Source organism: Mercenaria mercenaria, chromosome 1, assembly GCF_021730395.1.
Source record: "Mercenaria mercenaria strain notata chromosome 1, MADL_Memer_1, whole genome shotgun sequence".
Classification (NCBI taxonomy): domain Eukaryota; kingdom Metazoa; phylum Mollusca; class Bivalvia; order Venerida; family Veneridae; genus Mercenaria; species Mercenaria mercenaria.
The window spans coordinates 13838009-13956264 of NC_069361.1; the positions used below are offsets into that span (position 1 = coordinate 13838009).

A 118256-nucleotide genomic window follows, 5' to 3' on the forward strand; every position below is an offset into this window, starting at 1 on the left:
TGTATCACTGCTTGTGTGGTATGTTCAATAACATGTGTATTTTTAGATTTATATTGCTGATCATGTACGTGCCATTGCCTTTTAATTCATAAATACGTGTATTCAGCAACGTATAAACATGTTTTACAATACATATTAGTAAAATAATGCATTTTTGTGGCTTTAAACAACACTTTATACTCCATGAGCAAAGAAGTTTTTATATATATATATAAATAGTGCATTAAAACATTCGCTTTACTAACTGGATTAATCCTGACTGGAAGTATAACCGACTGAAAGTTTCCTTGACATTAATATGTATTAAAAATGACATAAATATAGGATAACTTATTGCCTAAGAGTTATATGCAAAATTTAAACACTTTCAACGAGATCAAAAACTCACAAAGTTTGCTGTTAATATTTGAATGCTTCCTTATTGGTGAATAAAATGAAAAGATCCAAACTTAAAGTCAACAATTTAGGGAATTTTTATACATCAACATCCAGTATAATTATGCACTTTATAAAGTTTTATAGTGCATATAATATGAAATGCTTGTAATGTATTAACAGGTAACCAACAGGTACTGCTGCCCCAGGGTTGTAGGCTGCAAATATAGCACTGTTGATATTTGCTTTTAGAGCCTCATATATTTAATTGTTCGTATATTTCAGTTATAAATTGGAATAAGATTGTACTGCGGAGTAAACAGTGATGAAATAATGTTAAAATCGGTTTATTTTGTGGGTTTCGCTAAAATTTAACATATGAGTAGGACTGCGGAATAAACGTAAAATTGGGATATTTACATATTTTGTCTTGTGCAGTTTTAGTAAAAATGCAAAGATATTTACTAAAAATGCAAAGATATTTAGTAAAAATGCAAAGACTTTAGGAAACATGTTAGTACAGTTGATTAAAACGTTGCATAAATTTCGCACATAAGTAGATAAGACGGACTAAATGCCCTTTTTAGAAAATTAATTTTTATGAATCTGCGGATCGGAACACGCATTTCATAAACCCATTAACGCGTCACAAAAGCGGTGAACTATGATCTACTATGAATACTTATTTAATATAAGTTTTGAGATTGCATCCTCTTTATGTGTATGATGACCTGCGTTTGACCCAACATGCCTTTTGAACTTTATTTATCCACATGCCTGCTCTAAGAATAAGTTAACCTCTAAGTGCACTTAAGTTGGATCGTTTGATTTTGTTTTTACAATTGTGCTAGCAGTCTGACCAATATTGATGGAATATTATGCTTGCTGACAGACGCTCACGTGCAGTAGTTGTAATGAGAAATATGCAAATTTATTATAAATGAACAGCTATGGAACTGAACTGAAGTGTTAATAATGAATCATTTCTAAATCTGCCGCCTGCATAAAGAATATGTTATAACGTCGGAATTTCCTATGTATAGATGTAAGTTCTTCTTTTGCTTATACTATACTTGTTGACTTACATCCTCGTAAAACCTTCACTTGTCGTATTTATTCGTTTTTTTGTTGTTTTTTTGTTATTTTTTTTGTTTTTTGCTTTAAATTTGATGTTTGGTATGTTTTTGGATGGTAATTTGTGTAAACAACATATTATTTGTACTATTCCTTAATTGTCAGGAAGATACCACTGTTATATTTTTTCATGTTCAAATATAGAGCTTGAATTAATATGTCCATATTATTCAATCAATTCTTACATGCAAATGCATGAAAAACCTTAAAGGGAATCAGGCATTTTTACATTCTGAACACGAAACATAAAATTAGACTTACTGACCTGGCACGAACCCTAACCGTGCCCTTTGTAACGAGATACCTTCATTTTATTTTGCAAAAGCAGCATAGTTAATCGCTGCGGGTACGTTTCTCAACAGCGCATGTTCGGAGTATAGTGGCTTTTTTCGCACATTCCTTTTTACTCTTCAACCGTAAGAAATGGAGCATATGTTCGGCCGATACTTGACTGATGGTATTTGTATTTTTTACTGTAAGCAAATATCTCATGTGAAACTATTCTGTAAACAATATGAAGTGATCGTGTCCTATATGTTAGCAAAACTGCTTAATGGGTAATCAATACGTTAAGAGCTCGTATCCTTACGCAACTTTTGAGCATGCGCATAAATACATCCAATCAGAAATATCCTCCGTGTGAATAGGTATTGAAAGCATACTGCAAGACCTTGCCCACTTACGAAATTGTGACTTAACGATTGGTTAATGGATCTTAGTGCGTTACGTGATGTGTTGTTTAATTTAACAAGTATCTATTCAAGTAGTTTCGTGTAAGGTGACATTTCAGTTGGACATTATATTCATTAGATGGATATTGTTTTAAGTGATTAAGTTATTTTATATCGGAATGGAATGAGTAATGTTCGTGTATTCAGCATCACCCTATAAGGTACTGTACCCAATACGCTCTTGTTTAACATTAAACCATGCAATCATGTTTGTTTATTCTCTGATAACAAGTTACGTATGGTTACGTGTTCAATTATACCCTGTAACTCATACTTGTATGAACTACATTTAGAGATAACAAGCGCATTGTTCAATTCTTTAACCTTGAGTTTAGCATACAATGTAATCAATTAAGTTCCATATCAGTCATAAAAGGCATGTATATTGATGTTATATTGAAAAGCATATTAATTTTATTTGTATACTATTAATACCGTCCCTGGAGTAGGTAAAACATACTGCTCATGGTAAACATGTTACAAGAAGTCAACAAGTGCCAGCTTGAATGAATGGAGTAATCATGAGTATACATTGATGTTTTTTTCTCTCTCCCACGCATCAGCGATAGTGGCTATTTATGTATGATTTATTTCATCTTTTATGAGAATATGTGTTCTGCTATAACTTGATATTTTTCTTGCTATACGTATTCATATTTATAGGATTGCTTTAGAAAACTATAGCATTAACCGAGGGTTTGATAAACGAAGTGGAACACAATAAATCGGTCAATAGTAAGTTATAGTACACCGATATCGAACGTATCTTTCTCGCTCATGACTCAGAAACCGCTTAATGATAATGAAAATAAATAATAATAACATTAACATAACTTCAAAAATATATTCCTGAGCTGATGGTACAATTTTAGACAAAACAGCTAACAAGAGAAGGGATCCAACATCGCTTAAATAATATTTAATTTTAATTTGTTGTTACTCGCTTGGTTACATTGTATAATCTTAATTGCATGTACTCATCTCTTTAGCAAAGCCACACCGTCATAATATATTTTACCTCCTTTGTACAGAAATCGTATGATATAACAAACTAGAATATTTGTAATATAATACGCCTTTCAAAACTTGAAAAGGAATTCTTTCACCTTTCATTACGTAGATGTAATAGTAGATATGTGTGTTCTCTGTACAACACTGAAATCAATATCAGAAAAAATATGAACATGTATAAACGTTTAATCTTTTGTAAAAGCCGCAAGGTCAAGTGTTGTTTATATCTCATATTTTCACGATTTATGATTCAGTTATACGGCCTCTCTAATCATGGACTTCTCTTGTATTTGGCGTCCTCATAAAACGGTAAAATTTGTAAAACTTGGTCAATAGCCACTCCTTTGTTTCCTTTGATTTGCAAATCTGTTTAATGACTTTTTTCACTGGGTGGAAATGAATTTCAAAAGTGTAAAACAAAGGTTACATACAACATATTTTAAAATGTTTGATTCTATAATCTTTATAGTTGGTGCATATTGACTTGGATACTAATTTTGCAGCAAAAACTATTCCTTTCATTATTGCTGGCTCTGTTCTATACATACTTTAGCAAAGAGGGAATGCTTATCAGAGCTGTTGATGAACTGAAACTCCTCTAATTTGATCGATATCGATTAATCTCAGTTGGTATTAAATGCTATTGCAACACTGTACACACATATGGAATGACTTGCCAGTCAGTATCAGAACTATTGCCCGAGGTCCGAAGGGCAAAGGGCCAACTGTTTTTACTATTTACTGGAAAGTCATTCAATACATATCTTATTATATGACATCAAATTTAAATTTTCAGTTTTGTTTTTAAATATTTGATTTTTTAGCCCAGTTATATAGCAAACTATGGAAGGCGATTTATACAAAGAGGCCGAGTCATTTAATAATTTGTTTTATATTTCAGGGTAAGACAGAAGCCAAGCTGGCGAGAGTTACATGCCATGAGTACTATGGCCTACAGAGAGATTAATAATGATATCAAACAGGAGTCATCTACACATTTTCACGACCTATTACACGCCCAGCTATCGGCTGAGGACAGCAGAAACATTGACAAAACAGACTCGGCGGAGGAGTCAGGGGAGTCTCCTCTTGACTTCTCTATAAAACGGAAATCCACAAGTTACGATGAAGTATCTGGGTCAGACTCCCTGTCCTCACCAGCCTCCTCTCTAAATGACACTGGGGGGCATCAAGAAGACAGGAAGAGTAGTGATACAGATGGTTTGAACAATAAATCCGGATCCTCTATGGAATCCCCTCCAGAAAGATCTCCTGTTTTTCATCATAAACAGTTTAAAGTTGATCATTTTCGACAGAATTTATCTCCCGTCCACGAAAGAATTGGTCAGCCTAGAGCTGTAGAACAAGGCCTACCTCATATGCTCAATGAGTTGCAAATGGGCTTTTCCAATGCAAATGTGCTTGCCAACTCATTCCCAGCTATGGCAGCTCTAATGGATCAAAGACGACTTTCAGGGAGCTCAAAAGGGACTCGACCCTTTAAAGCATATCCTAAAGATTCCTTATCTGTTCAGGTCGAATCTGGTGCTCCAATGATTCCGCAATATTTGACTTCATTTGCTAATTTTGAAAACAGTGCTATTACGCAAGGACTTAACTTATCTTCGGAGGAAGTATTTAGTATTTATAAACAGCAGTTATTAGCGCTCAGGGAAAGAGAGAAATATTTAGAAAACCTCAAGTTATCTCAGGAACAGTTTGTAAGTAGAACTAGTACATCAACAACCTCACCTTCACCTGGCTCATCAATTCCTACATCAGTCACATCCGTGCATTTATCAGGTCGAAATAACGGCCTGCATAGTAACATTCTTGGCAGTTTGCCAAGCGGACCACCTAGTTCACGTTCAACACCAACAGATTTTGCAAGTGATTCCTCGAATAATAACAGCATTACGCAATTATCCAATGCTCCATCACTTACCGCTGGAGGACGAAGACGACCGAGGTCATTACCAGATGAACAAAAGGACGAGGCGTACTGGGAACGAAGACGAAAAAATAACGAGGCTGCTAAAAGGTCACGTGATGCAAGAAGAGCAAAGGAGGACCAGATTGCCATAAGAGCTGCACTTTTAGAACAAGAAAATCTTAAACTCCGGGTTGAAGTGGCCGCTCTGAAAACCGAGACTGCTAAGTTAAGATGTATGTTGTATAATAGTTAAATAATACTATAGATCTGAAGAGTGTACAAATAACAACAAGCAAAATGAAAATAAATCCACAGACAAAACATAAGCTGCTGTTGGAGTGATCTGTTACGGAAAAAATGATTCATTCGAGAAAACCAGCAGCTCTGTGCGAAGATAATCAAAGTGCATGGGAGATTAATGAGTAAATCATGGATTTAGTACTTACTCTGACGCCATATAACCTTGAAGATGAATAGGTAAACATGTAATGGATCTTTCTGATGTTTCCTACTTTAACGTTGATCCAAAATCATCTTGATGTTTACCTTTTATGCAATATTGTTTAGGGCTATTATTTGTGCGGAAGTACATAACATATTTTTCAAAAGTGTTCTAACATATCTATAAAAGTGCTTTGTTTTCTCTTTTGTAAATAGTTTACAGACTTTTTTTACAGTTTTTGAGCTCAGGGATGAATTTACGGACATTAAGAAGCATACAAAATTAGTTGAGTTTAGATTAACGTCCTAAATTCTATATATTATGACTATTATATGGCGATGCTCAAACAAAAGGTGATATCACATCATTGTATATAGTATCATTTTTAAATTCATTAACTTACTTTACATATTCATGTTCATGTACTCTGAAATTTAGACAAAGTGGTGTTATTTCCGACAAAATACTTGTACATAAGTTTTTACCGTTAACAATAGTAGGTCTACTCAAACTCATTACTTTCGTAATTTTCTTGTATTTTGTCGAAAATACTCGTTTTTTTCCAAAACAAGTTGTAGTTCTACTTTTGGATACTGAGTTTAAATTGTGTCAAGGGTATTAGACACATGTAGCTGTTGCACCACAAGATTTTGTAATGTGCATCATCGGACAAGCCAAACGTGTTAAATCACCTATTGATCAGTACCAAAAGGTTTGTCAATGTCATGCGTGAACCAATTTGCGGTGGGGTAAGGTCTTGAATGGCCCATTCTGTGATGGAGTGAGGTCTTGTTTGAGCCGCTCTGTGAATGAGTAGGCTCTTTCATGAACCATTCTGTGATGGAGTAGGGTCTAAAATTGTATGAGCCGCCCATTGGAGTAAGGTCTTGCATGAGCCACTCAGTGAAGGAGTAGACTACTGCATGAACCATTCTGTGATGGAGTAGGGTCTAAAATTGTATGAGCCGCCCATTGGAGTAAGGTCTTGCATGAGCCACTCAGTGAAGGAGTAGACTACTGCATGAACCATTCTGTGATGGAGTAGGGTCTAAAATTGTATGAGCCGCCCATTGGAGTAAGGTCTTGCATGAGCCACTCAGTGAAGGAGTAGACTACTGCATGAACCATTCTGTGATGGAGTAGGGTCTAAAATTGTATGAGCCGCCCATTGGAGTAAGGTCTTGCATGAGCCACTCAGTGAAGGAGTAGACTACTGCATGAACCATTCTGTGATGGAGTAGGGTCTAAAATTGTATGAGCCGCCCATTGGAGTAAGGTCTTGCATGAGCCACTCAGTGAAGGAGTAGACTATTGCATGAACCATTCTGTGATGGAGTAGGGTCTAAAATTGTATGAGCCGCCCATTGGAGTAAGGTCTTGCATGAGCCACTCAGTGAAGGAGTAGACTATTGCATGAACCATTCTGTGATGGAGTAAGGTCTTGTACATTATTGATGCAACTGCATCTGCAATGAAAATAGAATAAGAACATAGCTTTTGCATCACAATGGGTCCAAAAACAGGCACCAGGCTAAAATATACTTTATTGATTTATTTAAGAAAGGGAGTTGCGTAGTGTTCGTTATTTGTCTCAGTCAACGTTTAAACACGAATTCTCCAAACTCAAAGAAAGTACATGAACATTATTTACCTAGCTATGATGTCAAGTAATCTAGTGTCCGTTTTACATTTCCGTAATTGAAGTATTTACATCTCGTAATATAAGTGTTCACATCCAATATGACCATACAGCAACAAGGACTTTCATAAACAAAGGAAAAGCGCCCTCTCTCTCTTTTCATCATAAAATTAAAAAGTGACATATTCTGTATGGTAGATGCACCTTTTTCGATTATTTTATGTGTAGTTTCATACAGGTCATTCTACTTCTGGTGGTCTGAAATAACAAATAGTAGATCTAATATATTTTTCAGTACATTTATAGGATTACATGATAAAGATTCAAATATTATTGTGTGAAGTGAGCCAGTATACAAAAATTAAATTCAGATATGTTTATTCCATTCATGCCTAGTTTTATTCAGTTAAAAAATCTATGATCAAATTTTTATGGTCATTCCAAACCACAGATGTTAGATCTAGAGTATTTCCTGTCTTGTGTTAAAGAAGATTTAAATTTATATTATGCATATGAATATGTCAAATGTAAACAGTATTTACGGGTGAAGCTTTCATGCTTGGGATAATCAAAATGTATATGTGCCTATATCTGTGAAAATTTAAAAGAAATTTTGAAGAAAAATGTACATGTAAATGCTTGCACAGCATTCCAGAATACATGTTTATATCTTTATTGTTTTTGTGTGTTAAACATTTTAGTTCAGGTCGTTTAGTTTACATGCATTTAACAATCATTTGACATAGATGTGTATTATTTATTGAAATTTCATTGATTTACGTTATATTTCCACAAAATGTTGAAAGTTAATCGTCATGTTATATGTGATAGAGTATGTCTTTTTAAACTTATTGATATTACACCAGCCTTTGCTATTTTGCAATTGATATTTCGAACAAAAGCTTCTACCGATGTTAAAAATGTTCATTCGACGAAAAACGAATTTGTGATTTTTCATTACAACATTGGTTTTTTCATTCTCTTACATTTCATATTGTCAATTTAAAACTGGTCAAACACATGCTAGTCAATAAGCGGGTATAGTATTTCTATAAATTGTATTCTTTATACAAACATTTGAGTCACTCAGTATTGAATGAAATACCATTCAACCAAAAATACATCGTAGTAAATGTACAGAGCTACCCTATGAAACCTCTTTGCATTCAGTTAAATCATCTAATAGTTTCAAAATTATGTATCTTGACGAGACGTACTTTTCTGGCATCTCTGTATCAAAATTGTTAATTGTTGGTTTTGATTGATGTTGATGATGGAAATACCTTAGTTTGTAACACTATCAATGAGAAAAAAGTCATTATTGAAATATATATATCGTGGTTTCGATTAAGGTTTCGATGGAGGCCTTGAGAAACAAAAATCAAACAACACCAAATCATAGAAAGAAAGAGTTGTTTGACATGAAAATTGAACAGCATATAAAACATGTATATTACTTTACGAAACAAGTGTCAGTATACTGATATAAACATTGAATTCCGGAAAAGGGCTGCCTAAAGGGGCTCCACTTCCAGACAGTTAAACACCTTTAAAAACTCACCATTTTCAAAGAACAGTTACACATGTTCGTTTTGATGCATTTGCAATAGCGTGCGAGTGGTGAAATTTCGCATAACAAGGTGGAACACAGTTTTCAGCAATTGTTTATCTTTATTTCTTTACAAATGGCATTTATTTTCAAAGGGAGACAACTGTTCCCGATTATTTTAAGTACAAATGGCATTCATTTTCAAAGGGAAACAACTTTTTCCGATTATTTTAAGTAATCTTTGAGAAAAAGTTGTCTCCCTTTGAAAATGAATGCCATTTGTAAAGAAAAAAAAATAAACAATTGCTGAAAACTATGTTCCACCTTGTTACGTGAAATTTCACCACTCGCACGCTATTGCAAATGCATCAAAACAAACATGTGTAACAGTTCTTTGAAAATGGTGAGTTTTTAAAGGCGTTTAACTGTCCGGAAGCGGAGCCCCTTTAGGCAGCCCTTTTCCGGAATTCAATGTTTATATCAGTATACTGACACTTGTTTCGTAAAGTAATATACATGTTTTACATGCTGTTCAATTTTCATGTCAAACAACTCTTTCTTTCTATGATTTGGTGTTGTTTGATTTTTGTTTCTCAAGGCCTCCATCGAAACCTTAAATAAATAAAGGCGGGTTCCACTGATCTTGTCTTAAGTGTATGTTATTTATATCTATTGTTTTGTGTAAAATATTACTGCACTTTTGCTTGACAATTTATCTTATTCGGGTCATCTCGGGGATTTACCTTTAATTCCATTGTTCTTTGCACTATTCTTTTATTATATTGAACATTTATCTTTGTTAAGATATTTTGTTGTATTTGTGTTAAAGATATTCTTTTGCAAGAACGGTTCGTTCACTGTTTTCCTGGGGGTATATTAACGAATCCAAAATTACAGTATTTTGTTGGGGTATGTTACATTAACTGCATTGAATTTACATACTTACACCGACATGTCATCTATTTTCATAAATCGCAATGTATTTGACACAGTTCATCTTTATTGAGTAAAATGAATACACGAATATACTAAATTCCTTAATGTGCATTCTCTTGGAATCTATTTCATAATTATATATTTATATTAGAGCAGCATTGACAATTTCAGTTTAGTATGATGTTCTACAGTACTGTTTGGATATATATTTATTCTTGATAATTATGTCACTTTTATTATATGATATTGTAATGCTCTTTGCATTGATACACGGATATTATGTTATATCCTGTGAGAAACGCATCTACCTCAATATTATAAATGATCTTGTTCCTTCAAATGGTAAACTCTTTCTCATTGTAATCTTATCTGCTCTTAACAGTGTGGTCTATCTCTAAATAACTCTAAATTATATGCTTTGTACGATGTACTGTATACGACCTTATGCATTCTGTTGGCCAACCTAGATTCTGACATGTCCGCATTATCTTTCTGGTCAACTAAACTTAAGCTTTTGTTTTTCTCGGGGACCATGTCCATCAGCTGTTACGATCATTTTATTTGTTCAATCAGAAACGACAGGAATTCCATTTTCCAGCGTGATTTCAGGTTCATTATATGCTTCTAGAGCTGCTAACTTGGACGTGCACTTGATTTATATGCCCGATGCTTTCCTCCATAGTAGTAACATCTTGCTGATAATCTTCAATCTTTGCACTTTTAGATGCTAACAGTACTTTGTCGCCCATGCTTTACAGAGCACTGGATATCGATAAAATTGCGTAGTTAGTCGGCTGAAAAAAAGTGCCCATTAAAAATGAAAGGCTTTTTGATTGTCATCGATTCTTTACCAGAGTAAAGAGAATATTTTTTATTTTGAATGAACGATTTTGTTCGGCCTTGACAGTCACGCATTGGTTTTATCCTACGCACATTTACTTTATATTTACGGTGGGTGACCCTTTTATTATATTTTTTCATAAAAATTTTGTGTAATAATTATCAATGATTACTTGTTACGGGATAATTGTTAAATAAATCCTTAACATTGAATATATTTTGTATGTAAAATAACGACTTGTTTTGGAGAAATAATGTTTTGAAAAGTCCATGTTTAGTCATGTTTAGTCATAAACAAACTGAGATGAGAAAATATATACTAGCGTTTCAGAAATAAAGAGATTAATAATATTGTATAAATGGTCACTTTTTTGCAGTTTAATTTTTCCTTTTATAGAGGGTTTATTATGAAAGTAACATTTTCCTACTGCCTGGCACAAATGCTTTCCAACATAATTATCTTGAATTGCCGACAATTGTAACAGTTTAAATATTTCATCATTGTAGCATCTGAGATCTTCGGTATCGATTATTGTTTAAATGTTATAGGTTTCTTTTGCTGATGAAAAAAGAAAGGGTATCATTTTCTTTGAAACATGAAAGTGATAGGAAATTAGTCTCTTCTTTGTGCTACACTTTTCGCTTGTACGATCTATGAAGTTTAATAGACTATAAATTTAGGTCTGAAAGATGTCAAACAAACGGCAGAACACAAGGAGGTTTATTTCTTTATTGACTGGAAACAGTATCTTTGTTCTTCATAAATTTGTTTGCTTCTAATCTTTAAAAAGTAATGTTTGCACAGTAGATAAAGACATTTCTGACCAAAGTTTAATTGTTGAAAATAGAGTATTAGAAATATGAAATGGGGGTTTACTTCAGGAGTGGTGGAAGCCTTGTATACATCATATTTTATTATACGGTATAATAAAGGGTATAGCGATATTCACACTGACTGCTGTTATAAAAAAAAGCTGATGTATGAGACCACAAAATTGTGACCACTTGCTGTCACTTATTAATGTATCTGGTTTCTCATTGGACCTGTTTGCTGTAGTAGTTTCATAAGTACTCGATCTTAACCACATCCATTAATTTAAATAGATCTGAAATGTTCTGTATGTTTGATTTTATCATTTTAAATACGTCGATGTAGGTCTGTTATTAAGAAAGTGACAAATTATGCAATATTTTTTCAGTCTCCAGAAATCGATAGGTATTTAGATGTAACTTGAGTTTGGTGCCAACAGTAATGAAATAATAGGTTTACTTGAAGCATATTTATAAACAGGTGTCAGGAACTTTTATCAATACCGCTCGGCATCATGCTTCAAAACGCACACAAGTAAACGGCATTAACAACAGTGCAGTCATCAAGATTATTATTTTAAAAAGAATGTCAATTATTATTATTAACCCTTAGCCTGCTGCAGGCGAATTTAACAGCCTTTGCAAACAGCTTGGAACCAAATCAGACGCCGACTAAATCGGCGTCTGATCAGGTTCCAAGCTGTTTGCTACTCTGACAATATTTCTTCCAATTTTGGAGCAAACTGAATGAACTTTACTATTTTAGCAGATGACATTTCCAGCAGACGACAATTTATCTAGCATGCTAAGGGTTAAAATCACCTTTGTAACTAGATACTATGGTTTCAAGAATATTTTACGTTGTTTCATTTTTACAGTCGGTATATTATACGTCTTTATTTTTCTCGACAGTTCTTTACCATTTGAATGTCTCAGAAAGCAAGGTGTTTATAATGTTATGATATTTTTTCTTTAATAAATATGTTAATTGTGACGGTTGTGTTGATACTTATTTTCCAGACTTTTATCTTAGTCTAGGCAATGGACCGTTTTCTTTACTTTAAATGAACGTCTATGATTGTATAGACTATATATTGCCTACAACGTTCTTGGTTATGTGAAATGCTTGAAGTCTGAAGGTACTGACAAGCAGTATGTTAAAGGCCAATTATAAACATTGTAATCTGTGATTGTTCAGTTATACAACAGTCGCGTTACATCAGTTACGTACAAATACCATTATTGCAAACGTCATTGACACCTTCCGGGTACATTAATATCCATATGTATTAAACGGTTGCTCATGAATAAAAAGAATTTGGTGTAAAATGTATTAGAGTCTAAAAAAGCCCAGAAAATTGACAAATTAATAATTTGTCATGAATGATATTCAAATTAGCCCACTTCCCTGCCTACAGTAATTTTCGAAATTTCAGAATAATTGTGTAAAAATCAAAATATTTCAAACCTTCTGCCTGCAAATGTGGCAATTCACGTCTCTGTTGATAACGCAATGCCATAACTGCTATAATATCGTTAAGATTTTTCAGAAGGTCACAGATGTTTTATATATAAAGTAAATTAATAACGCAATTCAAATACATTTACTCTTCAAGCACTGGGAAATTTGTGTGGAGTAGAAAACAAAATGATGATAAAGTTTCAAGTGTTTTTGTACGGAATGTGTATATGAATGTCAAAAATTCATACTGATATCAGGGACCGCCGGAGCTGGAGATAAAACAAGTTTTAAAACCACTTATTGAATCTTCACCAGTTCTTGTATTGTCAAATTGTTCCACTGGGTCCCTTTTAGGGGCCATCAGAGCTAAAGATAGGGAAAAAAAACAACTTAAAACGACTTCTTCTCATGAAAGTTTGGATGGCTGTTCAACAAACGTGGTTTGGAGCATTTTATACGATTCTCTCGCAGATTCGTTCAAATGGTTCCGCTTAGTCCTTTTGAAGTGCCGCAAGGGATAAAAAAAAAAGACTTTTAAACAACTTCTCCTAAAGAATTTTGCAAAAACTTGCTGTGAAGCTTCAATGTATGAGCTCTCTCAGATTCCTTAACTGGTCTTTTGCTTGACCCTTTTTAGGCACCGTCAGAGCTAAAAATAAAATAGTCAAAACAGGGCCTCCAGGGACTACCAGAGCTAAAACGGAAACACTATATACGAGCCATTCTCATGAACCATTGGATCTATCATCTTTTTTATAAATCTCAAATTTCTTCAAATGGTTCCGATTGGTCCTTCCAAGGGGCTGCGATAGCTTAAAAAAGAAAAAAAAAGCTTTTAAGCAACTTCTCATAAACCCCCTGATGGATCTTCCTAAACCTGGTCTGTAGCATCCTTGCATTGGACCTCTTTTAAGTTGGTCCAATATGTTTAACTTTACCCATTTACGGTCTGCAAGAGCTAAAAACAGAAAGAAAAGAATTTTTATGAGTGGTTAAGGAAACTTCAAATCACTTTCCATCACCGATGTGGGTTCGAGCTTCAATGAAGCATAAAATTCTTCATGTGAGGAACCAATCCAGCTGGCTTACGGAAGATCGTTGGTTCTACCCAGGTGCCGCCCGAAATGAAATAATTCCTGGAGGGGCACCTGGGGTCTTCCTCCACCATGAGACGCTGGAATATAAATCGCCATATAAACTATAACCGTGTCAGTGCGACGTTAAACCCAAAAACTAGAAATTCCTGTTTCACACTATCAACAAAGAATAAGACATTAAAATGCAGATATAGAAGTATTCCTAAAGATAAAATATAGAGCAAACCTTAACATTTTGCGGTTGACCTTACTGTGTTTTAAATAATTAATGCAAATACCACCGTCAGAAAAAACACGTAGTGAAGACTGACGCACTGGAAGTTCATACAGTATTACTATATATATATATATATATATATATATAAAGGAATAAGGTCAGTAATTTGGTCAAAAATGTGCTTCCGTGGTGTAGTCGAAAGAAGTCCATAATAAATAGATCCTAATTTTCCCATTTTTTGCGCAAATTCGTGTAGAACGAGTGCTTTAGTCACCATTTTTCACTACTAGAATACATTCTGCATGAAATGAAACGGTTTTCATGTTCGTACACCCCACATGGCAAGTTTTGCAGATCGAAACCGGAAGAAGGTGTTTATTGCGCGGACGAGAGCAAATATGCGCCATTTTTAGGGTAGCAGACCACAACTGACTGGCATTTCACTAGGAACTACATAACCCCCTATTTTCTTTTCATTTTTTCGTTAATTTGTGATAGAACTTTCATGAAAAATAGGTGTAGGAAAAAGTGATGTTCTCTAAAGATACGGAAAGACGACCTGAAGTTGTCGTTTTTTTATATGAAACAAAGAAGGATTTGAATTACTGACCTTTAACCGAGCACCGACATCATGCGCAGTGTGTTTTTCCCGACAAAAATATTCATGAACTTTTCTTTTAAGAATAAAAGTTATAGGACTAATATACCACTATATAAAATTTAAAATACGTTTCATGAGTTATGAAATACTAACAGACGGACAGGAAGAGTGAAAGAGGCATGACTCAAAAAGTACACTAATGCTACAGGAACATTTTTGCTGCGCTTAATTAGAAATAGTTTGAATGTTAAAATTTTGCTCTATTCTGTATTTCAAATATGCTTGATACGTGTATTTCTCATTACTTATACAGCTGCTGAAATATTCGACCCTTCTGAGTGGATGAACAAACACATGCTTTTTACTCAACCCTTGAACCTTAATGACCTCTCCCGGTGCACGGTGCAACATGAGAACAATATTGTTATGAATTGTAATATGAATGACCCTATAACCTGTGAACTTTGACATTCCATAACAGCTACGGGTAGACTTGACCGAACTTTGAACTGGTCGTTAATTTGAAAAACAGTTTTAAAATGCATCTCCTTGTATATCTTTGATAATATCCTCTTTATGCATCCGCCGTTTTCTCACGTTATAAAAAGTTATAAAATTGCAGTTTCTATTTGCATTTAACTTGAGAAGTAAAATGTTTCTTTTTTGTCGGCGACATGCCCTTCATTAAGGTAACAAGATCAAAAGTGTAAATAATGACAAATAAAAAGATCCATTTGAACTTCCTTAGACTAAGAAGGGCTTTGTAAATATTATTTCAAAAGAAAAAAGGCGTTTATAGTTTTGTGAATTTTAGTGTCTCTTGAATCATCAACAACTGAACATGTTATACTTCACTTGAAAAACACATGTGTATTTGTTTATCGTGCGGAATACTTTGGCAAGCTTTAATGTTTTTACTTTAATTTAACAGAATCAAGAAAAAGCAACATTTTCTATAGGTCTTTTTTATGATTCTATTACCAGTAACATTAATCAAAGAAAGGCTTTAGCCGGCATTTCAAAACGCGCTATATAACCCCTATATTCCACATTTCATTGAAATATTGTTTTTCACTTAAAACTATAGAAGTATTCATTTTTGAAAAGAAATAAGATCAACGCCTGCACTGTAGCTAAAGTTGCTGAATAGAAACTGAAATTCGACTTTTAAGGACATAATGTTTTTAATCATAATAATAATAATAATAATAGTAGTAGTAGTAGTAGTAACAACAACTCTGTTTAACAAGAGCTGTCTGATGACAGCGCGCTCGACTATTCGAAGAATTGATTGAAGAATGGGGTCAAAATATTTCCACGGATATTCAAACAAAAGAAATAAATAGATTAGACAAACAATGTTCCTGTATTACTTTGATTTCGATAAGTCTTGCACTAAATGGCAATATATGAGCCAATTTCAAAGTCCAAAAAGGGCCATAATTCAGTCAAAATAGGTATGTACTCTTGCCTACAGATGTAAATCATAATGATAAGCAAGTGTTCAAAGTTTAAAAGCCATATGTCAAATAGTTCTGACAAAACATGGACTTGTATGAAAACAGAACCAATTTCAAAGTCCAAAAAGGGCCATAATTCAGCCAAAATAGATGACAGAGTTAATATGTTCTCTTTCCTACAGATAGAGACTACCTATTATACTAAACAAGAGACAAAAGTTTCAAAGCCATATGTCAAACACTTTACAAAAAATATGAACTACATGTAGTACAAAAAACTTAACCAAGATTTCTAAGTCATAAGGGGCCATAATTCAGCCAAAATCCTTGATGGAGTTATGTACTCTTGCCTATAACTGGACATGGTGATGGTAAACAGGTGTTGAAAGTTTCAAAGCTTTATCTCAAAAGACTTTGTCAAAATATGAACTGGTACGAAATATTAACCCAGATTTCTAAGTCAAAAAGGGTCATAATTCAGCCAAAATCCCTGATGGAGTTATGTGCTCTTGCCTATAACTGGACATGGTGATGGTAAACAAGTGTTGAAAGCTTCAAAGCTTTATCTCAAAAGACTTTGTCTAAATATGAACTGGTACGAAAAACTTAACCAAGATTTCTAAGTCGAAAGGGGCCATAATTCAGCCAAAATCCCTGATGGAGTTATGTACTCTTGCCTATAACTGGCCATGGTGATGGTAAACAAGTGTTGAAAGTTTCAAAGCTTTATCTCAAAAGACTTTGTCAACATATGAACTGGTACGAAAAACTTAACCCAGATTTCTAAGTCGAAAGGGGCCATAATTCAGCCAAAATCCCTGATGGAGTTATGTGCTCTTGCCTATAACTGGCCATGGTGATGGTAAACAAGTGTTGAAAGTTTCAAAGCTTTATCTTAAAAGACTTTGTCAACATATGAACTGGTACGAAAAACTTAACATTGATTTCTAAGTCGAAAGGGGCCATAATTCAGCCAAAATCCTTGATGGAGTTATGTGCTCTTGCCTATAACTGGCCATGGTGATGGTAAACAAGTGTTGAAAGTTTCAAAGCTTTATCTCAAAAGACTTTGTCTAAATATGAACTGGTACGAAAAACTTAACCAAGATTTCTAAGTCGAAAGGGACCATAATTCAGCCAAAATCCCTGATGGAGTTATGTACTCTTGCCTATAACTGGCCATGGTGATGGTAAACAAGTGTTGAAAGTTTCAAAGCTTTATCTTAAAAGACTTTGTCAAAATATGAACTGGTACGAAAAACTTAACATTGACTTCTAAGTCGAAAGGGGCCTAATTCAGCCAAAATCCTTGATGGAGTTATGTGCTCTTGCCTATAACTGGCCATGATGATGGTAAATAAGTGTTGAAAGTTTCCAAGCTTTATCTCAAAAGACTTTGTCAAAATGTGGACTGGTACGAAAAACTTAACCAAGGTGTGACGCCGACGCCGACACCGACGCCGACGCCGTGGTGAGTAGGATAGCTCTACTTATTCTTCGAATAGTCGAGCTAAAAATGATAACTTGTTGCCAGCTATTCTAATATATGAACGTCGGCCCTTTAAATACAACACAAATGCTTTAAAATTTAATCAGTCTATGTACATGCGACACTGATAGTAAAAGTAAAACACGAAATATACAAGGTCATTTCTACAAGGCATGAAAATAAAATAGAAACAGTATGTTTTATTAAAAATGAACGTCTTTTCTAGTGAAATGTACTTACAGTTACAATGTATTATAATCAGCGAAACAAAACAGAAAAAAAAAAACTGAAAAGGGTACGGAAAAGTGTCGGATTATTTTTTATGGGAACTGCAATGATAAAGTGGCTAGTGGAAACTGTCTCTGAGTACTGCAATGGTATGGTTGCTGGTGGAAACTGTCTGAGAACTGCAATGATATGGTTGCTGGTGGAAACTGTCTGAGAAGTGCAATGATATGGTGGCTGGTGGAAACTGTCTGAGAATTGCAATGATATGGTGGCTGGTGGAAACCGTCTGAGAATTGCAATGATATGGTGGCTGGTGGAAACTGTCTGAGAATTGCAATGATATGGTTGCTGGTGGAAACTGTCTGAGAATTGCAATGATATGGTGGCTGGTGTAAAGTGTCTGAGAATTGCAGTGATATGGTTGCTGGTGGAAACTGTCTGAGAATTGCAATTATATGGTGGCTGGTGGAAACCGTCTGAGAATTGCAATGATATGGTTGCTGGTGGAAACTGTATGAGAATTGCAATGATATGGTTGCTTTCCACCGTCTGAGAATTGCAATGATATGGTTGCTTTCCACCGTCTGAGAATTGCAATGATATGGTTGCTGGTGGAAACTGTCTGAGAATTGCAATGATATGGTTGCTTTCCACCGTCTAAGAATTGCAATGATATGGTTGCTGGTGGAAACTGTCTGAGAACTGCAATGATATTGCGGCTGATGGAAACTGTCTGAGAATTGCAATGATATGGTCACTGGAGGAAAGTGTCTGAGAACTGCAATGATATGGTTACTGGTGGAAACTGTCTGAGAATTGCAATGATATGGTTGCTCGTGGAAACTGTCTGTCTGAGAATTGCAAACCGTCTGAGAATTGCAATGATATGGTTGCTGGTGGAAACTGTCTGAGAACTGCTGTGATTATGGTTGCTGGTGGAAACTGTCTGAGAACTGCAATGATACGGTTGCCGGTGAAAAACTGTCTGAGAACTACTATGATATGGTTGCTGGTGGAAACTGTCTGAGAACTGCAATGATATGGTTGCTGGTCGAAACTGTCTGAGAACTGCAATGATATAGTTGCTGGTCGAAACTGTCTTAGAACTGCTATGATATGGTTGCTGGTGGAAACTGTATGAGAACTGCTATGATATAGTTGCTGGTCGAAACTGTCTGAGAATTGCAATGATAGAAACTGTCTGAGAACTGCCATGATATGGTAGCTAGTGGAAACTGTCTGAGAACTGCAATGATATGGTTGCTGGTGGAAACTGTCTGAGAATTGCAATGATATGGTTGCTGGTGGAAACTGTCTGAGAATTGCAATGATATGGTTGCTGGTGGAAACTGTCTGAGAACTGCAATGATATAGTCGCTGGTGAAAAGAGTCTAAGAACTGCAATGATATGGTTGCTAGTGGAAACTGTCTGTCTGAGAATTGCAAGCTGTCTGAGAATTGAGATGATATAGTTGCTGGTGGAAACAGTCTAAGATCTGCTATGATATGGTTGCTGGTGGAAACTGTCTGGGAATTGCAATGATATGGTTGCGGGTGGAAAGAGTCTGAGAACTGCAATGATATGGTTGCTGGTGGAAACTGTCTGAGAATTGCAATGATATAGTCGCTGGTGGAAAGAGTCTAAGAACTGCAATGATATGGTTGCTAGTGGAAACTGTCTGTCTGAGAATTGCAAGCTGTCTGAGAATTGCGATGATATAGTTGCTGGTGGAAACAGTCTGAGAACTGCTATGATATGGTTGCTGCTGGAAACTGTCTGAGAACTGCTATGATATGGTTACAGGTCGAAACTGTCTGAGAATTGCAATGATATGGTTGCTGGTCGAAACTGTCTGACAACTGCAATGATATGGTTGCTGGTGGAAACTGTCTGAGAACTGCAATGATTTGGTCGCTGGTGGAAACTGTCTGAGAACTGCAATGATATCGTCGCTGGTGAAAACTGTCTGAGAACTGCAATGATATCGTCGCTGGTGGAAACTGTCTGAGAACTGCAATAATATGGTCGCTGGTGGAAAGTGTCTGAGAACGGCAATGATATGGTTGCTGGTAGACTTCAATGATATGGTTGCTGGTGGAAACTGTCTGAGAACTGCTATGATATGGTGGCTAGTGGAAACTGTCTGAGAACTGCATAATATGGTTGCTGGTGGAAACTGTTTGAGAACTGCTATGATATGGTGGCTAGCGGAAAGCGTCTGAGAATTGCAATGATATAGTTAATGATATGGTTGCTGATGGAAACTGCCTGAGAACTGCAATGACATGGTTGCTGATGGAAACTGTCTGAGAACTGCCATGATATGGTGGCTAGTGGAAACTGTCTGAGAACTGCAATGATATGGTTGCTGGTGGAAACTGTCTGAGAATTGCAATGATATGGTTGCTGGTCGAAACTGTCTGAAAACTGCAATGATATGGTTGCTGGTGGAAACTGTCTGTCTGAGAATTGCAATGATATGGTTGCTGGTGGAAACTGTCTGAGAACGGCGATGATATGGTTGCTGGTAGACTGCAATGATATGGTTGCTGGTGGAAACTGTCTGAGAACTGCTATGATATGGTGGCTAGTGGAAACTGTCTGAGAACTGCAATAATATGGTTGCTGGTGGAAACTGTTTGAGAACTGCTATGATATGGTGGCTAGTGGAAAGCGTCTGAGAATTGCAATGATATAGTTAATGATATGGTTGCTGATGGAAACTGCCTGAGAACTGCAATGACATGGTTGCTGGTGGAAATTGTCTGAGAAGTGCCATGATATGGTGGCTGGTGGAAACTGTCTGAGAACTGCAATGATATGGTTGCTGGTGGAAACTGTCTGAGAATTGCAATGATATGGTTGCTGGTCGAAACTGTCTGAAAACTGCAATGATATGGTTGCTGGTGGAAACTGTCTGTCTGAGAATTGCAATGATATGGTTGCTGGTGGAAACTGTCTGAGAACTGCAATGATATGGTTGCTGGTCGAAACTGTCTGAGAATGGCAGTGATATGGTTGCAGGTGAAAACTGTCTGAGAACTGCCATGATATTGTGGCTAGTGGAAACTGTCTGAGAACTGCAATGATATGGTTGCTGGTGGAAACTGTCTGAGAGTTGCAATAATATGGTCGCTGGTGGAAAGAGTCTAAGAACTGCAATGATATGGTTGCTAGTGGAAACTGTCTGTCTGAGAGTTGCAAGCTGTCTGAGAATTGCGATGATATAGTTGCTGGTGGAAACAGTCTAAGAACTGCTATGATATGGTTGCTGGTGGAAACTGTCTGAGAATTGCAATGATATGGTTGCTGGTGGAAACTGTCTGAGAATTGCAATAATATGGTTGCTGGTCGAAACTGTCTGAGAATTGCAATGATATGGTTGCTGGTCGAAACTGTCTGAGAATTGCAATGATACGGTTGCTGGTGGAAACTGTCTGATAACTGCTATGATATGGTTGCTGGTCGAAACTGTCTGAGAATTGCAATGATATGGTTGCTGGTCGAAACTGTCTGAGAATTGCAACGATACGGTTGCTGGTGGAAACTGTCTCAGAACTGCAATGATATGGTTGCTGGTGGAAACTGTCTGAGAATTACAATGATATGGTCGCTGGCGGAAAGTGTCTGAGAACTGGCCGTTTGAGAACTGCCATGTTATGGTAACCAAAGGAACCCATCTTGGCTCTGAACTGTGTACGATGGTTACCGTCTTATTTCTGTATATCCCGAATTCCTTGAAATATCCGATCATATTCTATTGTTATCGCTTCTTTTCCAGCGCAATAGAGACAGATTGACCAGAAACTCTTCTCGTTTTATACGTCACAGGTTATATACATTGAGAGAGAACTGCGGTCATATGGTGTCTTTTTGACGATATTGATACACGAAGAACAGTGTCTGTAGACCTATGTCGCATGCTAAATGGAGGCTTATCATATGACGACCTTAAAGACATCGTACAGGTATCTTGCAAATGGCGAACGGTAAGACTGTTATTTCGGTTGTGTGTTCGGGTTTAACGTCTTTTTCAACAATTTTTCAGTCATAAACGACGGTGTCTACTTGTAGCAGTGAGCACAATGCCCAACTTTATAGTGCTACCTCACTGGAATATCACGGCATGATACCGACACCGGGCTGACCAGTCCTAGCACTATCCTCTTAATGCTGAGCGCCAAGCGAGGAAGCCACTAGTACCATTTTTAATATGGTATGACGCGGCCAGGGATGGTAAGACTGCATTTCAAAACTTGTCCAAAGACTGTTTTGCGACACTTCGTCACCTTAGCGCAAAAAGTGAAAAGTCCGTCTTTAAGTCAATGCAGTTATCGACTTCTTGCATTGAGGTGACGACTTAGCTAAATAATATCTTGTCCTTTGCTACAAACTGAACGCTTCTTCAAGCAACATCTTCTTTTTCACTATTTTTCTGTCATGAATAGATTGTTGTGCAACTGGTTTACCAGCAAAAAAAATGTTGCTGAATCTATATTTTTGTCCTGAAAGAAATGTTGAATGGTGATCTACTATGTTTCTTCTCCTGGAAGACATGTTGAACGGTGTCTTTACTGTGTTTCTTCTGCTAAAATACATGCTTAATGGTATGTCTACTGTGTCTCTTCCTCCAAATGACATGCTGAACGATGTCTCTACTGTGTTACTTCTCCCAAAACTCCATGCTGAACGGTGTCTCTACAGTGTTTCTTCTCCTGAAAGACATGTTGAACTGTTTCTCACTGTGTTTCTTTACCCGAAAGACATGCTGAATGCTCTCTCCTGAAATACATGATGAACGCTGTCTCTAACTGTGTTTCTTCTCCTGAAAAATCTTGCTGAATAGTGTCTCTACTATGTTTCTTCTCCTGGAAGACATGCTGAACGGCGTCTCTCCTGTAAACATGCTGGACGGTGTCTCTACTGTATTTCTTCTCCTGAAAGATATGTTGAACGGCGTCTCTCCTAAGACATATGCTGAACGGTGTCTCTACTGTGTTTCTTCTCCTGAAAGACATGCTGAACGTTGCCTCTAGTGTTTCTTCTTTAAAACGACATGCTGAACTGTGTTTAATATCCTGAAAGACATGCTGAACACTGTCTCGGCAGTATTTGTTCTTTTGAAAGACATGCTGAGTGCTGTCTATAGTGTTTCTTCTTCTGTTAGAAATGCTGAACATTGTCTCAACTGTGTTTCATATCCTAAAAGACATGCTGAACGTTGTCTCTACTGTGTTTCTTATGAAAGACATGCCGGACAGTGTCTCTATTGTGTTTCTTCTCCTGAAATACATGCCGAATGGTGTTTCTACCGTGTTTCTTCTCCTGAAAGACATGCTGAACGGCATCTCTCCTGAAACATGCCGAACGGTGTCTCTCCTGAAGGAACATGCTATACAGTGTCTCTACTGTGTTTCTTCTCCAAAAGTCCTTGTTGAACGTTGTCTGTACTGTGTTTTTTCTTTTGAAAGACATGTTGAACGATGTCTGTACTGTGTTTCTTCTCCTGAAAGACATGTTGAACGGTGTCTCTACTGCTTTTTCCCTGAAAAACATGTTAAACGGTGTCTCTATTGTGTTTCGTATTTTGAAAATCATGCTGAATGGCGTCTCTACCGTTCCTTCTCCTGAAAGACATACTGAACGGTATGTATACTTTAAGTTCTTGTAATAACTTGTACTAAATGAAAGTTGAACAGTTTCTGACTTCCTTAACTAGCATACCTCATTACTCGAGCAATATGTTGACAGTTGGCTCAAGCTATCTTTTGTTCCGTTTCATTTTATCAATCCATATTAACAATGACACTTGTCAATTTTTAACATGCTAAAACCTGTTTGAACATTTCAAGTCAGGAAACGGCCCTGTTTTTACAGTACGTGTACCTCATAAACCATGAAATACATGTTATTTTGTGCCTATCCTTAAAACATATATTGGTCAATGACCTAGGTTGAACGCAACTGGGCATGTAAACACCGAGTAGCGTGACTCAATATTGAGTCAATGCGCACGATCATGAAATATTTCACGTATGTTTTCTCAGATTTTTTTCAGGTATTTACTTGTATGAGAAACCAGCAGTTATAATGATTCTTACCATAATGAAAGGTACGATTCACCAGATTCAGGATAAAAATTACGTTAGATGACGTATTGTACAAAATACCGTTTCCAGTAATCAATTGAACGATGGCATTATGGCAATGTGAAATCAGGATTATTATAATAATGTAATCAGCCGAGTGATAAACAGAACAATTGTTTTTTCGCTACTGTTTAAAGGAAACTAAATGGGTTTTTTTCCCACCCACTGTTAACTGTTGTCAACAGAACAATTTCGTTGTTTTATTTTTCAGCAATAGTTTATAGTAGGAAACTGAACGTTTTTTCCAGCAACTGGTTAATGTAGTCAAACAAAAATCATTTAATTCTGAAGTAGGCAAATGAACGTTTTATTCAGGGGCGTCAGGTCTTTTCTAGGTTTTTTTGGCGGGGAAAAGGCCCCTATTCGAATTGGGAACTTTTTTTACTAGGTATATTTTCAAAATTGGGTAAAAGTATCGTCAAATCAAGTAAATTGTGAGTTTTTAACATTTAATTATATTAGTTAAAATTTTATTTTCAAGTTTGATGGTAGGCATTCAAATGAATTACATGTTTTTGGTACCTTATTTAATAGATATTAATGTGTTTATGTGTTTTGAGAGGTTTTTACTTACAAAATATAGAATTTTCTGGCATAATCATGTATTTAATTTTTGCCGAGGTGCAGACGATCATGTTTATAATACTAAAAATAGAAACGAGAACAAGGATTTCTTTCAAATCGAAAATTGATTTCAGCTGTTGATTTTAGTTGGAATTTTTTCTTTTGATTGGGGATCTTCTGCTTCAAATTGGGAAAAATTGACCATATTTGGCAAATTTGGTGAGACAGGTGAAAAAAGCCCTGGGTTTTCAAACGACTTTTATTCTATGCCGATTATCTTGTCGTCGGTCGTCCTGTCAAAATCCTGAATAAATCGTATTCTGTAAAAAGCTTTTAAATTTACTTTCTATTCAAAGAATCCCTGTACTTTATAGCACCTGACTGAGATATAACAGCAGTGATTGGAGAGGTGTACAGCAGATTTAGACCAAGATATAATAAAGATAAAGATAACATCACATGGGTGGTAGAGTTACCCTCACTTGGTGTCCACAGATAAATCCGTTACTAGCAGACTATTGCCCAGTAATAAAAGTCCCATATCAGAGGGTATATTTGTCAACGCAGTCTTTTGTAACAAACTGACGGATACAAGTAAGGACAGCATAAAATGTACATAGACTTCTGTCAATGCCCCAGGTATCATTGTAGTTCTAAAGTTAAAGCAGAATCCACTTATTGCATTTATGATAGATGTATTGTCTGACAGACGGATAAATGGTCAGATAAACAGAAAAAATAAAATGCATGATACCTCATATCTGAACACCAAATTTCATGAAAATATCTCTGTACTTTTTAAATTATCGCAAGATCCATTTTTTTTGACTATTTGTTGTCATAACAACAACATTTGTTGCCAAAGCAACAAAACATGCATATTCTCCTTATCTTGGTATCAAATTTGATAAAACTATATTGTGCATTAAAAAGAATTCCATATGGCATTTTTTTTGTAATTTGTTGGCGTGTGTTTGTGTCTAACGTCTTTTTTTCAATTTTTTTTCAGTCATATAAACGACGGTGTCTACTTGTAGCAGTGAGCACAATGCCCAACTTTATAGTGCTGCCTCATTGGATTATCACGGCGTAGACACGATGCTATTCCATCCAGTCACATTATATTTACACCGGGCTGGCAAGTCCTAGCACTATCCTCTTAATGCTGAGCACCAAGCGAGAAAGCTATTAGTACCTTTTTTACGTCTTTGGTATGACGTGGCCAGGGATCGAACCAACGGCCTCCCGCACTCTAAGCGGGCCTATTCTCTACCACTAGGCTACCGAAGCGGTGTGTAATTTGTTGGTGTAGCAACTACATTTGTTATCATATCAATAACATAAAAGAACATGCATATTCTCTATTAATCTGTATAAAGTTTCATGAAAATATCTTGTACTTGCAGGATCCCACTTTGTGTGATGGAAAAACGTGTGTATGTGAAGGACGACGGCGTAAGTCTCCTCAGATTTCACTTGTAGGGAACTAATAAAATCCTCATTAGACTTGAATCAAATGCAACCAAAGCTAAATGGCAACATTTTCAAAATTTGCATGCTAGTATATCATTTGTGAGCAGATGAAGTATTCAGAGGAAATATTCCTATCTAACATATTGAAACCTTGAGGATGCACCTCCATCCTGCTACAGTTAAATCCACTTTAAATCTACTTCACATCTGATGGGCAAGAGTTTAATATTTAAAAAAATGAAACTGATATTAAGCTGTTGTAGAAATGCTAATTTTGGCATGGGAACATTTACTGTTACTAATTCTTCAAAGTTGTCTACATTTGAGAAACTGAATAAAATACAGTAGTAATCGTTGTCACCATGCTTTAGCAAAAACAAACAACATTGAATTTCTGCCACTCAATAATAAAATAAAATATGTAGATGATAAAATGAATTCATGCCTTGTATAAATCATGTAAAACTACAACAAGTATTGATCACCATTAATATCAAGCTAACAAAAAATTAAAAAGCAATTTAAACGTAATATTTGTTAACATTTGTTAACATCACAGAATGTCGCTGCTATCAAAGCAGATGTTCATTTTCACATCTGTGATTATGTATATTTCAGTTAACTGATGTAACTAGCAGGTCAGGATGATGTTGCTGCCTTACATGTTTCTATACAGAAACACTAACCAACATGTATTTCATCAAGTCGCCTGTATCGTCTATGAAAATATATGATTGTTTTGGGAGGTAAATCTTCGTTTGTTTTTTTACAGTAGCTACAGAGAATACTCCAAAATGTGAATGCATTTCTTACAAAAGCTTATTCTCCACAACTAACAAACAACTTCTGTACAGGAGGAAGATGGTTTCTCTTGGCTGTTCTGTCTTTTATCAAGTCACCACAGTCCCATTCTCTGGTTTGAGCACAATGTTAGAAGCTTGAAAGCATATTTCACAGGGTATCATAACACTCTTTAACAGGTAACTGTTTGTTACGCAGTATTTTTGAGAACAGTAGCTTTATTTTGCAAGATTCACATGTAATTAACCCTTACCCTGCTAAATTTCTATAATGAATTTGCATATTTTTAAATTTGGACAGTACCATTAACTGTTAATAGATACTGGCTGAATAGCGAATAGTGCAGATCATGATCAAACTGCACAGATGTGCAGGCTGATCATAATCTACACTGGTCGCAAGGCAGAATCAGTCATGTCGAGCATGGTTAAGTTATACATACAGGTGGTGGTGGAATCTTTTTGAGTTTCTATGTTTCAAATGTTTGCCTTTGAATGACAGGCTACTAAAAGACAATATACAGAAAAACAAGAAAATAACTTTTTTGGGGGGATATGGGAATACCAAGAGACAATGTCAAGAAACAGAAGAAAGTAAAAGTAAAATATAATTTTTGCTGAGGATGCAGGGGATAGTCTGGGTGGAATGGGTGTGGATGCTAAGAGACACTATTAAGTTAAAGAAGTAATGTTTTTATTTTCAACTTTTAGTGGGTGGAGTGGAGGATGGTGCAAAGAGTAAATATCAAGAAACACAAATGACTGAATGTAAAAAATATATGAAAAAAATTGCATTTGGATGGCAAGAAGATAGATGGACACACAGATGTAAGAACAGCAATTTTATATTTCCCATTCCACTTCACAGCAGGGGATCAAAAAATGTATTCAAGATGACAAAATAATAAAAAGTAAGAAACCCAACTTAGATTTTAGTTGAATCTGCTGAAGCAGCCATCTGTATTAAGCATCGGTTCACTTGCATCAAGCAGACGACTTACTTCCAAAACTGACTTTTTCTTCTAATTTCAACTTGTCTTAAGCAGCCACCTGCCTTAAATGCTTAATCCCTGGGCTGGATGATTGATACAGGTTCGACTGTATGTCTAAGTATAACTAGAAATGTGTCCATGGGACACAGATGCCCCCACTACATGACAAAGGACACAGATCAACTTTGGGAAAACAATATGTTGCTATTAAAACAAGAGCTGTCGGAGGACAGCAACGCTCGACTATTCAACAGCCTTGTCGACTGAATGAATACGAAAGTCGAAAAAGGGGCATAATTTAAAAAAAGCAAAATAGGGTTATGGAACCTGCACAGTGCTTATCAGCTCATGACAGTGGACAAGTGTGTGAAGTTTCAATCCATTCCCATTAGTGGGTACTGAGATACCAGCTTACATATAAGAATTTAACCCAAAACTCCTTAGTTTAAAAAGGGGCATAATTTTGTAAAATGCAAAGTTGAGTTATTGACCCTTTGCACTGCATGTCATATCATGACAGTGAACAAGTGTGTGAAGGTTCAATCCTTTCCCATTAGTGGATACTGAGATACCAGCTTACATACAAAACCTTAACCAAAAAATTCTAAGTCGAAAAAAGGGGCATAATTTTGTAAAAAAGCAAAACAGAGTTATGGAACCTGCTTTGTGTATGTCAGATCATGACAGTGAACAAGTGTGTGAAGTTTCAATCCATTCCAATTAGTGAGTACTGAGATACCAGCTTACATACAAAACCTTAACCAAAAATGTCTAAGTCGAAAAAGGGGCATAATTTTGTAAAAAAGCAAAATAGAGTTATGGAACCTGTGCAAAGTAAGTCAGTTTATCACAGTGAATAAGTGTGTGAAGTTTCAATCCATTCCCACAAGTGGTTGCTGAGATACCAGCTTACATACAAAACCTTAACCAAAAATTTCTAAGTCAAAAAAGGGGCATAATTTTGTAAATAAGCAAAATAGAGTTATGGAACCTGTGCAATGTAAGTCAGTTTATCACAGTGAATAAGTGTGTGAAGTTTCAATCCATTCCCACAAGTGGTTGCTGAGATACCAGCTTACATACAAAAACTTAACCAAATCGGGACGCGGACGCGGACGCGGACGCAGACGCCGACGCGGACACCGACGCATGGGCTAGTCCAATAGCTCTACTATTCTATGAATAGTCGAGCTAAAAAAATGCAAAAAATAACCATATATATAATGTACATATACATATATGCTTTCTTGAGATTTTTAGATACATGTCCATCACCGCATACATTAAAATGACAATTTTTTCCTAGGTCAGGGGCCATAACTCCTACAATACTGAATGAATCCGGACGCAAAACCCCAGGTGCACAACTGCACATGCTGACCAACATTCCTGTAAACTTTGGTGACTCTAGGTCAAATACTTTTGGAGCTACGTGCCACACAACATTAAAATGACCAATCTTTAACTAAGTCAGGGGCCATAACTCCTACACGACTGAATGAATCCGGACGCAAAACCCCAGGTCCACAACTGCACATGCTGACCAACATTCCTGTAAACTTTGGTGACTCTAGGTCAAATACTTTTGGAGCTACGTGCGACACAACATTAAAACAAGAGCTCCGCCAAGCGGGGCAATATACGCCCGAAGGATTACATCATAGGATGGGAGCAAAATTTAAAGAACTTGACTGTTGTAGCCCAAAGGAGTGGAACAACAAATGGAAAACTTAAAATCAAAGGCCTGAATGGCCTTAGTCGGCTAATGATTGATGTACTGACAGTATAGTCTACCAGTTTCAGTTTGTTTTTAGTTTTTTTCTTAAAATTTCATAACACAGCTCGATATTTACCCAAAATATTATATCCGGATACGATTACACTTTTCTGCAGTTTGAACAATATATTTTACAAATTGTGATGATACGAAGACATTTAGCAGCAGTTGGCAGTATCTGACATTGAAGTTTACGGTTAAATTACCTCTTATTTAAATCTTTTCATAAAAAAGTTGTTTCGTTTCGCCAAACATAGACGATCTACTTTCGATTTCAAAAACTACAAGAAAATACAATTTAATGTTTCGCCGATTTGTTTATTTCTCGAAAAATAAGAATTAAAATCATTTTTAATATCAGTAGTAACTAAACAAACCAGTAAGAGCTTCTTCTTCCGATAATTTATCCGTTTACTGACTGCAAATTCAACCCACGCAAAGTTTATAGAAATCATACGATGCGTGTTTACGTTCAATGTGGGAGAATTAAGGCTGATCAGCTATGTTACCTAACGCATCCAGACGATTCAGATTTTGTTTTTAAAAAAGCATTGTGTGCGTTTCTGTAATTTTATATACGTTTTTATACGCTTAGAAATTATTAGACATGCGTATTTGCATTATTTCTATACGTAATTTACGCTAATATGCATCTTACCTGGAGCCCTGCAGTGGAACTATTTTTTGTCTTTCGCTGGATGTTACCCAAGCTTTGTAAGCCTGCGCAATTCTTAAAATGCACATTTATGCTTAATGAGTTACATTCGAGAATTGCACAATTACAAGTCATAAATATGACAGATTACATCGTATATTGTTCATAGCAAAGGGAATTGACACAACTTAACTTCATTCATGCAGTGAACTGTTTGAAATTTGAGAAATCTAATGGAACTACATCCCTTCACATGTTATTCGGTCCATTTAGAGAATCGTTGGATAGCAAGGACTCGTCAAAAGGCTTTCAGCCTTTAGCCGACTCAAAAAACAAATCTAAGTCCACAAAAAAAAATATTCAAAGTCCACAAAAAAAATCCTTATCAGGTACAGGTATGTAAAAAATACACCTAAAAATTAGAGGCACCATCCATGTTGTACCACAGAAAAGTGGTCTCGGTTTTTCCCTATGGCCAAGAATAAAAAAGTTTCAAAATAAGATATTTATAGTAACATAAACGGGAAGTAATTAAAAAAAAAATTATTGTAAGTGAACAAAAGGGATCTGCCAAATAAAAACAAGAGTACTGAAATGCAGAGCAATATACACAAAGCAAAGTCATATATGACCTTTGACCCTTAAGTGTGACCTTGACCTTGAAGCAAGTCATCCGGAACATATGCTCTGCACATCATCTCAGTGTGGTGAACATTTCTGCCAAGTTTCTTTGAAAGCCTTCCAGCAGTTCAAGAGTTACAGAGCGGACACGAAACAAACTGATATGACTTTTGACCCCTAAGCGTGACCTTGACCTTGAAGCGAGTTGTCTGGAACATGCGCTCTGCACGTTGTCTTGGTGTGGTGAACATTTGTGTCAAGTTTCTTTGAAATCCTTCAAGGGGTTCAAGAGTTACAGAGCGGACACGAAACAAACTGATATGACCTTTGACTCCTTAGTGTGACCTTGACCTTGAAACGAGACATCCAAAACATGCGCTCTGCACATTGTCTCGGTGTGGTGAACATTTGTGTCAAGTTTCCTTGAAATCCTTCAAGGGGTTCAAGAGTTACAGAGCGGACACGAAATTGCTAACGGACGGACGGACGACAGATGGACACCAGCGTCATAACATAATACGTCCCTTCGGGCGTATAATGACCAATTTTTTACTAAGTCAGGGGCCATAATTCCTACACGACTGAATGAATCCGGACGCGAAACCCCAGGTGCACAACTACACATGCTGACCAACATTCCTGTAAAGTTTTGTGACTATGTCAAATACTTTTGGAGCTAGGCGCGACACAACATTAAAATGACCAATTTTTACAAAGTCTAGGGCCATAACTCCTACATGTTTGAATGAATCTGGATGCGAAACCCCAGGTGCACAACTACACATGCTGACCAACATTTCTGTAAAGTTTTGTGACTCTACGTCAAATACTTTTGGAGCTAGGCACGACACAACATTCTTGGACGGACGGATGGATGGACAAGGGCAAATCTATATGCCCCCCCAAAAGTGGGGGCATAAAAAGGGAGATAAAATTCTATCAAAATGACAATGCTCCCACTTACTGTCACTGTATAGTGTATATATCACCGTCAAAAAAAAATAAAAATGGACAACTATGTAAACTTTTATATTATCTTGGGTTGGGGATGCGAGTCCTCCTGGGGGGTGGGGGGGGGGGAATGGGGGGAGATGAATGGATACTATAAAATATCATCAAGAAACACACGATAAAAGAAACTGAGAGAGAAAAGGTTAAAACAAGTTTTTTGGAGGGCAGGAGGGAAAACAGAGGGTTTAAATATCAAGTAAAATCCCATGTGCATGACTTCACATGAAGCTAAACAATATTCAACATGGCTCCAGATCAAGTACTTTCTGAGATATGTGCAAGCACAAGCTTTCAAGGGCTTTAACTCTTTACCTTGTGGACAGAATTTCCAAAAAAGCCTAATGTGCTCAGCAATAATATTTTATATCATTGTACAGTCTATTTACATATATTCTTTATGTTTTCATGACTACAAGTAAAATACTTTTTGAGACACAAAACTCAATGAAATAGCTAATAATATGTAAATGTCTACTTCATGTTGTAAAAAAAGATTCATTTCAAATAGACTGATATTATTCAAGTTCTGATGTAGCTTAAATATTTTCAAAGACCAAAAATAATGAAATTTCCAACAATGTGTGCATTTCTTTTTCATGAGGATGATGTATACCAAGTATCATTTCAACAGGATGGAAACTAAGATGTTAGCTAGCTGCGAATTGTAAAGTGTGTACCTACATACAGCACCAACGCTAGTGGCATCACAACAGATCTAGTGACTTTCGTCACAGCCAGCTAATAACAGTGTCTACATCTACCATTTATATATTTCTTAACAGATAAAAACAAAGTTGTAATTTCTATAAATGTATATTTCCTTTTCTTTTGTACAATTTTCACTGTGTTGTGATCAGTTTAACTATTGTGTCTATGATTTTACTGCCCCTAGGACATGTGCACAAGTCCATGTGTGGGTTCTTTATCTTATCTTCTAACAAGTGATCTAGTTCAAGGCGTAACTCCCGTACTAACTCTGCTATCTGAAATTGTAAACAACACCGTCATCAGTTATGTATGTAGACAAATGCAACAACACACTTTTTATGAAATTACATCTTTGGATAGCAAAAAATAACCATCTTTGTTCAGCTCCTGGCGCTGTATTCTGAAAATTTTATTTGATATTTCTGGGAAGAAATACAGGATGTTAGGTAAAGGAACCAGTTTAAGTCTGAACAAGGCAGTCTGAAAGACAGCTAAATCCCCCGCCACTGTTAGGGATGGTGAAAGGGTAAACCTTTGACCCTGAGCTGTGACCTTGACCTTGAACTGACATGGCAGACTCATGAAATATGCACGTTGTCTTGATAAGGTGATTATTTGACCCAAGTTTCATAAAAATCCTTCAAGGGGTTTAGAAGATACAGAGCTCAATCCTTTGACCTTGAGTTGTGACCTTGACCTTGAGTTGACATGGCTGACTCATGAGTTCTAGATGAGGTGATCTTGTGACCCAAGTTTGATGAAAATCCTTGAAGGGTTTTAGGAGATACAGAGTGGACACAAAATGGAAGGCTCAAACCTTAGACCCTAAGGTGTGCCCTTGACCTTAAGCCTGCATGGCTGATTCATGAGTTCTGCACATCGTCTTGATGAGGTGACCACTTGACCCAGGTTTCATATGGATCCTTCAAGGGAATTCGGAGATACAGAGCGGACACAAAATGGAAGACTCAAACCTTTGACCCTGAGTTGTGACTTTGACCTTAACCCAACATGGCTGAATCATACGTTCTGCATATCCTCTTGATGAGGTGATCATTTGACCAAAGTTTCATAAAAATCCTTCAAGGGGTTTAGGAGATACAAAGCAGACACAAAATGGAAGGCTCAAAACTTTTTTCCTAAGTTGTGACCTTGACATTGATCGGGCATGGCTGACTCATGAGTTCTGCACGTCATCTTGATGACGTGATCATCTGACCCAAGTTTTATAAAATTCTTTCAAGGGGTTTAGGAGATACAGAGCGGACACAAAAAGGAAGGCTCAAACGTTTGACCCCGAGTTGTGACCTTGACCTTGAGCCAACATGGCTGACTCATGAGTTCTGCACATCGTCTTGACGAGGTGATCATTTGACCAGAGTTTCATGAAAATCCTTCAAGGAGTTTAGGAGATACAGAGCGGACACAAAATAGAAGGCTCAAACCTTTGACCCTTAGTTGTGACCTTGATGTTGAGTCAGTATGGCTGACTCATAAGTTCTGCACATTGTCTTGATGAGATGATCATTTGACCAAAGTTTTATAAAATTCCTTCATGGGGTTTAGGAGATACAGAGCGGACACAAAATGGAAGGCTCAAACATTTGACCTTGAGTTGTGACCTTGACCTTGAGCTGATATGGCTGAATCATGGGTTCTGCACATTGTCTTGATGAGGTGATCATTTGACCCAAGTTTCATGAAAATCCTTCAAGGGGTTTAGGAGATATGGAGCGGACACAAGTGTTACGGACAGATGGACGGAAGGACTGAAAGAGGAAGGACGGACGGAAACCATTTCTATAACCCCCAACCACTCGTGGCTGGGGATTAATGAAACAAGCATGTAATGTAGTTTCTTCTTCGCATACATCAATTTCATCTTACAAGAAGTAATGTTTTAACAAGACGTTTAACATGCAATATTTCAGAAAACGTTTTTTGTTTTGAACAGCTGTTGTAATAAGTTGTGATGACAACATGTTTATGTAAATTTTGCAAGATGTATTCTCTTTATATATGGTATATAAGTAGCTCCAGAGTAGTAGTTCTCATACAAAACAAATGGGAATTTAATTATTAGCTCTTTTTGCGAAAAACAGTACCGTGGCAAAAAATATGTCAACTTTATTTATCTTACAACATTTTAAAAACTGTATTACAGAAAGGTTATCATTTTGCTAAAAGGTTCATGAAATTCTAATGATTGAATGAATTAATTGAAATAAGCGAGAAAGATTACACTCAGGATTGTATAATATAAGAAATGCAAAGAATACCAACAGAGACTGAGACTTGAATGCACACCAGATGCAACATACCAAGTATCAAAGGGTTAGGTCTTGTGGTTTCAGACAAGTAAATTTAAAAAAAAAATTTCCTATATAAGTCTATGTAAAACGTGGGACCCCTAGGACGGGGCCTCTTTTCACCCCAGGTGCACAATTTAATCAATCTTTATAGAGGACCATTAGATGATGTCACATGCCAAATATCAAGGCTCTATGCCTTATGGTTTTGGACAAAAAGATTTTTTAAGTTTTTCCTTTTGGTTGCCATGGCAACCAGAGTTCTGCATGGAATTAAATTCTTTGAATAATTTTCAAAGGGGACCACCCAAGGATCATTCCTGTGAAGTCTGGTGGAAAATGCTGACGGATGCACGACAGACATTGAGCGGTCACAAAAGCTCACCATGAGCCTTTGGCTCAGGTGAGCTAATAAAAATAAATAGTTTACCTATTTTTATATCAAAATAACAGTTAATCATACTAAAAATATTTTCTGGCCACTTGTTTACCACACAAGAAAAATTACTACTTTTTATGCCCTATAAAAGCCCCATGGAAGCAAAGAATTTACAACACTAGGTAGTACTGGTTATTTCTGCAGATGTTGTAGGAGCTGAACTATATATTGCCTGAGTTTCATTTATGTAAAAAGATTTCTAAAAATATACTGAATGAAAAACATCAAAGTTTGTCTGACTACTGGTTCCTGGCTAGTAAATTTTCTAAATATTTGATAAACAAATGATGAACAACTGACCTGATGCGACTGTGCCATAAATTTGATCCAACCATCATCCACAGAGAGAATAAAGTTTCCTCGAGACAGATCCACACCTATCTCACCTCCCCCAAACAACAACAGTGGGTACACAGAGACCATTGTGCTGTCTCTAATATATATCTGAAATAAAATATGTAAATAGTTGTGCTGTCTGGAATATAATTATATCTGAAACAAATGGGTTATGTTGGCCCTATATCACTCATCTGAGTTTTACAGCTAGCTTGTACAATTCTTGTAGCATGTCACCCAAGGGTTATTTTGAAACGACCACTCACAAGGTTATAGTGTACTAAGACTTGGTAAACAACATCTGTTCCTATGTCATATTGTTTTGTACTGTGATAAGTTAATGAACACAAGAAGTGTTTAACAATTTCACTTGTTTTTATTCAGCTAACATCTGGTGTTATTTGTAACAGAAACAAAACTAAAGTAACATATTATCATATTTTACGTGAGGACTTGAAATCAATATAGATGAAATACAGATATAAACAATAAAAAACTGACTAGTATGATCCAGTTTTTGTGGGGGGATAAGTGTAAGTATTTTTGCTTATTGTAGTTTTAACAATTTTCAGTTGTATCATGATGGTATCTAGTTGTAACAGTAAGTAAATAATACTGACACCAACATGCAGGAAGTTCCTCTTTTCTCTAAAACAACCCATTTATCTATAACTATAGTGCATTACCACTGTAAAACACAGGTAAAACATAGTAAATATGTTCCCTTCTTACAAAGTTTTTGGCATGACCAAATCATGTATCTTACTCGGACCTCTCACATGCAAGATGGGCACTACTACCGTTCTACCACAGAGCCACCACTCTGATGGCACCTGAGAATCAATCTTAAATTATCTGTATCAAAACATAAAACATCATTGGTAACTTGGTCACTACATTTTTTTCTGTTTAAGGTATTTACGGGTATTTGAATCACTCTCTACTCCCTAAAATACTGAACGTCTCAATTACAGCATGTAGTTTACTTACAAATACAAAACTCTGTATTCAACTCCAATTAGATAACGAAAAAATATTCGATCAGTAATGACGTAATGGTGGCGCCTCGATGCTCCATCTGTTAAAAAGTTCACTGTTTCCTATTATGGTTTAGTTTTATTTATCCAAAAATATAACCAGTTCTGGCTGGTATAACACCAGACATAGGTATATGTATATAATATAAGTGTCATTAAAATAGTTCCTTGATCTGCAATGGAACATTCATTTGTTTGTTTTTGGGTTTAACACCGTTTTTCAACAGTATTTCAGTCATGTAACGGCGGGCAGTTAACCTAACCAGTATTCCTGGATTCTGTACCAGTACAAACCTGTTCTCCGCAAGTAACTGCCAACTTCTCCACATGAATCAGAGGTGGAGGACTAATGATTTCAGACACAATGTCATTTATCAAATAGTCACGGAGAACATACGCCCCGCCCGAGGATCAAACTCACGACCCCGAGATCCACAGACCAACGCTCTTACCTACTGAGCTAAGCGGGCGGGCCATGGAACATTCAACTTTCATGAATTTTGCCAGGCTGGATCGCACTCAGCGCAGGCACCTTGTGGAGTCCAGATCGCACTCAGCGCAGGCACCTTGTGGAGTCCAGATCGCACTCAGCGCAGGCACCTTGTGGAGTCCAGGCCTAGCAAAACTACCCAAGCTGATTACAACATTATAAATCAAAGTACTGTTATAACAACCCTATTGTATTACACTTTCTTACCCTTGTAGATTACAACATTATAAATCAAGGTACTGTTATAACAACCCTATTGTATTACACTTTCTTACCCTTGTAGATTACAACATTATAAATCAAGGTACTGTTATAACAACCCTATTGTATTACACTTTCTTACCCTTGTAGATTACAACATTATAAATCAAGGTACTGTTATAACAACCCTATTGTATTACACTCTCTTACCCTTGTAGTTTTGACTTTCTCGTGGTACACCAAATAAGGACTCTCATAGAATCGCACTTGAAAGTTGACTGATGATGGATGAATCTTTACCTAACAAATATAAAACATAAATAAATACTCTTAAATATTATACAAAAAGACCAAATTCTTAACTTTATCATTTATGTATATTTATGCACACTTGCAGGAAATAAATCATTCTATATTCTCACACCTGCTATCAACCATTTTTGATAAAACAGAAACAGAATGGGAAACTAACTTGTCATAAAGAAGTACCCTATGTGATATAAAGTCTGGAGAGGTTTCAACAGTGAACAGGTTCCTGTGATTGATTAACAGTGAAATTTGACACTATGAAACTCAAAATTTTGCTGTGTCAGCTTCTCACAAATATCAACACTGGAAATTTAAAGTAGTTCTGCAGGTCTGAAAAAATACTGCTTTACAATGTTGAATTTTATCAAACTGTATGTTTTCAAAGCATCTCGTACCCAAAAGAAATTCAGTAACTGGAAGTGATAGGTATGTGTGCTTGATTTTTTGTTAGACCAACTTGAAAATATTGGTCCTCCTATAATTTGTCACAATGGGCTTCTATGGGAAAGTCACATTTTTATGACTTTTTCGTATGAAGAAAAAGTTCCTTAATGTAAGTTCATTTACTATTTTCAATCATATGGCCATATAAAATGTACAGGTCCGTTTCTTAATTTTTCACAGTTTGTCGTCCATACAATTCAGCTTATTCTATGTTATTTCTTTGAATTTTTTACATCAAAACCTATCTATTGGCAAAATTAGTGAGGAAGCCATCCAGCTGGCTTACAGAAGGTTGGTGGTTCTACCCCGGTGCCCGCTCGTGATGAAATAATGCACGGAGGGGCACCTGGGGTCTTCCTCCACCATTAAAGCTGGAAAGTCGCCATATGACCTACATGTGTCGGTGCGACATTAAATCAAAAAAAAAAAAATTAAAAAAAAAAATTGTCAAAATTAACTGGAAAAGAAGACTGTAGCACTGACTGTTTAACACTGAATACACACATTGTAATAGGTTCCTGACAACATTTACTGCTAACGATATTATGCTACCAGGCAATTTTAGTTAATCAAACATGCAGATCTTCCTAAACAACATAAAACTCAGACATGATAGTGTCACCTTCCCAGAATATTAACAATGAAGCTAGTCAGATATAGCACTTTCCCATGAATGAAAACAGTGAAAGTGACAGTATGCAACTCAGGCATTGCAGTGTCAGCTTCCCCGTAAATGATTACAGTGAAACGTAGCAATACTAAACTCAAGACAAAGCAGTGTCTGTTTCCAATGAATAGTAACAATTAAACTTGATAATATTAATTTATTCAGAGTAGTGTCAGCTTCGCAACACACTCTTGAAATAGCAGTGTCAGCTTCGCAATAAATTCAAGACAAAGCAGTGTCAGCTTCGCAATAAATTCAAGACAAAGCAGTGTCAGCTTCCCAATAAATTCAAGACAAAGCAGTGTCAGCTTCCCAATAAATTCAAGACAAAGCAGTGTCAGCTTTCAAAAAAAAAAACACACTCCAGATATAGCAGTGTCTACTTCAAAATAAACTCAGACATATAGATAACTTACATAACCATCAGGTTTGGTTTTGAATCTGATGTCCTCAGCTTTTGGTGCTACTGCAACAGTTCCTGCAAAACAGAATGTCATCTTTAATGACCTACAAGCACTAGTTGGATTTTTTCAAAAACTGAATCTTCCAGAAAAGTTATACCCTAAGCATGTTAAACTATTATCTATAAACATACATGTTTTTAAATGCATTCATTAGTAAATATATCCAAAGTACTGCATTCTTGAAAATGAATTCACTACAGTAAGCAAGCCTATACAAGTTACTTCCCCTTTTAAAAGTTTTAAAACTTGACTGACTGCAGAAATCTGCTTTAAATGATTGTGAAAGCCCTCTTGAAGTTTAAAATATGAAAATGCGACTTAAATAAAACTTGGTGAAGGACCATTGCAAGTAACTGTTGAGTTTGAAAGTCTGTACTCAGTAATTATTATGGATCCAAATTGAAATATACTTGTTAGAAATAAGAAACACCATTGTAATTAAATATGCACATCTACTGTGAGTTAATTTGGTAACTGCTTAAATCAGTTGGAATAGCTTAACCTATGTCAAAGTCAATTTGTAGTGAATTTATACATAGATAATTTGGGAGAAAACTGTAGAGAAATAATGAGATAATATGTAACAATTTTTAAGTTATTTTTAATTTTAAAGACATAAATGAGGTCTAATAAAGTGAAATGTTCCTGTATTTTTAACAAACATGTTTCAAAAGGGGTAAATGGCTGAATAAAATCAACATTATCCATGCGTTTTTCAATATGAGCACTTGGTATGCTACATTACTGAGAAACGTGTAAGAAACGTGTAAGAAACATGTAGGTCACAAAACTTACCACCTCCGACTTGAGTGTACTGTTGCTCAGGTGTCAGAACTTGAACTATATTTGGATATAAGGCCCCTACCAGTAGAGCAGATATCAGTTTCAGATTCTTGGAGTTTAAATTGGCCTGAAATAAACAGAAATCATCAATTATCCTATTTTCTCTGTACTCTAATTTCCAGATATTAACAATACATTGGTGGCCTTGATGCAAATATAGAAAAAGTGGAAACTTCACAGGTCGCTCAACACGGCAAAAACGAACTAGAACTGTCACAGGAGTGACTCATACCCCCACCATACGGTCTTGTCACAGAAGAATGGCAACCATAAGGAATCTTAAAAATACTTTGGAGTACTTCATCCTGGGCTTCCACATATAAGTAATACTAGTATAATACTAGTATAGTAATACTAGTAAATATATTAAATCTCTAATATTAGAGATACACTAAAAGTGAATACAAAAAAGCGTCTTACCGACCCATGTTATCACGGAAAAATGTTTTTACTTTTTACATAGGACTTATAATAAAAAAGTTAGAAAAATACCTAAAATATTGAAAATCTAAAAATAGGATTTCTAAAAATAGACTTATTCCTGGAATTTAAGGGGAAGAAACTCAGTACAAAGGTTAAAAAAGGTTACTTCCCTTTGGCTCTAAGCCAATCAGAATGAGATATAGTGAAAATACATCAAAATTAACCTTAAATTCTAGGTAAAAGGGGACACAATTCAAGAAAAATAGTGTCAGAGTTATGCACCTTGTTTCACATGATGTAGGTGATGAGGTGGAACATCTGTTTTAGGTCTGAATCAAATCCATTCAGTAGTAATTGAGATATAGTGAAAATACATCAAAATTAACCTTAAATTCTAAGTAAAAGGGGAATAATTCATGAAAAATTGGTGTCAGAGTTATGCACCTTGTGTCACATGATGTGGGTGATGAGGTGGAACATCTATTTTAAGTTTGAATCAAATCCATTTTGTAATAATTGAGATATAGTGAAAATACATCAAAATCAACCTTAAATTAAAGTAAAAGGGGACATAATTCATAAAAATTTATGTCAGAGTTATGCACCTTGTGTTACATGATGTGGGTGATGAGGTGGAACATCTATTTTTAAGTTTGAATAAAATCCATTTTGTAATCATTGAGATATAGTGAAAATACATCAAAATCAACCTTAAATTTAAAGTAAAAGGGGACATAATTCATAAAAAATTTATGTCAGAGTTAAGCACCTTATGTCACATCATCTGGGTGATGAGGTGGAACAACTATTTTAAGTTTGAATCAAATCCATTTAGTAATAACTGAGATATAGTGAAAATACAACAAAATTAACCTTAAATTCTAAGTAAAAGGGGACATAATTCATGAAAACTTGGAGTCAGAGTTATGCACCTTGTGTCACATGATGTGGGCACATGATGTGGGTGATGAGGTGGAACATCTATTTTAAGTTTGAATCAAATCCATTCAGTAGTAACTGAGATAAAGTGAAAATACATCAAAATCAACCTTAAATTCTAAGGTAAAAGGGGCATAATTCATAAAAAAATGGTGTCAGAGTTATGCACCTTATGTCACATGATGTGGGTGATGAGGTGGAACAACTATTTTAAGTTTGAATCAAATCCATTTAGTAGTAACTGAGATAAAGTGAAAATACATCAAAATCAACCTTAAATTCTAAGGTAAAAGGGGCATAATTCATAAAAAAATGGTGTCAGAGTTATGCACCTTATGTCACATGATGTGGGTGATGAGGTGGAACAACTATTTTAAGTTTGAATCAAATCCATTTAGTAATAACTGAGATATAGTGAAAATACAACAAAATTAACCTTAAATTCTAAGTAAAAGGGGACATAATTCATGAAAACTTGGTGTCAAGAGTTATGCACCTTGTGTCACATGATGTGGGTGATAAGGTGGAACATGTTTTTTAAGTCTGAATCAAATCCATTTGGTAATAACTGAGATAATAGATTTCGGGACGCGACGGGACGGGACGCGACAAAACTGACTCCTATATACCCCCCTCAAACATGTTTGGTGGGGGTATAAAAATGTTGCAGGCTTGGTTTGATTGAGCCTGTTCATGGATGGTAGTGGAAATGGGTGCTACCGTCCACATCATCTAGCCCCGGGTTGAGCAGAACTCAACATTTACACATGCTACAAAGTCAAGCAGGCAGGTCAAGCCTGCAAAGTTTTTATTTATCTTGAGTTTTATCATTACTCTCACATATTTTCAAGTTTAACATACAAGCTGTCATTTAGGATATTACATACACACTTCATATAAAAGTCTATATATCTTAACCTGTTAATATTTTCTAACAATAACTGAAAACTTGACCATGTATAGTGTTCTGACCCTTTTTACATGTACAAGTACTTACTTCTGACTGCATATATAATATTCTTAACTTCTATTACATGTACAACATTCTATTATAAGAGCTGTTTTGAAAAACAGTTTAAATAGTAACCTATGGTTAGTGTGTAAATGTTGTCCTAGTTTAAATGGCAACCTATGGTTGGTGTATAAATGGTAACCTATGGTTGGTGTGTAAATGTTGTCCTGAAACAACAGTTTAAATGGCAACCTATGGTTGGTGTATAAATAGTAACCTATGGTTGGTGTGTAAATGTTGTCCTGAAACAACAGTTTAAATGGCAACCTATGGTTGGTGTATAAATAGTAACCTATGGTTAGTGTGTAAATGTTGTCCTGAAACAACAGTTTAAACGGCAACCTATGGTTGGTGTATAAATAGTAACCTATGGTTAGTGTGTAAATGTTGTCCTGAAACAACAGTTTAAACGGCAACCTATGGTTGGTGTATAAATAGTAACCTATGGTTAGTGTGTAAATGTTGTCCTGAAACAACAGTTTAAACGGCAACCTATGGTTGGTGTATAAATGGTAACCTATGGTTGGTGTATAAATGGTATCTTGAAACAGCAGTATAGATGGTGTCCTATGACTGATTTACAAATGGTGTTCTGATGTGGTTATGGACACTGCATCGAACCACTCTGTACAAGCATTCCTTTTTCAGGACAACCATTCAAAAGAACCACATTGATCTGAAATTATGTCTTGAGGAAGCACAGTGGATCTCCTATCATTAGTGAGACTGGTAGAAGTATTTAAAACCCAAAGGCACAACTCAAACGTCAGGTCCATTGATAGAGGCAACATCATCTTCACCATTTCTTGATGCCCCCTCTTTATCTTTACCTAAAATTCCCCCTTCACAAACCTAGTATCTGAAAATAACTTAACTTACCTCAGGTCCAGTTATAGTAGAGACACCATCTTCACCATTTCTGGCAGCCCTCTCCACATCTTTACTGGATATTCCTTCCTTTACAAATCCAATATCTGACAACAATTCTACAAACTGCTGCTTCATACTAGACAACATCTGAAAACATGTATACAATGTACATAAATCAATCAAACATTCTAGATAAAATATTTGGCCTAAATTAGTGAAAAAACAGCTAGATTCCTGCAGAAATTAAGGAAGCACACACCAAACTTGTACCACTATTCTATGCACTGGTTCAATCCAATAATATTATCATTCACGTCCTCCTTGTAATAAAAACTTTGATTAATCTAATTTAAATTAGTTTATATGTTGTGTAAAACAAATTATGTATAAATTAGGTACGAACTTAAAGCACAAATTTATGTTTATGACCATATCAATTATATAACAAGAACAGTCCCAGTGATAAGCAAATAATTTCTTGGTTGTAGGTAATCATATTTTTTCAGCCATTTTTCTTTTTTAAAATCAAAAGAAGTGACAAATATACTTTTACCTCCAGTGACCTCTTTGAGAGAAAATTATCTTGACAGAAACGATATGCTTCATGTCCACTATTCTTCCTTGCCTCCTTCCATGCCTGAAATATAGTCCTGTGAAATACAGTCGTGCAAAATATAGTCCACTATTAAACAAGAGCTGTCAGAGGACAGCAACGCTCGACTATTCAACAGCCTTGTCGACTGAATGAATAAGGAAGTCGAAAAAGGGACATAATTTAGTAAAAAAGCAAAATAGGGTTATGGAACCTGCATAGTGCTTATCAGCTCATGACAGTGGACAAGTGTGTGAAGTTTCAATCCATTCCCATTAGTGGGTACTGAGATACCAGCTTACATATAGGAATTTAACCAAAAACTCCTAAGTTGAAAAAGGGGCATAATTTTGTAAAATGCGAAGTTGAGTTATTGACCCTTTGCACTGCATGTCATATTATGACAGTGAACATGTGTGTGAAATTTCAATCCTTTCCCATTACTGGATACTGAGATACCAGCTAACATACAAAAACTTAACCAAAAATTTCTATGATGAAAAAGGGGCATAACTTTGTAAAAAAGCAAAATAGAGTTATGGAACCTGTGCAATGTAAGTCAGTTTATCACAGTAAATAAGTGTGTGAAGTTTCAATCCATTCCCACAAGTGGTTACTGAGATACCAGCTTACATACAAAACCTTAACCAAAAGTTTCTAAGTCGAAAATGGGGCATAATTTTGAAAAAAAGCAAAATAAAGTTATGGGACCTGCTTTGTGCATGTCAGATCATGACAGTGAATAAGTGTGTGAAGTTTCAATCCATTCCAATTAGAGAGGACTGAGATACCAGCTTACATACAAAACCTTAACCAAAAAGTTCTAAGTCGAAAAAGGGGCATAATTTTGTAAAAAAGCAAAATAGAGTTATGGAACCTGTGTAATGTAAGTCAATTTATCACAGTAAATAAGTGTGTGAAGTTTCAATCCATTCCCACAAGTGGTTACTGAGACACCAGCTTACATACAAAACCTTAACCAAAAATTTCTAAGTCGAAAAAGGGGCATAATTTTGTAAAAAAGCAAAACAGAGTTATGGAACCTGTGCAATGTAGGTCAGTTTTGTCACAGTGAATAAGTGTGTGAAGTTTCAATCCATTCCAACAAGTGGTTGCTGAGATACCAGCTTACATACAAAAACTTTACCAAATCGGGACGCGGATGCGGACGCATGGGCAAGTCCAATAGCTCTACTATTCTATGAATAGTCGAGCTAAAAACAGACTCACAAAATGTAATATTGTGACACAGAACAGTGAATTCTTCCAAAAATGTGCATTGTACATCAAATCACAGTGAACAAGTGAGTGAAGTTTCAATCCATCCAAAGTAGTAGTTACTTAGTTACCAACTTACATTCAAATGCTAAAGAAATCAATGTTGATACAGATGCCAATGAAAGGGCAAGTTATAGCTTTAGTTATTCTATGAACAGTTACCTGCAGTATCCTTTGCAATCTTATGGGTAGTCCTGAGATCTAGACTGCTCGTCATGAAATATCCCTAACTTTTAGTTAAGAGATCTTAGACTGGTTTTCCCAATATGTCAACAGACTGGTAGTCCCTAGACCTCCCAAAACTGGTAGTCCCTAAATCTCCCTTGACCAATTGTCCCTAGATCTCCATAAACTGGTAGTCACTATGAAATAATATGTATATAGGACTTGGTTCGAGAAAATAAATGGGAGAATAGATGTCTGTAGAAAACATAACAATTGCTTAAATTTTATCTGAAAAAAATATGGTTCAAGCAACCAGTACACTTACATTATAAGCATTGAGCATTGTAAGATGATCCGAGTTCCCAGCTGCAAACTCTAGTTTCTTCTCTGTGGCCTCATGTTTCTTACCAAATGGTGTGACCTAAAATGAATGACAAGAGTATCAGTCTGTAGTAGACTAAGTCAAGGGCCACAATTCTGGCCTAGTTGTGTGAAATCCCAATTAAAACACCAGGTGCACAACTTCCCATTATTAATAACAATTCTGTGAGGTTTTAAGACTCTAGATCAAATATTTCTTGAGATATTCACAACACAATTTTGGACAAATGGACAGAGGGATGGATGGACAAGGGTATATCTAAATGCCTCCCCCCCCCACACACCACACACTTTTGGGGGACAAAAAAATCATGTTCTAATGTTCATAATATCACCAATTTCAAAGACAGATCTTTTTAGCCAAAATCTGGAGTCCAGTTCTATCAAGGGAAATATATAAATTGAAAACAAGCTAGCTTTCCCACATGTGAGTTTATTTGTATGAACAAATCACTACCAGAGTAAACCAAATCTATTTTGGCAAAGTGCCTAGCAGTACTGACAAGTGTAGATATTCTACAACAAACCAACTGAAGTATGCATATCACTTTAGCTCTTGTTTTGGAGAGCAAACATTCAAAAGAAAGCTGATAAAGTCACAGTATAGATACCTGCAAAATGTCACTATTTACATGCAGTTACTAAAAGATTTGAAGCTGAGACTAACCTCATTATATTACTGTCAAAGTGTACTTACAAAAGGAGATTTAAAACTGAGACAAGCTGCTATTGTTAAAGCCGGATCAAGACATCTGAATATAGCTCCCAGTAGCATCAACTTTCCGATTCTGAAAAATAACAAAATTCCATCTGTTGAAAGCTGAACTCAAGAAGCTTTTAGTCTGCAAATACAGGAGCTACAAATGTTAAGTAACTTTTTCACACAGAGAAAGGGATCTGCTCTGCTGATGGTTCATGAGTTTGTAACATAATGTAATGAAAACAAGAGCTGTCTCCATAGGATGACACATGCCCCCAATGGCACTTTGAATGAATAGTTATGGCCGATGTTCGAGTTTAGGACCTTTGACCTACGGAGCTGGGTCTTGCGCACGACACATTGTCTTACTGTGTCACACATTCATGCATAGTTATTTTAAAATCCATGCATGAATGACAAAGATATGGACAGGACATGCCCATCAATGCACTATCATGAAAAATGATCTTTAACGTCTAAGTGTGACCTTGACCTTTGAGCTACAGACCTGGGTCTTGCGTGTGACACATCGTCTTACTGTGGTACACATTCATGCCAAGTTATTTGAAAATCCATCCATCGATGACAAAGATATGGACCGGACACGCCCATCAATGCACTATCCTTTAACATCTAAGTGTGACCTTGACCTTTGAGCTACGGACCTGGGTCTTGCGCATGACATGTCGTCTTACTGTGGTACACATTTATGCCAAGTTATTTGAAAATCCATCCATCGATGACAAAGATATGGACCGGACACGCCCATCAATGCGCTATCCTTTAACGTCTAAGTGTGACCTTGACCTTTGAGCTACAGACCTGGGTCTTGCGCACTGCACATCGTCTTACTGTGGTACACATTCATGCCAAGTTATTTGAAAATCCATCCATCGATGACAAAGATATGGACCGGACACACCCATCAATGCACTATCCTTTAACGTCTAAGTGTGACCTTGACCTTTGAGCTACGGACCTGGGTCTTGCGCACTGCATGTCGTCTTACTGTGGTACACATTCACGCCAAGTTATTTGAAAATCCATCCATCGATGACAAAGATATGGACCGGACACGAAAATTGCGGACAGACCGACAGACGGTTCAAAAACTATATGCCTCCCTTTGGGGGCATAAAAAGGCAATGTTTAGGTATTTAGATATATTCGCTTTTTTACAGCCTAGTTAACTTCTAATTTCTATGACTTCCCCATCCCATCTCCCTCCCAACCTACACTGCCTACACTGTCTCACACGCACCGTTCATGTCAGCTGTTAGCGAGGATAGAAGTACAAGAACTGACAGACAAGTCTATCAGCAAAAGTGAGAGCCTGAATAGTGACAGGGTTATTAAAATGTTAAAAATGGAAAGAGTAAAAACAAGATACTTACCGAACATCTACGGGTAAAGTCCCTAAATGGTAGCCAAGTGGGGTTAGTTCCTGTTGAAATATATAGCAATGTACATACATGTAATTTATATACAAAACAGATACTCTCAACAAACAAGTGGGTCATGATGACCCTGGATCGCTCACCAGATCGCTACATGTTTCAAATGTCAAACTGATGATTTTTAGAAATTTTTTGGAAGATTTTCTGAGTTACAATCAAGTAACCCCTGGGGCGGGGCCAATTTTACCCCGGGGGTCATGATTTGAACAAAGTCTGTAGAAGTCTATAACATATCAAATATCTAAGATCTAGGCCTTCTGGTTTATTTTTAGCAAATTTATGAAGATTTCCCTATGTACAATCAAGTAACCCCTGGGGCTGTGTCAATTTGACCCTGGGGTGGTCAAGATTTGAACAACTTTTGTAGAGGTCCACTAGGCAATGCTACATGTCAAATATCTAAGCTCTAGGCCTTCTGGTTTATTTTTAGAAAATTTTGAAGATTTTTCTATGTACAATCAAGTAACCCAATGGGGCGGGGGTCATGATTTGAACAAATTTTGTAGAAGTCTACTAGGCAATGCTACAAGTCAAATATCTAAGATCTAGGCCTTCTGGTTTATTTTTAGAAATTTTTTGAAGATTTTCGTATGTAAAATCAAGTGACCCCTGGAGTGGGGTCAATTTTGACCCCCTTGGGTCATGATTTGAATAATTTTGTAGAGGTCCACTAGGCAATGCTACATGTGAAATATCTAAGCTGTAGGCCTTCTGGTTTATTTTTAGAAAATTTTTGAAGATTTTTCTATGTACAATCAAGTAACCCCATGGGGCGGGTTCAATTTGAACCCGGGGGTCATGATTTGAACAATTTTTGTAGAAGTCTACTAGGCAATGCTACATTTCAAATATCTAAGATCTAGGCCTTCTGGTTTATTTTTAGAAATTTTTTGAAGATTTTCCTATGTAAAATCAAGTGACCCCTGGGGTGGGGTCAATTTTAACCCTGGGGGTCATGATTTGAACAAATTTTGTAGAGGTCCACTAGGCAATGCTACAGGTCCAATATCTAAGCTCTAGGCCTTCTGGTTTATTTTTAGAAAATTTTTGAAGATTTTCCTATGTACAATCAAGTAACCCAATAGGGCGAAGTCAAATTGACCCCGGGGTCTTGATTTGAACAAATTTTGTAGAGGTCCATTAGGCTATGCAACATGTGACATATCTAAGCTCTAGGCCTTCTGGTTTATTTTTAGAAACATTTTGAAGATTTTCCTATGTAAAATCAAGTGACCCCTGGGGCTGGGTCAATTTTGACCCCTGGGGTCATGATTTAAATAAATTTTGTAGAGGTCCACTAGGCAATGCTACAGGTCAAACATCTAAGCTCTAGGCCTTCTGGTTTATTTTTAGAAAATTTTTGAAGATTTTCCTATGTAAAATCAAGTGACCCCTGGGGTGGGGTCAATTTTAACCCTGGGGGTCATGATTTGAACAAATTTTGTAGAGGTCCGCTAGGCAATGCTACAGGTCCAATATCTAAGCTCTAGGCCTTCTGGTTTATTTTTAGAAAATTTTTGAAGATTTTCCTATGTACAATCAAGTAACCCAATAGGGCGAAGTCAAATTGACCCCGGGGTCTTGATTTGAACAAATTTTGTAGAGGTCCATTAGGCAATGCAACATGTGACATATCTAAGCTCTAGGCCTTCTGGTTTATTTTTGGAAACATTTTGAAGATTTTCCTATGTAAAATCAAGTGACCCTGGGGCGGGGTCAGTTTTGACCCCGGGGTCATGATTTGAACAATTTTAGTAGAGGTCCACTAGGCAATGCTACATGTCAAATATCTAAGCTCTAGGCCTTCTGGTTTTTGAGAAGAAGATTTTTTACAGATTTTCCTATGTAAAATCAAGTGACCCCTGGGGCGGGGTCAATTTTGACCCGGGGGGTCATGATTTGAACAAATTTGGTAGAGGTCCATTAGGCAATGCTTCACACCAAATATCTAAGCTCTAGGCTTCTGGTTTTTGAGAAGAAGATTTTTAAAAAATTTCCTTTCTGTTGCCATGGCAACCAGAGTTCTGCATGGAATTCAATTCTTTGAAAAAATTTTGTAGAGCTTCACCCAAGGAACATTCCTGTGAAGTATGGATGAAATTGGCCTAGCGGTTTATGAGGAGATGTCGTTTAAAGTAAAAGTTTACTGACGACGGACAACAGACGCCGGACGGTGACTGATCCTAATAGCTCACCCTGAGCCTATGGCTCTGGTGAGCTAAAAATATATTGAAGTATAAAATACTGATGAACAAATAAGTTACAAGGATGAAAGAAAAACTCATTTTGAATACAGAAATAAAGCACCAGACACTCAATATTTATACTTCTTTGTCAGAAGATCATTTATATAAATCCATAAATCAAAACTCACTGTTTAGTATTATGTAATATACATAGTAAGGCTAATAAAGCAAACTACACTCCTCTATAACCTGGAAGAGACAGGTTGTGTCTTTTATCACTTCCCTATCAACAATCATGAAAAGAACCTTGCTCTAATCATTGTTTATTCATTTAGTTCAAAGTCAAACATTTGTCTTCAGAATGTTGTGAAGATAGTTTAAACACAATATCTACTTTGCTCCACATCCAACACATGTGCAGTGTTTTGTCAAGGTATAGAGTGAAGGAAAGGCACAGCAGACTTTACATACCCCATGACTGTCCAGTGCTCCCAAAACCTCTAACCTCTTGATGGCTGAGGTGATTGCCTCATACTCTGGGGGCTCGGGTAACTTGTGTAACACAACCTAAAATTTACATAAAATTTCCTATAACTGAGAAAAACCACAATAATGATTGTTTAAAGCAGAAGAAATATTTCTGGAGGCAGTGAGCATTGGATAATCAAAATAATAAACTGTTAGAGCCCTGCTGGGGTTACGACCACCCCTTCTCATATGGCACTAGTACTGTTCTTCCAGGAAATTGGCCTGCAAGTGGTTCAAATAAGCTTGAAGCTTTCAAAACAATCAAGCTAAAATAAATCGGTATAAACTAAAAGCAGATGTTAGATATTTCATTTCTTTTTCTCTGGAAAATGGGTGTCAGTAGACCTATATTCATAAACCATTATTCACCTCCACAGGAACTCTCTTAAAGATGTCCAGCATCCTTATCCTCAAACATATCTGTTCTAATGGGGCTCTCTGAATCTCTGAAATATAATTAAAACTTATATTGCTTTGCTATTAACAATACCTTACTTGATGGTTAAGTAGACTTCTGTAATTTCTTTGTGTATGTAGTATGACATTGTGCAGCAGGTAAAAATAAATGTAGAGGAATTTCAACAAGTGACCGAGTATTGCAGTGGCAATACAGAAGTCCCCTACCAGTGAAAAAGCACCAACATAGTCATCTAATAATGATAAACAAGTGTGCAAAGTTTCAAAGATATAGCTCTTATAGTTTTTGAAAAAAGGTGGACCTAAACAAAAAATTTTAACCAAGAAACACAAATTTTCCAAGTACAAAAAGGGCCATAATTTTGACAAAATGCATATAAGAGTTATGGCTCTTGGCCCAGTTTGTCACTTAATGATGACAAACAAGTGTGCAATGTTTCAAAGCTGTAATTCTTATGATTTTGAGAAAAGGTGGACATAAAGAAAAATTGAACTAATGCCGACGATCAAGTGATGACAATACCTCATAGATTTTTTTCAAAAATCAGACGAGCTCAAATTATATAAGCATTCTAAATAAATGTATGAGTTTTACCGTAAATAAATACAATAGAAACATGGAGACCCTAATTTTTGTTCTGGATACTCCACCACAGATGTTTTTGTTCTATATTCCCTTATAACATTTTCTGTAAAAAATACATCGGTTGTCAAGTGACCAGTTACTGAACACAGGAAAATGATATCTGTACAAAAAATAGAAGGCAGGCGAACTTTTTTAATTAATACATGTATTACATCTTGAGTTCTGTATTTATAGATGGTTTTAGATACCCTGAAATGTTTAATGCTTAAGTTTTTAAGCTTCCCAGAGTTACCTCTCTTAGTAAGGAGAATTTCTATGACATGTGTTAATGCTTTATGCATTTCTGGAAAACAAGTATACCTGTACATCAATGCATACCTGGCACAGGTTGTTCCTGTAGATGGTGCTCAAATCTGTGACTGGTGAACAGATGGAAGCAAATGCCAGACCTTACACGCCCTGCACGACCTTTCCTCTGTAATGCATTTGCCCTCGACACCCACACAGTGTCTAAACTTTCCATTCCTTTTGTGGAATCATACCTGTGGATATTTCAAATAAACAAAACTCTCTGATTTGTGAACTTCAAGGTGAACTTTAGAATTTTTCACACAGATACACACATATTGCAGGTTTCATAAACACATTTTTTACACATAAATAAATTTATGAAAGATTAACTCAAAATAAAACTTGTAATACCAATACAATCTGTAAGATCCTTTGGATGCATAGAATGAAACCAAACAAGATAATAGCAGATTCGGTTTGATTGAGTCTGTTCATGAGAGGTAGTGGAAAGTGCAACACCCATCGAGTAGCCTAGAATCGGCTTAAATGAACACTTATCACTCATGAACATCAAGTGGACTCCATAAAAAACAGTGTTTTCTGTTGCAACAACCATGACTGAAGTAACAAGTGATAAAAAAAGATGTTTGCCTTTTTTCCTTCATTTTCCCTGTATCTATAACAAAGCAGATGTCATCAATGGTTATAGACGTCTCTGCAATATTTGTAGCTATAACTATTTTTGTAACTTCTTCTGGTGGCTTTCTGCAAAAAATATCAGTAACGAATATTTATTCTATTTCATTTACACCAAACAGCTAATTAAACGTTGTGACTTTGAGGAAGCAGTGTTTTACTATTTTTCAGTATGGAAGAGTCATCGAAAGTACAGCTGACTCTGATACAGGACACATCATCTGACATCATTATGTCAACATTCTTAATTATGCCAACATCACCGAAGAGAGTTTTATCTTATTCAAAAAAAACAAAAACAATCTGAACTAGAAATTCTTGTAATTTATCTTTTTATGATGCAATGTCTTTTACAGATACTCTTTTCTCTTTAACAAAGACCAAATCTCTATAGATCCAAATAAAACTGACATGAATGCAAGTGTCATGTGCAGTTTTCACGTTTCAAGTAGCACAGAAAAATGACCATTGCTACTATCATTTATCATGCAAATATGATAAATATACACCTTAGGAAAATCTTCCTGAATGAATTCTTCCAATGTCTAGAAGTGTATATCATCTTCCTTTCAACACTCTAATAGGTGTTTTTCTGATTAAGTTTTGCATTTCTAATTTTTATAATTTTTAAAAGTTCTAAGACAAACTTTTAAATCGTCATTTCCTTTTTTGTTGTAATGACTTTTATCACAGATAATATCTAACAATTTCTTACGAGAAGACAGCATGTTGATCCTCAGATGACAGTGTAGAATGAAGAGGGATGATCTTGTACCTGAAAACATAAAACTTGCTTAGTCTTTCCTCAATTATGTATTCAATAATCTGGACTAGATAGGACTTAAACAAAGTATTCTTCCATAACACAATCCTGACAGATGTCACTTTTTGTGTAAAAAATCAGAGCAAAATGTCATATAACATGAAGTTATTATACAGGCAAGTCTGTTGTCAATACTGTGTGATGCGGGAAAAGAAACAAGTTGAAGCTCATATAAAGAGGAAGTACCTCTTCCACTTTCACCCCTCAAATGTGTTCCGAGGACGAAGTTGTTCTCTTTGCTTAATGCTGCGAGGTTCATCTCTTTTTGTTTTATATTATAAACAGAACTGCCAACAGGTGCCAACGCTTGAATGTAAGTGCTTGACGTAAGGCAATATCAATGAAAAGAGTTATGGTTCTTGGCCTTCATACTCACAATATTGATGATCAAGAAATTTATTAACTTTCATGCCATAGTTGTTATACAATTCAAGAAAAGTGAACCTGTATAACAAGAGGGCCATGATGGCCCTATATCGCTCACCTGAGTTTAGTTCCTTGCTGGAACAAATTTCTTCGCTAAAGCTTCAGAAACAAAAAACTAGTTTTTGACCCCATATGACCCAGTTTCGAACTTGGCCTAGGAATCATCAAGATACACATTTTGACCAAGTTTCATGAAGATAGGGTTATAAATGTGGCCTCAAGAGTGTTAACAAGCTTTTCCTTTGATTTGACCAGGTGACCTAGTTTCGAAGCTGGCCTAGGAATCATCAAGATAAACATTCTGACCAAGTTTCATGAAGATAGGATCATAAATATGGCATCCAGGTGAAAACAAGCTTTTCCTATAAATTTTATGTTATTATTTTTTTCAACCACTTAATAGCGTTTTTCATTATTTGCATCTAATTTAATTTTAAAAGTTCGTAGACAAACTTAAATCGTCTTCTTTTGTTTAATGACTTTTATCACAGATAATATCAACATTTCTACGAGAAGAACGGCATTTGACCTCAATGACAGTTAAATGTAGAGAATCTGTACTAAAACTAAAACTTGCTTAGTCTTCCTCAATTATGTATTCAATATCTGACAATAGGATTAAACAAAGTATTCTTCATAACACAATCTGACAGTAGTAATTTTGTGTAAAAAACAGAAAAAATGAATAAATGAAGTTATTAACAGCAATCTTTCAATATTGTGACGAAAAGAAACAAGTTTGAGAGCTCATATAAGAAAGTACACTCCACTTTCACTCCCTCAAATGTGTACCGAGGACGAAGTGTTCCTCTTTGAGCAGTCAAAGCTGCGATTCATACATCATGTATTTGTTTTGATTATAACATGAACGTGCTGCATCTAGGGTCCAGACCGTTGATTAATGCTTGACTAAGCAATATCCATGAATATAGCAGTGGGTATGTTGTGAAGCCTTCATACTAAATATTGATGATCAGAACCATTGTATTACTGTATTCATGCCAGTTGTATACACTTCAAGAAACGGTGCTTATATATTCAAGAGGGCCATGAGTGGCCCTAATCGCTCACCTGCATGTTTAGGACCTTGCTGAACAAATTCTTCGCTAAGCTTCAGACAAAACTAGTTTTGGACCATATACCCATTTCGAACATGGCCTAAGTGAATCATCAAGATACACATTGACCAAGTTTCATGAAGAAGGTTTAATGTGGCCTCAATGGTTAAAAGCTTCCTTTGATTTGACCGTATGACCTAGTTTCATAAGCGGCCTAGGAATCACAAGATAAAATTGACCAGTTTCTGAGATGATCATAATAGGCATCTAGGTGTAACAAACTTCCTTGATTTGACCTGATGACCTAGTTTTTGACCCCACATGACCCAGTTTCAAACTTGGCCTAGAGATCAAGATAACCATTCTGTGTTTGTATCAAATCAAAGCATAAATGAAACCTCTATATGGCTGAAAGGGCCAAAATAGAAAATTTTGCCCCATTCAGGGGCAGTAACTCTAGAACCCATGATGGAATCTAGCCGGTTTTCGAAAGGAACCGAGATCTTATTGTGACTTAAATTGTGTGTAAGTGTGGTTAAAATCAAATGTAAAATATCACTTCTATCGTGTTCACAAGGTAAAAATTAACAAATTTTGGCTCTTTCAGGGGTCAATCAGGGGGCATAACTCTGGAACCTATTATTGGATCTGATGGATTCATCAGGGAATCCAAGATATATTGTTGCTAAAGATATTTTGCAAGTTTGTATCAAATCAAACCATAAATGAAGTCTCTATATTGCTGCAAAATCCAAAATAGCAAATTTTGGCCCTTTAAGGGTCCATAACTCTGGAACCCATGATGGGATCTGGCCAGTTTTTGAAAGGAACCGAGATATTACGCCAATGAAGTTGTGTGCAAGTTTGATTAAAATCCATTGCAAAATGTGGTCTCTATCGTGTTCACAAGCCAAAATAGCAAATTTTGGTCCTTTAAGGGGCCATAACTCTGGAACCCATGATGGAATCTGGCCAGTTTTCGAAAGGAACCGAAATATTATGCCAATACAAGTTGTGTGCAAGTTTGCAAAATGTGGTCTCTATCATGTTCACAAGAAAATGTGAACGGACGGACGATGGACAAAATGCGATCACAAAAGCTCACCCTGTCACTATGTGACAGGTGACCTAAAAAACTTAACCAAAAAATTCCTAATTTCTAAGGACACCATGATACTATGAAAATGCCAGTGAGAGTTATCATTCTTGGATTACTTACTCACCAAGTAAAGATTACAAAGTTTCAAAGTTAAAGCTACAAATAGGCTTCAAGAAAAAGCGGACTATAACAACTTTTAATCAATGTTAGTAATGACACCAAAGCCAACAATCAAATAAAGACAATACTTTCTAAACTTTTTTAAAACTTTAGGCAAGATAAAAATGAGCCTGTTTACCATGTTCTATATAATTTACCAGTAGCTGACAAAATCTGCAACAGTTATAATGATAGACTTCCACTAGTATAACATACCTATGTTTATTTCTACCACCAAACACAGGACAGGACAACAACATGTCATATAATGTCTGTATCTCCGCATAGCCAGGCATAAACACCAAAACTGCTCCATTCACTGGAAACTGAAAACAAGAAATTCCTTTAAATACCACAATGTTGGAGAAGAAGGCTAGTCAAAATATAACTTCTGATTTAGGCTGAATGAAATAGTCTGCATTTAGGCTTGCTCTCTATATTATAATAATCTGTCACTGGTTTTAGATGTAGACAGCAGTTTCTGGTTCGAGGGTAGCTGTTATGGCAGTAATAAGGCTCTGTGGAGTTACTGCAAAAACAGTTACCTGAGAGCCGGAAATTCCTGTCAGCATTTACAACCGGTGGTAGTTTATTTTTCTTGCATACCATATTTTATAAATTACAGAATAAATAAAGCGAAACAAATTTTCTTTATAGCACTCTTTCTTATAGTAGTGTATTCAAACAAAGCGCAGGAAAATATCAAGTCATTTGATTTTTATCAAAATTTCACATTAAAAATATATAGTCAATGCAAGAAAAGCCAGTTTTCATTAACAGCATGCGAAACATCTGGCATGGGGGTGCAAGATAGGTTTTGCTTGCATGGGCAAAATCACTGGTCTGGTGTGCAAGCAATATCAGTCCAATCCAGCTGACAAGTACTAGAATCAGTGACTCCAGGGCTGAATATCCTCATAAACCAGGTAAAATATCACCTCTAAATCTTGATGGTCTTCTGTTACCAACCAACACATCAGTTCTAGCACCAAATCAAAGTTGATTTTTGTATGATCCATCAATGCCATGTTCTTCAGGGTTGACTTATGATAATCTGCAAATACAACAGTTGGCAACTAAACTTTCTGTGGATTACATAAATACAAAAGGTTCAATGAGTAACAACAAGGATGAAAATACAATGAGGGCGATGTCAACACTGCATGACATATGCCTCTGAAAATGCTTGACAGAATAATATTTTTAGGTACGAAAATGGGGCATACCTGGTAACTAAAAACAACCATCAAAACATGTCCAACTGATGTTTATGATGTATACCAAGTTTTATTCAAACTAAATGAAAACAGTGGGAGTCAAGTATACAATGTATAGATGTAGACAAAATATTGTAAAGTCCAAAAAGAGCATAATGTGAAAATACTAACATTTGTGAATGTCTCAACAATATTCACATGTCTACTTCATGCTGTATAACATAATAAAACACTATACGCATTCTGGGTCTTAAGTACAGAGGACATAAAAATATCATGTAAGAAAGACTCAGTAATATAAAATATAATTGTACGATGAACTTCTGTATCACAAAATCATGAGGGAGTGGAGAATTAAAATCTAAAACATGTATTTATAAAATTATGCAAAATATAAAATTTATAAAATTGTAGAATAACTTTTATACACTTTTCTTACCACTTCACAAAAGATCAAAAATCATAGAGAAAATGTTAAAACTTTTATAAAATAAAACATAAGACTTAAGTGAAGGTATTTGTGTTTTGCATTGTCTGTAAAGAACTAACCAGCATATCTGAGATAGAGCTGTTTCACTGAAAGGTTTTGATCTTGTACCCGGTCACTAGCCTTGTGGGTGGGGCCACTGTCACTCCCATCATACTGCTCCTCCTCCAAAGCCACGCCCCTTTGTACAGCATTCATGTGCTTGAGAGGCCTAGCATAGGGTGATGACTCTTCCATCACAAACCTGTTTAAATGAGGCCAATTCTTCCTTTTAAACATATCTTGACTTGCTTATTTTATTCTGAATAAGTCTAATTTCTCCAATGAAACATAGATATTCTTTCAAATTATCAAACATTCAAAGTTTATCAGATATGATATGTTTTATAATTAAGACTAATGCCTATCTATTATTATATATCAGAGCAAACTATACTTGAATTTGCAATATAGCCAATTACAATGCATGACATTTTTTGGGCTGAAATATTTCTTAACTGACAATGTTAACATCTAAAATTAATAGCACCTTACTCAGTGAACTCCATTGCATCTTCAAGAAAATATTGCTCCACTGGAAATGTTCGTCCTGTAAAACAAAGAGGAAAGTACAATCACACCTCCATGCATTATGATCTATGCTGTTTTTTCTGCTATATGTGTTATATATATATATGTGCGCCAAACTTGTTCTCAACCGTAAGATGCGTGATAGTTCAAAACAGGCATTATATGACTTGCACTGGCTACCTGTGAAGGCAAGAATCAATTTTAAGATCCTTACTTATATGTACAACTGCTTTGTTGGTAAGGCTCCTCAATATCTAATAGAACTTTTGTCCAGTAAAATTTCAAAACGTACACTACGTTCGTCAGAATCATCAGTAGGATGCTACGTTGTCCCTTATAACAAGAAAAAAACATTCAGTGACAGAAGCTTCAGTACGGTTGGGCCAAAACTTTGGAACGAACTGCCATTAAATCTCAGACAAAGTGAATCAGTTAAAATCTTCAAAAAGCAGTTGAAAACTCACTTCTTCAAAGACTACTATTCATTGTTCTAAAATTCATACTACAGCAATTACATTGAAGCAAATCAAGACTTTGTGTTAATACTGATGAATTGTTTTTACTGTTTTTAATGCATGAGTGTACAACGCCATTGAAGATGCTTTGTGTGTTGAAATAGGCGTTTAAGAAAATTCTCAAGTTTCAAGTTTCATATACATGTCAACATGATGTAAGTATTTGGAGAGTACCAAGCCTTTTGAAACACATTGTCATACTATATTCTTTTATGAAATGCATGAACACACTTTTTTTTATAGGCAATGTCTTTTACTGTATACACATTTAATTTGGCGGATTATTTATTTGGCAGTTTTGAAAATCTGATTTAATAGTGCTGATAAATTTTGGTACTCAATACAAGAATCCACCAAAATAAAAATCTTTAACATGTCCGAGTTTCATGGAAGCTAAGCTACGTTTAAATATGAGAAAATCAATCAAGGGGAAATCCATTTTACTAGTATAATATATGGTATGTTTATTCACAAATCGTTCATTTGCACAAAACATGGACATTCTTTGTACAATGTGTGATTAATGTAAAATTAAAAATCATTTAATTTAAATATTACAGTAAGTTTGTTTACTGACAATAGGATTGGTATTTTATCCCTAACAATTTCTTCTGCAAAAATTATAAACAATATTTTGATGATGGATTTAATTTGGCGCTCTCAAACAAAACTGCCAGTTTGGCCAAAAGAAAACTACTGCCACAATTATTAAGTACACAGTATCCATGTAAAACAATAATACAAACCTGGTATATCAACAACAGCACAACCTCCGAAGTACTGGGAGAAGAGTTGAGCGTTCAGAGTAGCACTCATCAGTATAATCTTCAGATCAGGACGTTTTGGTAACATGTCTTTTAAATACATCAAGAGAAAGTCACTGAAAATATCAACATAAAAGCTTTTGTTTACTTTTATCACATGACATGGAGGTGAAAACTGTTTTATTACTGCCACACATGTGTAATATACATTCAGTTACATACAGGTCAGGGTCAGGTCAGTTATTTAAAAGAAAATTTAAATATTTCTTGAAGAAAACAGTATCACAGAATTTTCATTTAAAACCATTTCATTTTATTCTTGCTGAACTTTGAATCATTTTTCACTGGACAAACAATTTCTATCAAAACCGTTTGAACCTACTCATTCTAAACATACAAAAAAACTCGTTAAACTTACAATTTCAATCTAAGGATGGGTATCATCAGAAATTTTGTATTGCAGTATTATGAGTATATTATGATACAGCAATACAATACTTAATCATAATATATTATCAGCTTAAAAGTGATGTTTCAAATAAGCTTCATAGTAGACGAGTACATGTTTCTATTTGCCTACCTGCTCTACCAGCACCATAGTTTGGTATGCCAATAAGACTATCAAATATACACAACAAAATTCACAGCAAACTGCTGAACAAGCTATCGTAAGTGATATAATTAAATATTCCCCAAGTTAAACATACGAGCAGGTATATCCAAGTTAATCTAATAACATCTACCGTATCAATTAATGACATACATTGCCGTTTTACTCCGATGAATATACACATAAGCAACAGAATTAACTTGAAATGATACTTTTTTTATATCATTGCTTTTTTGTCTTTAAACAAATATGGGTTTCTTCAGACCACCATATTACAGACAACACAATGTATTTGACATACACACAACCCTTAAATATAGCGATAATAAGTCTACTTTTTGCTTTCATGAAAAATGCTCTAAGTACACATCAAGGATTTCAGCAATAATGCTGTTTTATATATACAAAAAGTTACAAGGAAATATTAACCTCTCCTCGGATCTTTCATGGACTTCATCAATGATTAAATGTGAAACACCATCAAGAGTAGTGTCCCCTTCTAGACGTCTCAGTACAATACCAGTTGTACAGAACAACAACCGTGTCATGGAAGACTGCAAAACAAATGACCACTTAAACACGGTGTAAAAAAAGGTATTAAATGATATCAAAAACTCTCATCAGTTTTAAATTTCAAGAATGAGAGACATATGATGTAAAATCAGAAATTAACTTCTTTTGTGCGCTACTTAGTGCACTAGTTTATTGATCATTCACTGATTGAATGCTGGGCAAATACGTATTTAAATTTCCATAACCTTTTCACAGGTTTTTCATCAACTAATTACTCATTTTTGCAAACACAAATGTTTTATCATGTCATAAGAAAGCTATAGATTATATTCGTCAGCATGTTAACTGTATGTATACTTGTACAGCTTTCCCCAGACCTGCATTTTCTCTAACCGTATCTGGTATCCCACAATTCTCCCCAAGGCATCGGCTCTCTCCTCTGCGACTCTTTCTGCAACAGCTATTGCTGATATACGTCTAGGCTGAGTACACAGAATGTTACAAAGGTGAAGGTCACCAGCATTCAGGTAAAGGTCAAGGATGAACTGAGGCACTTGGGTAGTTTTTCCACATCTGAAATACATAACATCATTTATGGACTAAAAATGCATTTAAGTGGATTTGAAGAAATTATGGCTAATATTTGAGATTTACATGATTTCTGACTTTGTTAACATAATAATCCATTGTTAAAGTCATCCTCTAACAGTATTTCAGTTATATACTGGCAACCATTGAACATAACCAGTGTTCCTAAATTCTGTACTAGTGTTGACTCATTTTTCAAGAAGTAACTGACAACTTCCCCTGAATCAATATTGGAGGATATCAAACCCTGACAGAAGCCATACCCTAGGGTCAAACCTGTGACCTCTTGATTCCTCAACTACCTACTGAGTTAATGTGATATCATCACATGCTGTAGTAAGGACATTACCCTGTCATGCCACTGATGACAACAACCTGATGTTCGCTGATCATCTGTAAGATCTCGTCCTGTCTGAACCATGCTGGCAGTTTCTGTCTGCTCTCCTGCATTGTCTTATATTTACCAGATGTCTGAAAATACCCATTTATAACTGATAATACTCAAAGGTCTGGTACATTTGTATGTTTTGTTTTCAATTCTATAAATCTCAAAATTTCAAGGAATTTTACCTTATCATTAAATATGCCTGTACTAGAAATGACCTTACCTTACAGAAAATGGATAAGTAAGTTTAAACATATCACTATTGCAAATGACTTGCAAGAGCTGTTGTAAGTCAGTAACACCTACTATTCAGAAGCCTTGTCACCAAAAAATAAGAATAATGAAAACACAGACATAAACATATTGTATGTCAGTATGAGGTTCTAGTTATGTTTTCAAATGTGGTAGGCTTTGAAGTTTGTGGTCCATATTTTCATACCTGTATTCAAACTGGATTAACAAAACAGAATGTCTAAATTCATATCATATTAATTTAAATTATACCTTCTTCCTCTTGAAGTCTTCTATCAGCCGCTTATTTGTTTTCAATATTTCTGCAGGGTTTTGCTTTCTGACCTCTTCTTTACTAGTAGATCTCTTAACCTCAACAGGTTTCTCATCTGAACCTTTCTCCTCTTGTCTTCTGTCTCTTTCACTCATCTTTATCATACTTTCTGTTGCTTTAGCTAGTTTAGCATCTGTGTTGTCAGGACTTTCCTTATGATAATTGTCTTTATCACTTACGATATTAAAAGTACTTCTATCACTTTGACCTTGTACAGAATTTTCCAGGTCAGTTTGTTGTGGAAACCAGGCTCTGTTATGAACTGAACGACTAAATTCATGTGGAGCTTCATTTAAAACATTGTCTAAAAATGTCTCGTCATCTAATAAGTTAACCACAGTAAAGATGCATGGTTCTTGTGACTCTGCCATTTTCTTGGCTTCATCAATCATATGTTTAGTAATATTGAGGCACACATGTTTCTCTAACAGACTAGAAGTTGAAGTAAATGCTATAAATGGGGCTTCTTTAGGATATCTGTTACAAGGTGGAAATCTGATTTCAATTTCATATTCCGTGTCCATTGCACAACCTTCTATTGCACTATCACTCCCAGCAACATGTTTATCTACAGGTAGAGAATGTTCTAATCGACAACGTTTTCCAAATTTACAAAATCCTTTCTGATAAAACCTACACAAGTTTCTTTTATCTTCCTTTTTAGCAGTCTGTTTTCTATCAGTTTTGGGTTGACTCATTTTGTCTAGATATGGCAAAGATATTTTCAGAATCCATACACGATTTGGAATCCTTTCATTAAACTTCTCATCATATATAGCTTGCAGTGCCATCATTTCATCATTCCTAAGTTCTGTAATCTCCTCCACATCAGCAGATGTATCAGTGTCTTCACTGTTGTTAAGACAGAAACATTCTGCCAGGAGATATTCTAAAGCAAGACCAAGGTCACCATCACACACCTGCAAAGCCTCAGTGCTTCTTGTTTTATGGAAACCATACCTGGAAAAAGAAATATAATGATTTTAAAAGCAATATAACATAAAATTGATTCTTGCATGCCAGACAAGATTTTCCCATATTTTTGCCGGTGTTGGAAAAACTCATCTTACACCCCTGGGTGTAAGGCAACTCACATGCTGTAATTTATAATGTATGAATAAATACGTAAGTTCATATACTACTACATGTACAACAAAATAGTGCTTAAAAGAAGAACATTTGTTTTACACTATTTTCTTGTCTATAAATTGTAGAATACAGTGTGCAAGAAGAAGGCAGAGCCTCGTTACCACCTACACAGTTACCCTCCAGCCAGATAATTCCAATTGCATCTTCAACCAGCGAAAGATTCTTATAAAAAATTCTTTTCAACCTGGTCTAGTTTTGTAGACATTTAACCTCTTCAGACATCAACCTGTGTGCAATAATCTAATCTAATTTCAGTCTTCCAAGTTGTGTTTGCTCTATAAAGTCAAGGCTTAATTCTATCCTAAAATTCAGTGTGTACAAGGCAGGAAAGTGTGGAGAGACATCTGTATAGTGTGATGTGAGATAGCTTGTATCAAGTGGTATCTGTTACATCATATCAGTGCAATAAATGAATTTGGAACAGTTGAGAATGACAACAGAGAACACATGTACATATCAAATATCTGACACAAAGCATCAACTTGATACTAAATATAGTAACCTTCTTCAGGAAATAAAATCATCCTTTTTTGACTTGTTTCATTCAAAACACCCAGTGCATAAGAATATGCATGGTATCACTTAATAAAATACACCATTGTAAACTTGAAAAATATATTTTTATGTTTATAACAATTAATACCTCTTTAGTTTATTCACAGCCAGTGTACTGACAGAGACCGCATCGTCAGACTGTGGACCGGCACTGTGCCAGACAGTGCCATGTGCCATTGAGTCTTCCATCTTGAGTTTGTTATCAACAATCCAGTACTGATTCTCAGCACGATAATCTAGTTCCTCATATTCATCCTCACTGTAAATTATCAGTACAAAGAAATAAAAAAAAATTTGAAAAATAGCTGTAAAGTGGACTGTGATATCATATAAATTTGTGGTTCCAGTAAAAATAACTACTCTGAAACCATTAATTTTATGGAATGCGTGGTTTCGTCCATAAAAAGGCAATTTCCTCAAGGCATGAAGTTACAGATTTCAAATTAAACAATATTTTAAGTGATTGTTGGGATTTAATTTCGCAGCTAGACACAACCACAAAATCATTAAATTAGTTTCCCACAAATCATAATGATTTCACAGTATTTCCTAGGGACATGAACTAACATATTTCAAATTTCAATGATAAAAATCTATTTGTCACCGATGCAACCACAAAATTCATGTAAATTTGTCCCCCACCAATTTCAATGATTTCGAAGTTTGTGAATAAATTTTATATCTGCATGAAATTAACACAAATGCACTTAATAGTTGAAAAAACAACAACAAAAAACAGTTTAATTATTTATAAATCGGCCCAATATGAAATAACTGCATATTTAAACATATGTACAATAAGATAGATACCTGTAAAATACAATTTTAGTTTAGACATCAAAAAGTTACACTGACTGAAGCCTGCAATAAATTTTCTTTGAAAAAAAAAGTTAACTGCTTAGTTACCTTGTAACATCTACCTCATTTCCATGTAAATCCTTCAACATTCCTTTCACAAGTTCCTGATTCTCTGATGTCATGTGCAGGTGCTGCATCGTAACCTTTACCCGACCGCCCCTCCCGCGAAACCTTCAAAACAAATGATAACTTTTTAACAAATTAATACAGATTTGACAATCTTTGCTGCATTTTTGAACCTGAATACTATTTAATAACAACAGGTACCTTTTTTTTCACAGTATTACTTTACACAGGAAAGAGCATATTCCTCGAAGTTTTCAAGAAGAATGTTGCATAGCTTCAGTTTATTTTAAAATTATTTACCTGGTAAATGAGGTGAATTTTTAAAACAACTGCTAAAAGGATATCTACCTGAATATACCGTAGGTTTCTTTTGGTTTCCAGTAAATTGAAGTTTACCATAAAATATTTGTAGCCTCCTGTAGGAAATAATTATCATTAAAATTCAGGTTTTTTTTATTATCATGGGCAGCAAGGATTTGTGAAGTTTAATGCAGTTGTGGTGGCAATACAGGAAAACCGGAGGTTTTTCCATTTCTGATAAATGTATACAGGAATATGTCAAGGTAAACCTTTATACTGTTTGACTTTTGAATATTTTCTGCTAGCAATGTTTTGTTGTTGTTTTGTTTTCTAACCAAGATTCACTTCTTCTGAAACTGTTGCTTCATTGTAAATAATTTTAGGTTTGATGGAAATCTGGCATAGAAATGCAGAGAAATAGCGCAGACAATTTTTTTCAGAAAGAAAAAAATAACAAGTGAATGAAGTACTGCCATGCACTACAAAGTCCCCTACTGGAAGGCACCTTATTGTTTCCACTGCAGTATAACATAATGAATTGATATAATATTATGTCAATGATGTATAAACAATATTGTACCATATATACAATATGTTACAACAAAACACTTAACCTGGATTAAAATTTGCATACATAAAAACCTATAGTTGCTTTCATATGGATTTATTTTGGCCAATTATGAAAAAGTTGTCATATAAGTTTTCTATAGTAACAACAAAGGGAAATTAATATATATATATAAAACAAGAGGACCATGATGGTCCTGAATCGCTCACCTCTTCCCACATGACCAAGTTTTGAGTATGACGACGTCACAAGGTTTTTTTATTATCTGACCTACTGACCTAGTTCTTTTAAGCACGTGACCCAGTTTCAAACTTGACCTAGATATCATCAAGGTGAACATTCTGACCAATTCTTATGGAGATCCATTCACAATAGGCTCAGAGAGTCCAAGGTTTCTTTAGCTCTGACCGTTTGACGAATGACTGTTGACTTGCCCAATACATCAAGATGAACATTAACACTTTCATACGTCCATGAAATATGGCTTAGAAGCTCACATGTTTCTATATGCCTATGATATTTTGATGGCACGTGACCCACTTTCAAACTTGACCTAGATATCATCAAAATGAACATTCAGACCAACTTTCATACAGATCCCATGAAAAATATGGCTCTAGAGAGGTCACAAGGTTTTTCTATTATTTGACCTACTGACCTAGTTTTTGACGGCACGTGACCCACTTTCGGCCTTCACCTAGATATCATCAAGGTGAACATTCTGACCAATTGTCATGAAGATCTCATGAAATATATGGCCTCTAGAGAGGTCACAAGGTTTTTCTATTATTTGACCTACTGACCTAGTTTTTGACAGCACGTGACCCACTTTCGACCTTGACCTAGATATCATCAAGGTGAACATTCTGACCAATTTTCATGAAGATCTCATGAAATATATGGCCTTTAGAGAGGTCACAAGGTTTTTCTATTTTTAGACCTACTGACCTAGTTTTTGAACGCAGTTGACCCAGTTTCGAACCTGACCTAGATATCATCAAGATGAACATTCAGACCAGCATTCATACAGATCCCATGAAAAATATGGCCTTTAGAGAGGTCACAAGGTTTTTCTATAATTTAATCTACTGACCTAGTTTTAGATGGCACATGACCCAGTTTCGAACTTGACCTAGATATCATCAAGGTGAACGTTCTGACCAATTTTCATGAAGATCTTGTGAAATATATGGCCTCTAGAGAGGTCACAAGGTTTTTCTATTTTTAGACCTACTGACCTAGTTTTTGTTGGCATGTGACCCAGTTTCGAACTTGACCTAGATATCATCAAGGTGAACATTCTGACCAATTTTCATGAAGTTCTTATGATATATATGGCCTCTAGAGAGGTCAAAAGGTTTTTCTATTTTTAGACCTACTGACCTAGTTTTTTATGGCACGTGACCCAGTTTCGAACTTGACCTAGATATCATCAAGATGAACATTCTGACCAACTTTCATAAAGATCCCATGAAAAATGTGACCTCTAGAGTGGTCACAAGCAAAAGTTTACGGACGCACGGACGCACACACGGACGACTGACACCACGCGATCACAAAAGCTCACCTTGTCACCTTGTCATCAAAATCCCTCCATGCATGAAGAAGAAATGCTCCCGACAAAGTCATTTTTGTATCTGACCTTTGGCCTCTAAGTGTGACCTTGACCTTAGACTTAGGGCCCGGATTTTGCACATGACATGTTGTCTCATCCAGGGAAATATTAATTTGTTTACAATATAACAGATTGCAATGCCATAATACAAATATTACCGTTATCTTAAAGCAATATACTTTCATAAAAATTTTTGTTCCAACTGATATCTAAGTTATGGACCGGACAGGAAAAAAGCCCTGTTGACATTTGACCTCAAATTGTGACCTTGACCTTTGAGCTAGGGGTCTGGGTCTTGCTCACGACATGTCGTCTCCTCATGGGGAACATTTGTGCCAAGTGATATTAAAATCCCTTAATGAATGACAGAGTCATGGACCGGACACGAAGCAGACCCTGTTCATGCCATGCTAACATTGACTGCTAAATGTGACCTTGACCTTTGAGCTAGGGGTCTGAAAGTTGGGCATGACACATCGTCTTATTATGAGGTGCATTTGTGCCTAGTTATATTAAAATCCCTTCATGGATGGGAGACTTATGGACAGGACAGGAGAAAAGCCCTGTTGACCTTTGACCTCCAATTGTGACCTTGACCTTTGAGGTAGGGGTCCAGGTCTTGCATAGGACATGTCGTCTTATCATAGGGAACATTTGTGCAAAGTAATATTAAAATCCCTTCATGGATGACAGAGTTATGGACCGGACAAGAAATTGCGGATGGACGGACGGACAGACGGAATGACGCAAAAGCGCATTCCGATAGTCCCCGAAACTGGTTTTCAACCAGTAGGGGACTAATAAAGGGCCATAACTAAGTGAAAAATCATCCAAATGGAATACGCTTTGCACATGCACAACTAGGCTTGGTACTGATAATAATTACAAATTTTGATGGAAATATATGCAAATAATTGCTGAGAAATAGCCCAGACAAATTCCATCTACAGACGGATGCATGGACTGGAATCCAGTATAATAATTTCAAAACGGTAATGGCTGAGTGAGTTTGTATTTGAGAGAGAATACATTTAAGCTTGCCTACAATACTTCCGGCTCCCATCCTCTGATTTTCCTTCTTTTACCAAAAATTACTCTCATTCCTGGATACAGTCATTGTGTAAATTAGGCAATTAACAATATTTGCATTTCATACCAAAGTAATCTTTCTTCTTTTTACAATAATGGCAAGCAGTCAGTACTAAACTATGATGGCCATACATGAGGTTTAGAAAGTAAGGGAGGGACAAGACTCCCGAGCTACTCAGTATTGCAACCATAAAATAGCCAAGAATGTCTGCAATATATACATAAATATCAATGTGTAAGAAAGGAAAAGATATGTAAATGTGCGGAATTTTAAAACAAGAGGGTCATGATGACCCTGAATCGCTCACCTGAGTAATGTGAGCCACATGTTTAAAATGGCAAACTGATGCTAAAATATTAGAAGGTAGGTCAGTATGTCACATTTATGGTCACTGAAAATCAGTTTTAAGATTGGTGTACAAAACTGTGTAGGTCGTCTAAATTTCAAGGATGTATCTTAACAAGAGCTGTCCGTAAGACAGCCAAGCTCGACTATTCGAAATATTGTCACAGAAGCAGGAAATTATTACCCAAAATGTTAAATATCAAAAGAGTTTTAAGTTCGAAACGGGACATAATTTGACCAAAATGCATATCAGAGTTATGGGACTTGATGCTATCAACTAGTTTAATAACCTCAAGGAAACATGTTAAGTTTCAATTCCATATCTGCATTAGTTTTGGAGATAGTAACTTGCATGTAAAACTTTAACCAGAATTTTCTAAGTCCAAAAGGGGGCATAATTTGCTCAAAATACATGTTAAGAGTTATGGAACTTGACCCAGTGAGGTTGGTAACTGACCTAGAAAAAGAATAAATAAGTTTCAAAGCTATATGCCTTTTGGTAATAGCAGTATGTACTTGCACGCAAAACTTTAACCAGAATTTTCTAAGTCCAAAAGGGAGCATAATTTGGCCAAAATACATGTCAGAGTTATGGGACTTGACCCAGTGAGGTAGGTAATTGATCTAGAAAAAGAAAAAATAAGTTTCAAATCTATATGCCTTTTAGTAATAGCTGTATGTACTTGCACGCAAAACTTTAACCAAAATTTTCTAAGTACAAAAGGGGGCATAATTTGGCCAAAATACATGTCACAGTTATGGGACTTGATTCTATCAACTAGTTTTATAACCCCGAAGACACATGTGAAGTTTCAATTTAATATCTGCATTAGTTTTGGAGATAGTAACTTGCATGTAAAACTTTAACCAGGATTTTCTAAGTCCAAAAGGGGGCATAATTTGCTCAAAATACATGTCAGAGTTATGGGACTTGGCCCAGTGAGGTAGGTAATTGATCTAGAAAAAGAAAAAATAAGTTTCAAATCAATATGCCTTTTAGTAATAGCTGTATGTACTTGCACGCAAAACTTTAACCAGAATTTTGTAAGTCCAAAAGGGGGCATAATTTGGCCAAAATACATGTCAGATTTATGGGACTTGACCCAGTGAGGTAGGTTATTGATCTAGAAAAAGAAAAAATAAGTTTCAAATCTATATGCCTTTTAGTAATAGCTGTATGTACTTGCACGCAAAACTTTAACCAAAATTTTCTAAGTACAAAAGGGGGCATAATTTGGCCAAAATGAAGGTCAGAGTAATGAGACTTGGTGCTATCAACTAGCTTTATAACCCCGAAGACACATGTGAAGTTTCAATTCAATATCTGCATTAGTTTTGGAGATAGTAACTTGCATGTAAAACTTTTAACCAGAATTTTCTAAGTCCAAAAGGGGGCATAATTTGCTCAAAATACATGTTAGAGTTATGGAACTTGACCCAGTGAGGTTGGTAATTGACCTAGAAAAAGAATAAATAAGTTTCAAAGCTATATGCCTTTAAATGATAGCTGTATGTACTTGCATGCAAAAACTTAACCAAGGTGTGACGCCGACGCCGACGCCGACACTGACGCCAACGCCAGGGTGAGTAGAATAGCTAGACTATTCTTCGAATAGTCGAGCTAAAAAACAAGAAAGTAGGTCAGTAGGTCAAGGTCACAGTCAAATGACCCCTAATCACTTGGGGTCATCAGGTAATTATAAGTAAACAGTCTAGGAAATATGATCTGATAATTTTTGAAGTATTTATTCCTATATAACTCATATAAAAAGTGACCCCCAGGGAGGGGCCTCTTTTCACCCCAGGGGCATAATTTGAACAATCGTGTTAGAGATCCACTAGGCAATGCTTCATATCAAATATCAAAGGCCTAGGCCATAAACTTTCAGACAAGAAGATTTTGATTTTTTCCCCTATATAAGTCTATGTTAAATTTGGGACCCCCAGGGCAGGGCCTCTTTTCATCCTAGGGGCATAATTTGAACAATTTTGGTAGAGGATCACAAGGCAATGCAACATACTAAATATCAAAACCCTAAGCCTTGCAGTCTCAGGCAAGAAGATTTGTAAAGTTTTTTCCTATATAAGTCTAAACAAAACTTGAGACCCCCTGAAGCAGGGTCTCTCCTCACCCCAGGGTTATAATTTGAACAATTTTGGTAGAGGGCCAATGGGCAAGGCTACATACCAAATATCAAAGGCCTAGGTCTTGCAGTTTTAGACAAGAAGATTTTAAATTTTTTTCCCTATATAAGTCTATATGTAAAACTTGTGAGCCAGAGGGTGGGGCCTCTTTTCACCCAAGGGGCACAATTTCAATAATCTTCGTAGAGGACCATCAAATGATGCCACATGCTAAATATCAAGGCTCTATGCCTTGCAGTTTTGGACAAGAAGATTTTTTAAGTTTTTCGTTTCGGCTGCCATGGCAACCAGAGTTCTTCATGGAATTCAATTCTTTGAACAATTTTGAAAGGGGGCCACCCAAGGATCATTCCTGTGCCCCCCGGGGCAGGGCCTCTTTTCACTCTATGGTAGTAATTTTAACAGTTTTGGTAGAGGACCAAAAGGCAATGCAACATACCAAATATCAAAAGCCTAGGCCTTGCAGTTTCAGACAAAAAGATTTTTTTTTTTAATTCCTATATAAGTCTATGTAAAACTTGAGCCCCCCCCCCCCCCCCCGAGCAGGGCCTCCTTTCATTCCAGGGTAATGATTTGAACAATTTTGGTAGAGGACCACAAGGTAATGCTACATACCAAATATCAAAGGCCTAGGTCTTGTGGTTTAAGACAAGAAGATTTTTAAAAAAAATTCCTATACAAGTCTATGCAAAACTTGGGACCCCCCGGGCTGGGCCTCTTTTCACACCAGGGGCATAATTTGAATAATTTTCATAGAGGACCATTACATGATGTCATACGCCAAATATCAAGGCTCTAGGCCTTGCGGTTTTGGACAAGAAGATTTTAAAAGTTTTTCCTTTCGGTTGCCATGGCAACCAGAGTTCCGCATGGAATTCAATTCTTTGAAAAATTTTGATAGGGGACCACCCAAGGACCATTCCTGTGAAGTTTGGTGTAATTCTGCCCAGTGGTTTTCAAGAAGAAATTTTTTTTAAAAATTGTTGACGGATGCAAGACACACAACGGACAACGGACATTGAGCGGTCCCAAAAGCTCACCTTGAGCCTTTGGCTCAGGTGAGCTAAAAATGGCATAGAGAGAGTGTGACAGGAAAGGCCGTACCGGCGACAGTAACCATCAGAACAAATCAACACCCTTTACAATATTTACAAATTTATTTACATAAGATGATTATTTACAATGAAGAGATGATATGAAGAAAAAAAAACTGATTATAAGAAAAAAAAATAAAAGTTCAGTATCACCAGATACAAAGTTTGTATAGTTCCATTCTAATGTGACGTGGTACGGTTCTTTAATTTAATTGCGAACTTTAAGTAGCACAAACAAAACGTATCTCTAAATTCAGTCCCTTTAAACCGTGAATACGTTGATTCCGTGTTGGCTCCCTATGGTGGTAGGTGATTGCATCCCTGAGCTGACTTCAGAGGATAACAAAAATCATCGTCTTTGTGGTTTACGGCACAACCATGGGACGAAAGCTCTGCGCTGGGAATATCACATCCAGGCGAGTGAAGACAAGTGAACCGCGGGCATTGTACTTCCGGGTTATGACATCACCAGGTAAAATCGTCTGGCGGAAGAAGCTAAAATATATAACATATGGTAAGCACCATAGCAAAACAAGTAAGTCAGGGCATATAACTGCTCCTTTGGGTACACCATACCTCCGTAGGTTCCCATAAATAATACGTGCTACTTATACAAAGCATATGTGCTACTAAGTTCAAACGTCACATGATTAAAATACGTCACTTATTACTTCCATTATCACAAAGATTACTTACTTAAAAGACTAAAGTTAAAGTATGAAAAAGATATGAAAGTATATAATGAAACATTATAGATACGAACATGATAAACTGCAGCTATTATTTACAACTACAAATTAACAAAATTCAATATAAATCAAACGTTATATCATAGTTGGTATCCATATAATATCTAATGCCATACACTACAACGGACATTAATTAGATGTGCTATAGACTGGCAAACAATTACAAATTACAATAATATATTACATACATGGTACTAGACTTGCCATATAGATTTATACATAACAATACAATGCAGTAATGGCGTTCCATAATTAACAAAATGTTTGACATAAGTTTTTGAAACAGTGTTTTACAATTATCATGTAACAAATTTCAGTACAAATTTAACATCTTATATAAATGAAACATTTTAGATTCCTCTTTCTAAATAATTTACAAAAGTCTGAAAAATTTAATAAATTATCCTGACATACCCAAACTAGCCAAAATCACATGCCGAAAAGTAAATGTTACAGAATTCTGTAGAATGCACAAAAATTTACCAAATAAAAATCGTAATGCAAAAATCATACAAAAATCTAACAAATAAATTTCTTACCTCGATAGAGCATAAATTTCTAGCAAGAATATAATTCAGACATAGATTTGTCTATAATGTCGGAAGGTGGTGTGCGCAAGGCATATCTAGTCCAGTCTATTTAAAGGGTAATGTCCCGCCAAATACTAAATTTCATGGGATTCACGGCCTATGCGTGAACTCATACTATTTCTATTTTCAAGGGATTCACGATATAGCCGGGGAATCTAACTACTTTGGCGTGAATTGAAATTGACAATTTGAGGCCCATTATAGTGGTTTTGGGGATAAAAACATAAATTACTGAAGTTTATAAAACATCAACTTTCTTATTACTGAACCGAATTTACTGAAATTTACATGGAAATTTAAGTTATGAAATACAGAAAAACATGAGAGGTATTTTATGCGTGAAATCTGACATTTACCTCAATAACTCAAAAATTTACAAAAAGATGATGCAATATCAATATATATAAAATAAGGCCCGTATGTCGATTTGTGACAGAGAGATCTATTTATTTCATATTGAAGGCATGAATCTGAAGGGTATGAAAAAGCTTAAAATGACTAATTGCTCAACTCCTTGCCCTCACAGGAATGCTTCCTCTCGACACTAATTGAGACATTTGACCAATGAGCCCAAACCCTGCTTTTTTTTAGACTGTCAGTTTGGCCTGATTAAAGTTGATTTTTGTGAAGGACATGTGTATTTTATAAACGGATCTGCAAAATGTATATGACCCTTGTGGATATTTGATATATACATGTACTCTTTGAGAGAGAACAAATGTACCATCATGTGTTGGTATGTAGGTATTGGTATGATTGTCATATTATAAATATGAAGTATTGAAGATAGATTTTTTTATCCCTCCTCTTTTACTGTATTCGCTTAGAGCCATATTTTGGGTCTCGTGCAACTGGAAAAAAGATTAATCATGGTTCATACAGAATATCATAGACAAAATTCAAGTACTTTTCAAGGACATTTTACAATTTTTCAAGGACTATTTTTTTCAAAACTGTGATCTAATCTGAACAACTTTTAATGAGTTTTATTGTGTTCAGCATGTTATGCAAAAATAAAACAACCATCACTTGTCACACCTTTGAAAATGACGTAATTGGATTGTTAGATTGATGTGATTCACTATTTTGCTGATGTTTAATGTTAATGCTTTTCTTGTGACTTTTTAGCGCACTCTCTCCAACTGATGATACATCAAGAATTCTGTCACACGACGTACAAATACACCTCGTTCGGTCTGCTTTATAGGGCTTCAGCCACTGTTTATATTCATCCTTTGTCTCCCACTTACTTGAGTAAACACGTTTATTTTTCTTACACATTTTAATTCACTAGAAACACTCGCAAACAACAAAAAATTGCGAGTTATTCACTGTGTTTTTTTTTTTTTAAATGGAAACGGAAATATAAAGATGGTGATACAGTAGAAATAGCACTCTGTGCCGATCCGGCAATTTCAAGAATTTATTTTCATTTTGTCCGATTTATTTTAAGCCTTATTCTTTTTGCAAAGCAAAGTTATGGACAGAATGTTTTCAAGGAGTGAAAGGTCAAATTCAAGTAGTTTTTTCAAAATTCAAGTACTTTTCCAGGTTTTGTAGGGTTTTTGTCATTTTCAAGGAGTTTTCAAGGACTACCATTGAATTCAAGGACTTTTCAAGGCCTGTGCGAACCCTGTTAATGGCGACATATACAAGACTGTTCCGTAATGTCTGAAGTTGATTCTAAGCCATGTTGCCAGTCTGAATTCTGCGACTGGACTGAGTTATGACGTCATCAAAATGGCACCTATCTTCAAATGACTGAAAGGAGTTGTTTGTTTTTGGTGCTAAAGTGAAGTTTGTTGTAGTTTACATCGTACACATACATAATTATTTAGCATTATGTTATTTTGAATAAAAGTTACATCATTTATACAATATTAAAAAAAAATTATGCCCAAATTTCATATTTGAAAATATGAACAATTATTTCATATCATTTATAAAATAAACATGTTTGCGAGTATAAAAGGTAGTGTGTAAGGTTTAAATACTACATACTAATAAGTGTGTAAATAAACACAGTATAAATATATTACACTACTAAAACTCTGGAAGTTTGTTAGAAACAAATAGTTGTTACTTTACAGACATTTAATTGTGGTTGCAGTTTACACAGTTGGTTTATATATCAAGCCAAGGTAAAGATGTTTAATAGGGATTTTCTAAATTTAGATCAATATGCAGTGATGAAATATTTATTTAAAAGGTGAGCATAATACATCTTTAAAGGAACGTGAAACAAGGAAAACCTTTGATGAAGTAATTTCTATGCTGCATCGTAATTAAATGTAAATCAAAATTAGAAACCTGTTGATAATTATCTAATAGTGATAATCTTACATTCAGTGAAAACTGGCATGATGTCTGTGGAGCATTTACAATCATTTCAGAAATGTTTAAGCCGCTGTATGAAACACATCAATACATTTGTTTCTAACATTTTCTTGACAATGTTTTAACATCTGTTCATAAATATCTTCTCTGTATTGTTTTAAATATTATTGTTTTATACTTGTAAATATGTATCAAAATGTCTGATCACAACAATACTTAACTCCAGTGGCACAATTTTGCACGATATGGAAACTATGTACGGGTATGATATGTCAAACGTACGGTGGTAAAATATGCACTAGCGCTTATGAAACTGTCTTTTCTACCATTCGAGAACACATTTAATATGATGATCGTGATTTCTCTGACATAGACTGACTTTGCATCTTGGTAAAGAGATTGTGATAGAGCCGCTTAAAGCATGGACACAGTGGATCACGCTAAAATTAGATACGAAACGATTATTGTTGCTAAAGCAATAGGGTCAAATACGACTGAAAATAAACCAACGCCTCTAGTACTAACTAGAAGTGTTATAATGATTCTTTTAGGAAACAAGAACACCGCAATGCGGAGCAATATATGTTTGAAGGTATGGCATTTGACCCCTAAGTGTGACCTTGACCTTGAAGCCAGCCATCCGACCCATGCACTCTGCATGTCGGCTCGATGTGGTGAACATCTGTGCCAAGTGTCTTTAAAATTCTTCAATCAGTTCCTGAGTTACAGAGCAGACACGAAACAATATTCTTATGACATTTGACCCCTAAGTGTGACCTTGACCTTGAAGCGTGTCATGCAGAACATGTGCTCTGCACGTCGTCTTGATGTGGTAAACATATGTGTTTAATTTCTTTGAAATCCTTCATGGGATTCAAGAGTCACAGAGCGGACATGAAATTGCTTACGGACGGGCGGACAGACGGACACCGGCGTCATAACATAAAACACCCCCTTAGGACGTATAAAAAGCCTGTTTGTTTTCTGTCAAGACAGGCAATCGCAAGTATTAGTTGTTGAAACAGGCCAATGTTCTGTGGGTGAAAAATTACAAACGGCAATCAAAAAGTCTTACAATATTTCAAATAAGTCTAAATTCTGCAATATACACAAAATATGCCAAGCTATTGTCGGTGAAACGAAGACATAGCAATTAAGTTTTTGGACTGAAAGGTTAACAAACAAAAACTTTGCTCCACAGCTAAATTATTTAGGGAAAATGATACTCATCCCTCAGGTTGGTACTTACAGGACCAGTAACAGTTACATCTTACTGGGAAGTCTATACCTATTTCATTGCAGTTATCTAAGTTGGTTGATTCTGGGTCCTTCCGCGGAAAGCAAGAGTGACAATTTGCACATGTCAAGGACAATTACGTTCCCAACTCATCACAGAATCTTATGTGCTCGACCTTTACATGTACGCATACATCCACAAACCTACTGCAACTATTCGTGGTTAAAACTAATAACATTTACAGGTTGCAGCTGGTGTATTATACATTAAATACAATAAGTATAGAACTAAAATACTTCTTACACGGGTTATGTATTTAAGTAGACTACCCTGAGCCGATTAGAATCAGATAGCTAATAATAATATACGGCAACCATTCTCTAATTAGATTGCCTTTATTCCAAGAAACTCTGTGAATAGTCGCCATATGTTCTTTGCCATTGACAATTGTGATTTCAAGAAAGACCTTTTGATAGCAAGAATTATGTCGTAGAACTGTTACGAAACTTCCCCAAAAATGTTATTAAATGTTGTGCCAGCCCATGACGACTGATAAAATTATCACAGAACTTTCAAGAGTTCTAAGAATTCCAGACGATGGCAAATGTTTTATCACCCAGTCATGATACCCATCATGGAAAGTTCCCTTGTCACAAATTGCTTGCCACAAACTATGGACTATGGAAAGTTTATTGTTTAAAGACTCCATCATTGTTCAATAAAGTTTTGAGATTATATGGAAACTATTAATCCTAACTCGTGTATATCAAAACAAGAGGGCCATGATGGCCCTATATCGCTCACCTGTTATCATTGCACTTGAGGACAAGAAGGTCCTCAGAAAAAATATCTAAGTCCAAAGGACAGGAACAACGGAAAGAAATTTAACCAAAAAGAAAAACAAAATTCTTACAAGGTATAGATATGTCAAAATACACCTAAAAATTGGAGGTACCATCCATGTTGTACCACAGAAAAGTGGTCTCGGTTTTTCCCTACGGCCTATAATAAAAAAGTTACTAAAAATAGGCTATTTATAGTAACGTAAAAGGGAAGTAATTCAAAAGAAAATTAATGTAAGTTAATAAAAGAAGGATCTGCCAAATAAATCTGTTGACATAAATGAAATTTCAGATCAGTATCTTCAATAGTTACGGAGATATACCCATTTTAATTTGAAATAAAGGGAGGTAATTTGACATAAAATCAGTCCATAGTTATCTACCCTGATTGGCTCGGTCCAACTAATGACAATAATGAAATTTCAAATAAGTCCTGTAAGTATTTACTGAAATAAATCCATTTTGACTACAATCAGGGGAGGTAATCAGATATAAAATAACTCTGGAAACTACGATTGGATCTGATTTGTCATGGAATCCACGATTTATTGTTGTTGAAGATATTTTGAAAGTTTTGTGTATCAAATAAAACCATAAATGAAGTCTCTATATGGCTGCAAAAGCCAAAATAGCCAATTTTGGACATTTAAGGGGCCATAACTCTGGAACCCATGATGGAATCTGGCCAGTTTAAGAAAGGAATCAAGATCTTGTGGTGATACAAGTTGTGTGCAAGTTTGGTTAAAATCAAATCATAAATGAAGTTGCTATTGTGCAGACAAGGTCAAAATAGCTAATTTTGGCTCCTTCAGGGGCCATAACTCTGGAACTCATTAGGGGATCTGGCCGGTTCAAGAAAGGAACTGAGATCTTATGGCAACACAAGTTTTGTGCAAGTTTGATTAAATTCAAATTATAAATGAAGCTGCTACTGTGCAGACAAGGGCAAAATAGCTAATTCTGGTCCTTTCAGGGGCCATAACTCTGGAACCCATAATGGAATCTGGCAAGTTCAAAAAAGGAACCAAGATCTTATGGTGATACAAGTTGTGTGCCAGTTTGGTAAAAATCAGATCATAAATAAAGCTGCTATAGTGCAGACAAGGTCAAAATAGCTGATTTTGGCCCTTTCAGGGGCCATAACTCTGGAACCCATAATGGGATCTGGCCAGTTCAAGAAAGGAACCGAGATCTTATGGTGATACAAGTTGTGTGCAAGTTTGGTTAAAATAAAATCATAAATGAAACCACTATCGTGCAGACAAGAAATTGTTGACGGACGGACGCACGGACGGACGGACGGACGCACGGACACACGACGGACGACGGACGAAGGGTGATCACAAAAGCTCACCTTGTCACTATGTGACAGGTGAGCTAATAAAACATATCTATTAATTTGGAAAGAAACGTTAGAAGAAAGGTAGGAATTCTAATCATTGCATTTCATTAACTGCAAATGTTTAAAGTCACTGTGGAGTTCAACGCGATACAAATGGTGGGCCCACAACTTGGTACAGTGTTCATTTGTAGCAAAGACATAAAGCACACATAGATAGCTACAGCACTATTGGAATATGATGATATTCATATTTTGATGGTATACAAATGTAGCATATACAAAACAAACATATTCAACAAGAAAATGATCTGTTGAAATCAAAAGTGGGCGGGGTAAGATATATTTTTATTATTTCAAATTATTTAATTGTTTATAGGCTGAACACCACTAAATCCAGCTGTTCTTTATTTCATATAAAATCCACTTACTTCATAATGGTTTTTCGACATTTTCTACCATATCAGATTATCAGAGACTTATATTCCCATAAAGAACTAGATCGCTACTTTAGAAAACCAAAAAGAAAAGGGGGTGTTAACTTTTATATAAGAAAACTACAGTTCATTAAATACAACACTGAATTTACTACTTTTCGCTTCTTTCAATTTCTCTTTTCGAGACATTAAATTCTTATGCTGCCATTTTTAAATAGTATGCGACAGGAACATGTCGATTTCAATAGAATGCAAAGTGATGCATACTGAAAAGCGGTAGGGTAAAAACAAAGAGCTATAAAATAAACAGATCGGCAACTTGAAAGGCATATAGAGCAAATCTCGCCAACATCCCGTGACAACTGAATGAGATCTCGTTGTAAGCGTCTGTTGATCATGATTGATCAAGTCAGCAAACGCTTTGAAATAAGGTTACTTTCGGATCATTTGTTTATCATGATAATGGTGCATTTCTAATGTTATTAGTATTTTCTACACGGGGAAGGAATAAATTTATGATTGAAAGCCTGAGAAATCAACAGTTTTCGTTTGAAAAAGGACTCAAATTGCTTTATTACGTGCCGGGCGTACCACCAGTTTTATACTTCAGTAAGCGTCTGTTGATTTGATCATGACTGATCAAGTCGGCAAACGCTTTGAAATAAGATAACACGCTAACACAAGATGACGCGGGATTATCCCAAGTTGCCATTCTGTGTATTTTATAGTTCTTTGGTAAAAATAAGCACGTTGCTGTCGAGAAAAGGCACAAGGAAAGGAAAAAAGATTAGTACTATTTATATTTGGACTACCTGTGACTAGACCAGCGGAGGTTTACATTCTATTTGGTAGTGATCAGCACTACCTCAATATAATGTTATTTCATTGACAACAAATATTTTATGATGGAAAACCAAAGATAATAAGATGAAGTTTTGCTATGTAACGTAAATAGATAATGAATTACGCAAAGTTATATTTTAAAACTTGGCTGCCATTTTGATGACGTCATAGATCAGGCCAGTCGCGGAACTCAAGACTGGCGACATGTCTTTTTGTGACCTTCAGACATGGTCTTACAGTTTGGTATATGTCGCCATTAATCTTTTTTCCGATCGCACGGGATCCCAGTTCTGAATACACTATTTCCCAGAATTTTTGTAAAAAAAGTGAGAAATAAAACAAATGAAAAGCACTGGCTTCAAAGGCTTCTTTTGTTTTCATTTACAGAAAACCTAAAAATCATTCTATTAAAACTACTGCAGAAACTAAGTGAATAATCAAGTAATGGTCACAATGTGGATAAAATATACAATTCTAAAACAGTATGTTTCTGAACATTTAAAGATTAATTAATTATGTGTTATATTCAGCTCAGCTGTAGTTTCCACATAAATACTATTTGTTAATCTATATTAACTGATTAGGGCAAGTAGGTTTGACTGTCTTCAGGTGGTGAGTTTTGTTTTTGATCATATATATCTTTGACTTTCATCTTGCAGTAGGATGCATAGATTTAAAGGTGATTTTGAGCTAAACAAGTGAATGAAGTATTGCCATGCAATACAAAGTCCCCTACTGGAAGGCACCTAATTTTCTCTACTGCAGTATAACATAATGAACTGATATCTGTCAATAATATAGATTAATCCTTCCAATTAATCTTGTTTATTCTGGCTAAATTCCAATTTAATTGTTTGTATGTAATTTTGCATCGGTTGTCATAACGCTAAGTTGTTGCTATGGTATGTATCGCGAGACTTCGTAGCAGACGATAAACGGATAATTTATAAGTAAAGTCACGTGTTTGTTGTGCTTCCGATTTGCCATTCAGCACGAGGCCGTTTTAAGAACAACCTGCCACCGCACCCCTTTTTTAGCATAATTTAAATACTATTTCGTTTGTTTTATGATACTATAGATTTTCAATCAATAATTATAATGGTAAGGTATTAAGGCAGTTACACGTTATATGCAATACTTGCCTATTTTTGCAACATTCTTGTTACTTTTTGCTGCCGAGTTTTTCTCACTCTTTCAGAATGCTTCACTTTTTATGGCATCAGATGTTAAGGCACATGAGTCAAGAAACGCTATATCCAGACAGAATCGACACAATATGCTACTTTTGAAGTTCAACATCATAGTATCGTTCAGAAGCCAATGATTATATCATTCAGCCTTATTCGGAAGGATCACAGGATACGATGAAACCGGTGACACTGTGATGGAAATGTATTCTGTACTAGTTCAAAAAATCTATATTGACTGTTAACATTCACCAGCGTTAACTTTTACTTGTGTTTAAATGTGCTTATTTAAAGAACTTGACACTTTAAGACATTTTTGCCTAATTTATGATTTTGATTACTTATACCATTTGTAATCAGATGTACATGGTGACATTTAGAAATGATGTGAAGTGCGTGCGTGTAGGAGATACATATATTCCTGTTTGTTAACTTTACTTAGGTTTAAAGGTGCTTATTTGAAACACTTGACTCTAAGACATTTTGCCTAGTTTATGATTATGATTACTTATACCATTTGCAAATCAGATGTACATGGTGACAGTTATAAATGATGTGAAGTGAGTGTGTCAAGGAGATACATATATTCCTGTTTGTCATTTTAAAATTGCTTAGCTTGTTATCTTAAGCCGGTACCAGAACTTACAACTTTAAACTCTAAATAGTTTCTTTTACTTTCTCCTCTTTTATTTATTTTCTCTCTTCTAATCTTTCTTCTGTCATACTGGTGGAAAATTCTTACGTCTGGGTGCGACTAGGTCATGCCATACTGAGTTGTTAACTGTCAATTACTAAATCTTTTTGCATACTCATGGGACCCTGACCAGCCGCCACCATTTACCGGGGTTGGTGACACTCGTGGGTTCAAAATTCAATTTTTTCTGGTTAATTTTTTCGAGCATATAAGAATTGGCCAGAGAGCGAAAAGGGCTAGGCGTTCTTATAGTTGCTCAACCATTTACATAGGTTACATTTGTTGTTATTAGGTTTATGTTGCGCCAATGGTATCTGGTTCCTATATGGTACATGGAAGTACCTGGTTATTGTATGGTACCAAAGGGGTACCTGGTAAGTATATGGTACATGGAAGTACCTGGTTACTGTATGGTACAAAAGGGGTACCTGGTTTGTATAAGGTACATGGAGTACCTGGTTCGTATATGGTACAAAATGGGTACCGGGTTCGTATATGGTACATGGAAGTACCTGGTCCGTGTATGGTACAAAATGGGTACCGGGTTCGTATATGGTACATGGAAGTACCATATGGTACATGGAAGTACCTGGTTTGTATATGGTACAAAATGGGTACCTGGTTTGTAAATGGTACATGGAAGTACCTGGTTTTTATATGGTACCAAAGGTGGTGCCTGGTTCTAGAGAAGATTCCAAGAAGTTCTACTCTTACATTAAGAGCAAAGGCCAGGAATCCTCCGGAGTAGCCCCACTAAAGAACACAGATGGCTTCCTGCAGAGCAACAGCAAAGCAAAAGCCAACATCCTCAATGACCAGTTTGTTTCAGTATTTACCAGAGAAGATGAGACTAACATGCCAGATAAAGGTCCAAGCCTCACTCAAACCATGGACGAAATAAAAGTTGACTGGAAAGGGGTACACAAACTATTATTAAATCTCAACACACACAAGGCATGCGGGCCAGATGAAATTCCATCATTCATCCTCAAAACAGCAGCAAATGAATTAGCACCAGCCCTTGCAAAATTATTTCAACATTCACTTAACACCGGAGAAGTACCCGCCGACTGGAGAGAAGCATCAGTAGTGCCACTATTCAAGAAAGGCGACAGACACCAGGCAGCAAACTACCGGCCAGTGTCCCTCACATCAATAACGTGCAAGCTACTTGAGCACATAGTCCATAGCAGTGTGATGACCCACTTCGACAAGCACGATGTCCTATGCGACAACCAGCATGGCTTTAGGAAACGACGCTCCTGTGAAAGTCAACTCCTTACAACAATACAAGAGATAGCCTCCACCGCTGCAAAAGGGAAACAGGTCGATATCATCCTTCTTGATTTCGCCAAGGCCTTTGACAAGGTCCCACATCAACGCCTGCTGCAGAAGCTTGACCACTACGGGGTCAGAGGTAACACCAAGATGTGGATCAAGTCATTTCTGAGTCATCGCACTCAACAAGTACCGGTAGTCCTGGACAGCGCCAAGTCAGAAACAGCAGATGTTCTATCCGGCGTTCCACAAGGCACAGTCCTCGGCCCTTTGTTGTTTCTGGCATATATTAATGACCTCCCAGAATCTATCAAGACATCATCCACCAAATCATTTGCTGATGATAGTATGCTGTTCAAGGCCATTAGTAACGATAGTGACAGACAGCAACTCCAGGAGGACTTAACAGCCCTCGAAAAATGGGAAGAAACTTTGCAGATGAGTTTTCACCCAGCCAAATGCACTGTCATACGCACTGCCCCACACAGACGGAAGACGATCATCCCCACAGCATACTACCTCCACGGCCACCAACTCGAAGTAGTCGACGCCAGCAAGTACTTGGGAGTGACAATAACAAACACACTTTCCTGGGAGACCCACATAAACAACACGGCAAACAAGGCTAACCGTACTATTGGCTTCCTCAGAAGGAACCTAAGGGACTGCACACGACCGGTTAGGGACGCCTCATACAAGGCCATGGTACGACCGACACTGGAATACGCGTCAACCGTCTACACAAGATCCAGTATCCAAACACTGGAGAATGTACAGAGGAGAGCTGCCCGTTATGTCTGCAATGATTACCACACAAAGACCCCGGGATGCGTCACGAATATGTTATCGGACCTAGGCTGGGAGTCATTGGAAAGTCGGCGCAGACAGATCAGGCTAGCAATGATGTTCAGGATAGAGAACAATCTTGTTGACATCCCCTCAGACAGGTACCTACAACGCAGTGATGCACGCACTCGAGGCCAACACAGGTTCTTCCAAGACCGCATCAGTGACAACAGATGTGCCAACTCCTTCTTCCCTAGGACGGCTAGAGAGTGGAACAACCTCCCCACCACTGTTGTTACAGCCCCAACCTTGGAAGCCTTCAGGTCCCTCCTGTTGGAGTGACCTGCCACCACACCACTGAATTGACAACATTGTAGATAATTTTAAAGAATTTTAAATGACACTTTTAAACTTTTGGAGACTGAAAGCCATTACGCATACTCAGTCTCGCAGAGCTAATTACGGTCTGCAAAGATCCCAGCTCTTAACGGGAAGAAGGAAGAAGAAGAAGAAGTACCTGGCTTTGGCGCAACGAGGTTCAAATTCAGGGCCCTCGATCGGGCGTTTTTACCGCCGAATATCGGCTGCTTCCCCCGCCAAAATAGTATCCTTTTTTCCCCCTCCTGAGAAAAAAATTCCCCCTTACTGGGCATTCGGTTGACCCGAGGTCCCGGGTTTTTGATCCGCGAAAATCGAGAAAAACTCGTATTTGACCCGCACAATATATGCTTCGTGCGTCGGGTTGACTCGCGGAAATTTTGTTTGATACATCTCGAGTTCGAAAGTTCTGCCCCTTGTCAATCAAAATCCCAGTCAATTTCAATATTGTTCGCCGTCATTCGCGGATGTATGGCAGTAGGCGGAGCGTCATATGTTAATTAGCTGCTAACAGATGTCAATCACGCCACGCGCCGATTGACATGTGGTCATCCCACGGTTTATATTCAGTACAATAATCCCTGTCATTATCAAAGGTGTTTACTGATCAGTGTATAAAAATTAATTGATAAACAATGCAGCTTTAGATTATCGTCTTTGCACAGATTGGATAATTAAAATCATTATTTCGTTTATTTTGTTTGCTTGATACGATTACGTGAGCCGGTCAACCGTTACGGTCTATAGAAAATTTATTATCATTGCCGAGGCTTTGTTTGGTCCAAAATAAATTAAATGCTTTAATAAGCAGAAATTGTAAGTATTGAACAGGTGTGGTAAAAAAAAAAAGAAATTTAAAACGGGTATTTCGTCAAGAATTTTAAATGTTTACTTTCGTTTTCCATATTTGTCACCCGTTTTCGCGACTGTGATTTTCGGACATTTTCATCATTTCTTACAAGATTTTTCTAGTACAGTCTAAATAAAAAGCTATTTGAAAGTCTGCATTTAAGAAAAATATGATCACTGTTGCAAAAGCAGTCCTTATTTTGAAGCATTTTTTGATAATAAAATGCAAAGGCACCAAACCCCACCCACTTTTAGACAACTAAAATATAAACTGATTAAAAAAATCTGTAATGATAAATGTACTTGTTTTAGGTAAAGTTTGTGGAAGTTTCATTAATAACAGTATAGCTTGACCCCTGAAAAGCTGATCTTGACATGATATAATTGCAGTTACCAGTAGTATGTTGAGAAAAAGAAACAACTTTAGTGTAATGAGAGTTATACATGTTATAGTTCTTACATAGTATGTTATTCTTTGAAGGCAATGAAATTCCCCCTTTTGGCTAAAACGACGCGAAAATTCCCCCGCCTGAGGGCTGCGGACCCCTTCCCCCAAAGTAAAGTGAAGGCCCTGTCAAATTATCTAAGGCATGCCCGGGTCGCACCCTTTGTGAGGATTTTCAACTTCAATCGCCATTTAACGTTTGAAGTTGTAAGCCACTATGACCGTCTTTCAATCCACACTTACCCTAAACGAAAAATAAACTTGTGTTTATAATCGGAAGTGTTTTTATTTTCTTTTAAACATGAAAGCTTAGGTTATATGATGGTACGTCAACCTAGGAATTCTATCCTAGAATAATGTATAAACAATATTGTACTATAAATACAATCTGTCATTAACAAAACACTTGAATTAAAATTTGTATATATAAAACCCTACAGTTGTTTTCATGTAGCATTTTTTGGCCGATTATCAAAAAGGTATCAAATAAGTTATTTATAGTAAAAAAAAAAAAAAAAAAAAAAAATTCTATGTAAGTCCACAAAAAACTCTTTACCAGGTAGAGATAGATCAAAATACACCTAAAGATTGGATGTAACATGCATGTTGTACCACAGAAAACTGGTCTCGATTTTTTCCCTACAGCCTGTAATAAGTAAGTTACAATATAAGCTATTATTTCCTATGTAAAATCAAGTGACCTCTGGGGCGGGGTCAATTTTGACCCCGGGGGTCATGATTTGAACAAATTTTGTAGAGGTCCACTAGGCAATGCTACATGTGAAATATCTAAGCTCTAGGCCTTCTGGCTCATTTTTAGAAATTTTTTGAAGATTTTCCTATGTAAAATCAAGTGACCCCTGGGGCTGGGACAAATTTGAACCAGGGGTCATGATTTGAATAAATTTTGTAGAGGTCCACTAGGCAATGCTACATGTGAAACATCTAAGCTCTAGGCCTTCTGGTTTATTTTTAGAAAATTTTGAAGATTTTTCTATGTACAATCAAGTAACCCCATGGGGCGGGGTCAATTTTGACCCCGGGGGTCATGATTTGAATAAATTTTGTAGAGGTCCACTAGGCAATGCTACACATGAAATATCTAAGCTCTAGGCCTTCTGGTTTATTTTTAGAAATTTTTTGAAGATTTTCCTGTGTAAAATCAAGTGACCCTGGGGTGGGGTCAATTTTGACCCCAGGGGTCATGATTTGAACAAATTTTGTAGAGGTCCACTAGGCAATGCTACACGTGAAACATCTAAGCTCTAGGCCTTCTGGTTTATTTTTAGAAAATTTTTGAAGATTTTCCTATGTAAAATCAAGTGACCCCTGGGGCAGGGTCAATTTTGACCATGGGGGTCATGATTTGAACAAATTTTGTAAAGGACCACTAGGCAATGCTACATGTCAAATATCTAAGCTCTAGGCCTTCTGGTTTATTTTAAGAAAATTTTTGAAGATTTTCCTATGTAAAATCAAGTGACCCCTGGGGCGGGGTCAATTTTGTCCCCGGGGTCATGATTTGAATAACTTTAGTAGAGGTCCACTAGGCAATGCTACATGTCAAATATCTAAGCTCTAGGCTTCTGGTGTTGGAGAAGAAGATTTTTTAAGATTTTCCTATGTAAAATCAAGCGACCCCTAGGGCGGGGTCAATTTTGACCCCGGGGTCATGATTTGAATAAAACTGGTAGAGGTCCACTAGGCAATGCTTCATACCAAATATCTAAGCTCTAGGGCTTCTGGTTTTTGAGAAGAAGATTTTTAAAAAATTTCCTTTCTGTTGCCATGGCAACCAGAGTTCTGCATGGAATTTATTTCTTTGAACACTTTTTGTAGAGCTTTACCCAAGGAACATTCCTGTGAAGTTTGGATGAAATTGGCCTAGCGGTTTATGAGGAGATGTCGTTTAAAGTAAAAGTTTACGTACGACGGACAACGGACGACGGACGCCGGACAGTGACTGATCAAAATAGCTCACCCTGAGCCTTTGGCTCTGATGAGCTAAACACGAGAGTGCCTCATGGTGGTGAACATTTGTGCCAAGTTACATCAAAATCCCTTCATGCATAAAGAAGAAATGCTCCGGATAAAGTCATTCTTGAATTTGGCATTTGACCGCTAAGTGTGACCTTGACCTTTGACCTATGGACCTGGTTCTTGCGCACAACAATCCGTCTAATGGTAGTGAACATTTATGCCAAGTTACATCAAAATCCCTCCATGCATGAAGAAGAAGTATTCCGGACAAAGTCATTTTTGTATCTGACCTTTGGCATCTATGTGTGACCTTGACCTTCAACCTAGGGACCAGGTTCTTGCGCAAGACACTCCGTCTCATAGTGGTGAACATTTGTGCCAAGTAATATTCAAATCCTGTTTTGCATGACAAAGTTATACACCAGACAGGAAAAATGTCCCACTGACCTTTGAAATCCAAGTGTGACATTGACCTTTAAGCTAGGGTTCTGGGTTTTGCGCATGACACGTTGTCTCATCATGGGGAACATTTACGCCAAGTAATATTAAAATCCCTTGATGGATGACAGAGTTCTGGACCAGACAGGAAAAAAACCCTTTTGACCTATGACCTCCTATTGTGACCTTGACCTTTGAACTAGGGGTCCGGGTTTGCGCATGACAGCTGGGGCTATTCGCATGACGGTCATGCCGATAATTTTTCTTATCCGCACGACCGTCGTGCCGATTATTTTCGTTATTCGCACGACGATCTGCTGACATAACTGAAAAGTCAAGTCGCTTATTTTTGTTACTGATACAACTAAAAATACTGTATTCATATGTGAAATTTAGTAAATCTTTTCTGAGGTTTTCCCTTTTTTCCTTGGAGATTTTTTTTTTCAACTTTTTAACAAAAAGTTGCAAATCTTTAAACATGGTCAGTGATATTAGTAATCAACTTACTGACGCTCTAAAGACATGACCCCCTTGTTTGTATTCATTTTTGACACAAAAATAATTTCCGAAAAGTCTCACCTAAAAAAATCCGATCTAGATCTACCCACCCTATTTTTTTAAGCATGTTACCGAAAACAATTTTTAAAAGCCCTTTCAGATCTCCATAAAGTACAATTTTAGCATGCAACTACCCAAATTATGTCGAATCACTTATGCACGATTTATTGAATTAAAAACATAACATGACAAGTAAAATAACGGCATGAAGGTATGCTAACTAACAGGGCTTCGGAAATTTGCCGGTTTGTCGGTTTTGGACCGATTTTTGACTTTTCAGACCGATTCGTGAAGTGAAAAACCGAAAAAAATCGGTCCCGTAAAAATGGAGAAAAGTATAAATTTCGGTCTGATATCTCAATACACGATCACCTGCCAAGTAGGAATTTGTTGGTCGCACCTTCAGATAATCAATAAACATGTCAATCAGTCTGATTGTCACTCTGATAATCGGTCCGTAATTAGCGCGTGACGCAATCAGTGCTCGCGCGGCACATCCTTAATGTTTGCAGACAGCCGACTGCGGTGTATTAAACATTTTTGACTGGTTTCCAAACGTTTCTGACAGGATCCAAATCATTTCGACGGGGATCCACTTCTTTTATTTAGAATCCGACGGATGGTTTATTTCAAAAGGTTATGTTTGATCACGTTAACAAACAAATGGTCGCTGCATTTAATCAAAGAGCTATAATTGTACATTATAGGTCTTTGAGTTAATGAGACATCACACGGAAAACCGATAAAAATATTTTTTATAATTACTTGATTTGAAAAAATTACATGATTCATATGTTGGGGCTCCAGTTGAAACAAATGCAGAAAATCGTCTTTGCAACCCGACTGTACAAAAAAGAAATAATGGACGGCAACCACGAATGATAAAGAAAACCGGAGTGGCACTGTTTATCAAATCGGTCTTAAAAAACGTTTCAAAATGAAATTTTGTTTACATCAGAAGAGAACATATAACTTTATAAAATGTAGTTGCTTACTGAAGTACAACGTAAGTGAAATGAAATATCCGTGGCCAACCCGCGTGACGTTTTGGTACTATACATGCGGGAAATTCGATCTCAGCGTTCAAATAACGTACACATTCGGTCCGCGGCAGATTATTCTTTAAATACTGAGGCTGTTTAGCAGAGAATATGTGTCGTGTAACTCACTTTGACGCATTGTATTTTATAGAATTCCGTCAAAGAATGAGGAAACGTCACAAAGTATCTGCCGTGTATACGGTATCGAAGTCACGTGCGTTGGCTTTTAGACCAGTTACGCACACGGTGTCAGTGCCTCGTATTATCTCGGAAAAACATCGAAATTTAAACAAAGTAACGATCACACATAACACTGAATAACTGTCTTCATTGTATGGTAACGCGCGGTGACTGGTAACTCAGTTTTAATGCATGACATGCTTATTTCTTTACCCTATCACGTCTTACAAAATATGTAATATTGGGAATGCGGTGGGTGGGGTAGCGCCGATGTCAGGATTTTCGTTTCGGACCGATTGAGTTATCAAAATTTCCGGAGCCCTGCTAACTAACTATTATTAATTATGCAAGAATATGTGTTCTTTGCATTCTTTTGATTTATTTGCAATGGATGATTTATTCAATTATTTTTACTAATAATGGTTGTTTTAATATCCAATCAAAGTCTATTGATTTGATATCTTAAACAATGAACGTGATGCTATTACAGCTAGTATTTTTAACTAAGATATACCTTACGCAAAAATTAGAAATGCTACCGAAACACCCGTCGTGCGGATAAGAATACTTATCGGCACGTCGTCTCATCATGGGGAACTTTTGTGCCATTTTAGTAATATTAAAATCCCTTGATGAATGACAGAGTTATGGACCGGACACGAAATTGCGGACAGACGGAAAAGCGCATTCCGTTAGTCCCCGAAACTGGTTTTCAACCAGTAGGGGACTAATAACAATAAATTAATACTGTGAAATCATTAATATTCATGGGGCACTAATTTTCGTGGATTTCATGGTTGGGTCACTCCGCGAAATTTAATCCAAAGGAACAAGTAAATTCCCATTCATTTCATATTCAAAAGTTGAAATCCACGAATTCATATCCCCACGAAAATGCCGTTTTGAACAAAACCACAAAATTTCATGCCCAGGAAATTAAATGATTTTACAGTATTAGATGTGGGGCCAATTATATGAATACCAACCGGAACTTCTTATTTAGAGTTGTTGCTTTTGAAGTTTCATTGCATTGGAGTTTGTTTTGGGATTAAAGGCACTGAAAAAAGAGCAAAATATCTATAGACTTGTGTTATAAACTGGGATCTAAACTGTCTTTGAATAAAACGAACACACCCTCTTGCTCCTTTTGAGAAGTCTTTTCTAGATTCTGGTTCCTTTCTTGGCATCTCATAATTTGGCCTCCCTCGGAAAAAGTCATCAGATTCTCTGTCATCTTCATATGCATCATATATATCATCATCATCATACAAGTTAGCACCACTTTTTCTGCCACCAATTCCTGAAGAGCCCCCTAATTTGGGTTTAGTTGGCTCAGGTGGTGTAAACCCACGCCCTCTTCCACGACCACCTCGGTTATGACGTCCACCACCTCGGTTTGGACGACCACTACGTTTAAAAACCTTCTTTTCCATTTCAAGCCATGGTATTATTGTTAATGAATATAACTCGGACAAACGTTCCAAAATAAATGTGGCAACTTGCCACAAGATGCTTTACTATAACACCGGTTATTCCTCCAGTGTGGAGAGTATTCCGAAAGCTGAGTTCGATCATGCATTTAGCTTGAAATCATTTAGCAGCCGTAGCTAGGCTTTAATTTAGTAATCTTTTCATAAAATGTAACGATGGGGAAAATGAGAATGTATCAATTAACCGATCTGCCAGATGATCTAAAACAATAGAATGAGTGTTACATTTCTTGTATTGATGTCGCATATGCAACAGTCTCACTATTGTTATACGAGTTGAATTCGTCCATGCATTTCTCCAAGTACAGTCAAGTATCCTATCCAAACGGGAAAACAAATCGAATGATACGCAAACGATTTATCCTGCAATATTTCAGTCATTTTTCAAAGTTATCCTTTATACCACAGAAGCATAATCTATCACTTGTCATCGCCCAGAATTCGGCAGGTATTCCACTGAAGGCCAGAACCTACTCCATCCTTGTTAAAATGAGTTCAGACAAAAAAATAGAAAAGGCTAAAGCAGATAAGCAGAAATCGCTCCATAAGAAACTGATGGACGAAATTAAAAGCAAAAAAGTAACGAGGAGCATTGCAAATGAAGCAGAAAAGAACTGGAAAGGTAATATAAAGTTTCTATTAATCAAATTTTGTCCAAAGATTATGAAAGATCAAGATCTATAAAATAGGCAGTAGCTAGAGATCTGGTAACCAGACCGCTAGGTGATATCACTTTGTGTCAACGCTGATTACTGTATCAACCTTTCGGGTACAATATAAGAAAGCCTAACCCTTACCTTTATTTGATATATTAACCATTTTGTACATGTAGTAGTTATCCTCATTATTTTTTTTCTCCCAGAAAGTCGCTGTTGATGGTCATTTTTCCAGTGAACTTCCTGTACTGTCTGGAGTTCCCCAGGGGTCTGTTCTTGGGCCATGTCTCTTCCTGGTATATATCAATGACTTACCAGATTCCGTCAAATGTAACGCAAGAATGTTTGCAGATGACACCATAATATACCTTACCATCAACTCCATTTCAGATAGTATATCTCTGCAACAAGACCTGATTAGCTTAGAAACCTGGGAGAAGACATGGTCCATGGAGTTCAACCCGGACAAGTGTGAAGTCCTTAGAATTTTTAGAAAGAAAAATCCTGTAGTCTACCCCTACAAACTTCACAACATAGAGTTAAAAACTTGTGAGGCAGCTAAATACTTAGGCATAACCATTTCCAAAGATCTAAACTGGTCCAAACACATTGACAGTATCACTTCCAAAGCAACTTCCACTCTTCGCTTCATACAACGAAATGTCAAAACTGATAATAAAAAGGTCAAAATTGCTGCCTGTAACACCTATGTCCGCCCTCAACTTGAGTACTGTTCAAGCGTCTGGCATCCTTGGCAAAAAAACCCTCACTAGCAAAGTCGAAAATGTCCAAAGGTCAGCTGCTAGTACGTCATGTAATGACTACAGTTACACCAGTAGTGTTACACAAATGCTGAAAACCTTAGTATAGGAATACACTCCAATATAGAAGGTTACACAATTCCTTAGTAATGTTTTATAAAATAAGGACCCAGACAGTTGCAGTCGACCAATCTCATCTTTTTCCCAACTAGAAACCTAAATACTTAATTCCCCATGTCTCACACATCAGTACTTTTCTAACTCCTACTCCCTAGGACCATCCGACTCTGGAAACTCCCTACCAACTCATGTTAAATTAGCCCCAGTCTCAGTATCTTTAGAGAGAAGGCTGGCGGTGGTCAGTATGTATTCTGTTGCCTCTGTCCCATTTTAAACTGTAGCATACTGGTCTTTTTTAGCTTTTATTCTTTTAACATTTGTATCATATCGTTCTTTAACAACGTTTCTCTGACAGCGCCGCCCAGTGATAGTCGGAAATCGACGGTTGGGTGAAAGATGTAGATGTAGATGTTTTTTTGTTTTTTTTGTGATTGAAGGATTAGAATAATGAACTTAAGCTTTTCTTTAATAGTGTTTTAGTTTTTGATTGTGCTCATGAATTGCGGAATAATTTTCATTGTACTGATAAAGTAAATGACATGCAGTGTCTAACTGAAATCGCCAATAAAATTCCATGTTCAGTTTAATATCTCCAGCCAGAGTGAGAGCTGTTTACAAAAATATTTACAAAAAACTATGTCATAGAAGCAACGTTATGACAACAAATTAAAGTATCATATACGCTGGTAAAACAGTATATAATGCTACAAGTATATTGATAACCTAACCATTAGACTCTGGTTCTAGAGGTCCTGTTATCTGACCCCTAGCCACTTTCTATAAAATAAGGAACTGGTTAGGGACTTAATAAAGGAAATTAATGAAAGAATCCATTACTACACAAAATTGACCACTAAAATTATCAAATTTGTGATCCTGTTTTTTCTTGGGTTTAAAGGATTATAAAAACTTCTTTTTCTCCCCTACTTGCAATGTAAAAACCACAAAAAAAACAGGAAGCACATTTTTGAAATCATGACCTTTTTTTGCTGTATAGATGAAAGTTTCCTCTCTGCAAAATGCCATTTAAGTATTCATATATTATTAATAACAGGACCTCTAGACAGCCCTACACATGTTGTCTAGAATCCAGTAACCAGACCTCTAGACACCGGATCTAGAGGTCCGGATACCAGACTCCTAGCCACTGTCTGATAGATAAATACTGCCTATATAAGTACTGGCTTGGTAAGTTCTGTTTAAATTTAAGTACTGCCTATGTACATGTAAGTACTGCTTAGAGCTTATTGAATAGTGTTTTTACTTTTTATAAATTTATAAGTATTAAAGGATGACACTTAGTAAATTTAAATTTGACCAATCCAGGGCTTGTCCTTTTAAAAAGTCTAACAGAATAGATTTTATAGATCCTACATTAAATTGCATACTTGATTCATATTTGTTTCAGAGTATTATCTGAAGCTGCCATTGGGGGAAAAGAGGGGACTTTACAGCTGTGGCAAGAAATTTGTAGAAATTGATCAAGTAAAGTCATGGACAGACTATGCTGGAAATATTGATGGAAAAGGTCAGTTTGAACGTTGTGTAGTTATACATATATGTATATGTTTCATAATTTTTTTGACATTGAAATTAAGGAAATCATTTGAAGAACAATAAATCTACCATGCTACTGTAAAAGAGGTCAGTCAGATTTTTAGTTCCAAGGAGAGTTGTTGTGATTGCCCTGTGTCCGCCGCCGTCCGTTGCCGTGCATCATCAACTATTTTACTGTTAACACTTTAGAGATTGCAATAGTGTCCCAGTCTTCATGAAACTAAGTCAGCTTGTTACCTTCAATAAAATCTTGAATGAGTCTGAAACTGGGTCATATGGGTTCTGTTAATAGGAAGACCTTTTCAACACTCTAAAAGCTATATTTTCTACTTGGTCTTCATAAAACTTTGTACGAATGTTTGTCACTGAAATCTACTGGGTTACCTGAGGTCAAAAACTATTTTATCCTAGATAAACGTTGTTAGGACTAGAGGCCAAATTTTGTACCTGATCTTCATAAAACTTTGTCAGAATGTATGTCTCTTTGAATTCCAGGTCAGATTTAAAATCAGGTAACCTCAGCTCAGAAACTACTTAGGTCAATTCCTAGAAAATCCTTAATAACACTTTAGAGGCCACATTGTCTACTTGATCTTATTTAAACTTTTTCAAACTCTCTGATGTTTTTCTAAAATTCAAAATTGGGTTACCCAGGATCAACAACTATGTCGCTTGAGCAGATCATTAAAAAAAAACACTTGTAAACACCTAGGTTTATATTTTGTGCTAGATCTTCGTATAACTTTGTCAAAATAGTTTTCTATATGAAATCTATGTTAGTTTTTAAACTTGGTAAAGAACTAGTTCACTAGGTCACCCTATCTTACCCCTTCCGCCTCAAAAAATACTCTTCTTGCGTTTCTTGATGACGTTTTGTAGTATCCATGCTCCACCCCACCCCACTAATGACTCATACTGCAATCTTAGGTAATGTAAAAATTTACATAGTTTTGCGTTGTCAACAAGTAACGTATGACAGTAAAGTGGCAGGAAATGGTGGGGCATCAGTGTTCTATGGACACATGTATAGTGAGGTTTGAAGCTATTGTCTGTTCAGTTATTAATGTTTACACTTACATGTATTGCAGATAAACAATTATTTTACATTGTATTCTCAGTAAAGAGGACTGCCAATCCCTTGTTTGATGTGGATGAGGAATTAAACATGAAGATATCATTGTGGCGTGGAGACATTACAACACTGGAAATAGACGTCATCTGTAATGCTGCAAATACTAGTTTATTAGGAGGGGGTGGAGGTAATATGCTTTATATATTAGGAACTTTATATCAACATACTGTTAAAAGACTTGAGGCCTCCATGGAGGAGTGGTTAAGGTCACTGACTTCAAATCACTAACCTCTCATTAATGTGGATTTGATTCACAAGATTATTGTTACCTCCCTTTGTCTGTCTTAGTTGCTCAACCAGGATAGATTTGAAAGAAATGAATTCGGAACATACACACTGCTCTAAAACTTTCCTTTTGGCGTGGATTGTTCAAGTATCCCTGTATGTACCAAATGAAAATTTAAAGCTATAAAACTAGATATTATGCTGAAACTAGCTAAATCGGCCAAGACACTTCGGAATTATGGCCCTTGACAATAATTTATAAATCACCTAGATGCATAAAAATGCTGAAGTCTTCATTCTCAAACATGCACCAAAAACCATTCATTTGTCCGCACTCTTAAGTCAAACATTTCGTATCCGATCTTCACCAAACTCGAACAAAATGTGTTTGCAAATAAGACCTTGGCCAAGTTTGATAACTAGCCAAATCGGTTAAGACACTTCGGAATTATGGCCCTTGACAATAACTAATGAATCACCTAGACTCATAAAAATGCTGAAGTCTTCATTCTCAAACATGCACCAAAAATCATTCATCTTGTCCGCACTCTAAGTCGAATATTTCTCATCCGATCTTCACCAAACTTGAACAAAATGTGTTTGACCATAAGACCTTGGCCAAGTTCGATGACTAGCTAAATCGGCCAAGACACTTCGGAATTTTGGCCCTTGACAATAATTTATGAATCACCTAGATGCATAAAAATGCTGAAGTCTTCATTCTCAAACATGCACCAAAAACCATTCATCTTGTCCGCACTCTAAGTCGAATATTTCTCATCCGATCTTCACCAAACTTGAACAAAATGTGTTTGACCATAAGACCTCGGCCAAGTTCGATAACTAGCTAAATCGGCCAAGACACTTCGTAATTATGGCCTTTGACAATAATTTATGAATCACCTAGATGCATAAAGATGCTGAAGTCTTCATTCTCAAACATGCACCAAAAACCATTCATCTTGTCTGCACTCTTAAGTCAAACATTTCGTATCCGATCTTCACCAAACTCGAACAAAATGTGTTTGCAAATAAGACCTTGGCCAAGTTTGATAACTAGCCAAATCGGTTAAGACACTTCGGAATTATGGCCCTTGACAATAACTAATGAATCACCTAGACTCATAAAAATGCTGAAGTCTTCATTCTCAAACATGCACCAAAAATCATTCATCTTGTCCGCACTCCAAGTCAGACGGTTTTTTTTCCGACCTTCACCAAACTTGAACAAAATGTGTATGACCATAATTCCTCTCCCAGGTTCGATAACTAGCAAAATTGGCTTAGGCACTTCAGAATTATGGCCCTTGAGTTACTGAAAATCAGCCATTTTACTCTTCAAAGGTATATTTGTTGTGACTAAACAGTATAAAAACACTGACTTAGTGTTTAGATGATTAGGCAGTTGTGGGAGACATGCGCTTTTCTCAAAAGTAGCTCTAGTTTAGTGTATATGTGCATGACAGTTTTTTGTCCCCCACCAATGAAATCGGGAGTGGGGTATTGAAATGGCGTTGTCCGTCCATCAGTGCGTCCATCCGTCCGCAGCCATTTCTCAGTAACTAGCAAATAGAATTTCATGAAACTTGAAATAAACATGAACCAACATACTGAGATGATGCCCGTCAAGTTTTTTTTTTGGATTGGTCAATTTCCCTTAGAGTTATTGCCCTTGATTTAATGAAAAAAAGTCTGTCTGCAGCCATTTCTCAGTAACTATCAGATAGAATTTCATAAAACTTGAAATAAACATGAACCAGTTTACTGCGATAATGCCAGTCAATTTTTTTTTTGGATTCAGTTTCCCTTAGAGTTATTGCCTTTAATTGTTAAAAAATCCACAGATTTGTACATAACAAACCAACCAATTGGTAGAACTTCATTAAACTTCTTTCATTCTTTTCCATGAACATTTATTATATACATGTGAAGTTGTGTACCCACACCTGGTCACCACCTTGCCTTGGTCGCACCCCATCTCCCCCCACCCATTAAATCATTCCTTTTTATTATTCTTTTTTTCAAATCTTCCATGAATATTTGAATATTTTATCAACATGCAAAGTTGTAATGTTCCCCCCACCTCATTCTCCACCACCCCGATCATGCATCCGTCAACATGTGAATTTTGAATTTTGTACCCCCCCCTAAAAAAAGGCATTTATTTTCTGTTACAATGATTTTGACTAATGAAATTATTTGCTTCTTAGTAACATCCTTAACTTTTTGTCGGGTATATGTTTTGCCGTTCCTCACCACAAACCCTTTCGGTGGGGGATACCAATTCATTGAATTTGCTTGTTTTTTGTGGGATGGATGAAGGTTTACAGCAACCATATCTCCTATTTTCTTCACTTACTTGAATTTTTCTTGTCAATTCAGAAACTTTACAAATGAAATGTTTTGTTTCCTCTGACAAAGCATTATATTGGGGTATTATTATCCACTGCCGATGATGGAAGGATAATGTTTAGGCATTGTCTGTCCGTCCGTGTATATGTTCATATAATTCAAAAAGTGTTTTAGCTAGAATCACCAAATCTCACTTAATTATTAATTAGCACAAGGTCTTTGCTCATTTTCATTAATATCCCCCTTGTCCCAGTAAAAAAGGTAGAGTTGTTCTCCTTGATTTGGTAGAAAAAAATATTTTTGACTGTATCTTAAGCAACTTACTGATGGATTACACAAACGTAGATCATGATAGGGTGCACATTCATGAGCAGCTTTTATCAGGATCACTTCAGTAACCAGAGTTATTGCCCTTTAATTGGTTATAATCAATAAATGCTCACATAACAAATTAATCCATTGGTGGGTCTTCATGAAACTTTATACAGATATAGATCACTACTATATGTGTCACGCCACAACATTTTGGGGCTTGTTGAGTTTTGACGTCATTTGCGAGAACGTGATGAAAACATGACGTGCAGGATTAATTGACGCTAATTGATGACAATGTTCATTTTTAGCTCAACTATTCGAAGAATAGTCTAGCTATTCTACTTACCCTGGCGTCGGCGTCGGCGTCACACCTTGGTTAAGTTTTTGCATGCAAGTACATACAGCTATCATTTAAAGGCATATAGCTTTGAAACTTATTTATTCTTTTTCTAGGTCAATTACCAACCTCACTGGGTCAAGTTCCATAACTCTAACATGTATTTTGAGCAAATTATGCCCCCTTTTGGACTTAGAAAATTCTGGTTAAAGTTTTACATGCAACTTACTATCTCCAAAACTAATGTAGATATTGAATTGAAATTTCACATGTGTCTTCGGGGTTATAAAACTAGTTGATAGCACCAAGTCCCATAACTCTGACCTTCATTTTGGCCAAATTATGCCCCCTTTTGGACTTAGAAAATTCTGGTTAAAGTTTTGTGTGCAAGTACATACAGCTATTACTGAAAGGCATATAGATTTGAAACTTATTTTTTCTTTTTCTAGATCTTACCAGCCTCATGGGTCAAGTCCTACTGCATTATTTTGGCAAATATCCTTTGGATAGAAATCGGTTAAAGTTTACATCAGTTATATCTCCAATAGCAGTATAAATGAAATTAATGTTCTCAGGTTATACAACTATGATAATAAGCCAACCTGACTGTATTTGGCATTATGCCCCTTTGACTTAGAAAATCCTGGTTAAAGTTTTACATGCAAGTTACTATCTCCAAAACTAATGCAGTTATTAAATTGAAACTTCACATGTGTCTTCAGGGTTATACAACTAGTTGATAGAATCAAGTCCAATAACTCTGACATGTATTTTGGGCAAATTATGCCCCCTTTTGGACTTAGAAAATCCTGGTTAAAGTTTTGCATGCAAGTACACACAGCTATTACCAAAAGGCAGATAGCTTTGAAACTTATTTATTCTTTTTCTAGGTCAATTACCACCCTCACTGGGTCAAGTTCCATAACTCTTAACATGTATTTTGAGCAAATTATGCCCCCTTTTGGACTTAGAATATTCTGGTTAAAGTTTACATGCAAGTTACTATCTCCAAAACTAATGCAGATATTGAATTGAAACTTAACATGTTTCTTCGGGGTTATAAAACTAGGTGATAGCATCAAGTCCCATAACTCTGATACGCATTTTGGTCAAATTATATCCCCTTTTGAACTTAAAACTCTTTCGATATTTAACATTTTGGGTAATAATTTCCTGCTTCTGTGACAATATTTCGAATAGTCGAGCTTGGCTGTCTTACGGACAGCTCTTGTTTAAATCTAATGCTCGTAATGATGCCGTTTACATGCTTGAGACAGTACCTTATTATTTCTTCTTTCAGTCTTTGACAGACACCGATAAAATTCCCGTTATTATTTAAGTAAAAAAAAGTCAGCAAATATTTAACATGAAAAATTGATAATTCTGGTCATGCTAATTGCTTGAAAGTTCCCCTTATCCACTGTATACAACTTTCACAAAAGAATAATTTCACGCTTGACACCGTTGCCATAGTAAAACATGGCACAGTCCTATTAAACATAATTTGTGTATATCTAGAAGTTTAATATCTTTAAAAATATAGTCCCCCTCATTACAAAAACAACCTATTTGGCGCAGGTTATAAATTCACAGAATTTGCTTGTTAACTGTAGTGACAGCTCCAGTTTCCACATATTTGCCGTATTACACTATTCAATATAGAATCAAGCAGTCAGTCTCCTCTGACAGCTTTTGTATTATTTGTATGTACAGCACTCGTCTAAAATGTATCTTTGGACATTATTTCTGTGTAGTGCAAACCTTGTTTTCAAAAAAAAACAAAATCGTATTGCTTTGTTTTTAAATTTTGACCAAAGTCTACATTCTGTAAATGTATTATGGTATTACATGTTCACATAAGCTTAACATAATCATTGTCAATCTTTGTTAAAGTGGATGGAGTAATACACAGATCAGCAGGGAAAAAATTGCTAGAGGAATGTACCAAACTGAATGGCTGCGAGACTGGCAGTGCTAAACTAACAGGAGGTTGGTTTTATTACATGTTTTTCAGTGAATAATTGGAAATTTAGAATGAAATGTTTCTAGTATTTTCACATTGAAAAAACAGCAAATATATTTTTGCTGGTAAGAAAATGTAAAATAGGTCAAATTTTGTTAAAACATGAAATAAAGAGGAACTTTGTTTGTTATAGATATATCTGAATGTCTATTGTTTGTGAATACCAGATCTTAGATTTCCACACCACATGGGAAAATATGGCATCTAATGTTAATTTTGTGAAAGACATATTGACATGTTATGACACTTATCTGACTAAGAAAATTTGGTTGAAGTTTAGCCAAAGATTGTTTAATTATAATTACCTGATGACCCCAAAGTAGGGGTCATTTGACTGTGACCTTGACCTACTGACCTACTTTCTTGTGGTTTTTTTTTATGATACAGCCTTGACTTTTTGCACACCAATCTTAAAACTGTCTTTCTGTGAATGTGACCTACTGACCTACTTTCTTAACATTTTAGCATCAGTTTGACATTTGAAACATGTAGCTCATATTACTCAGGTGAGCGATCAAGGGTCATCATGACCCTTTTGTTTATATGGATACAAACACTATGTTCTGATTTCAGGTTACAAGTTGCCTGCTAAATGTAAGTATAATTAGAATATCCAGTTTCCTGTAATATGTTAGCAATTTACTGATTTTACTGAAAATATGTTACTTGCAGTGATAGAAATAGTTGTACAAGTTTCTGCCAGTTTTGAGAAGAGCCCTTACATCGAAAAAGACTTCCTTTCTGTAAACATTGTTATATGAAAGCTCAGAGTTTTGCTAAGTTAATGTAGATTTGGAATGGTGTTACTGGTGACATTTTCTACAGTCTTACTATTATTGTTGCTATGGGAATAATGTGTTACTGTAGCGACTGGTATCAGGTCCTTTTAGAGACAAGGAACCATCCTGTATAACTGTATGCATTGTAGAGTTACAGTGTCACTTTATCCTGAAATAATGTCTTTATTTTATGTACATTTTTATAACTGACATATTTTTAATAGTCAGGTATATAATGATATTGTCAGAATATGTAGAAAATGTGAGCGTCAGTGTACAAAAAGTGCAATGTGTTTTTAATGCCCCCGGTGTCAGACATGAGAGGCATATAGGGTTGAGCTGTCTCTTCATCTGTTGGTCACATTTTCTTTGATGCTCATTTCTTTGATGCTTAGTTTCTCCAACGGTTTTTGTCCAGTTGAAATGAAACTTAGTATGCATATCAGCACGAATTTGACATGCACATAATTGTCAGGACTTTCATGTCTGATTATCGCTTTTGGTATTATGGCCCTTTCTTGGATTTTGAAATATTACAGCTATATCAAAACATTGTGTACTTAACTTCTACAGTTTCCATCCAACTGAAATGAAACTTTGTATGTGCCATCATCATGATGTAGACATGTTCATATTATTGGGACTTTGGTGTTTGTATATTTATACCCCCATCAAACATGTTTGAGGGGGGCTGTATAGGAGTCAGTTACGTCCCGTCGCGTCGCGTCGCGAAATCTATTATCTCAGTTATTACTAAATGGATTTGATTCAAACTTAAAAAAGATGTTCCACCTTATCACCCACATCATGTGACACAAGTTGCATAACTCTGACACCAAGTTTACATGAATTATGTCCCCTTTTACTTAGAATTTAAGGTTAATTTTGTTGTATTTTCACTATATCACAGTTATTACTAAATGGATTTGATTCAAACTTAAAATAGTTGTTCCACCTCATCACCCACATCATGTGACATAAGGTGCTTAACTCTGACATCAATTTTTTATGAATTATGTCCCCTTTTACTTTAAACTTAAGGTTGATTTTGATGTATTTTCACTATATCTCAGTTATTACAAAATGGATTTGATTCAGACTTAAAATAGATGTTCCACCTCATCACCAACGTCATGTGACACAAGGTGCATAACTCTGACACCAATTTTTCATGAATTATGCCCCTTTTTACTTAGAATTTAAGGTTAATTTTGATGTATTTTCACTATATTTCAGTTACTACTGAATGGATTTGATTCAAACTTAAAATAGGTGTTCCACCTCATCACCCACATCATGTGACACAGGGTGCCTAACTCTGACACCAATTTTTCTTGAATTATGTCCCCTTTTACTTAGAATTTAAGGTTAATTTTGATGTTTTTTCACTATATCTCATTCTGATTGGCTTAGAGCCAAAGGGAAGTAACCTTTTTTTAAATTTATACCGAGTTTCTTCCCCTTAAATTCCAAGAATTAGTCTATTTTTAGAAATCCTATTTTTAGATTTTCAGTATTTTAGGTATTTTTCTAACTTTTTTATTATAAGTCCTATGCAAAAAGTAAATACATTTTTTCTGTGGTAACATGGGTTGGTAAGACACTTTTTTGTATTCACTTTTAGTGTATCTCTAATATTAGAGATTTTTTATATTTACTAGTATTACTATACTTATACTAGTATTACTTATAGCCCAGGATGAAGTACTCCAAAGATGAATAAAATTCTTTTTAAGTATTAAGCTTTTTTTGACACTTTTATATTATTCTAAGTATTTTTAACATTTCTTATGGTTGCCATTCTTCTGTGACAAGACCGTATGGTGGGGGTATGAGTCACTCCTGTGACAGTTCTAGTTTTTTCTGGAGTTACAGCCCTGTTTTGGATTATTCTAACAAGCTTTTTCAGGTGGGGGAGGGGAGGGGGAGTGGGGGGGCATTGGTCATACCATGTTGACATCATTTTTGTTACTGGAAGTTTCGTATGAATGTAGAATTTTTGCAGAGACATTGATCCAGGTCAGTTGTGCCATATGTTGTATATGTTGATGCAACAAAATTTGAATTGATAGTACAGTGCAACCTCTGTATAGCGACACCCTTTGGGAGATACAAATGTTGACTGTTATGCAGAGGTTGTTGTTCTGGAGAGGTAAACTGGATAGTATATATTTCAGCTTAAGGAAATTTTGATGATGTTGTTATAGAGAGGTTTTTGCTTAAGAGGGTCGCTCTGGAGTGGTTGTACTGTATATAGTTAATTGTGATTTGTAATGAAGTTGCACTTTAACAATATGTATACATAGTTTACAGTTGTATTAGTATGTATGTTTTTATTTACCTGTCATGTTATGTTTTACAGATATATTACACACTGTTGGACCTATAGGAGAAAATCCGGAGGCCCTTTCCAGCTGCTACAGGACATGTCTAGATCTTGCCAAGAAACACAAGCTGCGCACAATAGTAGGTTCTGCATACTTTCATTCATTTATGTTTTCGTTAAATGAATTTTAAACATGGACATATGTTGATTTTCAATGTCTACATTTGTTCCTGTATGGTCAAGATGAAACAGACATTAATTGTTGATTTAATAGATAGCATTGCTGGTGCACATTGTACCTGGTTACTACCCGAAACTGTTTGATTGCAGTCATTGTAATACTATGTGACAGTGTCTGACATGCATGGCAGGGTGGTCATTGTTAGTTAGATTCAGTTGATTTGAGAACTTGGTTCGCTTGAACTGAACAGGACAAGCAGTATTTGTTTGAGTTATCAGTAGTTGGAGCCATTGAACTATGTACATTATACAGGGATTTTGCCGGAATCTAACGATGAGTGTGGTACAGGAAATTTGCTGGGATCTGACACTGAGTTTAGGTGAAGGGCGGTGCTTGAATTATCTGAGTTTGAGTGAACGAAGTTTTTTTTGTATTTGAGAAAACTATCCACCAAACATGTGATATGTAAGAGATTTTGTAACGCAAACCAAACTAGGTGGTTTTGCACTGCTACTGTTTTATCGCAGTCACTGTAACTGTTCGTTATATTTCTGTTTTGTTCAAAGAACTGTACATTGGAGGGTTACAACAATTTAAATGTTTCTATGTTTGATTTATTTTACATATTTTTGTTTTGTGTACTTCCAGGCTTTTCCATGTATTTCAACAGGGATATATGGTAAATATTTGAAATTTTAGCTTTCTTTCATGTAAATTGTGAGCTGAATAGAACAGGAATAAAAGTTTTTGAGGTTGAGCTTTCACATAAATTTTCTAAGCTTGTGAAACAGGATATATTATGGAATCACCTGCATTGACAGACTAGGTGTCCACAAAGTTATGTGCTCTTTAACTTGATCAGTTTTCCAATATTCACTAAACTTGGTCACAATGTTTATGGACATAATAGCTACAAAGGATAATCAGCTAGATCTAGGGAGTTATAGCCCTCAGATTACTAAAAAATGGGTTAATTGACAGTTTCGACTCTCTTACTAGATACATGTAATATCTTGGACAAGTTCGAGAACTATCCAGATTGTCATGGTGACTGTGGAGTTATGGCCCATGAATTGCTAAAAATTGCAAACATTGTGTCCACTCTCCAACTTCAGTTAAGTTTTTATCCAGTATTCACCAAACTTTGTCACAATATTTACAGATATAATTTCTGGTGCAACTTTGATAAAAGTCTGTATAGGCCCAGTCACTTTTGAGTTATGGCCCATGAATTACTTATAACTGAGAAATGTGACAAGTGTCTGCTTAATAGCTTACACAGTTATTAACCATTGTTTACTAAACTTAGAACGTTTATGGGCATCTATACTGGGCCAAGATAACCAGCCAGGTAGTCTTTGTTACTCTGGAGTTATGGCCCTTTAATTAGTTGCAGTTTAGAAAAAAACAATGTGCTCAATAGTAGAGTATTTTAAAAGTCAGGGTAATTTGCTGTGAAGGGCATATATATTGTGACAGTTTGTCACACTTGTATATATATGTAATTCAAACGTTTAAACTGTAATTGAAAGAAAAATACCACACAGTTGAATTTGAAACTATCAGTATTTATACCACACAGTTGAATTTGCTATATCAGTATTTATACCACACAATTGAATTTGAAACTGTCAGTATTAATACCACACAGTTCAATTTAAGTATTAATTCTTGTGTCCAAACCAGTCTTTTTAACTTACTGGTATTTAAAACAATACCAGTATAAAATACTAAAACAGTGACCTTTTTCTTACATTGTTTATTTTCAGCTCGACTATACTACGAAGTATGTGGAGAGCTATCGTACTCATCCCGGCATCAGCTTCCTTCCCCGTCCCCACCTTGGTTAAAGTTTTTTTTTTTCTTTCACTCTATCTCAGTTATTACTAAATGGATTTGATTCAAACTTGAAGTAGTTGTTCCACATCATCACCCACATCATATGACACAAGGTGCATAACTCTTGCACCAATGTTTTATGAATTATGCCCCTGTTTGGCTTAGAATTATACTTATTTAGTGTTTTGATACACTTTATCTTTATCTCTCTTGTAACTTAATATTTTTGACACAGACTCAAGCTATTGTGCAATATCTTCATCCACCATTGGAGTCATTAAACACTCCAGTGACAGCTCCAGCTTCCTCAGATGTGCCCAGTTTCACTATCCAGCATCGAAATAGTCGAGCACGCTGTTTCCTGTGACAGCTCTTGTTCCCCCTCTTGTTTTGTTTTTTTTTTGAGAATTTCACTCCATACACTCAGCTGTATAATGTTTAACAGTATGTAATTATCCTCACAGTGGCTTTTGAGAAAAGGCATACGAAGCAGGTTCTGATTCCATTTAGTTAACTTTTCACAGGAAAAGGTATACATGTCTAGGGTCAGACTTACCAGTAAAATATATTTCATGTTTTGTTTTACAGGTTATGATGTGGAAAAAGCAACTCCAGTGGTCATGGAAGCTGTAAGGGATTGGCTTCTTTCAGGAAATAATAGCAGAAGTGTGAGTTTTCGAAGCATTTTGAGTCATTTATATGTAAAATGTAATTCTAACCATAATAATTTCTTTATTTATAGAAAGTAATATATTAAGAAATATACAAACAATTATAAACATATAATTTCAAATATGGAATCGACTTCCAGGTTTGTTTAAGTTTTTGTATGTAAGCTGGTATCTCAGTAACCACTTGTGGGAATGGATTGAAACTTCACACACTTGTCATTTGTGATGTTTTGACATGCACTGTACAGGTTCCATAACTCTGTTTTGCATTTTAACAAGATTCTGCCCCTTTTTGTCGAGCCTGCTGGTGGTGAGCTCAAGGGGCTCGCTGGTGGTGAGATTGACATAGTTGTCACAATGGCGGTTTGGTGTACGTGCGTCTGTCCGTCTGCCCATCCAAGTTTGTCCAGGCTGTAACTTATCCATGGATCAAGGGATTCTTAAATAACTTGGCACATATGTTTGCCTCAGTGACATGGTGTGTCACGTGCAAGAACCAGATTGGTAGCTTAAAGGTCAAGGTCATACTTTGAGGTCAAAGGTTAAAACTTGGTGCTGTTTTGCTTGTCCGGGCTGTCACTCAGCCATGGATTGAGAGATTCTTAAGTACTTTTGCACAGATGTTTGCCTGGATAAGGTGATGTGTCATCTGGACTGTAACTTAGCCATGGATGGAGATGTTCTTAAATAACTTGGCAGAAATGTTTTCTGCAATCATTTCTGTCGCCGCCAAATAGTATCATAAATGTTAGTCCTTTTGACAGCTGGGGGACTCGACATGTTGCGCGTGGGCATCTAGTTTGACTTACCGGTATAATTATTCCGACAGCACTTGTTTTCTGTCAGGTCTATGAAATATTTTCAGTCACTTTTCTTGTCTTGTCTGTAACTTTTTTGGATATTTAAATAACTGTATAAATATTCAACTTAACAAGCTTATGTGTCATATGGACATAATTAAAAAAAAAAGATTGGTGTATTTCCTTCAGAATTACTTTCCTTAAATACGATGACGCGTTTCATTACATTTTACTCTTTTTTTTTCTTTTCTCTGTAAAAATGAAGTACTATTGAAATTCGGTATCTTGAATTCCAAGAAATGAAGTGTTTTACTTCAAGATAACCTAATTTCAACTTAAAATGATATTTTTTGCAAATGTTTTTGGGACAGGACTTGAAAATGTCTTCAGGATAGCCAGAATTTTGAGATAAGCATGTTTTAGATATCAATTTTCAACTGTATTATGAAAACTTTTTTTATATTAATAGATGTTAAAAGCAATTAACAGCTGAAGATTTTCAGATATGCTATGTTAAATCCAAACATATTGTGTGATATAACATAATGTATATGTAGCTTGATGTTGTATACACATCATTGACAGATAGCAGATCATTAGGTCATGCTGCAGTTTAGATAATTAGTCACCTTCCAGTCGGGGATATTGTATTTCATGGCAATACTTCATTCATTCACATTTTCATTTTGATATTGACCAGATTATTTTTAGTCAGTTTTTTTATTCTGTATACTAGAAACTTTGCTTATTCTACACATGATACATTGAGTTTCTGTGTTTTTAGATTGACAAGATTATATTCTGTGTGTTCCTGATAAAAGATGTTGCTGTGTATGAACACAATCTCCTGAAGTATTTTCCAATAGACAAACCTTCAACAGGTTTGTTACATTATTCTTTTTGAAAATTATTAGATTTTAAGCACATTTTAACAACTTTGGGAAACTGTTGGCCAAGCAGTGTGATATTGTAAGAACAATTTGTTTCTTGTTTTAAAGAAGACTTGAAAATACAAGTCATTCTGTGTGCTTTTGAAACATGTATTTTATTATTTTCAAAACTAATTATATCCTAACTTGGTTCTTTCTACAAACCAAGAACAAGTTTCATAAAGATAATAAAAGATTTTACTCAATTGTTAGATAGAAGTATGTCTTCTTGGAGGGCCACCAAGAGAGACTTTTCAGGTCTTCCTCCATCTCCAAAAACAGAAACTGATATACATGACTTTACAATTGGTATGACTTTAAACCCAACAAAACAGTGATTTGTCTAAACAATAGTACCCAGACAGTATTCCTTTTTTCAGAATTGCCAGACAAAAAGAAATCAAAGACAAAAAATGAAACAGATGAACCCAAAGAGCAGAAAGAATTGCCCGAGAAAAAGAAGCCAAAGACTTCAGATTCTACAAAAAATAATACAGAAGAACCCAAAGAGCAGAAAGAATTGCCAGAGAAAAAGAAACCAAAGACTTCAGATTCTACAAAAAATAATACAGGAGAACCCAAGGAGCAGAAAGAATTGCCAGAGAAAAAGAAACCAAAGACTTCAGATTCTACAACAAGTAACACAAAGGAAGTCAAAGAGCAGAAAGACAACAAAACAGAAAAACAACCTAAAATACAGCCAGCAGAATCTAAATCAGACATTGAGAAAAAGGAAAAGGAAAGAAATAATCCAGAAAGGGACAGTGTTAAAGAAAACATTCAGGAGAGTCATCTGTAAATGCAATTGATTCGAATATTATTGTCAGCATTTTTCTTTATTTTACATATGTCATTTTCATTTATTTATTTCATTTGTAAGGATAATCATGTTTAAAACATGGGTATGAAGATTTTTGTCTTGGACTATTTCCAGCTTTTTTATATTATCATACCAAGTGCTGTCACATTTTTTTTTTTTGATGTTACGTAGTTGTAAATGTGGGTTAAGGCCGGGTACAATAACAGTTATTCCAGTATATGGGACATACTTTTATCATTTTCTTGACAAATTCTCCCTTCATAATGAGGTTCCTTGCAGTGATATTTGATGTGGTTACTCTCATAAAACTTAATTGCTTCGACAGCCATTTCAGCACACACATCCCAGCCTTTTGACAAACATTAGGGGCAGATATTTTAGTTAAAGGTGGTCAATCACATTTAAACAACATTTAATGACATTTTTTACTTTTTGTATATTCTGGTAGAGAATTATTTAAGGAACAAAAAGACCGATTACATAGAGTTAGATTCCTATTTGAAATGTTTATTTTATTATTTTTAGCTCACCTGTCACAAAGTGACAAGGTGAGCTTTTGTGATCGCGCAGTGTCCGTCGTCCGTCGTCCGTCCGTGCGTCCGTGCGTCCGTAAACTTTTTGCTTGTGACCACTCTAGAGGTCACATTTTTCATGGGATCTTTATGAAAAATGGTCAGAATGTTCATCTTGATGATATCTAGGTCAAGTTCGAAACTGGGTCACGTGCGGTCAAAAACTAGGTCAGTAGGTCTAAAAATAGAAAAACCTTGTGACCACTCTATAGGTCACATTTTTCATGTGATCTTCATGAAAGGTGGTCAGAATGTTCATCTTGATGATATCTAGGTCAAGTTCGAAACTGGGTCACGTGCAGTCAAAAACTAGGTCAGTAGGTCTAAAAATAGAAAAACCTTGTGACCACTCTAGAGGTCACATTTTTCATGGGATCTTAATGAAAGTTGGTCAGAATGTTCATCTTGATGATATCTAGGTCAAGTTCGAAACTGGGTGACGTGCGGTCAAAAACTAGGTCAGTAGGTCTAAAAATAGAAAAACCTTGTGACCACTCTAGAGGTCACATTTTTCATGGGATCTTCATGAAAAATGGTCAGAATGTTCATCTTGATGATATCTAGGTCAAGTGCGAAACTGGGTTACGTGCCTTCAAAAACTAGGTCAGTAGGTCTAAAAATAGAAAAACCTTGTGACCACTCTAGAGGTCACATTTTTCATGGGATCTTCATGAAAGTTGGTCAGAATGTTCATCTTGATGATATCTAGGTCAAGTGCGAAACTGGGTTACGTGCCTTCAAAAACTAGGTCAGTAGGTCTAAAAATAGAAAAACCTTGTGACCACTCTAGAGGTCACATTTTTCATGGGATCTTCATGAAAGTTGGTCAAAAACGATGTCATACTCAAAACTGGGTCATGTGGGAAGAGGTGAGCGATTCAGGACCATCATGGTCCTCTTGTTTATAAAATTTTATAATTACTCCCCTTTTATATGAAAGTATATAAAAAGCTGGGTATTTCTTTTTATTTCGATACAATGTATTACATTTGCATCTGATAGACATATCAACTATTGAACAATCTTAACCAAAATGCAAGTTTTAAAGCTGTGTGTAGCTTCTGAATTCATTTATTTCCAATCTATCTTGGTTGCGCAACCAAGATAGGCAAAGGGAGGTAATAATAATTTTTCAAACTTGCGTTTCTAATGAATTCCATCTAAATACATAATTTTTAATGCAAATATTTTACAATTATATTACAATATGTCTAATATTTATACATTTCCTTAGGCAAAGTATGTTTATCAAATTTATACTTATGATAAAATAACTCTATCTTGATTGGGCAACCAGGATAGGAAAATGAAAATTTAAAAATACCTCCAGTGAAAATCTAATTTGTATTAAGTGTTAAGTGAACATAAATGAGTGTAAATGATCAGATGCTAAGGTTTCGAACAAATCCGTTACATGGCCAAAATCTGATTATCCACCTTTAAGCTGTTTCTGTCTATGTTAGTGGAGAGTTCATTTTTGAAAATTTTATGTATTATATGTTTGGGAACGTGATGAGGAAGTTTTGTATAATGGATATTTGGACACAATTTTGAGTATGTTTTTTTTTCTAGACCAGATAGGATGAAATTAAAGGTCAGGGCTGAGGAAAAATTTACAATGCTTATAGTCATTTGAATAGTGGAAAGTGGTCATATTGTGGAATAAATACAATTACTTTTACATATAGGGCAGTTGTTGATACCTTTCAACTTTTTTTTTGGTGAAACGTGTTTTGGGACTTCGGTTACAATTATTACTTTTCAGAAGCAAGGACTATTAGGGATTTTGTGAGCATATCAAGTTACAAGAGCAGCACACTATGTTAAGGATTAAAGGCTCATATAATGTTTGGGATTAAAGGAGCATATAACATTTGGGATTACAGGAGCATACAATGTTTAGGGTTACAAGAGCATACAACTTTTGGGATTACAGGAGCATACAATGTTTAGGGTTACAAGAGCATACAACTTGTGGGATTACAGGAGCATACAATGTTTAGGGTTACAAGAGCATACAACTTTTGGGATTACAGGAGCATACAATGTTTAGGGTTACATGAATATACAACTTTTGGGATTACATGAACATACAGTGTTTAGTGTTACAGGAGCATACAACTTTTGTTTGGGATTACAGGAGCATACAATGTTAAGGATTACAGAAGCAAACAACTTTTGGGATTACAGGAGCATACAATGTTAGGGATTATAGGAACACACAATGTTTTGGATTAAAGGAGCATATAACATTTTGGATGACAGGAGCATACAGCATTTAAGTTAACAGGAGCATACAATTTTTGGTCTTACAGGAGCATAGAAATTTAAGGATTATAAGAATACACAATGTTTTGGATTACAGGAACATACACTGTTCAGGATTACAGTCTATAAGCTAAAAAATGGAAACTATTTGTCATACATGGGTGTTTTTATTTGTTTAAAACTTAATGTTCCTTCAGTATGATTTGAATAAGTAAAATGGTCTATATTGTATTTAGAGATAACACATAGCACTACCGCAGATTTTAAAATAATGATGAAATTGGGTTGTGTAATTTTAGTTTGGTATACAAAGAACTGTTGATTTAAAATTATATATGGCTGGTGAATTTTTAGATCTCAGAAGTTTATAAGAAGATAATCAAATGTAGAGATGGCAGTTATGCTTTTTAAAAAAAAATATTTTATGAGTTGTTTGTAGTACAGATTGCTATGCCATTGATAAAATGTTATTTTCTTTAAGATATTGTCTCTTAAACTTAAGATCTTTTTGATGACATTTATAATATGACATTACTAGGGTAATGTTTAATTTTACTTAAATATTCACCCAACTTGAGAAAACATAGCTAGAAAAAATGAGTGGCAAATAATGTTTTAAAAAATGCAAAAGAGAAAATAACAGGCCAGCTAATTTCAGATCATGTTACTATTTACTTCTGGTTTATTAAAGGTCAAGGTCACAGTGACCCGAAACATTTAAAGCATTTCTGGATGATAACTTGGAAAATGCTTTGGCCTAGGATCACGAAACTTGCTAGAAGGTTGATCATGACCAGCAGATGACCCCAGTGAATATTGAGGTCAGCAGGTCAAGGTCAAAGCAACCCGAAACAGTTAAACAGTTTCTGGATGATAACTTGAGAACACTTGGGCCTAGGATCAAGAAACTAAATAGGGAGGTTGATCATGACCAGCCGATGACCCCTATTGATTTTGTGGTCAATAGGTCAACAATTTGCTTTCTATTACTTTTCACAAGTTTTTTAAAGAAAAATCTTGAATCTTGTAATGTGTACAGATTTTGTCTAATATTTTGTGTTAATTATGATTATAACTATGTTTGTATGTGTGCTATATTTAACTTCAGAAAGCAGCTTGAATTGATCTTGTAATTTAATTTAATAACCAGGACTGTTATGTTGTTGTTACAGGTTTTCTCTGTTCATAGAATATTGTTAGGATATGCACTATAGTGCATAAATGATGACAAAATGAAATACTAAAAGTGATATTTGTGGGAAATGGAAATGGAAAGTTTCTTTAATATCTATGCCAACCTTTGAAGAACTGGGGGTATATTGCTTTGCACCTGTCGGTCGCGTTGGTTGGTCAGTTCATCTGTCTGTACAGTTTCCGCCTAATAACTTTAGAAACTCTTGATTCAGAACATTCAGACTTGGTAACATGATTGGGCTTATGAAGTTGATGACCTCTATTGATTTTGGGGTCAGAGGTCAAGGTCACAGGGACCTGAACCTTGAAGTTGGTTCCTGCTCAATAACTTGAGAACCACTTGATCATGAACCCATAAATTTGGAAGCATGAGTTGGCTTAAGAAGATGATGGCCCCTATAGGTTTGGGGGTTAGTATGTCACGGTTTCTGTTCTGTAACTTGAGAATGGCATTATTGGGCTAAATGAAGTGGATAATTTCTATTGTTTTTAGGGTTAATGAATTATTGGTCAAGATCACTAGGGCCTGAGTCTTGAAAACAGTTTCCACTCAGTAGCTTGAGAATCACTTGACCCATAACCTTCAAACTTTATAGCATAATTGGGCTTATGAAGTAGATGACCCCTATATTTTTGAAGGTCAAAGGTCAAGATGACAGGGCCTGAACTTTGAAAATGGTTTCCATTCAAGAACTTGAGAACCACTTTTCAAACTTGATAGCATGATTGGGCTTGTGAAGTTGATGACCTCTATTGTTTTTGGGATCAGTAAGTCAAAGGTGAAGTTCACAGAAGTCTGAACCTTGAAAACTGTTTCCTCTCTGTAACTTGAGAACCATTTGACTTAGTATTTTTAATCATGATGGCATGATTTGGCTTGTGAAGTAGATAACCCCTAATGTTTTGCAGGCTAGTAGGTCAAGGTCATAGTGATCATGGGACTGAAACTGGGACAACCTATAATAGGGGCATTGGTGTTTTACAAACAGCTGCTGTTAAACGTGGTTCAAGAAGTGCTCCATGTATATCTTGCCACAAAATGGGAGATATTTGATTTTTGTTGTGTTCCTCCACCCATCTATCCACAAATTAATACCATTCTTGAAGAATTATGTCTCCCACCACACAGTGGTGTGGGAGACACATTGATTTACTCCAGTCTGTGTGTCAGTCTGTCTGTCTGTCGGTCACAAAGCTTGTCCGCACTCTAAGTCGAACATTTCTCATCCGATTTTCACCAAACTTAAACAAAATGTGTTTGACTATAAGACCTCGGCCAAGTTCGATAACTAGCCAAATCGGTCCAGGCGTCTTGGAGTTATGGCCCTTGAATTACCAAAAATCGGCCTTTTTACTCTTTTTCCGCACTTTAATTCGAACATTTCTCATCCAATCTTCACCAAACTTGAACAAAATGTGTTTGACCATGAGACCTCGGCCAAGTTCGATAACTAGCCAATCGGTCCAGGCATTTTGGAGTTACGACCCTTGAATTATCGAAAAATCGGCCTTTTTACTCTTGTCCGCACTCTAAGTCGAACATTTCTCATCGATCTTCACCAAACTTGAACAAAATGTGTTTGACCATGAGACCATGGCCAAGTTCGATAACTTGCCAAATCGGTCCAGGCATTTTGGAGTTACGGCCCTTGAATTAACGAAAAATCCACCTTTTTACTCTTGTCCGCTCTCTAACTTGAACATTTCTCATCCGATCTTCGCCAAACTTGAACAAAATGTGTTTGGCCATAAGACCTTAGCCAAGTTCGATAACTAGCCAAATCCTGGGCATTTTTCATAGGGGCAGTTGTGGGAGACATGCGCTTTTCTCAAAAGCATCTCTAGTTTTCAGATGATTTTACAGAAATATGACAGTTTTGTGTTGTAATCATGCCTTATGCTCAGTTTTTGCTCCAATGTCTTATATACAGGTCATACAGTGTATTTTATGTATATTGATTGTTCCTCATGTCCAGTAGTAAATATGCAACATTTTGAGCATAATTTGCCAAATGCAATGATAAATGGGAATCATATAATTATTCAAAAACTTCTTATCCAAAAGGCTACTTCTGAAGACTGAGCAAGCATATTTTAATAGCTATTTTGTAACTTCTTTCTCAATATGGGTAAAAAGTTAGCATAACAGTGCCAAGTGGATTGCTAAGTGATACATTTAAATGGATACCTCCTGTTTCTCACTTTGTGAGTTTTACTGTTCAAAAACACGTCTTCCTTATCTCATTTCTTCTTCATTCATCATTTCCTTGCACAACATCTGAATTAACTACATTATATGTATCATTATAGTCTTATACGTTGATACATCCAGCGGAGCTATTCAAAGACTGTTCTCTTACTTTTGTATTCAGATAGGTTAATGTACCTAATATACCTACCATTTCACGTGAAAATCAGGATTATTGATGACAAGTATGGTTTTACGTTTCAACCACTGATCACCAGATAGACATTGATAAGTTGACACGAGAACATGATACAGTAGCATGAAATCACAATGTGAATGCATGATAATATTGTGCGAGGGTATTGTATTTACATAATTGTACTTTTGCACCATTCCTAAGGGCGATGTTACGATACGAAGGGGCAAAAATCTGATCAGATGCAAAGATACCATATTATATCAGACCTGATATCCTTGCATGGTATGTTGGCATTATCGCCCCTTAAAGTCTTTCAATATGACATGCGCAACAAAATGTAGGATGACTTAGTTTTTATCCAGGTAGGTTTCAGAATGCCTTTTTGAAACTTTTATATTCCTGTAGAACTGTTCCAGAACAACAAATTAAATGCATGCTTTGCTAGCCCATGACATACAAACTGCGTAATATAAACCTTTCAATAATATGCATGTATCAATCATAAACACTCTCGTCACCTACAGCACAATTCAACATTTTATTGGTTGAAGTGATATCCACCCATATTAGTGTTTTTGGATAAGCTTTGTCCATCTAGACTTGCTTTATACACAATAGTGTATAGTTTTAGCATATTTCTTTTCAGACAAATTATATACTTCAATCAATACTATCTTTTAAAATGTATTTTAATACATTATTGAAATGAATATGGAAACAACTACTGTGAAATCATTAATATTCGTGGGGGACTTATTTTCATGGATTTTGTGGTTGAGTAAATCCACGAAATTTAATCCCAATGAAGAAGTAAAATTCCCATTCATTTTATGTTCAAAAGTTAAAATCCACGAATTCATATCCCCAAGAAATTGCTGTTTTGACAAAAACCACAAAATTTCGTGCCCACAAAATTAAATGATTTTAAAGTATTCTTGTTTGGCGACGTTTCCATCAGAAACTTTCCTTTCTATTTAAACTATCTTTGAAAATATAGTCTCACAACAAGGAACCAATATTTTTCTTTTTATGCCCCCGAAGGGAGGCATATTAGTTTTCAAATGTCCGTCCGTTCGTTAGTTAGTTAGTCACAACGTTAACTTTTTGCATGAAGGCACTTTACTCGTGAACCACTGCACCCAGGACCTTCACACTTCACATGCTGATAGTACTTATTGAGTATACCACCCCTACTGACTTTGGGGTCACCAGGTCAAAGGTCAAGGTCACAGGGGCCAACGTTAACTTTGCATGAAGGCCTTTTACTCGCGAACCACTGCACCCAGGACCTTCAAACTTCATGTGCTGATAGTACTTATTTAGAACACCACCCTTACTGACTTCGGGGTCACCAGGTCAAAGGTCAAGGTCACAGGGGCCAACGTTAACTTTTTGCATGAAGGCACTTTACTCGGGAACCACTGCACCCAGGACCTTCAAACTTCACATGCTGATAGTACTTATTTAGTAAACCACCCCTACTGACTTTGAGGTCAAAGGTCAAGGTCACAGGGGCCAACGTTAACTTTTTGCATGAAGGCACTTTACTCGGGAACAACTGCACCCAGGACCTTCAAACTTCACATGCTGATAGTACTTATTTAGTACACCACCCCTACTGACTTTGAGGTCAAAGGTCAAGGTCACAGGGGCCAGCGTTAACTTTTTGCATGAAGGCACTTTACTCGCGAACCACTGCACCCAGGACCTTCAAACTTCACATGCTGATAGTACTTATTTAGTACACCACCCCTACTGACTTTGGGGTCACCAGGTCAAAGGTCACAGGGGCCAACATTAACTTTTTGCATGAAGGCTCATTACTCGCGAACCACTGCACCCAGGACCTTCAAACTTCACATGTTGATAATACTTATTGAGTACACCACCCCTACTGACTTCGGGGTCACCAGGTCAAAGGTCAAGGTCACAGGGGCCAAGGTTAACTTTTTGCATGAAGGCACTTTACACATGAACCACTGCACCCAGGACCTTCAAACTTCACA

General features: G+C 36.0%; 3 protein-coding genes and 1 long non-coding RNA gene across 5 annotated transcripts; 2 read left to right on the forward strand and 2 right to left on the reverse strand.

The window, feature by feature from the left end:
* The first annotated feature begins 2243 nt into the window (after positions 1-2243).
* Positions 2244-8616, forward strand: LOC123544926 (protein giant-like). Its single transcript, XM_045331087.2, has 2 exons — positions 2244-2401; positions 4153-8616. The coding sequence occupies exon 2, from the start codon at positions 4190-4192 to the stop codon at positions 5435-5437; it is 1248 nt and encodes a 415-aa protein (XP_045187022.2). The 5' UTR covers positions 2244-2401; positions 4153-4189; the 3' UTR covers positions 5438-8616.
* A 17733-nt stretch (positions 8617-26349) lies between these two features.
* On the reverse strand, positions 26350-29663 carry LOC128556166 (uncharacterized). The gene is made up of 2 exons (XR_008370468.1): positions 28925-29663; positions 26350-28592 (listed from the first exon to the last, which is right to left on the reverse strand). It is a non-coding gene; the product is annotated as an uncharacterized LOC128556166 (long non-coding RNA).
* A 2678-nt stretch (positions 29664-32341) lies between these two features.
* On the reverse strand, positions 32342-92063 carry LOC123544925 (putative ATP-dependent RNA helicase DHX57). Its single transcript, XM_053540261.1, has 27 exons — positions 91651-92063; positions 65155-65277; positions 64337-64507; positions 62484-63504; positions 61944-62065; positions 61384-61579; positions 60923-61047; positions 59866-59999; positions 58569-58623; positions 58097-58278; positions 57269-57384; positions 56547-56656; positions 53481-53540; positions 52721-52834; positions 52157-52320; positions 51145-51221; positions 50719-50814; positions 47999-48048; positions 46602-46692; positions 45849-45944; positions 44042-44125; positions 43498-43635; positions 40197-40311; positions 39354-39415; positions 37728-37817; positions 35754-35897; positions 32342-32980 (listed from the first exon to the last, which is right to left on the reverse strand). Exons 1-27 carry the CDS (start codon positions 91947-91949, stop codon positions 32837-32839), a joined length of 4179 nt encoding a protein of 1392 aa, XP_053396236.1. The 5' UTR covers positions 91950-92063; the 3' UTR covers positions 32342-32836.
* A 153-nt stretch (positions 92064-92216) lies between these two features.
* LOC123524346 (ADP-ribose glycohydrolase MACROD1-like) lies at positions 92217-113938 on the forward strand. 2 transcript variants are annotated; one of them, XM_053540278.1, is made up of 10 exons: positions 92217-92454; positions 94952-95071; positions 96219-96359; positions 101355-101450; positions 102058-102078; positions 104626-104729; positions 105419-105449; positions 107198-107277; positions 108865-108961; positions 109390-113938. In XM_053540278.1, exons 1-10 carry the CDS (start codon positions 92295-92297, stop codon positions 109806-109808), a joined length of 1269 nt encoding a protein of 422 aa, XP_053396253.1. In that variant the 5' UTR covers positions 92217-92294; the 3' UTR covers positions 109809-113938. The 2 variants fall into 2 exon arrangements, with proteins under 2 accessions (XP_053396253.1, XP_053396246.1); XM_053540271.1 differs by having other exon boundaries at positions 92247-92628.
* The last annotated feature ends 4318 nt before the right edge of the window (positions 113939-118256 follow it).

What these genes read in the sequence shown, in the direction of transcription:
- LOC123544926 (XM_045331087.2), top strand. Translation starts at nt 4,190, where the DNA reads ATGAGTACTATGGCCTACAGAGAGATTAATAATGATATCAAACAGGAG.
- LOC123544925 (XM_053540261.1), bottom strand. Translation starts at nt 91,949, where the DNA reads ATGGAAAAGAAGGTTTTTAAACGTAGTGGTCGTCCAAACCGAGGTGGT. An exon ending in TTCTCAAAAGGAGCAAGAGG is followed by an intron (nt 65,278 to 91,650) that starts GTGTGTTCGTTT and finishes TTTGTTTTGAAG; the next exon opens with GTTTCGCGGGAGGGGCGGTC. An exon ending in GGGAAAATGAAGGAAAAAAG is followed by an intron (nt 52,321 to 52,720) that starts GCAAACATCTTT and finishes AAATATCCACAG; the next exon opens with GTATGATTCCACAAAAGGAA.
- LOC123524346 (XM_053540271.1), top strand. Translation starts at nt 92,295, where the DNA reads ATGCATTTCTCCAAGTACAGTCAAGTATCCTATCCAAACGGGAAAACA. An exon ending in AGCAGAAAAGAACTGGAAAG is followed by an intron (nt 92,629 to 94,951) that starts GTAATATAAAGT and finishes TATTTGTTTCAG; the next exon opens with AGTATTATCTGAAGCTGCCA. An exon ending in AACACAAGCTGCGCACAATA is followed by an intron (nt 104,730 to 105,418) that starts GTAGGTTCTGCA and finishes GTGTACTTCCAG; the next exon opens with GCTTTTCCATGTATTTCAAC.